Source organism: Tachysurus fulvidraco, chromosome 18, assembly GCF_022655615.1.
Source record: "Tachysurus fulvidraco isolate hzauxx_2018 chromosome 18, HZAU_PFXX_2.0, whole genome shotgun sequence".
NCBI lineage: Eukaryota > Metazoa > Chordata > Actinopteri > Siluriformes > Bagridae > Tachysurus > Tachysurus fulvidraco.
This window is the reverse complement of record NC_062535.1, coordinates 1319492-1463670: the sequence shown is the minus strand read 5'-3', so window position 1 is coordinate 1463670 and position 144179 is coordinate 1319492. Positions and strand designations below refer to the sequence as shown.

The following is a 144179-nucleotide window of genomic DNA, read 5'->3' as shown; positions in this document are numbered from 1 at the left end:
GGATAGCTTACCAGCCTCCCTAGACTTTGATGTGTGGGCTCGGGCTGAAACACTAGTTCTTTCCACTCTAAGTGGGTTTGGTGGGGCAGGTTGGCTGTAACACTGGCTTGGCCTGCTGCCATGTTGGCCTTCCCACAGGGGCTGAGGTGGCTCTACATGGCTAAGAAGGGAGTGTAGGCTTCCTCCATGCAGGCGATGTAGGGGAGAGATAGCTCAAGAGCATCTCTTCAACCACAGACATTGCTGCATACCCATAGTTTCCGAGCCCAACAATGGCCAAACAATTAGCAGTGGCCAGGTCAAAACAAACAGGCAGAATAGGGATTCCACCAAGACCTCAATACCTTGGTATGGAGATTTGGCAAAAATTGGCAAGGCATCTGCGGTGGTTTTCCCAGAGGGAGGGGTGGTTGGCTTGTTGGGACTTCTGGGAATGATGTTCATAGTGGGGGTGGCAGAAGGGGGTAGGTCAGTCAAGGTCTCACAATGACCACAGTGGGGGTCGTGGTTTAAATTTAACTACAGATAATTACCCTGTTGGGCGTGCCACAATTGAGCTCCCTTGCACTTCTACACCTAATGCCGAGCGGGATGCTCTTAGCCATCTCACTGATATGGTGGGTCAGATAGGTACACAGATTGGAGAGTCAATTGTTTCCAGATTACTTTCGGCAGGCTTAGTTAATGCAAGCAATAACTCCCAGAGTGATTCGATAGACCACCACACTCATTCACAGATGAGACCAGAACAGTCTATGTCAATGGTAGTACCACATGTGTCAGTACATGTAGGGTCTGAATATGACATATTTTGTGGTAACAGATCTGACAAGTATGGTGTAAGAGAGTGGGTTGATCAAACCAAAGCTTGTATAAGAAAGCAGAAAAGTCCCATATCAGAACAATCTGAGGAGATTATGAGCAGACTTGCAGAAAAAGCTAAAGATATCGTTAAAATCAGTCTGCGAAGTGATTATACACTTGATGTAAAGTGGAGTCCTGAACCAATTTATGATATTCTGCTGCAGTATTTCAGTGAGACCTCATCAAGCCTACCCCTTGCTGATTTCTATGCTACTCTTCCCAGAGCCGGTGAGAACCCAGTAGACTATTGGATTCGAATCAACATGGCTGCTGATCTGGCAAACGATGGCCTTCATAGACAAGGGAAGCAGCGGTCTGATATGGACGAAGAGGTGACACGTATGATCATCAAGCACTGTCCAGACCCAGATTTAACTAGTGTATTTAGATGTAAACCTATTCATGAGTGGAGAATTAAAGATATACAGTGCAGAATTGATGATTATCAAAGAGAATACATGGGTCGTGCTGGTGCATATGTGAAGAGCCACACTTCAACTGTGCTCAATAAGGAATGTGTGGAGCGTAATAACCTCATCGGCTTTCCGCAGTCTGCTGTTCAAGGTACCAGAATGCGCCAGAAATGCGTGTCGTGTGTGTCATGATAACAAACACAGCACTGTGACGCACTGCATATCTGATAAGCTGTGTTTCGAATGTTTCTTACCCGGACATGTGAAACGTGATTGTCCAAACCTTTCCACTGCACAGGATGAGATGGCGGGAAACTAATGGACTCGTATTTGGAGGGAGGCAGTATGGGTCATGTTTGCAACTCCCAAGTTGTTACTGAGTGTGAAGAGATAAGCCATCTGAGTGAGAACAGTGTTGACGGACTACATATTGTGCATCAGAACACGCATGCTGTGGGGGGACATGATAGCCTCTTTTATACATCTGTGAAAATTGGTGGTAAAGTATCGTTGGGAGCCATGATGGATAGTGGCTCAATGGTGTGCACTTTAAATGACACAGCAGAGATGAAGCTGAGACAGGAAGGAGCAGTTGATGGGAACAGTGAGTTGAGCACTGACGTGGTCCTTGTGGGCTGTGGCGGATTGCGTGTCAAGCCTAAATCTGTTTACAATCTGACCATGGAAGTTTACGGTTTAAAAATGATTGTACCTACTCTAGTGGTTCCTGGCCAACATGATGAACTCATAATTGGAACTAATGTCATCAAACATATTCTGCGGCATATCAAGCAGTGTGAAGGTTTCTGGGGAGCTGTGTCTGGCCCTGCATCAAAGGATCCTGAATGTGAGAGCTTTCTGTCCATGCTAGCTGGACTAAATTGTTGGAGGGGTGAAGAAATGCCTGATAAACTTGGGACAGTAAGGAGCAATTCGTCTGTCTGTCTTGAGCCTGGCTGTGAATACCTGGTGTGGGGGAGACAAACAAAATCAGCTGTTTCATCTCCAGGCAATGCTGTCATGACAGAACCTACCACTTCTCATTCGATTCGGAGGGGTGTCATGGTGGCCAGGCTAGTTACATCATTGTGGGGTGACGGATGGGTCCCTCTGAAGGTGATCAATACGTCAGGGAGACTTGTGCTGCTTAGACGTAACGCAAGACTGGCTGATCTATACCCTTGCATTGCCCTTGAGGACATTGATAACATGGATACAGTCAAACCTCCCCTTGTAAGTTGTACTGCAAGGTTGCCTGACTGTGGGGCCCAGTCGATGTCTGCATGTGAAAGTTGGCTTGGATATCGAGTCATGTGACGTTTCTGACGAGTGCAGGCAGCAATTAGCTAATTTAATCCTGGCATATGAAGACATATTCTCCAGAAATCACCTTGACTGGAGAAGCTAAGGGCTTTGTACATAGAATCCACCTTTCTGACCCTAGGCCATTTCGACTCCCTTTCAGGCGGGTAGCCCCTATTCAGTACCACAAGTTGAGACAGGTTCTGACGGATATGGAGGAAAGAGAGATAATTCGTCGTTCAACGAGTGAGTATGCATCTCCGCTTGTTTTGGTGTGGAAGAAGAATGGGGATCTTCGGGTTTGTACTGACTTCCGTTGGTTAAACAGAAGAACATTAAAAGATGCCCACCCTCTTCCACACCAAGCAGATTGCTTGGCAGTGCTAGGTGGTAACGCTCTGTTCAGTACGATGGACCTCACCTCAGGGTTTTACAACATGCCATTACATGAGGTCGATCATAAATTCACTGCCTTCACCACTCCAATGGGCCTGTTTGAGTACAATAGGTTACCCCAGGGCCTTTGCAATAGTCTTGGTAGCTTCATGCGGATGATGTACAGTATTTTCGGTGATCAGAACTTTCTCACCATTCTGTGTTATAGATGATCTGATAGTCTTTGGCCCGAGTGAGAAAGTCGCACTTGATCGTTTGGAAATGGTGTTCGGAAGGCTACGAGCCCATGGCCTGAAACTTGCTCCAAAAAAATGTCACCTTGGATGATGAACTTTTATCTACATTTCATTCCGCATTATTCTCTCAAAGCAAAACCTCTCTTTGATCTCCTCCAAGGCCAAAAGGTCAGAGGAAGGAAGAATAAGACTCGGAATGTGTCGTGCCAAAACAGGACATTGAAACCTGAGGACTGGACTCAAGCACAAAATGATGCGGTCGAGCAGCTTAAAATGTCTCTGGTCGGTAGCGTTGTTCTGGCTCACCCGCATTTCTCTTGTCATTTTGTATTGGCGACCGATGCTTCTCTGGATGGTATCGGAGCAGTGTTGTCACAAGTCCAGGAAGGGGAGACTAAAGCAAGACCAGTGGCTTTTGCCAGCAAGTCCCTCTCACGTTCACAACGGAACTATCCGGCGCACCGTCTAGAATTTTTGGCTTTAAAATGGGCCGTTTGTGAGAAATTTGGCCACTGGCTTAAGGGACACAGTTTCACTGTTTTCACTGACAACAATCCGCTTGCTCACATACTCACAAAGCCTAAACTGGACTGCTGTGTACAGCGCTGGGTAGTCAAATTGGCCAGCTTCGACTTTGATATTAAGTATGTTCCAGGCCCTCAGAATGTGGTTGCTGATTCCCTCAGCAGAGTTCCTTTTGTTAAGAGTGGGGTGACGCAAAGACTACTCCAAGTGCCCTATACTAACATGCTGACCGATATCTGTGCGGAACCAACTCTGTGCGGAATGCTTTCAAATGGTCCTGCGACAAAAATCAGGACGGAAGTGTTATCTCACAGCAACAATCATGCACAGTCAGTAATGTTTTTGACATGAACCATCTTGCTATTGCAGGCGAGGATGTCTCAGCTGTCTTGTCCTCACATGTGGAATGGAAACTTGGTGCTAATATAGAAAATCACCTGCCCCATTTAATTCCTACGGGCCAAGACGTACTGCCAGCATTTTCTGTGGAGGAACTGCGTGAAAAGCAGATGAATGACCGAGTTGTCGAGAGTCATGTTTTACATTGAGAGCCGCCATAGGCCCACGAGAAGGGAAAGGGCAGGAGAGTTCGTGGCAGTGCTTCGTTACCTTAGACACTGGGATAAATTGATTGTTAGGAATGGTGTTCTCTACAGGGTGTCTCATAGCCAATCATCAAGGATGAAACACTTCCAATACGTTGTCCCTGACTCGTTGGTGGAGGTAGTTCTGAGGAGTGTTCATGTTGACAGTGGCCATCAAGGTCAATTCAGGAGTGTGTGCTTGGCGAAGCAGCGTTTCTTCTGGCTAAACATGGAGCATAGAGTACGTGATTATGTGCGTCGTTGTCGACGCTGCATTATAAGTAAAAGTCCTGATCCCTCCGACACTGCTCCTTTGGAGAACATAAAATCTACGAGGCCATTAGAGCTAGTCTGCATTGATTTTTGGTCAGCTGAAGATGCTAAGAATAAATCCATTGATGTCTTGGTTGTAACCGACCATTTCACAAGACTAGCTCAGGCTTTTGTGTGCCGAGACCAATCTGCTAAACAAGTTGCCAGGATCCTGTGGGACAGATATTTTTGTATCTATGGCCTGCCAGAGCGTATCCACAGTGACCAAGGTGCATGCTTTGAGAGCCGGCTCATTAGCGAACTTCTCCGTGTTTCAGGAGTAGTCAAATCACACACCACCCCTTATCATCCGATGTGCAATGGTAGCGTGGAGCATTTTAACAGGACGCTAGGCAATATGATCCGTGTTCTATCTGCAGATGTCAAGAGGGATTGGCCGAGGCGGTTGCAGACATTGACATTCCTATACAATTGCACGACACACGAGTCAACGGGCTATACGCCCTTCTATCTGATGTTTGGCAGGGTGCCTCTCCTTCCTGTTGACATTCTCTTCCGTTCAGTCTTGAATGATCAGAATGTGATCAGCTATGACAAATTTGTTGACACACTTGTTAGGGATCTCAAGGAGGCCATGGTGATTGCACAACAGCAAGTCATGAAAGAACAAAAGAGACATGCAGCTCGGTATAACCGTCGAGTGAAGGGGCTCGCCATTGGTGTGGGTGACCAAGTATTGTTGGCGAATAAAGCTGAGAGGGGTAAAAGGAAAACTGCTGACCGGTGGGAGTCCACTGTCTACACTGTGGTGGACCACAAGCCTCAGACTCATACTTACAGAATTCTGTTACTGGTCAATTTCCTACCTGTGCCTGACGAGATATCTGTACGTTGTCCAGCTTCCCTTATGAGTGACCCGCAGGGTGACATACTTTCAAGTTTGTCTGGTCAGATGGGATGCTTAACCATGTCGAATGGATCCTTGCATAGCCACCTGGATAGCATCACCTGCAAGGCAGTTCCTCAGGCCAGTCATTTGAATGACAATACTGACAGGACATTGAGTTGGGTTTCCCACTTGCCGGATGAGAGTCCAGAATCTATTTCAACTGAAATCTCCAGTGCACCACCAGCTGTACCAGCAACGTCCTTAGAAAATATGTCTGTGAAGTCAGAAGAAGCAACAGTTGCTATGACTGTCACTGATGTTGCCTGCTGTTCAGATTCAGGAAGCTTAGGATCTGCAGGTACTGTTACGTCCGCTCAAGCACACTCGCGGTCATCAGGTGTACCTCAGACTGCTCTTACGGCAGTTGCTGCTAGTTCCACAAGACAGGTTAGGTCACGCTTTGGCCGTGTTATCAAGCCAGTTGACCGATTAATCCAAACGATGTCAGGCCAGGCTGTCATTAAAGACGCTAAGCGCAATGTTGAGGCTGTTTGCAAATCTATCTTTCGATCTTTTGCTGATTAGGTAACCCTCTTTGTATGGGACATTTGGGGAAGGTTTTTTTTTTTTCTTCTTCTTTTTTTTCCCCTCGCTTATTTTCTTCTTACTAGTTTGTCTGGACTAGTTCAAGGTCCTTGGTTCATGTTAGAATAACATACCTGAGGGTGGGAAGTATCCTTGTAGTTGAGGGATCCTACTTGCTAATGCACTTTTTATGCATTTTGTTGTCTCATTTTCTTACTTAGTGTATTCTGGGATTACTAGATTTTGGAAGAATATTGTGGGATGTATGTGGACATTCTGCTGTCGATTGGTGATAGGGGAACTCTCTTATCTATTCATCCTTATGGGATAATTTTCATATTGACCGTCCTTATATGGGAGATTCTTCTTTTGATGCGACATGCTTGGTGTTTGTTTTTGTTGTGTATTCGGTGATGCCTAAGTTTCATGTAATTCTGTGGGGGTGAATGTAACGGAGTTAAAAAGAACATTTAATACTAATTATATTCATGGTGTTGAATTACATGTAATTAGAGGATAAATTAGGTCAAATGGTGTTTTTGGCACCCCTAGTGGTTGACACATTGCAGACATTTATTATTTTGTCCTTGTGCGCCTACCGTAGTTCAGCAGAAAATGGCTGACACTGCTGCGGGTAAGCGTGTTCTTCTTTTCTCTGTTTATGGTACTTTTATAAAGGTGATAATAGTGTGTTTAATATGTTTTTTTTCCCCAATATAATCATTTGTAGTAATTATATCATCAAATGTACAGGAGTTGGATTGGATTTGAATTTTGAGTGATTATTGTGGTGCCTCGTATCTCACGCAGCTAAATTAATGTGCTGTGGCTGATGTAGCTACAGGTAGCTAAACGGAACACACAGTTGCCTTTAATGAGAGCAAGTTTGTTTATTTTATGTTTTTTTCTTATTTCAGTGGTTTATGTCTGCAGTGTTTTCAACCAGTGTTTTACATTTTGATGTATTTCTCAGGTATGTGATTTTCATGTTTATTTTTATTTTGTTAATATTGAATTGTTACAAGTTTGTATGAGTTCAGCAGAAAATGGCTGACACTGCTGTGGTGGTTTATGTCTGCAGTGTTTTCAACCAGTGTTTTACATTTTGATGCATTTCTCAGATACGATCACAGTGCTGTGGAGAATAGAATAAAGAACAGACAACCAGAATCTTGTGTACATCGTCTATCTAAAGTTCGTGACGGTTGTGTGTCACACAACGGACAACAACCGTTACACATGCAGTCTGAAGTTTCGAAGATCATCAAACAGAACAGGCGACTCAACTGCATTGAGCTGCTCAGACCCCAATATGGACAACAAAATATCCTTTTCTGAGACAGGAGAAATCGTAGAGTGACCTCCCAAATCCAAAAGGCGGACATCAGAGTCGGGAAGAGGACAAGACAAAAGGAAGGATAAAATCTCTTATTTCACTTTTACCAACTCAACCTGCAAACCCAATGATCAAAGCCAAGCCATGGGTGCTTCTTGAAGACAAAGAAGCTGGAGCAATCAGACTTAGATGCCCTTATATAGACTTGTGGCCGTGTATTCCCTTCGTCACATGTCTTGATGCTTAAGCTGATCTCATTTGGGTTCTGCAGTGCCTCTGCACTTGTCTCTAGCAGTTTGTCTGGCTTTTACTAGATGTTACTTTCTTTATGGGAAAGTCCTTTCTCATCATTTGTTCACTTTACACTTCTTTGTATGTTTTGGTTTGGTAGCTTACTGGGCTGCATGTTGACCTCTCTATTCTCCAGCCCCAGGGTCAAGCACATCTGGCATAAAACTTTCTCTTCCCTCTGGTGGTGTTCTTACATAAGTGTACTTCTCAAGGCCTAGCACTATTTCTACAGGGCCTTATTAATAGTGTGTAAATAATTTCAGAAACTTTGTTCATCAATGAAATATGATTCATTCTTTGTATTTGTATTTTATTAAAAGTACAATGTACAAAGCAAATATTAATAAACACAAACCAGGTATGATTAAAGTAGAGGAAAGATCTCAAATTACAGATTATCTGTGAAAAGATTCTTTATTGCCCTTCACCATTTGATTTGACGTATTGTACAATTTCTTGCTGATTAATTTTTTTTCACGATGTTGACTCTTCTCATGAGTGCAAAAGTGAAAAAAGTCTTCACTCCTGTTATTCACAAAAGGTTTGGTTTTCCAGCTGATCATTGGCAAGATTCACAATCTGATCAAGTGCCTTGAGGATCAGAACATCCATGTCATCAACTGTGTCAATCTCATCGTGGTAATTCTTCACAGGGAAGATGTAGTTCATTGGAATCCCCAGTACATTACTGCACCCCTGCATCTGAAAAAAACAAAACAAAAAAAAAAAATTTTTTTATTATTTTATTATTATTAAATGTAATTTTATTTAAAAGAAATGTATAAATAAGAAACCTTAATAAAACATTATTTTTTTCCCACAAATGAGAACAAATAAAATTTTAATATTTAAATTCTTAAACAGACACTTTGTGAAATTATCTAGCAAGCTTTTTATAGTTGACAGCAGTCACCTCATAATATTTCACAGGAAATTGTACAAGAATTTTCAGGAAGTTTATATTAATCAATTATTTTATGGAGAGCAAAATGCTGTGAGATGGACATTTTATAAATATATAAGATAAATAATAGTGGTGCGGTCTAATTGTGTGTTTATATACAGTTAGAACATATATTTTCAATGCCACATTTTGTAATCAGTTACAGTCCTAGTATACAACTTTAAGAACACAATTACCTTTTCTTTAATCTTCTTGCTGGTGTAGACCTTTCTTATGTCCTTTTGAACCAGTGGGCAAATTTCATCAACTTTTGTCATGACGATGATTTGAGGCAAATCTGCAAAGTAGGATGAGGATCACTCCATAGTGTTTAATTTTTATATCACAACAATTTGTCATGATTTTTTTTATTTTATTTTTATTAATCAGTTACATTTAGTATAGAACTTATATTACCCCCCTAAGCTGTTGTAGATATAAACAGTTTATCTTACAAGCCTCTCCCTTTTTTTAAGAGGGCAAAAATTGCAGCATTTTTTCAGAAACCAGTTACAGCTAACACAGGAATCTACTTTATTAATTGTTAATCATGTCCCTGTGTGCGTTAGAATAGAAATTATTATAAGAATAAAATCTAAATCTGTGATATTACTGTCAGGGCTGCTGAACAATCAAAACCTTCTGAACAAATCAAACACGATACAATTCTACACTGGAATAACAGGACTTACCTAACTCTGAAGCCGCCTCACGAATCCGTATCATCTTATCAATTAGCTCCTGGTTCGCGAATGACACTTTGTTTGCATCTAGAACGTTGACCAGGCAGAAGGTTTGATCAGAAACCTTGCGATTTTTGGAGTCTTTCTCAGATGCAGGATGAAGAGGATTAAACTGAAAATTGGTGAAAGAATAAATCTTCAGTTCAATTTGGGTTTATTGCTGCAGAAAAACAGTTTTAATATGATAATGTTTAAACAATATTATCATATATTCTTAAAATAACATAACCTACTACAATATACAAACAATATACATTGTAAAAAGTCTGAAAGTTATTGTTTTATCTCATTGTGAAAGTTGAATGTCCTCACGTTGTATCCTTCCTCAATTTGGCCCTTTATGGCTGAGATAATGTCATCTACACATATGCCTACGGTACCGTCACGTTCAAGTCCCATGATATCATTGAAGGCAAAAGGCAAACGGGAGCCACCCTTCCCTTTGATATAATGGGTTTTATACTGAAAGACAAAGACACAAATTGTATACCATTTATTGCAATTTATTTTACGGAAAATCCAAACACACTGTACAATGCTGTGCCTCGTTGACACCTTGTGGTGCCTTTACACATAGTTTTCTGTTTGAAGAATGAAATAGATTTCTTTCATTTGCTATTTTTTGCCCAAGTTTGAGTCAATTAAACTGAAAAAGCTTTCTTGTTTAAAATAACTGTTTAAAAGGTGCCGTGTCCTCACCTGACTACAGAACTCTACTGAGGTTGAGAACACACAAAGGTTCCTCTCACTTAGAATGAAACCCTATTCACACTAATGTCATACTTGTTAAGCTCCATACTGTATAACCTTCTTTCATATTTGAGTCTGCACATACAGCTGATTCTGGGCTCATTTGGTCTTTTAAATCATTCTTTTCAAACTGTGCAGTTCCAAATATCAAGGTTATTTCAAGCAAAAAAGAACAGTGCTTTTTTTAATGCATGGGATGTCATTGAATGATCGTTTTCAAAAGGTCCAGGGATTGTCTCTCTTCACACTTAATATAAAAAATATAAAATATTTTTGTCTATAAATGTGAGATCACTTTAATTAAGAAAAAGTGTTTATTTGATAGAAATTTACAATCAAACCATTGAGCATGTTGTACTTACTTTTTTTGTGAAACTGGTTCCACATGATCCAGCAAGAGCCCCAGAGGTGATTCGCCCTTGGAAAACATTATTGACTGAATTTATAAAGCTGGACTTTCCTGCTCCGACTTCACCAACGATCAAAATCCTGACAAACTTAACATCAGTACTGTCGAGCTTGAAGTTCCTCAGTTTCTCTTCTAAAGTGTTCTTTTTCCTATCACGCACAAAAAAATCACAAAACAAAAACACACAAACTACAATTTACTGGCAGTTAGTGATTTGATAAAAAAAAAACTTTTAAATAGTAAATTGACTATATGTTTATATTTAAGTATAAATTTAACACTTTGAACACATTTGATAAGTATTGAGGCTGAAATATGAGCATAAGTGCTCATGGTGTACTTAAACAAAAGCTCCATTGCTTTAATAAAACCTACCCCCAAGGCATTGTCCTCCATGGCATATCAAATTCTGAAAAGGAATAAAAAGGGAAAGTATATATTTATATATATTTTTGCAATTGTCTGTGAAATATAGCAAACATGTACATGGGCAAGTCCAGGAAATGCTACAGCTAATGCTAATCTACTGCTACAGTAGATGTATACCAAGGAGTTCTCATTTACAGCAGAAAGAACTTGTTATAAATGGATCGTTTTTAATAACCTTTTACATGTCTACGTCTCGGTACCGAGCCACGACCGCTAGGAGGCGAAAATGCATCAAATTCATTGTAAATTCATTGTAACTTTTAAGCATTAAATCCTCTAAATACACGGTTAAATTATATACTGTTTGAAAGCTTAGACTCTCAGGATTTTATTAAGCGCACACACAAAGCATAATATGATTTATAGTAATTTAACCATTTGATAGAAATTTGAACTAGGTCGCGCTAGTTCGATCTGTTTACTCACCTTTAAACACTGGTCTTTAAATTTCCCTTTCTTCACATTGTCACTAATGTTAATGTATTTTCCAAAACAAATGCTTGTAAAAATCGCCAAGAGTCCAAGGAACTTGAAAATGTAATCCTTTTTAATCCAAAACGCTTTGCTCGCTTCACAAGAATTATGTGTTTGACCGGAAACTGAACACGAAGCTTCACTTCCGCCCTTTGTTGGACTCGTACGTCTCATTGGACACATACCAAAATTTCAAAACGCGTCAGATTGTAGTCGAGGATCTGACGAATCAAACAAGCCCTCGCATGAGCCAACCAGTGCCTGTGCTGCAGAGATAGGCAGCTAAGAAGCCAATGAGGTCTCTCCATGCTATGTGGGTGACCCTCCCTTTGACTGACATTTGCTCCGTCCAGTAGCGATTTGATGTTTCGCGAGCATCATAGCTCTTTAGCCAATAAGGAGACGATTCCAACGAGATGCAACATGATACATCTGGTGAGGGCGGGCTGTGCAATGAGAATGCGCATATTAATTTTTTTCAGCTTTATTGCGCAATTCTCGAACGTTTCACACTCTCACACCTCAGGGTGTCAGTTTACAGGCCTTTTTTCACAACAGACTTCTAGGCAGAGGGTCTCTTTGTTATAGGACTTTTGAACTAAGCATGCAGTCCTTTTATACAAAGTTATACAGTAAAAAAAATAAACAAGAAAAACCTGAACAGACGGACATGTCCATAGAAAAATATTCATATAAAATCCATTTTTGAGTCTTTTGACTTCATTTTTTTTTGGTGAAAGCCAAGACATGTGGCTATGACCCTCAGTTGTTGTTTACCAACCATCATTAAATACAGCAATGTATGTAATCAGTTTATCAGGTAAACAACTCAGACGGAAATAAAAATCCTCCATTCTAGCCTCTATAACTCTGTGTCAGTAAGGCTTAGAATCAAGCTGACACTTGTGTCGGAAACTAGAGACTCTCTTCTTTCCAATGAGACCTAGCTCACCTCTGTGTGTCAAAGTATATCTAAGCTGTACCACTTTTTATGTGGGTATGTCATCTAGGCGAAAATCATGAAAAAGGGGGGCGACAGGTATTAACTATTCAATAGAAATGATCAACAAGCGAGTGTGTGGTGTTAAACCTGTTCATTCACTTGTGAGTTACACATTCCTACTGTAAGGAAAGATAGACTGAAGTAGATGGGAGTTCAGTTATTAAAAGAACATTTATTATAAAAACAGTTTACATAAAAATATTATGTTTCTCAACAAAACCTGATTATTTGCTTACAAGTTAATTGCTTACTAAATTAAAGAAGTTTATTGAATGATGCATAATGTGATCAATTCACATATTAATGTAAACTGAGTACGGTGTGAAATCTCAGATGGATGTTGGTGCTGATGGGAATTATAACTACTGTATAAAACAATCATGTTAGAATAGTGCAGCAGTAAGTTTTATTTCAGTAAGTTTTATTTCAGTGACTTCTGAGAACAAATTCTGTCTTACCTTCTTATTACATCTGTAAACCTCATCTATGTAATTTGATAAATGATCTACTGCATGCACACGATTAGAAAAGCTGCTTTAAACGGAAATTTCTGCTTTATACTGAATTCTCAAAACGTGAAAGTAGGAACATTTTTCGCCATTCTGTATATTTGTTTCCACTTAGTCACTGTCAATCACACTGGCTCCAGTTATGCCAAGAAACCTCTGTATGAATGTCTGAAAATAATTTTTACATTTGTCTTACCAGGTTTGGGAGGTGGAGGTGCAGGTGAAGGTTGACTTGGAGCTGAAGGTTGACGTGGAGGTGGAGCTGATTGTTCTTGTCCCATTTTATACAATTATTTCTTTTGAAAAATCATGATAGAAAAATGAAAACTCTACTTGAAATTCTGGATTATTAAAAAATGAAATGAAAAGGAGAGCAGTGTATGTTTTTATTTCCTTGTTCTACACAGACATACATCTCTATTTAAATTATAAATCTGAGAGCTCCCGTTGTTATAGAATTCATTATTGGACTGTAAATGTCTAAAGCCAATGAAATGCAGTTAGAATCTAAAAATAAGTTCATAAGTGTTACATTTTCTAATGGTATAAATGGTAAGTTGTATAAATTCTAATGAGTGAATATCACAACATTTGTTTCCCAGTTGCAAAATCATGATAGATCCAAACACATACACACATGTCCATATTTAATTTTCTGTTCAACATCCAAGAAAATTCATAATGCCTAATTGACATAATTAAAGATCAAAAATTTCATGTAAAGATCAAATAACAGTAAAACAAGAACCCACAAATACTCACGGTTTATGGCTGCACAAATGTACTGCAGCTCTCTGCAGTGCCAGTTATATAGCATCAGTTGTGGGCTCCTCTTCCTCCTCCTCCTCGGCTATTTTCATTCTGATTTCTGTTTAAATGGAGGCATTTCATGGAAATGGAAAGTGAAAATAAATTCACATGCTGTTCAAAGAAAATCAGTAGGTGTTTGGTGAAATTATTAAGTTATTATTAATTAAGTTACTATTATTAACAATTATGATGTTTCAGTATCTCCAGAATACTTTACCTTCTCTGTATATTGTGGAGTTTATATAGCCACACACACACACACACACACACACACACACACACACACACACACACACACACACACACACACACACACACAACACACACACACACACACACACACACACACACACACACACCTGACACCTGACTGAAGTGATTAAATCCTTAGAACGCACTGTCACTTCTATAAATATGAAATAATCATCTCCTTACAGAAAACATCACCATAGGAACAATTCTACACATTCATTACAAATTCAGTTGAACTCCAGTGTGGGTTTTGTGACTATTCTAGTTAATAACATATTAGAACAGGTGTGTTGGGTTGCGGCTTGTAGTAGGAGCTACAGGTACAGAAAATGTAACATCACTTACACATGTGTTGACATTGACTTTTACATATTTTGTTGATTTTGAAGTTTGATCACATCCTGCACAGAAAATTTCTGTGAATCATATGTTTATAAATGTGTAGGAAACTGTACATAAATAAAGCCACAGTTTAATACCTTTTTTGATTGCTTTGTCTTGAACAATCCTTTACAATATCTCATGTAACTGCTGCTATAAAACTGTGTTTATTCCAATATTTCTGCACAAGCAATATTATTTTAACATACAGTATTTACATTGGTTGGCGCTGTTTTTGTTAATTGTCTTTTGTGTATTGTCTTTTGTGTATTGTCTTGCCTTTTTTTGTTTGCACTGTCTTGTTTGTCTTGTCCTGCACTGTGTACAGCAGGTTGCACAGATGCACTTTATGTGTCTAGGACTAACTTATTAAGTCTCTATAGCTCTGTCTTTGTTCTATGTAGCTCCCTGGTACTGGACAAACATTGTCTCATTTCACTGTGTACTATGGTTGAAATGACAATAAAAGCTTCTTGACTTGACTTGGCCTACTTGTGGAGCATAACCACCGACGACATCATATTCTGACTTCAACTGATGACCCGGTTTGAAACTCTTTTCACCTCTAAAACATTCCTCACAAACCATTTCTCTTTCTATCCACACCATAATAAAACAGTTTGTATCCCCCTTCAATACTACAAACCTCGCTCCCATTTCACCTGGTTTCCTGCACACACAGTATATCTACCTTCCTTCTCTTCATCATTTCATCATGACTTGACTTGACTTTTAGGATGGTTGTAACATTACCCTGTTACAACCCTCCTAGTCTCTCCATACAACACACACACACATGTTCAAACATTTTATTATTAAAACACCTTGAACAAGCACGATTTACTGTAAACTGAACGTATTTTGTTGATAAACTGACCTCATTTATTTTTTAGGCTTTTTATTTTCTAATCTGTTCATGTTTTCTCGTGTGGACTTTATAACACCTTGCTGATTGGATGAATCAGTAGGTGCGTAAACAAGTTTTCGTTAGTCCAGAATATCCAGCAGTCAGTGGATACAAATACATTCTAAGATCTTATGAAACATTTCCTCTCCGGTAATGATCGTTTCTAGAGATTTGTGTCAGATCACATACCAAGGGCACTGATACATTGTTGATGACATTGTTCTGGAAGGAACTAAACTCGAAAATCTTGAGATTCCTGTTCATGTTAAAGCAACTTTAACTTTTAGTTACACACCCTCCTTGTTTTTACAATCTTTATATCATATTTTAACTTGTCTGTCAATTGGTGCCACATTTCACAGCTACGTTATAAACAGCTGACATCTGACTGGAATTCTAAAATGTCCCTGCGGACACTGCATTAGGCAAATCCCAATTCTGTACAAATGGGGAAAGAGAGTTATGAATACACTTATTTATTACAAGCAGAAATGTATGTTTTATAAGCTATATACTGTACACATGTCCTATTACAGAGGTCCAGCCAAGTATAAACTAGGAATGCACCGATCCGATACTTTCGGTATCGGTATCGACGCCGATCCAAGCGTTTTGAGTGGATCGGGTATTGGTGTTGCGTAACAATCCAAATCCGATACCCGTGGTCATGGGCGTCTCTATTCAGCGCATATGTCTTTTTTTATTACTTTTCAGAGTGCCATCAGTCGCATCCATTCGGGATTAGGGAGTGCCCTAATAAATTAAACTCCATTCTGTGTTTTATCCACAGCATTGACCACGCTCCTGCTTCCTGAAATCCATGGGCGTCGGAACCATTATATGTGTGTGGGACAGGACACACACACTTTTTATTTACTTCCAACACCCATGCCCATGGAGTTTTATTAATGAACAGCAAACATCATAGACTATTGCTTGAACTTATGAGAAAAATACACTTATATGTTAAATTACATTAATGAAAATAAATATAATAAATTTTATTTTTTCCTCTGGGCCGAATCCTCCCAGTCGACCAGATACTCTAGTCGACCACCTCGGCGCCTGGAGTCCAGGAGTTGCTGGACGGTGTACACGGTGTGATCTTCTTCGAGAGGGGGGGCTTCTTCGCCAGGTCCTGTGAGGGGAGAAGGACAGACAGGTGAGTGATACGTTTTAAAGATGATACATGGAACACTGGATGAATCTGGTAGTGCGAGGGGAGTTTTAGTTCAAAGGTCACTGGATTGACCTCCTTTACGATGATGAAGGGTCCTATAAATCGGGGGCTCAGTTTTTTACAGGTTAGGCGGAGGCGGATATTCTTTGTGGACAGCCAGACCCTGTCTCCGACCTTGATGTTGGGTGTCGGGGCACGACGAACATCCGTTTGCTGTTGTTGGTGCCTAACCGCCCCCTGCAAGTGATGATGGGCTGAGTTCCAAACCCTCTTGCTCTCCTGGAACCAGTGCTGGACTGATGGGAGTTCGGAGGACTCTTCCGTCCAAGGGAACAAGGGAGGCTGGTAACCAAGCACGCACTGAAACGGGGTTAGACCGGTGGTCTGCTGACGTAGAGAGTTTTGTGCATACTCGGCCCATGGAAGGAACTGGGTCCAAGAGTTCTGGTGAAGGTGGCAGAAGGTTCGGAGGAAACGGTTGATCTCCTGGATCTTCCGTTCGGTTTGGCCGTTGGACTGCGGATGATATCCAGAGGAAAGGCTGACAGTCACATCTAGGAGCTTAAAGAATGATTTCCAGACTCTGGACACAAACTGCGGACCTCAGTCAGACACGATGTCTCCGGGCAGGCCGAAGTACCGGAATACGTGCTGGAACAACAGCTCTGCACTCTCCATGGCTGTGGGCAAACTCTTAAGAGGTATAAGTCTTATCATCTTTGAAAAATGATCGACTACCATAAAAATTCAGGTGTTACCTTGTGAAGTGGGGAGGTCCGTAGCAAAGTCCACTCCTAGGTGTGACCAGGGAAGATGAGGAATGGGTAATGGGTGGAGTTTTCCACAGGGAAGATGACGTGGGGTCTTTGCCATAGCACAATCCTGACACCCCCTCACAAACCTTCGGATGTCCTGAGCCATGCTGGGCCACCAGAAGCAAGGTGTCAGCAGCGAGAGGGTTTGCTGTATGCCGGGATGACTAGTGTCTAGGGAATTATGTGCTTTTGTGATTAATGGCATACGCTGGGGCAAAGGTACATACCTGCGGCCGTCTGGGCAGCCCGGTGGTACAGGTGATGTGTTCTGGATCGTGTCTCCCTCATTCCACTCGATGGAACAGACGAAGGCTGTGGTTGGCAGGATGGTTTCAGGGGGCGTGTGGTCATTCTCGGGAGAAAACATCCTTGACAAAGCATCAGCTTGGCAATTCTTGTGTCCTGGACGATAAGCAATCACAAAATCGAATCGGGTAAAGAAAAGGGCCCACCTGGTTTGTCTGGGGTACATCTGTTTAGCTTCCCGGAGATACTGGAGGTTCTTACGACGACGCATCCACCTCCACCAGGAACGGTTTCTCTGGGTCTGGATGGGTGAGAACTGGTGCTGCGCAGAAAGCTTGTTTTAAAGTATTAAATGCTTTGTCCATTTCTGATGTCCATTTGAGTAGTTTTGGCTTACCTCTCAGTGCCGACGTAAGGGGAGCTACAATGCTGCTGAAATTTTGTATGAAACGACGGTAGAAGTTGGCGAACCCCAAGAATTTCTGAAGATCCTTGATTGTTGATGGGACCGGCCAGTTCTTAATGGCACTCACCTTCCCCTTGTTCATGCTGACACCCTTCGCTGAGACCTGATACCCTAGGAATTGGATGATAGATTGATGGAACTCACATTTTTCTGCTTTGAGGAACAGGGAATGTAGTCGCAGCCGTTTCAAAACCTCCTTCACATGTAGGCAATGCTCGGCAGGGTTTCTGGAAAAAATAAGTATATCATCAATGTAGATCATTACGTACCAATTCAGCAGGTCTCGGAAGATGGTGTTCATAAATTCCTGGAAAACGGATGGAGTGTTAACCATGCCATACGGCATGACCAAATATTCCCAGTGGACTGTAGGAGTCACAAAGGCGGTCTTCCACTCGTCTCCCTTCCGGATACGAATGAGATTATAGGCACTGCGAAGGTCGAGTTTGGTAAAGATCTTGGCACCTCTGAGCTGTTCGAGAGCCGCTGGAACGAGGGGGAGCGGATAGTGGAATTTCCTGGTAATTTTGTTTTGCGACGAAGAAGAAGGGTGATGCAGCGGGGGAAGTTGACGGTCTTATGTAAACTTGAGCCAACCGCCTCCCTGATGTACTTGTTCATGGCTTCCTGCTCGGGGATCATCAGGGAATAAATTTTCACTGGTTCACCCGGAATGAGGTCAATGGCACAGTCCCAAGGCCAGTGAGGAGGTAATTTCGATGCTCTCCTGGGACAAAAGACATTTTGGAAGGCGGTATATTCTGGTGGGATAGAGACAGATACGTTATTCTGAGGGCTTTCAATAGAGGTGCTGCATACCTTCAGCGGTTGCGGAGGATGACAAGGTTTAGGGATTCGTTGAAAGCACCAAGGAAAACAATGCTCACTCCAACGCCTCACTTCACCAGTGTCCCAGGGTTCCAGATGATGCTGCATCAGCCAGGGTCTTCCCAGGATCACCACGGCCGTTGAGTTCTCCAGGACCAGAAGCTAGATCTTCTCCTGATGGAGGCACTCCACAGTCAGCATGATTTTGCCTGTGCAGTGGTGAACGGAGGACCGATTGAGTGGTTTGCCAGTCACAGATAGGACGTTGAGTCTCTGGGGTATAAATTCCCTCGAAATTTTGAGTGGGCTGCAGAACTGGGTGGAAATGAAGTTCCCAGCTGACCCTGAATCGAGCAAGGCAGACACTGTAATGGACAGGTGGAGACGAGATAACTGAACTTTTGTGGAAAGTGGTATGTTAATGTGGAGTTCAGGTTGAACCGTACTTTCCAAGGCTCTCGGAGGATGAACGGGACAGTTGCTAATGGAATGTCCCTTGCCTGCACAGTACAAACACCCTGGGTCAGCCGTCGATGACGTTCTGTTAGCGAGATCCTGGTGGAGTCGATCTGCATGGGTTCGGGCCCGGGTGGAGGCTGTTCAGGCAGGTGAGGTTGAGGAAGCACTTTTGAGGTGCATGACAACATACGACTTTCGGTCCGAATGGCACGTTGGATGAAATTCTCCAACCCCATTGTGTCATCGAAAACTGATAACTGGAGGCAAAGTTCTGGTTTTAAGCCATTCCGGTAAGTGGTTATCAGCACTCGCTCATCCCAACCACTAGCTGCCGCTAGCTTGCGGAACTGCAGAGAGTAGTCGGCTGCCGAAGATCTTCCCTGTTTGATATGATAGAGTTTATCACACACGATTGTATCGCCAGCAGGAATGCCAAATACCTCTTGGAAGTAAGCGGTGAACTCTTTGATTGAATACAAGAAAGACCCGTCCTGGTGCCAGATGGACTCAGCCCACCGGAGCGCTTTTCCGGTGAGTAATGAGATGATGAAGGAGATCTTACTGCGATCTGTGGGAAAACAAGATGGTTGCATTTTAAAAATCAATGAACATTGGAGGAGAAATCCCTTACATTCTTCCGGGACACCTGAGTAGGGTGCGGGGTTGGCCATGGGAACCGTGACAACGGTATCACTGTTCGTCACTGGGTTATGGGAGTGCAGCGCATGTCCCAGGGTTTGTAACAACTCCTGCCTTAACATGTCGACCAGTCCTTGGTAGGGGTCCGAGTTCTGGGTAGACATAATTTTTAGGGTCCGGTCTTCTGTCACATACAGAAGATGACAGAAGCGGAGATTCGTCTAAGAAACAGTTTATGAACTTGGGTAGTGAAAATAAGGTGAATGATGGAGAGATAGCGCAGGCAACGTTCCCATAAATGTTTTCCATGATGTGTGCAATTAAATTTTTTTGTGATAAATGATAAATTTATTTTGGGGATAAACGTTTTCCATAATGTGTGCAATTTAAAAACTCAATTTGATAAAGTTCCTGTAAACCCTGACTCACAAAGATGTTATCATTGATATGTCTAGTTAATGTCAACTTTAGTGTACATAAGATTGGAAAACAAAAATGAAAGTAATACAAGTACATGCATGCAATGTCAGGTATGTACCAATCAAACCCTCTGCTTCTCACTAGGCCATATACTGTAAAACCACCTCGGTGTGGACTTTTTAATAAAACAACACACCTTATCACGATTGATTTAAATACATCTAGTTTATACCTGTCATACAATTACTCTAACTTCCTTAAGTATATTATATATACCTTTAACGTTAGTTCTGAAACCAAAGCTCTGATATTATTCTTTTAATACAGATTTAATACAGGTACTACAGTTATAGAAACATATAAACTAAAGTTCAACTTTTGTCTTGTCAGTCCACAGAGTATTTTCCCAAAAGTCTTGGGGGATCATCAAGATGTTTTCAGGAAAAACTGATGTAAGCACCTGTAAAGTAGGGGTATGGAAAACAGTATTTAACTGTGTCAATTTTATTGCCCTGTATGTTTATTTGCTGCATTTGCTTTAAAGTACATGAATGCTTTGTTTTTTTTTTTGAGCATCTGATATGATGTGGGACTATGTGTATATCATCCAATCAAGTTTTTGTTTCACGAGTCAATTGGAAGCATCCGCCAATGAATGCATGGGGGGCGGGGCCGAAAAAAGGAGGAAGCCCGCGAACGGCGTTAGTCTTGGAGAAGTGCGCACGAGGGGCGAGCCGGAGAAATTTATATATATAAAAAAGGGGATTGTTTGATAACGAAAAGGAACTCTAACTATTTGAGTTATAACATTTTTCTGGACTCTATAGACTGTGTGGAGCCGGTCGCGAACATCGCGGTCTCACCGGCGAACAGCGGATGTTTCACGTACATTGCAGCTTATGCTAATATGCTAACAACGCTTAGCTACACAAGCTAGCTACACGAGTTTGAGCATCGCGCTAAAACACGGATTGTGAGCCACATTTGGTGAACTGGAGTTTCGCGGGCAAAAGGATACCACGAGACATCGCTTCGGCCGTGAGGACGGACATTTTGTGAATCAGAGGACCGGGAAGTAGTGAGTGAGAAGCTAAATAATAGCCACTGAACCCCTAAGCTTGGTGAGTTGTATCACGTGCACCAACGGGCCCCAACGACAAGCGCTTTGAGAACTATTACATTTGTTGTTTTATTGATAACCTAAAAGTATTGTTCCGCACGACCTTTTGTGTCATTCGAAGACCTTACGAACGATAAGTTTGATGTTTTGATGTTTTATATTTTTGGAATTTGGCCTTGATGCTGCAGTCTGATTATTGCAGGAGATAAATAATAAACTCTTATTTGTTTATATGTTTTTATAACTGGGTGTAGTGGCAACTCATTCGCACACACACACACACACACACCAAGTTTAGGATATAGTACAGCTACTGTATTTTCATGTTCTGGTGATATACATTAAGCACTGCTCACTACCGGTAAGTGTAGTAATCACCAGTGGAGGCACCGCGCTACTGGATATTAATAGAGTTTCTTCGTTAGTCACTTCAAGTATTATTTCTGGGTTTTATTGTAATTCTACATAAGTACAAGGAGATAAGCCAGTTCACCATTTCACTGCTGAGAATCCAGGCTCCTGCTGCGCCATTATGTATAGTGTAGCTTAACCCTAAATAACTAGCTAGTCAGGTGGTATTCGCTACGGGCCGTGGTTGCCTATGTTTCAGGAGACGATCGCGGGTGAAAAGGGGGTTACACTGAGATAAGCCTTTATGTTCTTTTTGCTCAGCAGCAGGTTTCATCTTGGAACACTGCAATGCAGGCCATTTTTGCTTAGTCTCTTTCTTATGGTGGAGTCGTGAACACTGATTTTAACTGAGGCAAGTGAGGCCTGCAGTTCTATGGATGTTGTTGTGGGGTGTTTTTTGACATCTTGGATGAGTCCTCACTGCGTTCTTGGGGTAATTTTGGTCAGCCGGCCACTTCTGAGAAGGTTCACCACTGTTCCATGTTTTTGCCATTTGTGGATAACGGCTCTCACTGTGGTTCACTGGAGTCCCAAAGCTTTAGAAATGGCTTTATAACCTTTTCCAGACTGATAGCTCTCAATTACTTTCTTTCTCATTTGTTACTGAATTTCTTTGGATCTCGGCATGATGTGTAGCTTTTGAGGCTCTTTTGATCTACGTCACTTAGTCAGTCAGGTCTTATTTAAGTGATTTCTTGATTGTGAACATGTGTGGCAGTAATCAGGCCTGGGTGTGGATATTGAAATTGAACTCATGTGTGATAAACCACAGTTAAGTTATGTTTTAAGAGGGGGGCAAAAACCTATTTTTTTCTTTTACTGTATATGGAATATAAAGCCGGATTTCAGTAAAACATTACTCAATTGATTACTCACTTCCAGTCAGTGTTTCTCAAAGGTTGCTCGAAGTCTGTACGCAAAAAGATAATAAACTATAAAAAAACATATGAGAATTTGCCTTCAGTTAAAATTTAGTCTTCAGTGTCAGCATTTTGTAAAGTTCCACTGTCACATCAGTCATGGGCAGCCAGTGGGCACCTGCTAATGAATTTTTAACTCTTACTCAGTGGTCATGCCCAGAATCACTAAGAAGATCTCTAGTCCTTTACATAGATTTCTTTATGGGTGATCCAGGAACTTTTAGAACTTGTTACAGAAACTGGCTGGTTCCATTCTCAGGTGTTTATCAAGAATTTCTAGAAATACAGGAAGCAAACACTAAACCACTTCAACTGCTGTTTTTGATGAAGTGACCACTGAGTGTCAACAATTTTTTGGGGGGTTGGGTGGGGTGGGGAATAAATGTTTTCCATAATGTGTGAAATTTAGTTTTCTGTGAAAAATGATACATTTATTTGGGGGATAAATGTTTTCCATAATGTGTGCAATTTAAAAACTCAATTTGCCTCAATTTGATAAAGTTCCTGTAAACACTGACTCACAAAGATGTTATGAATGATAAGTCTAGTTAATGTCACCTTTAGTGTACATAAGATTGGAAAACAAAAATGAAAGTAATACAAGTTGAACCACAATTTTGTACATACATGCAATGTCAGGTATGTACCAGACCAAACCCTCCGCTTCTCACTAGGCCATATAAAACCACCCTGGTGTGGACTTTTTAATATAACACACCTTATCACGATTGATTTAAATACATCTAGTTTATACCTGTCATACAATTACTCTAACTTCCTTAAGTATATTATATACCTTTAATGCTAGTTCTCTTGGAGAAGTTCAAGAGTTCAAGTATTCAAAGTGGTACATAGCACACATTGGTGGCTTTGAGCTGTAATTAAATAACAATTCACAAAAGCCTGATTCAATATAATTTATTGGATAAATCACAAGAGTGAGCAGAGTGCTTGTAAATATCTTGTATTTATGTAGCATTAATTAGAATACTAATAGGCCGTTGACAATATATCCTTTAGATCATCAGTACATTTTATCCATTTTTATTCACACAGGCCTCTCAGATTCATGTTCAATGCCAGGCCAGTTTGTGAATTGACTGCTGCAGCTCACATCAGGTCTCCATCTGAGTAACATTTGATCTCTGCAAATGATCCAAAATGCAGCTGCATAAATTATTGTTCTTCTACAGTTCTCCCACACAATCCCATTAGGCTCCCACCAACAGCTTCCTGTAGCTGCCCACATCAGTTATAAACCACTGGTGATTGCCTACAAAGCCAAAATCAGCCAATGTAAAGAGGTGAGTGTACAGCTTGTATAAACCGCTGGCCACAAAAGTGAAAATGTCCACTGGTGTACTCACTTCTGTCATATATTATATATAAAATAATTTCAGCACTTTTTCATGCTGCCAAATGTAAATGTATTTTTTTTTATTTAGACCACGAATCAATTGAATCTTGCTGTGAAATCCTTATTAAAAATAATTAAAATTAAGGAAATGAGATGGTGACTAATTATTAATTAAAGAACCAATAGCAAAAGAATACATAATTTTTTATTCACAAAATAAGATCAGAGTTCAACAAGACATCCCTGTATTTTTAAGCTTTTCAGTTACAGTCTTAGAAACTATATATTGGTATATATTACTTACTATATATTGCTTTTAATCTTCCTAAATTTCCACTTCACATAATTACATGCAGTATACATATTTATATATGAATATGAACTTTTAGAACTGTTACAGAAACTGGCTGGTTCCATTCTCAGGTGTTTATCAAGAATTTCTAGAAATACAGGAAGTAAACACTAAACCACTGCAACTGCTGTTTTTGATGAAGCAACTACTGAGTGTCAACAATTTATTTTTTGGGTGGGATAAATGTTTTTCATAATGTGTGCAATTTAAAAACTCAATTTGCCTCAATTTGATAAAGTTCCTGTAAACCCTGACTCACAAAGATGTTATGAATGATAAGTCTAGTTAATGTCACCTTTAGTATACATAAGATTGGAAAACAAAAATGAAAGTAATACAAGTTGAACCACAATTTTGTACATGCATGCAATGTCCGGTATGTACCAGACCAAACCCTCCGCTTCTCACTAGGCCAGGGGTCGGCAACCCGTGGCTCCGGAGCCGCAAGTGGCTCTTTCATCCCTCTGCTGCGGCTCCCTTTAGATTTGGAAAAGAAATATTTAATTTTAATTTATTTTATTTTAGTTAGTTAACAATGTACCATAGAGCGCAGTTGCTCCTGCAACTAAGATTTCCTAAAAACTATCCGGGTTTGTGAAAACTGGTGAAAAGTCTGGAGTGAACTGCCCGATGTTAAGCAGTTCTTCTCTAGTTTAAGTTATTACGGTTGGGTAAGCAAACAAGCAGAAAGTAAACAAAAAGAAAGAAAGTACTAGAGAGAGTTGTGCCGAGGCAGCCATCTGCGGCGCCATCTTGGATCTATAACCAGATTGTGAATTGACTGCTGCAGCTCACATCAGTTCTCGATCTGAGCAACATTTGATCTCTGCAAATGATCCAAAATGCAGCTGCATAAATTATTCTCGGTCTTCTACAGTTATTCCACACAATCCCATTAGTCTCCCACCACCAGGTTCCTGTAGCTTCCCACATCAGGTATAAACCATTGGTGATTGCCTACAAAGCCAAAAACAGACCAGAACCCCTTTTTCACAAAGAACTTATCACACCTTGCTGTGCTCCACATACCCCTGTCCCGCTAGAACTGCTTGATAGGTCTCAGGATATAAGGAAGTCAAAATCCTGTGGTGTCTGTATGCTTGTCTTATAATATTATATCTTATATAATATATCTTATAACTTCCTGTGACTAGTGAACTAGTATAATTATATAATGGTATAATGATTTATTGATGGAGACTTCACTGCACTACTGAAAGTCACTCCGGACAAGGGGATTGCCCAAATGCCATAAAATGTAAATATAAATAAATACATTTGGATCTTGCTGAGTAGGAGGAGCTTTTGCCCTTTGTGAGTATGTTCCTGTGGGCTTGCGTTAGGAATTTCCCTCTGAACCACTGCTAAGGTGACACTCTTAAACATACCTTTAAACAATAAAAAAGAGCAGTTGGTGGTTAATTCATATAGCCTGGCATCACTCTATGCTAATAACAGGACCTTCTAATGATGATCTTACACACTTGGTTCTTGCCTCTTTACTTTTAACCCTGTCAAAGTCAAGGTCTCTGATGGTGCAGCAAAGGAAGCTGGTCAACAAGTTCCATTTTTTTGTGAAAAGAACCCCAAAGAATCCCTCTGAGAATCCAACTGTTAGCCTAGGGTGACCTACAACTGCTTTCTGAGAGACACTACATAGAACATCGTTATGGCTGGCAGCAGTGGATAAAAAAGGGCTCTGCTAGGGATTTATCAGCTTGATATCGTATCTCATTCTGTTGTACAAGGTCCCAGTCTCCAAAGGTTTGAGAGGAAGCTGAGCCACTTCCTCAACAGGCGTTTAAATGTTCCCACAACCCTCACCACATGATTGCCCACCATCACTCGGTATAGGGTTAACATGCTGAAGTTTCTATTTAGCAGCACAGACAGTTCATAATCCAGGGGTGTCAAATAGTATCCACAAAGGGCTGTTGTGCAGGTTTTCATTCCAATCAAGCAGGATTACATTTGTTTAATCAGTTGATCTTTGCTTTCAGTAGTCTCTGTTGTGGCTTCTGCTTGGTTAGAATGAAAACCTGCACCCACACCAGCCCTTTGCAGATAAGATTGTACACCCCTGTCCTAGTCTATTGTTCTGGGGCAATATAAACAAGGTAAATTTTCATATGAGTGAGAAATCAAAAGAAACCATTTGATCTGTTATGATTTAGGGTCATAATTTACTGGGATGGGCTGGTTCCAACGGGAGCACATTCGTTTTATGCTTAGCATGTTTTTCTCGCACCTTTCAGGTTAGGGGTTTGATTCCCACTTCCGCTGTGTGTATGTGTGTGTGGAGTTTGATTGACCCATGCCCCATGTGTGTGTGGAGTTTGATTGCCCCATGGTTGATTGCCCCATGCTTTTGGGATTTCCTCCAAGTACTTGTGTTTCCTCCCCCAGTCCAAGGACTTTCGTGTGACAACCTTTCGTGTGACAACACTGAAGAACTGACACTGTGTGCCAATGTAAAGTAGTGAGTGTACAGCTTGTTGAAATTTGCTGTCCCCTCAAAATAACTGAACACACAGGCATTAATGTCTAAATTGCTGGCCACAAAAGTGAAAATGTCCACTGGTGTACTCACTTCTGTCATATACTATATATATATATATATATAAATTCATATTAGAGATAACATCTCCGACACAGCAAAGAAATATATAAAATTAACTGCGGAAGGAGCAGTGCCCAATCTCCCCAGCCCATGGAGGTTGGATGTCGCCTCCTGTCCTCAGCAGAGGAGGAGCGGTGCCAGGCCCACGACCTCTGTCTTTACTGTGGTAAGGCAGGACACTTTGCCATCTCTTGTCCAGCAAAAGACAGGGCTCATCATTGAAGGAGGAGCCCGCGGCAAGCCTCTGGTTCTTAGCCTGCCCAAGCCACTTCTCAAGACCTGTTTTTAGATTAAGAGCCAACATCACGAACTAGCTGTTTTTCTGGGTCTTGGATGGCCATATTCTCCACCCGGCTCACTACCGTACTAAGCCCCTGTTGATGTCTATTGCCGATGAACACACAGAGTGGATCTCCTTCCTTTTTATTCCCTCGCCCCCATGCTCCCGTCATGTTTGGATTGCCTTGGCTTGAAAAGCATAACCCCCATGTGGATTGGTCCAGCGGCTGGGTCCTTGGTTGGGGGATTTACTGCCAGGTGCACTGAATGACCACCTTGACACCCAGCCGAGTACTGGTCAAAGATGACCCGCCATCCGACCTCTCTCTGGTTCCTGCTTAGTACCATGATCTGGGCCAAGTGTTCAGTAGAGCTCATGCTACTGGCACTATGTGAAAGCTGAAAAATGTGAGTTCCATGTTACAAAAACCACCTTCTTGGGCTTCATTCTGGCAGCAGGAAACATTCGGATAGATCCCAACAGAATCAAGGATGTTGGTAATTTCTATCGGCAATTCATCCGTGTCTACAGCTCACTTGCAGCACCCCTGCACCAGCTAACTTCCTCCCTTCAACCGTACTCTTGGAGACCTCAAGCTCAGTAAGCCTTTAAAAAACTTCAGCAGCTTTTCACCTCTGCCCCATCCTCATCTTGCCGGTTCTCAACAATTTGTGGTGAAGGTTGATGCTTCATATACCGGTGTTGGGCCCGTTTTGTCTCAGAGGGACCCCAAGGACAATAAACTTCACCCTTGTGCCTTCTTTTCCCGTCGTCACTCCCCATCCGAACAGAACTACACCATTGGCGAACATGAGTTACTGGCTGTCAAACTCACCCTGGAGGAATGACATCACTGGTTGGAGGGGGCTGAACAACCTTTTCTGGATGGCCCACAAGAACCTTGAGTACTTTCGGACAGCCAACAGGCTGAAACCCCGACAGGCTCATTGGGCACTCTTGTTTGGGAGGTTCAACTTTGTTCTGTCCTATCGGCCAGGAATGAAGGATGGGAAGCCAGATGCTCTCTCTCGTCAGATCTCCCCCGATCCTGTCGAGATCATCGCTGAACACATTCTTCCTCAATCCATTGCTATTCGGGCCCTTCGACTGGGGATAGAGTTCAGCAAGCCGTGTCTAACCTGCCTATTCCTACTGACTGCCTGGAGGGCAAACTCTATGTTCCAGCTCACCTCTGGTCCCAAGTTTTCTAGTGGTGTCACAATTCCTGGCTTTTCTGTCACCCCAGGTTCCCTCGGACCTTATCGGTTCTCCAGCAACGGTTCTGGTGGCCCTCACTCAGACGTGACACTCGGGACTTTGTTGCGGCCTGTCCAGTATGTGATCAACACAAGAGCTCTCGATCGCTCCCATCCGGTCTCCTTCAGCCTCTGCCAATTCCTTGCCTTCCATGGTCACATATCTCATTAGATTTCGTCATTCCACTATTCTCTTTGCTCCTCCTCCAGCACATTTTCCAGCTCCATGGCATTCCCCGGAACATACTATAGTCTCAGACAGAGTTTACCTCAAACTTTTGGAAGGAATTTTGCCAGCTCCTAGGCGTCTCCATTAGCCTCTCCTCGGGGTTTCATCCCAGTCCAATGGGCAGATCGAACGGCTCAACCAGGAGCTGGATAAGAGTCTTCGTATCCTCTGTGCCGAGGATCATTCTCCCTGGGCCTCCAACTTGTTATGGGTCGAGCATGCCCATAACTTCCTGCCCTCTGCTGCCACGGGTCTGTCCCCTTTTCAGGCTGCCTAAGGATATCAACCCCCATTGTTCACGACTCAGGATCTGGAAGCCTCGATTCCTTCGGCCTTGGCCCTTGTGAGATGCTGTCATTGAGTCTGGAGGAGAGCTTGCCTCACCTTTCTTAAATCCTCCCAAAGTTACACTCGCTGGCAGGCAGGAAGCTTGACCCCCTTTTTGTTGGTTCGTTCCCTGTATCCAAGGTGATAAATGCAGTTGCAGTCTGGCTCAAGCTCCCCAGGGTGTTGCGCATCCACCCCAATTTTCATGTCTCCAAACTGAAACCTGTCTAGGCTTGTGTGCTGCACTGGTGCACAATTTTCTATCAGACCTACATCATATTTCCCCTGTTGACCATTTCAGTGGTGGACCAATTGCGTGGCTGCATTCCTTCATCTAGACATATAGAAAATACAAACAGTCAAAGAAAAATTCTAACAAATAAGTTCTATTTGCACAATAACAGCAGAAAACAGGATCAAGTTTGTATTGATTACAAGAAAAATTAAACAAAAGTAGGAAAATATGTGTAAGAAGAAAAAACCTTTTCTTTGATTATCTTGCTTTTGTAAACCACATTAAGGTCCATCTTTTCAGTGCAAGCTCATCACCTAGATGCACCAACTATGCTCTAAAACATCTCGCTAAGAAGAGTGAGGCTATGTATCCGTGTGCCTCAGGTGGTCGTAGACTGCACAAATTTATCTCAAATGACAAAGATGTCCTGAACAGCATTCCAATTTCTGAACGAGCCATTATAATGAAGGAGTTTGATCTCAACTTTGATGACACAACTTGAGAGAGCTTTAGGGATCCACTTGCACATTGATTCTGACAGATCCAGATTCTCTGTTAACCTCAAATTTCAACCAGCAACATGCCGTGGCATACTGTCCACAGTTGCTTCACTGTATGATCCGCTGTGCTCTATTGCTCCGTTCATGCTCAAAGGAAAATGAGTGCATCAGGAGATGTGCAGAAACAGAACAGGCTGGGACAACCCCCTTCCTAAAGAATTGCAGACAAATTGGGAGCATTGGAAAGCAGATCTTGTGAACTTGGAAAGGTTCAGTGTACCCTGCTGTTATGTGAATCAAATGTCATCAAAAGTGAACTTCATCACTTCTCTGATGCCAGCAACAGCAGATATGGCCAGTGTTCTTATTTAAGACTCATGAAGAAGGAAACATACATTGTACCCTGGTCATAGGTAAATCCAGAGTTGCTGCCACTAAGGTCCAGACTATTCCCAGGCTTGAACTGACAGCAGCTGTCATCTCAGTTGCCATGAGCAATATGCTTAAACAGGAGCTGGAATAGGCAATCATAGAGGAACACTTCTGGACGAACTCACAGGTGGTTTTGGGATACATTATCAATGAAGCACAGCACTTTCATATGTTCGTGGCAAACAGAGTGCAAAAGATACATCTTGGCACTACTCCTCAACACTGGAGATATGTTCCCACTAATGAAAACCCTGCTGACCATGCATCAAGTGCTGGCAAGATTTTTACATCCAATTGGTTTTATGGAAGAAGGATATACGTCTTGTGGCAGATATTGATACAGCACTAATGGTTGGAGATCCTGAAGTGAAACAGGCTCAAGTACTGAGTGCAGAACCAACATAAAGTTAGCCTCTCAGACCTCTTGTCAAAGCTGTCTTCATGGTCGACAGCTGTTCAAGCTGTGGCTCGGCTCATTCACAGAGCAAAAGTGGATAAGTCCAGCAGTCACTGTATGGTAGCTGAATGAGAAGATGATAAACTGTGGTGGAAATTTCTAATCTAAGGATTTTTATAGGGCCTTGTCATTCTACGCTTTTACCTTGAAGCTGTAGGGGCTAGAAACTGTCATTGCCAGCAGTTATTTTCTTAGATTATGACAAGGGCAGAAGGAACTGGAGACGAGTTGTTGGGAATTCAGCATGAACATCTTCCAGTAAACCTTCTAGTAGGCCTTCTAGCAGACCTTGGCTGGTCCAAATTAGCTTGATCAGGAGATGAGCATGCTGTGATTTTGAGCCAATGATTGATGATGTTTTGCTTTTACATGTCTTCTTCGTTTGTATTCTGTCTATAAAGTCTTAATGTAATCAATGCTCTTCCTCTCTCATGCTATATGTGGAGTGTTGGGTCTTGCTGCGCAGCTGAACATATTAAATTGTGAAACCTTTTTGACTCTTGCCTGTGCCTACCAGTGTGATACTTTATACTTTAAAATCTCTCAAATCTCAAAACTTCCACAACATAAATGCATCATCATTAGGGACAAAGAAACACCTATCCAGAGGATATCAAGTTATTAAGATAGTGGGCCCAGCTGTCACCTGGCAGCAAGCTGTATCCTCTTGATGCCTTCCTACTGTAGATCAAGAAGGAGTACCCAAGGTGGGAGTGAGGCTTTGCAATGCACCTCTACCCAGCTTACAGTCATACACCCAGTGATCATCCCTCAAGATCACCACATAAGAATGTCAAGCACCAAGGAAAGGGTCTCACAAGGAATAAAATCATATCACAAGGCTACTGGATTCCAGTGATGAACAGAGCAGTAGCATCCAATTTTTATTACTGTGTGACACGTCGGAAGCTCAGGAGACCCACAGAGGAACAAAGAATGGCCAACCTCCCATTAGAGCGTACAAAGCCATCTCCACCATTCACATACTGTGGCATGGAATGCTTCGGTCCTTTTGTCACCAAACAGGGTCGGAAAGAATATAAAAGGTACGGCCTCCTCTTCACATGGTTTAGCTCCAGGGCTATTCATATAGAAATGCTAAATGACATGTCTACAGATGCCTTCATCAATGGCCTGTGCTGTTTAATTGAATTGCGAGAAGCAGTGAGTCAAATCACATGTGACAGCGGCACAAACTTTGTAGGGGCCAAGAATGAGCTAAGAAATGCACTAAAGGAAATTGATGCAGATCGTCTGTCTGTGGTCCTGGCTGAGAAGCAGTGTGACTTTGTCCTAAATGCATCCCATTCAAGTCATGTAGGTGGGATATGAGAAAGACAAATCAGAACAGTAAGGAGTGTTCTTTGCTCAGTGCTCTCACTCTCTTCTGACAGACTGGATGATGTATCACTGCTGACATTCTCGTATGAAGCTATGGCGATTGTAAACAGTAGACCACTCTCAGTTAACAATCTTAATGACCCCAACAGCCTTGCACCTCTCACCCCCAATAACCTGCTTACCATGAAGTCTGTTCCAGCTTTACCACCAGGCAAATTCATCATAGAAGACATCTCTGCAAAGAAACGGTGGTGTCATGTTCAGTACCTTGCCGAGCAATTTTGGAGATGGTGGCATAAGGAGTATCAATCGAACATTGCCATCAGGCATTGCTGGCACTCAGCAAAGATAAACTTGTGAGTGGGAGATATTTTCATGGAAAAGACTGATGATCTGCCCAGAAATGAGTAGCAGTTGGTTAGAGTTACAGAGACTACTACAGATAATGACAGGCTTGTAAGAAGAGTCAAGATATGCCTTGGTGACCAGAAACTGGAAAAGTATGGTCATTGACTCAACAGGCTGTCTATCATTGAAAACCCCTTCCAGAGGCTGATCCTGTTGCTAGAGACCATCTAGCTGCTTCCAGGAGCAACCAAGTGTATCCTTTTCATTATATTACTTAAATTTGTTTACTGTATAGATACTTTTAACTATTTTCTGAATAAGTTGAAAATATTTTGTAATTTATATTCCCAAACATCATACAATTCACTCATGATTTGGTGGGAGTGTAACTGACCATTAAATTCCCCAATCATTGAAGTGGTTCTTCACCTCCATCTGCATGACTTGAAGGCGAATATTCAATTGGATATTGAGAAAAGACAAAGAAAAGGGAACTCTTTATTTGTTTTGTATTATGTTTTTGTTGAACAATACATCCACCTGTACTTTATGTAGACATTGTGGTTTTATTTGTTTAATATGAGTATGTGAGTTTCTTTTCACATATGCCTCTTATTTGAAATCTGAGAAAGGAAGTTTAAAGGCGCTGTTTGAGTATGGTGGTGGCAAGCTCCATTCTGAGTAAATGATACGGATTAAAACATTTGTGTACTCACTGTGCAAACATGTTTAAATTATATTGTTCTACCTTTCAGCTTCTGGCTGATGAAAGGCACAAGGTACCGTTTTAATTTCATATTATGCGATAAACTTTGAAGGTGGTTTAATTTTATTGATATATCCTGAATCTATTTGCTAATGTTTAAGGAGTCATTAACATATTAGGGTTAGAATTTTAGTAATCTCCACTTGATTTACCATTGTTATGCAAAGTGTGACGGCGGTGGTGTCTGGCAACTGGGTTTTCATAGGCAGAATCACAATCATGTACACTGTATGAAGCTAAAGGTTTTTGGGTTAATTTAACATTGTATGCTATATGTGCACAGCTAGCTGGCAAGCACAAAATACAGCTGTTAAGCTAATAGTCACATTTAGTTGAATCTAGTTTTCCCAGTAGGATCATGACCATGAGAAATGCTGTACACTGCTGGAAATGCTGGTGTTACAGAGTATTTATTATTTTATTATTTCTATTAATATAATTAAGTAGTCAAACTCATTCCATATCAGTAGATTGGTTTGGTAAACACTATGTCTATGTAGAACAGGTTCTGAATGAATCTTTTGGTTGTTCTAGAGCCCGGACTCTCCTCAAGTCAGTCAGTCAGGGAGGACACAGAAAGAGATCATAAAACAGATGATGAGGAGGAATGAGTTAGAAGCTTACATTACAAGGAACGGAGTGAGTATAAGATGTACACTTTAGATGCTGAGGCACATGACCTGCTGTCAGTTGACGCTGGTTTGTGGCCTACAAAATTATGTGAAAAAGACAGAGCAACTATTGTTTGTAAATTGGTACAAAGAGAAGAAAAAAGCCCCATGATTCAGAGGGAAAGCCATTTCCAGATCACTATAGCCATAAATGGTAGAGAAAAGATGAAAAGGGATTGGTTAATTTATAGTGAGAGTACAGATGCACTGTTTTAGATGTCACTGAATAGTGACCAGCGGTACAAGATGTGTGATGTTAAGTGGCATCATATGTATGATAAACTCCTAAACCATGAAAATAACAGGGCTCACAGGGACTGCTACTTAAAATGGAAAAACTTGCAGTGTTCTGAAAGAGCTGCAAGTGGCATTGACATTCAAATTCAGAGACAGTTTCTGTCTGAAATAGAGAGAAATAAAGCTCTCATGCAGCGGCTCCTTGATGCAACTCTGTACTTGGCATCAAGGAATTTACCTTTCAGAGGAAAAACTAATTGCAGGGCGAATATGTCAGGGACGATCAAAGGAGTCCAGGCCCAAATATTACAAAAAAAAAATCTTGCCATATTTTCACCTTGTGCCTCCCATACATTAATGTTGTGGGTGTGCATGCTGCAAGTGTCTACATTTTTTGGCTACATCAATCGCATGTACAGTTTTGTAAGTGCCAGTCCAGAGCGATGGGCTATATACAAAGACACTGTAGGCTGCTCTCTAGATACATTAGCTTATCAGACACTTGCTGGTGTTACGGTCGGCGCACCTTCCACGCCTCCCGAACGCCAACACAAAGAAGCATACCACTAAGAACCCACCACTAAGACTGATTACACCGACACCTGTTACTCATCAGCCACACCCTATAAATAAGAACTTGAAACTTCACCCCAGCGCGAAGTCCAGCAGCTTCAGTGTGGTATTGACACGCCTAATTCAGCACCACCTGTACGCCAAGGCCAAGAATTGCGAGTTTCATAGGACCCCGACTGCCTTCCTAGGCTACGTCATCTTGGCCGAGGGGGTGGCCATGGATGATGGTAAGGTGCAGGCGGTGCTACAATGGCCGCGGCCACAAACTGTCAAGGAACTACAATGCTTTCTGGGGTTCACCAACTTTTTCCGCTGCTTCATCAGCTAAAGTAAGGGATCTTAAAAATGAGATGCAAAATCTCCAGGATATTTAGGATGTTCTCCTCTCAGAAGCTTCATTGATTGTCAGTCAGATGAGGGTGACACCTAAATTTAATAAGGAGCTGCGTAGTGATAGGAAGAGAGAGAGATTTTCTGATGAGACCCCTGGTCCTGAAAAAGGACAGTGGTGATACATTGTTTCGCAACAGTTTTTTTTTTACTGCCATGGATCACATTATCTGTGATTTGGACAAATGCTTCCAAAAAAACAGCAGGCATTGAAGACGAATATGCTGTCATAATAAAAGTGGGGCAGTTGAGTGACTGATATTGCAACTGTGTGTCAGCCACTCATAAATAAATATACTAGGGACCTCACATCTCAGTTTGAAGGTGAAATAAAGCATCTCAATGGAATATTTACAGGCACTTTCCCCTCTGATTGTTCTTTTCTTTTAAATGCAATTTATAAAATGCAATTCCAGAGCATTTTTGGAGAAGTGTGCATTGCCCTGAGGATCTTTTGCACACTTCCTGTCACTGTTAAGTAAGCTTAAATTGATCAAGAGTTACCTGAGATCAACCCTGTCTCAGGAGAGGTTGAACAACCTTGCCATACTGTCCATTGAAAGCCAGTTGGCTTTAAAAATTGATTGAGGATTTAATTGAGGATTTTTCCAGCAAGTAGAAAATACCAGAAAATACAGAAATACCATTTCGGTTACTGTTGCAGGCACTTTATATGTTTGTTTAATATTTTTAATGAAGGATTTCACCAGCAAGAAGACCAAGTGTGTCTTTTGGCATTTAAGTCACTGGTAGGTTAAACAAAAAAAACATTTTCTAATTCACGTTGTAGCTAAATAGCTAAATGGTTGTTAAAAGTCTTTGATGATGCAGTGAATTGCATATTGCATTATATATATATATATATATATTTATATATATATATATATATATATATATATATATATATATTGTTAATTAGTTTTTATATATTTTTTTGAAAAAAAAAATCATTGAGTCATTGTTGCAGTTTATTGTATATTGCAGTGTGTTTACAGTATATGTTTGTGTTTAATAAAATGTATGTTTAAACTTTAAGAATCTTGCATTTTCCCTGAATATTTGATTACTTTACTGTATTTTTTTTAATAAAATTTACATTTGCACAAAAAATCCTCTGCTAGATTTGGTAGGTCTCTTACTAAATACTGATACCTAGTGGTTAAAAGTGATAGCAAAGGTTAGAGGTCAGTAAAATTAATTTGTACACAAAAAAATTGGAATAGCTAGGCTGGCTTGTATGTTTGGTGTGAAATGGGTATGGTAGGGGCCCAATCTCATTTTCTTTCATAGGGCCCAAAATTGCTAGTGGTGCTTGCCTCTGATAGCAAGCATGCTAATTTTCTGATTGTGTAAATGGAGGTATCTTTGAATTTATTTATGAAAGGCCACAGAGGTAAAATGAATGCTAATGACTACTTACTGCTCAAATTTCTAGTTATTACCCTCATATTCAATTATAAAAGTGATCTAAAGAGCATATTTCACAGTGGATCATTTAGAGTAGAGGGAGGTTGTGATTAACTAGCGTCGAGACTGGGTCCAGGGTCATTGGTCCAGACTTGTCTGAAGACATGTGGGACAGAGTCTCATTCAGACATGTACAATGTTCCAGAAACTGGAACTAAGTGAAATAATTCAACTTTTAAACTTATGATGACAGTTTGGTTTCTCTCCTCCCTCCTAGTAAAGTTATGCTGTGGTCTAAAGTACTGATTAAAATAATGTGATGCTGCCATTTAAAATAACATGGATAGGATTTTTGTCTGTGATCGATGGGGTATGTCTCTTTATGACACCAAAAAGTATGCAAATCATTTTATAAATGTGCACGGACAAGTTCAGATCTGATATGGGAGATTGTGGGGAAAATGTGAGGATATTAAATGATTATTAGGTTAATAACAATTTTTACTGGCCCTCGCAGTCTACACACTGGGTCATTTTTTTTTCTGTGTCAGTTTTGATTTTCAGTCATCGTTACTGTGATGAGTCAGTGGGTGGAACCAGCTTCTACACGGTAGAAAAAAGGCAGCAGGAGGAAACTGTCGCAAATGCAAATGTTTGACTGGTTGAGGCCAAAAAAACATAAAACACAGGAAGTGAAAAAGCAACACAGAAACTGCAACACAGATGAATGAGCAGCTCTACAATGGGAACAGATTGTATGAAACCATGCTATGTGTCAATTACAAGGATAAAACATTAAACTAGTGTCAACACTCTTCATTAAAATGTGGCTTGTTTGTGTTGTTTGTAATTTACTTGGAAAATAAAGAAATTAAGCAATATAAAAATTGTGAATATCTCCTGAGGTGACGTTTGTAAATCAAGCCACACCACATGGGTCATGACCGCTAGTTTGAAAACCCCTGTATTAATATTAAAAGGTCCAAATAAATGAGATGTACAAAGAGACTGCAGAGGATAAAGATCATTACTGACAGATCAAACCGCTAACAGCTTGGCGAGTTGTTGAAATTTCTCAGAATTTTACAGCTCTTTATTTGAACTCTTTTGGAAAATTTTAACTCTATTGGATGTCTTTCAGAATTTGATAAGCCATGGAGGACAATGCATTGGGGGTAAGTGTCTTAACTTCTAGAAAAAAGTTTGTTTGTTTGTTTTATTTTACATTGGCATGTGTCATGGCTTCCTCGGTCAATTCCCTACCAGACCACCAGAGGGGAGCCCTGTAAATATTATTTGAACTCTTCTCTTGTTGTAGTTCCCATTTCCACATTTATAATATTATGCTGACATGTTTTGTGCTGTGTGATTATTCATCTTAATTAAGCTTCTTTGTTCACCATCTCCATCTGTAGTTTACTTTAATATCACAGATTGGTTGTTAGTCCACAGCCTCGCTTTAGTGTTTCTGTATTCAGGTTCTGAGCAGGTTGTTGATTCGAACCAATTTTGCTTTAAATCTTTCAATTGTATTAAAAAACAAAAACCAAGAAAACAATCGTTTCATGTAACAAACAAAACATTTCCTGTTTTATGAACCGTAAGGACTTTTTTTTATAGATTAGCACATATTTCTGATTTTTGTTTTAACAGACAAAAAGACATGATTGAAGAGAAACTGAGGAGGTTCAGGCTCAGAAATTCAGATGCTCAGTTTGTCAGGATTCTGCTCGTTGGTGAAGTCGGAGCAGGAAAGTCCAGTTTCATAAACTCAGTTAATAATGCATTTCAGAAACGAATCACCTGTGGGGCTCTTGTAGCTTCAGTTGAAGCGATTTTCATGAAAGAAGTAAGTATGTTGTCATTTTTAGTCCATAACTTACAACTACTTGAGATAATAAGGTGTCATAATGAAACAGACACAATAAGGAATATTAGAACATACTACATCATTATCATTACAGTACAAAACCCATTACATTGAAGGAGAGGATGGATCCCCTTTGCCCTTTGTCTTCAATGATGTCATGGGACTTGAAAAAAGACCAAAATAAAGGTGTACAACCACAGGACATGGTCACAGCCATACACGGATTTCTTCAGGAAGAATACAAAGTAAAAAAAATGCTGCATTCAACAAAATGTCCAGCAAAAATAAATCGTTTTATGACTGTCCATACACACAACATCATTTAATATAGAATATTTAGTTCTGAACCATTACTCAAGCTGCTGGGGTAAGAAATGTATTCTTTCTTCCTAGCACACATTCAGTTTTATCCCTTATCCCCGGTGTCACCAAAAGACGTTGGCTACAGAAGCAACCCAAGCAAAGAGGATCAACCTTTCTGTCTGGTCAACATTCTAACAGCTGACTGTCAGTGATGAACCAGGAGGTTATTGACAAGATGAAACAGATCCGTCAGGCAGCTACATCTCTGAGTATGGCTGGTTATTATTAACTATTTCAATTTAAGGGTCTTTAACATGAGTTGACTTAAAACAGGGGAGGCACAGTTTTATATATCCAAAAAACAGGCAAACAGAGAAATGTAGAGCAGGCAGAAAACAGAACAGGGTGATAAACAGTCCAAAAATCCAAAACCATGATTAAAGACAGGTTTTAGGCCTTGATCATTCATTACATTAAGATTAATAGGCCTGATTAAAACAAGCAACATGTAGGAGAAAAACATCATTAATCATTGGCTTAGATGCACAACGTCTGCTCATCTCCTGACCTGCTTAATCTTATCCTTACCAAGGTCTGCTAGAAGCTGTTTATGAGCCTGAGACTCACCAACTCATCTCCAGTTCCCTCTGTCCCTCTAATATTCTACAAAAACAACTCGGGTAATAACAATTTTAGTCACAAACAACTGCCAGTCACATACAGGAGGTCAGACAAAAGCTCCTCAGTAAAAAGCTCCACCACAAAGAGAACAGAAGACAAAGACTCAGCAAAAGACAAGCACAGCACAATAGTTATATTTAGGGGAGGCAATGAGGATCAGGCGGGGCAAACACACATGTAACACAAAATGTACTGTGATGTATATAAAGCCCTGCCAGATCGCCCCCTGGTGGTCTGTCAGGAAACTGCCCAAGCAGTCATTGACAGAAAGACTGTAACTGACATCCTCATATTTCATTTACAGAATGTCAAACTGATTAATTAAGCAGAATTCTGTTGCATATTTTTTTACCCTAGAATACTGATGGCAACCAAGTGAATTATGTGAGTAATTCTACTGTTAGAATTAACAATAGAATAGCTAGGAGTAGCTAGAACTGTATCACTGTATGGCTACAGGAATGAAGGGAACAGAACACAGACCCAATTGTAGAGAAACAAATAGGTAAGGCAATGGACGGTGCAGGAGGGGAGTGAGATGGTGCTTGCTTGTCGAGTTGGTGTGAGATAAGGTGAATGAAGGTCAGATTGAGAATATCAGAAAGTGAAACAGGAACACAGGAAACAGCCTTGCAGTTTTCTGTACATTGCTGTACATTTGTATTTGTTTCAGATGCAGGAGTGTAGTTATTGACTTGGCATTCCCATGAATCACATCTTTCCTTTAAAGAACTACCATGAGGAGATAGACACAGATAATGACATGGATCTTCTGATTCTCAAGGCACTTGATCAGATTGTGCACATCGCTGCTGATGCAATGAAGAAAACATCCTCTAACCCCATTGACAAACCAGAGTAAAATATCTTAATACATCAGTGTAGTTGTCATGATTTAGCTCAGACTTTGGCCACGTGCAGTTTTGTTTATGTTTCTCGTCACGTGTCTGCCCCGCCTTCGTCTGCTCCTACCTGTCACCACACCTGCTCCTCATTGTGTCATGATTGTCTTGTGTATTTGTGCCAGGTTGCCTTGTGCAGCGCGGAATCTACTGTTGTCCTGTCTTGTCTTCAGTCTGTGTCATGTTTCGTGTTCCCTTTGTTATTAAACCCTGTTTTGTTTTGCTATCCTGCGTCTGGGTCCGCTTCCTGCCCCGCGTCATGACAGAAGATTCCGCCGCACCAGGACCCCGCAGGATAGCAGCTTGGACCAGCTGACTGTGGGAGCTTTTTTGTCTTGTCCCCCCCCCCCCGACTTCGCGAGTTTGGTGACATCGGTCCGCATTTTTTCAGTGAGGGATGCCGCTCCGCATCCAGTTTCTCCGCGGGGGGCGCCGCCTCACTTCTGGGTTGCGGCCCATGTCACCAGCCCGAGTTTTTTTTTTTTTTTTTTTCGGTGTCCTGTGACATCGCCCCGCATTTGTCCGGTGGGGGACGTCACTTCACATTCTGTTTCCGTGGAGGACGTTGCCCCACTTCCTGTTCGTGGGGGGTGTAGCAGGCCCGTATTTTTTGGATTTTCTGTTCTGTGGGGGATATATATATATTTTTTTCTTCTTCCCCGCTCTCCCTCCCTTCCTGTTCCTGGTTCCTGAGGGGTGGGACTGGCAGCGGTGCGTCAGGAGTTATGTGCGGCCCTTCAGCTCGGCTGTGGATGTCTCTCGGCCCTTCAGCTCGGCTGTAGACGTCACTCGGCCCTTCAGCTCGGCTGTGGATGTCGCTCGGCCCTTCAGCTCGGCTATGGAAGTCGCGCGGCCCCTCTGCTCGTGTGTGGACGTCGTTCAGCCCCTCTGCTCGGCTGTGGACGTCGCTCGGCCCCCGCTGGCTGCGCCGCCGTGTGCCTTGCTCCCCCCACCTGCCTCGCCGTGTGCCTTGCTCCCCCCACCTGTCTCGCCATGTGCCTTGCTCCCCCCACTTGCCTCGCCGTGTGCCTTGCTCCCCCCACCTGCCTTCGCCGTGTGCCTTGCTCCCCCCACCTGCCTTTGCCGTGTGCCTTGCTCCCCCCACCTGCCTTTGCCGTGTGCCTTGCTCCCCCCACCTGCCTTTGCCGTGTGCCACCCCCCCCCCCCCCGGACCTTGTCGGAATTTGGCGCTTCGGGAGCCGTGCCTTGGGGGGGGCTCTGTCATGATTCAGCTTGGACTTTGGCCACGTGCAGTTTTGTTTATGTTTCACCGTCACGTGTCTGCCCCGCCTTCGTCTGCTCCTTCCTGTCACCACAGCTGCTCCTCATTGTGTCATGATTGCCCTCATCCATGTGAGTGTCAAACATCAGCAACTGCAATTCATTACTTGGACTGGAAGTAAAACCACAACTAACGGCTTTTTTGTTCTATATCTGATCAAAAAAATACTTTCAGTTTAAGTTTCCAGTAGATCACATTCTTTCAAGAAGAGTTATCAGGGTGTGTGTGTGCATGTGTGTGTTTGTGTGTGTGTGTGCGTGTGTGTGCGCGTATGTGCGTGCTTGTGCGTGTGCGTGCTTGTGCAACGTGTGTGTGCATGTGGTAAAGAGAGAAAGGGTTACAACAGGGTAATAATTAAATATTTATCTGCCTAGAGCATGATACACATTTTACCTTGTAATGCAGTGTGTTGTGTGTGTGACTGTACTGATTCTGCTGTTACATAACTTTTCCTGTTGGCTCGAACCAGTCTGGCCTTTTTCCTGTGGTCTCTGTCATTAAGCTCTTTCTGCCCTCAGAGCTGCTGCTTAATGGATGATTTGTTTGTTAGAGTAAAATACTGTGTACAGTGTAGTGTATAAACAGCAGTCTGTATGTCAACATTCAGACAGCAGCTGTCTGTATAATATAATTTTGTATAATTTTTTCAGAGCTGATACATTATAATATGTATCACTGGTAAAGTTTTGTTGTGGTGAAGACTATTAGCAGAATGTCTGACATGTCAGTCTCAGTCATGTGAACTCAGTCCTCAGACCTTCAGTCATGTATTGCATCAGTCTAAAAAATACATATAATAATAGAGATTATAGTCTATTATTACAGATAAAAGACTCTCTGAGGTGTTAAAAGGTTATATTAAGGCAGAACTCCCTCTTACAGGTCGCCGTGCCGAAGTCAATGTGACCACTAGGGGATGACCCAGAAACAAGCTTCATTTCATCTTTAAAGCATCAAATCCTCTAAAAACATGAAAAAAACTATTTACCTAGTAAAGTTTATACTCTCAATATTTTTTTAAGCCCACACACAAAGCATAATATGATTCACAGCCTTCATACTATTAGAAAAATTTTTTGGACAAAACTGACCTAGGTGGCACTAGACCGGTTTTTCCCTTACCTTTAGACGCTTCCCTTTCTTCACTGGGGTAATATATTCCAAAACAAATAATCCACAAAAATCCACACAGGTCCAAGGAACTGAAAGTTATACAGTAAACAAGTACACAAAAACGCTGCACCAGACGACCATGTCCGTAGAAAAATATTTTTATTGAAGCCTTTTTGGGTCTTTTGACTTGAATTTTTTTTTGGTGAAAGCCAAGACATGTGGCTATGACCCTCAGTTGTTATTTGGTCCCTAACATGTTCCAGAAAAATAAGATTAATCAGTTTATCAGGTAAACAACCCAGGCGGAAAACCTTCCATTCTAGACCTCTGTAACTTTGTGCCAGTAAGGCCTAGAATTAATCGGAAACAAGTTTCTGAAACTAGAGAATCTCTTCTTTCCAATGAGGCTCACCCCTGTGTGTCAAAGTATGTGGGAGCTGTACCACTTTTTGTTGGGTAGGTCATGTAGGCGAAAAACCTGCAAAAGGGTGCCAAGGCATAAAGGGGTTAATCATAATTCATACATTAATAGAACACAACTACTGAACAAACTGCACAACTGTTGTAAAGAGTTTCATGTAAAGAATAAGTTCATGTTTAAAAGTTTAAAGGAGAAAGATAACGGTTGAGATCCTGATGACGGCATAAAATACTTTCACTTTCAGTTTACAGTAACTCATGATCTTTTAAGGAGTATTATCAACATACAAACATCTCTCTTTATTTAGAATCTACCTAGAACTTCCTACACATTTACAGACGTATTTGAGAAGTTGAGTTCAGTACATACCACAATTAATATTTTTTGCAATTGTTTGCATTATTTTACAAATAAAACCAATAAATTAATTAATATTTACAGATGTTTGCTGCACAGGATGTGAACAACTTTCAGTTCAAAATCAACAAATGTGTAAAAGTCAATGTGGTGAACACATGTGTAAGTGATTTTACATTTTCTCTTCCTGTAGGTCCTACTGCAAGCCACAACCCAGGTTCACATCAACACACCTGTTCTAATATGTTATTAACTAGAATAGTCACAAAACCCACACTGGAGTTCAACTGAATTTGTAATGAATGTGTAGAATTGTTCCTATGGTGATGTTTTCTGTAAGGAGATGATTATTTCATATTTATAGAAGCGACAGTGAGTTCTAAGGATTTAATCACTTTAGTCAGCTGTCAGGTGTATGTGTGTGTGTGTGTGTGTGTGTGTGTGTGTGTGTGTGTGTGTGTGTGTGTGTGTGTGTGTGTGTGTGTGTGTGTGGATATATAAACTCCACAATATACAGAGAAGGTAAAGTATTCTGGAGATACTGAAACATCATAATAGTGTTAATAATATTAACTTAATTATTAGTAACTTAATAATTTCACCAAACATCTACTGATCGTCTTTGAACAGAATGTGAATTTATTTTCACTTTCCATTTACATGAAATGCCTCCATTTGAAAGAATCTAGAATGAGAATAGCCCAGGAGGAGGAGGAGGAGGAGGAGCCCCCAACTGATGCTATATAACTGGCACTGCTGAAAGCTGCATTAGATCTGTACAGCCATAAACCGTGAGTATATGTGGGTTCTTGTTTTACTGTTATCTGATCTTTACATGAACATTTTGATCTTAATTATGTAAATTAGGCTTTAAGAATTTTCTTGGGTGTTGAACAGAAGTTAATTAAATATGGACATGTGTGTATGTGTTTGTATCTGTCATGATTTTGCAACTGGGAAACAAATAGTGTTATTCACACAGTAGGATTTATACAATTTACCTTATATACCATTAGAAAATGTAACGCTTATGAACTTATGGTTAGATTCTAACTGCGTTTCTTAGTCTTTGTACATTGGCTTTAGAGAATGGAAAAAAGTGGAATCTAATCTAATGTAATCTAATGTTATTAGTTATTAGTCTTTTCTGTAACTTTCTTGCTTCAGCCTCTCCATGCTTTTATTCTGAAGCAGGACCTTTTTGTTTCAAATTAAACAAAAAAAAACAAAAAAAAAAACTCAGATTTATTATTTAAGTAGAGATGTATACCTGTGTAGAACAAGGAAATAAAACATACACTGTCTTCTGTTTAGTTCATTTTTAATAATCCAGAAATTCAAGTTGATTCCAGCTTCATTATTTCTATCATGAATTTTCAACAGAATTAATTGTATAAAATGGAGCATTCCGGACCACGTTCAAATCAACAACTTGGTAAGACAAATGTAAAAATTATTTTCAGACATTCATACCAAAGTTTCTTGTCACAATTGGAGGCAGTGTGATTGACAGTGACTAAGTGGAAACAAATATACAGAATGGGGAAAATGTTCCTACTTTCATGTTTTCAGAATTCAGTTTAAAGCAGAAATTTCAGTTTAAAGCAGCTTTTCTAATCGTGTGCATGCAGTAGATCATTTAACAAAATTCACAGCTGAAGTTAGAAGGTAACAAGAAGGTAAGACAGAATTAGTGCTCAGAACTCAGATGTAACTAGATGTACAATGTGTTCACAGTTTTTTCAGTGTCTACAGGAGTAGGACTCAGTTAGATTGGATTCTGACCCATTTCATTGTCTGACAAACTGAAAAAAACTTGTTGAATTACTGCTGCACTTTTCTAACATGAATGTTTTATACAATAGTTATAATTCCCATCAGCACCAATATCCATCTACATTAAAATTCATGTTTTGTGTTTTAAACTCAGTACAAATGAATATTTTATTGTGACTGATTGAAGCGATTGAGACAGAAAAATCACATTAGGTTTACTGCAGAAACAGAAGACTGTAGACATTCTGAATACTGAACACATACTTTTGGCTGCACTGTTTGTGTAAATACTGAATTTGGTTGTCTGTTCTTCAGAATTTGATCAACCATGGAGGAAAATGCCTTGGGGGTAAGTTTCTTTAATTTCATAGAAGAAAATCTCATTGCCTTGAGCGAGAAATGACTATTTTAACTCTTTAATGTTCCTATGGTGTTAATTCTACCCCAATACTGACAGTTATGTATCCTCACTTCTGAACAGAACCTGTTACAATACACATTTGCTCTGAAACCTAAAGGATTGATTTTCTTTATTTTATACCGTTTATTAAACAATGATTCTTTCTTTATTTCTTTATTCATCCTGTAGACAGATGAATAAGAAATAAACAATAATTTGCTTTACTCTCCTTGGGTTATGTAATGAATGAACAGCCTCTGTAGTTCATATTACACTTTACATTAGTACAGAAACTTATCTGCATGCTCAGTGTCATGCTTTATATCATTTATTTAAATTCATTAAGTTTGTGACTTTCTGATTTTAATAGAGAAAAGGACAGAATTGAACAGAAACTGAGGACATTCAAGCTCAAGGGAACAAGTGCTCAGTTTGTGAGGATTCTGGTTGTTGGTGAAGTCGGAGCAGGAAAGTCCAGTTTTATAAACTCAGTCAATAATGCTTTACAAGGACGAATCACCTCTGGGGCTCTTGTTGACAAGGCAGGAGGTACCAGTTTCACAAAGAAGGTAAGCATTTTCTTTAAATAATACTTCAGGTACAATTAGATTTTTAATGAGATACCAGCAGCAAAAAAAAAACAGACAATAGGTAATTAAAGGAACACAAAGTAAATGATACATCTGAATTTGTCTTACAGTACAAAACTCATTATATTGAAGCAGAAGATGGCTCCAATTTGCCTTTTGTCTTTAATGATATCATGGGACTTGAGGACAGAGAGTCTGGTGCAAATACACAAGACATTATCAGAGCCATATACGGGTTACTTGAGGAAGGACACAAGGTAAGTAAAAGTGTTCATGCAGTCAAAATATGTCATTATCTCAGTATGTCAGATATTCACAACATGTGAATTATCTTATATATATATATATAAAATGTATGTATGTCAGGACTCAGCCCGGAATTTTGGCCATGTACCTTTGTTTACCTTCCTCATCACATGTCTACCCCGCCTTCGTCTGCTCCTCCCTGTATCTCTTTATATTTAAGTGAATCATTAGTTACGTTTAGTCCCTGTTAAGTTATCGCACACGAACGATCGGACGAAATTGTATACAAAACAAAAAGTGATACAGCTCCCACATACTTTAACACACAGGGGTGAGCCTGGTCTCATTGGAAAGAAGTGATTCTCTAGTTTCAGATACAAGTGTCAGATTGATTCTAGGCCTTACTGACACAAAGTTACAGAGGCTAGAATGGAAAATTTTGATTTTCGCCTGAGGTTTTTAATTTATCTTATTTCTCTGGAACATGTTAGGTAACATTTAACACCTGAGGGTCATAGCCACATGTCTTGGCTTTCACCAAAAAAAAAATCAAGTCAAAAGACCCAAAAATGGCTTCAATAAAACTATTTTTCTACGGACATGTCCATCCGGTCATGTGTTTCTTGTTTACTTGTTTACTGTATAACTTTGAATTAAAAGACTGCATGCTCAGTTTAAATGGCCAGAAACCAGCACAGCCTCTCTCTCTACTATTCTGTTGTGTAAAGAGGCCTGTAACCTGACACCCTGAGCTGTGAGAGTGTGAAAAGTTCAAGGATTGCGCAATAAACCCATCGCGCACGATTTTCGCGCAGAAGCCAGCATTAGAGAGGCGGGTCGTGGCATACCGTTGGAATCGTCTTCTTATTGGCTAAAGAGCTGTATAGGTCCCGGCCAATTTCATTGCTATTGGAAGGAGTAATTGTCAGTCAAAGGCGGGTTCCCAAAAATGATGTCTGACCTCATTGGCTTCTCAGCCGTCTATCTCTGCAATACAAGCACCGATTGGCTTAAGTGAGGGCTTGTTTGATTCGTTGCGCCCTGGGCTATAAATATGACGTAAATTTAGAATTTTTGAATACCCCAATGAGAAGTTAGAGCCGAAACAAAGATGGTGGCGCACCACTGTTTACAATTTTTCGGAATATTTGCGGCGCGACCAAAGCGTTTTGGATTAAAAGGCTTACAGATTTCAGTTCCTTGGACCTGTGTGGATTTTTGTGGAATATTTGTTTTGGAATATATTACCCCAGTGAAGAAAGGGATGCGTCTAAAGGTAAGGAAAAACTGGTCTAGCGCCACCTAGGTCAGTTTTCTCCCAAAAATTTTTTCTAAGAGTATGACGGCTATGAATCATATTATGCTTTGTGCGTGGGCTTAAAAAAATATTGAGAGTATAAACTTTACTAGAAACATAAGTTTTTTCGTGTTTTTAGAGGATTTAATGCTTAAAAATTACAATGAAATTATGCAGCTTCAGCCCCTAGCGGTAGTGTTCCACAGGTGGAACGGTGTTCAATAACTTAAGTGTCGTCTTTTGTATTGTTTTAGTTATCGTCTTTTATAGTGTTGTCTTCATTATTTATTAAACCCCTTTCATTTGAAGTTATCCTGCGTAATGGTCTGTCTCCTTCCATCCTGGTTGTGACAATATCTATCTATCTATCTATCTATCTATCTATCTATCTATCTATCTATCTATCTATCTATCTATCTATCTATCTATCTATCTATCTATCTATCTATCTGTATATTTCTTCCATGTTCACATTCAGTTTGATGCACATGTGACCGAAATTAAATACAGAAGCAACCCAAATGTCGAGGATCAAACCACATGCCTGGTCAACATTATTGCTGCCGACAAAATATCAATGATGAAGGATGGGGTCATTGATAAGCTGAAAAAAATCCGTCAGGCTGGTACCGAACGGAGTAAGAATGATTATAACAGATGATAAACTTCTCTGTGTTAGGAGAAAATCTCAGGGACGAAATACAGAAGGTGCGGTCTCCGATGTTTGAAAGCCAATGTTGACATATAAAATCACCAAAACAAACACGCCCCTAACCCAAATGGGTCCCACCCCTGTATTTATAGCTCTGCCCACACATACATACGTAACCCAGGCGACTAACAGAAAGAAATGTGTCTTTATCATAGCTGAAGGGAAGAACAATACGATTGTAGATAAACAAACAAGCAAAAATGACACACAAGCATAATCATGTAAAGGACAAAGGTATATATCAGTTCTGTGTAACAAAGCAAAACCAACGTTACTCACCTATCGAGAAGGAAAAAAGCGCCTCGGCGTCTTAAGTAAAGTCGGCCACATATTCACACGTCGGAGTTTCCCGAGTCGATAACTCCTGAGCTAAACGCTGTTACTACACAAAAGGCGGTTGTAGCTGCCTCTCTACATTACTACGATAGAAAAGAGGTGTTATTTGTGTAGTAACAGCGTTTAGCTCAGGAGTTATTGACTCGGGAAACTCCAACCTGTGAATATGTGTCCAACTTCCTGCTCCATCAGTTCTCTCCAGTGCTGGAAAGCTGATCCTATATTAACACGTCCTACTTTTTACCTTATCGTAAGCCTTTCTTCTCTTTCTTTCTTTGTTTTTATCCTCCATGTCACACATGCGCACTGAACACTTTCTCTGCCCATATTGACAAGACCCGCCCATTTCTGCTCATTGGCTACACGTTTGTGTTGATTTTTGTTTAGTTTGTCTTCCCCACTGAGTTTTCTGAAGTATTTCTCAAACATCGGAGAACCTACCTTTAACACATTAATAGTAATAATGTTCCATCAATTAAATGCAAGCTAAATCTATCTTTAATTAACTTTTACAATACTGATTAGTTTGTATAGAATGTTGTTCATACTGTAGGGATTGTTTGTAAATTATTTATCATATCATCCAGATATGCCTCAAGTAATCATCATGACAAGACCAGATTCAGCATGTCCACTGGTTCAACAGGACTTAAGGAAGATCTACACCAGCCAAAAGATCAAGGAGAAGGTAATCATTTAGTTATATAATCCAAAGTTTTGCATATTTTTCCTTCGCCACCTAAAAAATCTAAAAACAACTAAGTATTAAACTGCCTGAGAAGAACTGACACTGACTGTAATTACAGACAATTACAGTCCTTAGGGACATGTGTCCTTACCATCTTTGTACATGTGAACAGTCTAGTCTTCACATCTTCATATTTGGTCTGGGAAGCTAATGTCCTGTAATAAAATCTGGATTTAATTTCCTGCTCAGAACTGCACACATCTGACATCTGACACTTCAGCAAACTCCGTCATGCATGCAAGTCCATAGTTTAATATCAGGTCTGATTCTTCAGTATCAGTTCCTATGACTATGTCCATGTCTGGCATAACTAGTGAGAAACTGAACATCTATCGTACTCTGTTCACTCTTACATTATCAATCTTACCTCTACCTGTGTTTGATTTTTTACAGATGGAAGTGTGTAGTAATACACTGGGGATTCCTATGAATTACATTTTCCCTGTGAAGAACTACCATGAGGAGATAGACACAGATGATGACATGGATCTTCTGATTCTCAAGGCACTTGATCAGATTGTGCACATCGCTGCTGACGCGTTGAAGGACAAATCATTTAAATCTGTTGAAAAAACCGAGTAGGGACTCAGATCACAAAGCCTCTGTGTATTAATGTAACCCAAAGTGATTTACACAGCACTTAAAATACACAGTAGGAGACATGATTATTGTTGATTGGAAAAGAGAACCAAGTATGTATTGCTAAAATAAGTGTAACACTGTTTTCTGTATTTATGGAGCACATTAGATTATTTTACTTTAGTTACAGTTACTGTTTTAATCAACCCTAAAATGTAAGTGAGGAATTCTATGTAAACGTTAATCTTATTAATAAAAAAATAAAGTTCTTACTTAAAGAACAAAACCCTTTCTAAGTTGTCTACTGCGGTCTGTATTTTACTGCATTTATGTGCTGCAATAGAAATGTTAAGGAAACTGACACATAGTGTTAATTTCGTCAGACGTGACGAGACGAAATATGTTCGTCAACAACCTTTTTTCTCATGGCTAAGACGAGACCATGACAAGACTGTACCACTGTCCAAAAACGCTGACCAAGACTAAATTAACATGCATTACTGTTGACGAAAAAAGACGAAACGAAAAAGTTTTGTATAAAATAAAAACTAAGATAAAATCTCTCTTCGTTTTCGTCTACAATTGTCTCTGCTTTTTCATCAGCTGTTACGCCTTTAAAATATTCAGAACGAGTTCGTGGCTTCGTGCTGTTGCAAGTTACATGTCTGCGAAGCGGATCCTGCTTATTACATTGCTACCTACCAAATAAATCAATAATTTGACATAAAATGATGATTTAAAAAGGAGTTTAAAAGCAAGTCCACCGTCTAGGCGGCTTTTTGATGTGCTTCAAGTTCAAGTGTATGCACTGTTTAAATGAGTTTTCTCAACTTCTCACTGATACTTTTGTGATTCGGAGTTTTGACAAGTTTTATTGCCTTGATATTGTTTCTTATTCAAAAGCGGTGACAGAAAAAACTCTTTACCCCCAACCTGAAACCTCTCCCCCTGTCACAATCACATCATAATCAAAATTAATAATTAGGCTTAAAAGCAAATGTATATGTAAGAGAATCAAGTTTAACAATTACATGTAATATTGCTCCAAATATCATCAATAATGGTGTGTGCAATACCATGTATTACACCTACAGTTTTGATCTTAGGCTTTTCATTAAGTTATTTATTTCCACTATAACACTTGTGTTCATGATATTATTGAATTTAACAAGGCCTCGTTGTATTTATTCTTACAATAGATTCCAGATGTGGTCAAGCTACAATTTTTTGACTAAAACTAGACTAAAATGACGAGACTTTTAGTCGACTAAACCTTGACTAACAAAAAAAGATATTTGAATCACTGATTATGACTAAAAATAACAATGACATTTGGCACAAGACTAAGACTAAGACTAAGACTAAATTAAAAATAGGTGACAAAATTAACACTACTGACACGGTAATTCACCACATATGAGTTGTGCACCAACACAAATATGAAACAGTCAACCAGCCATAATTTCATGATTTTAAGAGAGATCTAAAATTAAAGAACAGACTGATATCAGATGTGTGGATTCTATCATCAGAGGGTTTATCAAACTATTAACAAACGGGTCAATGATAATAAATAAATTCTCTGATCAATTACATTTCAGGTTTTTACTGCAAATATCACATCCACAACACTGGAAATGGTCAACTATAAGAAAGTTTTGTTGTGAACTAAGACTATTACACTGTAAAAAATCCAATTCACTAAACGTTTAAATAACTAATTTTTATTAGTTAACTGGACAAAAAACTTTGTTGACTTAACAAGTCGGAATAAGTTGGTTCAAAATTGTTTAAGCAGCTTAATTTTAACATGATTGGATGTACACATGCAAGTTTACAAGCACACAAGTTGGTTTGGTTGTTAATGCATGCGGGCTGTATATGTGGACGTGGAATTATAGGCCATTTTGATCCTCACTCAAACCTGCAGCACGAGATCATGACAAACTTCATTGTTTAAAGTAAGTATCTTTATTCGGTGTGTTTTGAAACTGAAGCCATTTTAAAGCTAGTTTGCATGAAAGATCTAATCAAGGAGAAAATATGTCACTTTCCCGGTTTTATATCTTGCAAATATAACTTAATGTTTTCAAATCCTAGCTATATTCAACACAGTTATTCGAAATAATGTGCAATTTGCACAACATGGGTATGTGATATCTCAAAACATTCAGCACATTGAGGGGAACTGCCTCACGTGTATTCTGCTCACGTCACGTGATGTCACATGAAAATAAAAAATTAGCACAACAATGGCATGTCATATATCAAAACACTCAGCTCAATGAGGGGAATTATCTCACGTGTATTCTGGTGACGTCACGTCATGTGAAAATCAAAAATTTGCACAACATGCACATGTGACATATCAAAACACTGCAACGTAGGAACGTAGATCACTCTGGGCCTTCATCTACAGGATCATCCATGAAAGGACATTTCATTCCCTTTGATACTCTCTGTGTACCTGAAATGTGTGCAATGAAGTGTTTAAACGTCGCTTCCTCTTAAAGAAAAAGTGAGGAGACCAAAAGAGACTGGGTTTACAGAAGAAAACCTGCTCCCGACCAGGTTAGGTTCACAGAGTAAGTTACTATGGGAACTGACTCTGAGTATACTGTAAGTTAGCTCTCTTTCAGAAACGGGCTTAACTTAACCTGCTTTCTCAGGTTTAACATACCTCCCTTTCTGAAATGGAAAACCCAGAGTTTCCCTCATTTCACAGTTTTCACTTAACCTCCTTTCTGAAACAGACCCCTGATCTGTTTGTTGTCTTTACAACTAACGTTTTTTTTTTTTGTTGTTCTATATCTGATCAACAAAATACTTTCAGTTTCCAGTAAATCATGCTCTTTCAAGAAGAGTTATCAGGGTGTGTGTCTGTGTGTGCTTGCATGCGTGTGTTTGTGTGTGTGTGTGCGTGCTTGTGCATGTGTGTGTGTGTGGTACAGAGTGAAAGGGTACAGAAGCAACCCAAGCAAAGAGGATCAACCTTTATGTCTGGTCAACATTGTAGCAGCTGACCAAGTGTCAGTGATGAACCAGTAAGTTATTGACAAAATGAAACAGATCCGTCAGGCAGCTACATATCTGAGTATGGCTGGTTATTATTAACTGTTTCAATTTAAGGGTCTTTAACATGAGCTGGCTTAAAACAGGGGAGGCACAGTTCCATATTGCAGACAATCCAAAAAACAGGCAAATAGAGCAATGTAGAGCAGGCAGAAAACAGGGTGATAAACAGTCCAAAAATCCAAAACCGTAAACAGAGCAGTACAGGGCAGGAAACAGCATCTAGAAAAACAGGCAGTGCCAAACCAGGCAGAAGTATCATAGGGCAGGATCAGGGAACAGGAACAGGAACAATGGTGGGATGAAAAACAGGAGCACAAGGCAGACTGAAAAGACCATCTGGTAAAGAACTATGTGTAATCAGCGTCCTTATATAGTGCCTGATCACCTAAAAAGGCCACCGCCCTTGAAGTAAAAATCTTAGTTGGCCACAGAACCGGTAGTGTGGGGAGAAGTGATGACAAAAGCTGTTCTACAGATGACAGTAGACGTGTGGTTAGTTTAACTGTGCTTTCAGAAACAGTGGCTGGATTAACCACAGAAGGGTCTTTATAATGTCTTTGATGATAAAGATGCAGACATCACAACCTCCTTCTTAAGTGTGAGACACTTATGTCAGTCATCAGTTGTACTGCCTCTAGAACATGTTCTTATGCAGAAATCATGAGGAAATTAAGTCGTTAACAGGACAAAACAAGAAAGATAAAATATAATAATGCATGGCCTCTTAGGACTTCCATGGGAGAGGAATATTTTTTATATTTCCAGTGATCATCTTTGGTGATTACATATCCAATGTGTTTGATTAATTGAGGTACATGTGACTTAAAGGCACGGCTCACAATTTTTGAAATCCAAAAACATTTGAAATCACCAAAACAAACACACCTCTAACCCAAATGGGTGTCACCCCTGTTTTGATAGCTCCACCCCACACATACATACATACATACCCCAGGTAACTATTATGGCGGAACCTGCTGGGGCAGCTGGCCGGGGGGATATTTTTATCAATAAATGAACACAATGAGTAAAACCATGGTAATATAAATATGTTTTTGTAGTACTGTGTGTTGTGCCGTGAAAGGTTTAGCTCCGTTTCACGCAGAAGACGTTCAGTTCTCTCCACCACTCCAAAGCTGATCCTATATTAACACGAGTCCTGCTTCTTGCCTTATCATAAGCCTCTTTTGGTTTTTAGTTTTTATCTGCCATGTCAATGTTTAATCGCTTTCGGCTAATGTCACACACGCGCACTGACCACTCTCTCGCTGCATATTGACAAGACACACCCTTTCTGCTAATTGGCTACACATTTGTTTTATTAGTCGGCCCGACTCAGTTCTCTGACATTTCTCAAACATCGTGCACCGCACCTTTAAATGTTTTATTCATTAGCTAACATGAAAAAGTCAATCTGCTGTTTTTTATCTGTTCATTTCCCCTGTATATAACTTCTCAGTATAAGCCACAGAAATGCTATCTGCATATTTTGCATAAAATATGAGAAATTATAAAGTAAATTAAAAAACTACCTTTATTAAATCTCCATGTGTACACTGCAATAAAGTCTAATCAGCTTGTAACATATACTTATCTTGCTCATAGTAAAATGATTTATTATATGATCCAGATATGCCGCAAGTAATTATCATGACAAGAGCAGACAAACTGTGCTCACTGATTAATAATGACATAAGGAAGATCTACACCAGCAAGAAGATCAAAGAGAAGGTATTTACGTGCTTAAATAAAGTGTGCAAATGTTTAGTTGTGGACAAATCGGTGGCTAATTTAATATTAATTTCTATCAGTAGCAAATGATGAATTTAATTAGAAAACTGGAAACAGCAGTTCACTTCCATCCGTTGTTTCGGCTCTCACTTCTCCCATGAGGCTTACAGAACTACACTGAGGTAGTCCAGGGCCTAACGAATCAAACAAGCCCTGACTTGAGCCAATCAGCGCCTGTAGTGCAGAGATAGACGGCTGAGAAGCCAATGATGTCTCTCCATCCTATGTGGGAACCCTCCCTTTGACTGACAATTGCTCCCTCCAGTAGCAATGTAATGATCCGGGACCTTTACAACTCTTTAGCCAATAAGGAGACGATTCCAACGGTATGCAACATGACATGTCTCTGAGGCCTCAGCCGTGCAGAAAAAGTTGCGCAATGGGTTTATTGTGCAATTCTCGACTTTTTCTCACTCTCACAGCTCAGGGTGTCAGGTTACAGGTTATAGGCCTTTTTTCACAGCAGACTTCTAGTCAGAGAGGTTCTCTTTGTTTTAGGCCTTTTAAACTGAGCATGCAGTCTTTTAATTCAAAGTTATACAGTAAACAAGAAACACATGACCGGACGGACATGTCCGTAGAAAAATATTTTTTTTGAAGCCATTTTTGTGTCTTTTGACTTGAAATTTTTTTTGGTGAAAGCCAAGACATGTGGCTATGACGCTCAGTTGTTATTTGGTTCCTAACATTTTCAGAGCAATAAGATTAATCAGTTTATCAGTTAAAATGAATGAGATGCCAATCAACCTACCATGCATATCTTTGGACCGGAGTACCCAGAGGGAACCCCCCGAGGCATGGGGAGAACATGCAAACTCCGCACACACAAGGCGGAGGCGGGAATTGAACCCCGGCCCTGGAGGTGTGAGGCGAATGTGCTACCCACTAAGTACCCACATAATAAGATTCTACAATTAACAAAAGTTATTTCTGTTCAAATTTTTAAGTATTAAATAATGACACAACTTTGCCTTTGCTCTCTTCCTTTTGGGTGTCAAACATCAGTAGCTGCAGAGCTGCAGCTCATTACTTGGACTGGAAATAAAACCACAACTAATGGTTTGCAACTAACGTTTTTTTGTTCTATATCTGATCAAAAAAATACTTTCAGTTTCCAGTAAATCACGTTCTTTCATGAAGAGTTATCAGGATGTGTGTGCATGTGTGTGTGCATGTGTGTGTGCTTGTGCGTGCGTGTGTGTGTGCGTGTGCTTGTGCGAGCGTGTGTGTGTTTTACAGAGAGAAAAGATTACAACAAGGTAATAATTAAATATTTATCTGCCTAGAGCATGATACATATTTTTAGCTTGTAATGCAGTGTGTTGTGTGTGTGACTGTACTGCTTCTGTTGTTACATAACTTTTCCTGTTGGCTCGAACCAGTCTGGCCTTTTTCCTGTGGTCTCTGTCATTAAGCTCTTGCTGCCCTCAGAACTGCTGCTTAATGGATGATTTGTTTGTTTTTCTGTGTAGACTATTGTGTAAAATCCCAGTTTCTGAACAACTCAAGCCACTGAGCAACAAGCCTGCTTCTGTCTCTGAGAGCAAACAGAACAGGAACACAAGTGGCAGTGCATATGTTCAGTCACTGTGTTTGTCAGAGCCTCTTAGAACACACACATACATTCATTAGCAGTGGACTTGATGAGAAATCTTAAATATAAGAAAGAACTGAATCAAACTGTTTGTGGCATGTAGTATAGAAATACTTAATAGTAATATTTGAGTATATGGTATATTTTAACAGAGTAAAATACTGTATACAGTGTAGTGTATAAACAGTAGGCTGTAGGTACTAAGGTCTTTACATTAATTAAAGCCCAGCATTATGCAGTACAGAAAGCAACACACACTCAGTATTTCTGGAAACCATGTGGAGTATTTGATCTCCATAGACACCAGAATCCACCGCTCTGATTGGTTGCTCGGTCTCAGCTCGCTCGGCCTGGTGCTGAAGTGGTGCACAGGTACCTCGGCACCCGGCCTGTTGGTGGGCAAAGAGCAATATTCTGCTGTTTATAGGTGGTGGTGTGAGCTCTGACCTCACACACGTTAAATAAATAAATAATTCAATTAATTAATTTAAATTTGTCTGTTCTGCACCGAGGTGGTGGAATGCACTTCCCCTATATCTTAATAAACAAAAATGTGGTGGTAGAGACATAATTATCACTTTGAGTTAACATTATGGGATCAACATGCATTGTTCATTATTCACTGTCGTCTCCTGTACACATGTAAAAGGTTTAAAGAAGAACTTTGCTGGTTTGCTTACATAATACATTAAGTTCATTCTAGTTAAGTTACATTTATTCACTAAAAAAATAAACAAATTCCAGATTTTAAGATAAAGACTCATATTTTCCCTGTGAAAAACTACCATGAGGAGATAGACACAGATGATGACATGGATCTTCTGATTCTCAAGGCACTTGATCAGATTGTGCACATCACTGCTGACTTGTTGAAGGAACAATCATTTACATCTGGTGAAAAAGCTCAGTAAAGTCTCAGATCTCAATGCCTCAGTGAGATTATTCATTAATAAGTGCATTCTTGCTAAAATGCTAAGTGTAATAGAATATTCTGTATTTCAAGCCAAGAAGCTTTTATTGTCATTTCAACCATATAGCTGTTAGAGTGTAGAGTGAAATGAGACAATGTTCCTGCAGGACCAGGGAGCTACATAGAACAAAGACAGAGAGCTAAGGACCTAGTAAGTTAATCTTAGACACATAAAGTACATCTGTGCAACCTAACAAGACAAAAAGACAGTGCAGGACAAAAGACAGTGCAGGACAAGTGTAAACCAGTGTAAATGCTGTGTGTTCTATATTGCGTGTGCATAAATACTGGAATGAACATTAGTATTATAGCAGCAGTTACATGAGGATTTGTAATGTATTGTGAAAAACAGCAGTTGAATGAAATGTAAAAGAAAACGTGCAAAGAGCAACAACAGTGTGTAAACCATCATGTAAACAGTTTTATATGGTGGTGCTGTGTACATGGTGTATATCGGAAGTGCTTGGTGTAGGTCACACGGTTGATTGTGTGTTGTGCTCAGTCCAGTTCAGTTCAGTTACTGAGAAGTCTGATGGCTTGTGGAAAGAAACTTTATGAAGTACGTTAGAATTATAAAGTAAAGTTAGAATTATGAAGTAACATTAAAACTTCTTTAAGACTTGATTAATTTTTCAGAGCTAATACATTATAATATGTATCACTGGTAAAGTTTTGTTGTGATGAAGTAAGACTATTAGCAGAATGTCTGACATGTAAGTCTCAGTCATGTGAACTCAGTCCTCAGACCTTCAGTCTAGTTGGTCACCGGATAATCAGGAAAAAAAAAACATGTATTTCTATTGCATCAGTCTAAAAATACATATAATAATAGAGATTATAGTCTATGATTAGAGATAAAAGACTTTCTGAGGTGTTAAAATTTTATATTAAGGTAAAACTCTCTACATTAATATAACACAACTACTGAACAAACTGCACAACTGATGTAAAGAGTTTCATGTAAAGAATAAGTTCATGTTCAAAAGTTTAAAGGTGCAAAGATAACGGTCGAGATCCTGCTGTCGGCATAAAATACTTTCACTTTCAGTTTACATTTACATTTACATTTACAGCATTTGGCACGCTTATCCAGAGCGACGTACATAAGTACTTAAATCTCTAACATTGAATACATTAATGCTGGTTCACTAGGTTACATACTTAACATACCATGAGTTTAAAACATTTGTTCAAAGTTACAATGAAAAAGTGTCAAAGGTTGTTTTTTTTTTTTTTTTTAAATGCAATACATAAGGAAAGAAGTGCTAGTTGAAGTGTTTAATGAACAAGTAGGTCTTCAACTGCCGCCTTGAAAATAGCCAGTGACTCAGCTGTCCGGACCTCTAGGGGAAGTTCATTGGCTTTGTAGGCCAGCATCAGTGTTTTGAATCGGATGCGTGCAGCTACCGGAAGCCAGTGGAGGGATCGCAGCAGCGGGGGGGTATGCGAGAACTTTGGCAGGTTGAAAACAAGCCGGGCAGCTGCATTTTGGATCATTTGCAGAAGACGGATTGAGTTCATAGGTAGACCTGCCAGCAGTGCATTGCAGTAATCCAGTCTAGAAACGACAAGAGACTGAACAAGTACCTGAGCAGTCTGTGTGGACAAAAATGGCCGAATCCTTCTAATGTTCTAGAGAAGAAACCGACATGAGCGAGTCACATTTGCAACATGAGAGGAAAAGGACAGTTGATTGTCCATGGTTACCCCAAGGTTGCGAGCTGTGGCTGAAGGGGAGATCAGATCTTTGTTTACAGTAACTCATGTTCTTTTAAGGAGTATTATCAACATTCAAACATCTCTCTCTCTTTATTTAATATCTACCTAGAACTTCCTACACATTTACAGACGTATTTGAGAAGTTGAGTTCAGTACATACCACAGTTAATATTTTTGCAATTGTTTGCATTATTTTACAAATAAAACCAATAAATTAATTAATATTTACATATGTTTGCTGCACAGGATGTGAACGACTTTCAGTGCAAAATCAACAAATGTGTAAAAGCCAATGTGGTGAACACATGTGTAAGTGATGTTACACTTTCTGTACCTGTAGCTCCTACAACAAGCCACAACCCAGGTTCACATCAACACACACGTTCTAATATGTTATTAACTAGAATAGTCACAAAACCACACTGGAGTTCAACTGAATTTGTAATGAATGTGTAGAATTGTTCCTATGGTGATGTTTTCTGTAAGGAGATGATTATTTCATATATATATAAGTGACAGTGCGTTCTAAGGATTTAATCACTTCAGTCAGGTGTCAGGTGTGTGTGTGTGTGTGTGTGTGTGTGTGTGTGTGTGTGTGTGTGTGTGTGTGTGTGTGTGTGTGTGTGTGTGTGTGACTATATAAACTACAAAATATACAGAGAAGGTAAAGTATTCTGGAGATACTGAAACATCATAATAGTGTTAATAATATTAACTTAATTAATAATAACTTAATAATATCACCAAACATCTACTGATCGTCTTTGAACAGCATGTGAGTTTATTTTCACTTTCCATTTCCATGAAATGCCTCCATTTGAAAGAATCTAGAGTGAGAACAGCCCATAAGGAGGCGGAGGAGCCCCCAACTGATGCTATATAACTGGCACTGCTGAAAGCTGCATTAGATCTGTACAGCCATAAACCGTGAGTATATGTGGGTTCTTGTTTTACTGTTATCTGATCTTTACATGAACATTTTGATCTTTAATTATGTAAATTAGGCTTTAAGAATTTTCTTGGGTGTTGAACAGAAGTTAATTAAATATGGACATGTGTGTATGTGTTTGTATCTATCATGATTTTGCAACTGGGAAACAAATATAGTGATATTCACTCATTAGAATTTATACAACTTACCATTTATACCATTAGAAAATGTAACACTTATGAATTTATGGTTAGATTCTAACTGCATTTCAATGTCTTTGTACATTGGCTTTAGACATTTTCAGTCCTTTAATGAATTCTATACAACGGGAGCTCTCAGATTTATAATTTAAGTAGAGATACCTGTGTAGAACAAGGAAATAAAAACATACACTGCTCTTCTGTTTATTTTGTTTTTAATAATCCAGAATTTCAATTTCATTTATCATTTTTCTATCATGATTTTTCAAAAGAAATAATTGTAGAAAATGGGACAAGAACAATCAGCTCCACCTCCACGTCCACGTCCACGTCCACGTACACCTTCACCTCCACGTCTACGCACACCTATATTTTCACCTCCACCTCAACCTTCACCTCCCAAACCTGGTAAGACAAATTTAAAAATTATTTTCATACATTCATACAGAAGTTGTGATTGTGACCAGTGTTTCTTGTCACTGTTGGAGCCAGTGTGATTGACAGTGACTAAGTGGAAACAAATATACAGAATGGGGAAAATGTTCCTACTTTCATGTTTTCAGAATTCAGTTTAAAGCAGTAATTTCAGTTTAAAACAGATTTTCTAATCGTGTGCATGCAGTAGATCTTTTAACAAATTTCACAGCTGAAGTTTAAAGACGTAACAAGAAGGTAAGACAGAATTTGTGCTCAGAACTCAGATGTAACTAGATGTACAATGTGTTCACAGTTTTTTCAGTGGCCACAGGAGTAGGTCTCAGTTAGATGGGATTCTGACCCATTTCATTGTCTGACAAGCTGAAAAAAACTTGTTGAATTACTGCTGCACTTTTCTAACATGATTGTTTTATACAATAGTTATAATTCCCATCAGCACCAACATCCATCTGAGATTTCACACCGTACTCAGTTTACATTAATATGTGAATTGATCACATTCACTCTGCATCATTTAATAAACTTCTTTAATTTAGTAAGCAATTAACTTGTATTCAAATAAATCATGTTTTGTTGAGAAACATAATATTTTTATGTAAACTGCTTTTTTTTTATCTTAATGACCACTTATTCCTTTTTTAATGTACCTGTAATCACAAAACGTTACATTAAAATTCATGTTTTGTGTTTTAAACTCACTATAAATGAATATTACATTGTGACTGATTGAAGTGATTGAGACAGAAAAATCACATTAGGTTTACTGCAGAACCAGAAGACTGTAGACATTCTGAATACTGAACACATACGTTCAACTGCACTGTTTGTGTAAATGCTGAATTTGGTTGTCTCTCCTTCAGAATTCGATCGTCCATGGAGGAAAATGGCTTGGGGGTAAGTTTCTTTAATTTTATAGAAGAAAATCTCATTGCCTTGAGCAATAAATTACAATTTTCCCTCTTTAATGTTCCCATAGTGTTAATTCTACCCCAAAACTGTAATTAATATGTATCCTCACTTCTGAACAGAACCTGTTACAACATACATTTGCTCTGAAACCTAAAGGATTGATTTTCTTTATTTGATCAGTTTATTAAAAAATGTTTCTTACTTTCTTTATTTCTTTCTTTATCCTGTAGACAGATGAATAAGAAATAAACACAATAATTTGCTTTACTCTCCTTGGGTTATGTAATGAATGAACAGCCTCTGTAGTTCATATTACACTTTACATTAGTACAGAAACTTATCTGCATGCTCAGTGTCATGCTTTATATCATTTATTTAAGGGAAAGTTTGTGACTTTCTGATTGTAACAGAGAAAAGGACAAAATTGAACAGAAACTGAGGACATTCAAGCCCAAGGGAACAAATGCTCGGTTCGTCAGGATTCTGGTTGTTGGTGAAGTCGGAGCAGGAAAGTCCAGTTTTATAAACTCAGTCAATAATGCATTTCAAGGACGAATCACCTCTGGGGCTCTTGTTGACAAGACAGGAGGTACCAGTTTCACAAAGCACGTAAGAATTTTCTAAAGTTTAAATACTACTTCAGGTACAATTAGATTTTTAATGAGATACCAGCAGCAAAAAAAACAGATAAATGGGAATTAAAGGAACACAAAGTAAATGATACATCTGAATTTGTCTTACAGTACAAAACTCATTATATTGAAGCAGAGGATGGCTCCAATTTGCCTTTTGTCTTTAATGATATCATGGGACTTGAGGACAAATTATCTGGTGCAAATACACAAGACATTATCAGAGCCATATACGGCTTACTTGAGGAAGGACACAAGGTAAGTAAAGTCTTCATGCAGTCAATGAATGTCATATTAACATGTGAATTATATATACACAGTACAGACCAAAAGTTTGGACACACCTTCTCATCAAAACTATGAATTAACACGTGTGGAATTATATACGTACATAACAAAAAAAGTGTGAAACAACTGAAAATATGTCATATTCTAGGTTCTTCAAAGTAGCCACCTTTTGCTTTGATTACTGCTTTGCACACTCTTGAAGGAGTTCCCAGAGATGCTTAGAACTTATTGGCCCTTTTGCCTTCCCTCTGTGGTCCAGCTCACCCCAAACCATCTCGATTGGGTTCAGGTCCGGTGATTGTGGAGGCCAGGTCATCTGGTGCAGCACCCCATCACTCTCCTTCATGGTCAAATAGCCCTTACACAGCCTGGAGGTGTGTTTGGGGTCATTGTCCTGTTGAAAAGGTGGCGTGTCCAAACATTTGGTCTGTAGTGTATATATATATATATACATATATATATATATATATATATATATATATATATATATATATGTATATATATATATATATATATATATATATATATATATATATATATATATATATATATATATATATATATATATATATATATTCTTCCCTGTTCACATTCAGTTTGATGCACCTGTGACAGACGTTAAATTCAGAAGCAACCCAAGTGTTGAGGAACAAACCACATGCCTGGTCAACATTATTGCTGCAGACAAAATATCAATGATCAATGATGGGGTCATTGATAAGCTGAAAAAAATCCGTCAGGCTGCTACCGAACTGAGTAAGAAATGATTATTACAGACGATAAACTTCTCTGTGTTAGGAGAAAATCTCAGGGAAGAAATACAGACTTTTAACACAGTAATAGTCATAATGCTCCATCAATTAAAAGCAAGTTAATCAACTTTTACAATACTGACTAATTAGTTTGTATTGAATGTTGTTCATACTGTAGGGATTGTTTTATCATATCACATTTTTTGATTGATTTATCATATCATCCAGATATGCCTCAAGTAATCATCATGACAAGACCAGATGTAGCATGTCCACTGATTCAAAAGGACTTAAGGAAGATCTACACCAGCAAGAAGATCAAGGAGAAGGTAATCATTCAGTTATATAGTTCAAAGTTTTGCATAGTTTTCCAAATTCTTCACCACCTAAAAAAGCTAAAAACAACTGAGTATTAACCTGCCTGAGAAGAACTGACACTGACTGTAATTACAGACAATTACGGTCCTTAGGGACACGTGTCCTTACCATCTTTGTACATGTGAATAGTCTAGTCTTCTCCCCTTCATATGTGGTCTGGGAAGCTAATGTCCTGTAATAAAACCTGGATTTAATTTCATACAATCCGTAGTTCCTCAGTATCAGTTCCTCCCTAAGTACACATACCTTAACTATGACTATGTCCATGTCTGGCATTATTAGTGAGAAATTGAACATCTATCTTTCTCTGTTCACTCTTACATTATCAATCTTACCTCTACCTGTGTTTGAATTTTTTACAGATGGAAGTGTGTAGTAATACACTGGGGATTCCTATGAATTACATTTTCCCTGTGAAGAACTACCATGAGGAGATAGACACAGATGATGACATGGATCTTCTGATTCTCAAGGCACTTGATCAGATTTTGTACAATGCTGCTGACTGTTTAAAGGAAAAAACATTTAAATCTGTTGTAAAAACTGAGTAGGGACTGAGATCACCAATCCTTTGTGTATTAATGTAACCCAAAGTGATTTACACAGCATTTAAAAATACACAGTAGGACACATGATTACCGAGTAAGAGGTAGAAGAAGAAGAAGAAGAAGATGACACATGATTACTGCTGATTGGAGAAGAGAACCAAGTATTTATTGCTAAACTAATTGTAATGCTGTGTTCTGTTTTTTATGGAGCACATTAAAATTATTTTACTTTAGTTACAGTTACTGAATTAAAATAAACCTTAAAATATAAGTGAGGAATTTTATGTACATGTTAATCTTACCAATAAAAAAAAGGCTCTTACTTAAAGAACAAAACCCTTTCTAAGTTGTCTACTGAGGTCTGTATTTTACTGCATTTATGGGCTGCAATAGAAGTTTTAAGGAAACTGACACGGTTATTCACCGCATACGAGTTGTGCACCAACACTAATATGAAACGGTCAACCAGCCATAATTTCATGATTTTAAACAGAGATCTAAAATTAAAGAATAGACTGATATCAGATCTGTGGATTCTATCATCAGACGGTATAACAAACTATTAACAAACAGGTCAATGATAATAAATACATTCTCTGATCAATTACATTTCAGGTTTTTACTGCAAATATCACATCCACAACACTGGAATTGGTCAACTATGAGAAAGTTTTGTTGTGAACTAAGACTATTACACTGTAAAAAATCCAACTCGCAAAAAGTTTACTTTTTTTATTAGTTAACTGGACAAAAAACTTTGTTGACTTAACAAGTGGGAATGAGTTGGTTCAAAAATTGTTTAACCAACTTAATTTTAACTGTTGATTGGATGTACACATGCAAGTTTACAAGCACACAAGTTGGTTAACGCATGCGCGCTGTATATGTGGACGTTGGAGCTCACGTGGAAAGATAGAGTCACGCACAAGATCACAACAAATTTCATCTTCTCAAACTTCATAATTTAAAGTAAGTATCTTTATGATTCCATTATAATGATCGGATGTGGCGCGAAGCTCCAATGTCTTGTTCTTAATAGTTTTAATGTCTTTTGTCGTGGTGTTGCCGTGTTCAGTGTAGACATGGTGTTAGTTCACCCAAAAATTTCTGTCATTAATTACACCCTCATGTCGTCCTAAACCCGTAAGAACTTTGTTTGTTCTCCAAACACAAATTAAGATATTGTTTAAATTCAAAGGTATCTGTCTAATCCACACAGAAGCAGCAATGACATTGCATCTTTTGAGGTCCAGAAGGATATTAAAAGACATTGATAAAATGGTCAGCATGACTACAGTGGTTCAACATCAATATTATAAAATGATGAGAATACCTTTTATGCACAAAAACAAAACAAAACTAGATTTGTAAAGTTCGTTGCGACAAACTTTGATGTTGGCTTTGACGGTGCAAGTATTTGCAAAGGCTGGTGCATTTTGGAGGAAATTGTGAAAGCTACTGTACCACTAGGGTGCCAATACTTTTGGAGGTGAGCGGACATGAGCATGTGACGTGATCCGAATACCCATGGGGCAGTTCACCTCATTGTGCTGAGTGTTTTGATATGTCACATGTCCATTTTGTGCAAATTTTTAATTTTCACGTGATGTCGCGTGACGTGACTTGACCAGAATACCCCTGGGGCAGTTCCCCTCATTGTGCTGAGTGTTTTGATATGTCACATGTCAATGTTGTGCAAATGTTTCATTTTCACGTGACCAGAATAACAGTGGGGCAGTTCCCCTCATTGTGCTGAGTGTTTTGATGTCACATGTCCATGTTGTGCAAATTTTTGATTTCGCTTGTTTTAGGGGCGGGGCTACACCTGACGTCACATGGTGTCGAGTGACGTCACCAGAATACCCGGTGGGGTGCCAATACTTTTGGCAAAAAATGGCTACTGAGGGTTTGGACATTTCATGTCAATAATGCAGTCATTATGGGATCCTACTTATTAAACTGCATAGAACAGTACATGCAATTCTTAATGTTGGATGTATTATTATTGTGTGTGTGAGAGCTTAGAGGACTTTTCGGAATTCCCTATTCAAGTCTATGGGATGTTCGATCGTCGACTACGGGAGAACCAAAAATTCCGTCGGAACTCCGGAATAAAAACTTCGTCCGGAGTAAGGTCCTAAAGAACCTGTCTGAGTTCGGTGTAAATCGCTGGAAAACTTGCCGAGTTATAAACCTCAAAAATTTATGATGGAAGTCTGTGGGAAAAAAGGCCACTTTGAGCTTCTGTACTGGGAATGCCGGAATTCCGATCGCTTAGAAAAATAGAAGCAACAAACTTCAGACTAGGGTCTATGACATATCCGAATTTGGTGCATGTGGCTCGGAAGCCCTAGGCCGCATTTTTTTTAATAAATTTTTGTCTAATAATAATAATAATAATAATAATAATAATAATAATAATAATAATAATAATAATAATAATAATCATAATAATCATAATAATCATAATAAGCTTATAACGGAAATCAGAATGTTGGCTTCTACAAAGCCAACATAATAAAGACTTTATTCAACAATGTCTAGTGATGGGTGATTTCAGAATAACTGATTTATGAAGCTTCAATGTTTTATGAAGCTTTTGTTCAAATTAGCAGCCTTCACTAGATATTGTTGAAAAAGTCGGTATTTTGGGGTTTTTTGGCACACAAAAATTGTTTTCTTCACTTTATAATATTAATGTTGAACTACTGTAGTCATGCTGACCATTTTATCGACATCTTTTAATATCGTTATTGACCTCAAAATATGGAGTGTCATTACTGTTAAAAAATGTCAGAAAATCAGAAAAGATGTAGGTGACTTTGTTTCTTCAGAGGAACACAAATGATGACAAAACTCCAACCGTTGCAGTCTGTTAGTCCTATTTAAAATGGTAACAAAATCAATTAGAGTGAAAAAAAAACATGCAGACAACTCCAAATTAAACCCTGTGGCTCGTGATGACACATTGATGTCCTGAGACACAAAACAATCAGTTCACTTGTGCCAACCAATATGTAACGGCCAAGAATGAATCTGAGATATGACTTGCTTCAGCAGTTTCTGGAATTTCAGGTAAGTTACATGCTGAGATATCAACAGGTTAGTTTCCTTCTTTGGCTACAGTAAGTAAAGCTTGGTCTGGATCATATGAAGTTACAGTAGATTATTGTGGTATGTTATTGTCCTGAGTATTTTGCATTACATCCTCCTCTGAAGGTGAATGAACAGATTCAAGACTAGGAGAATTTTCCTTTACTTCATGAATAGTAGTAAACTTTGTCTCCTTAATTGGATATTTATTCCACAGTAAATCGGGAATGTCATCATCAGTTTCAAGGATTGAATGTTGACTATCAGAGATTTGAGAATTCGGTCTTTGCCGAGTTCTGATTTCTGCAGTAGATTCACTCATTGCTGTGTCTGAAGTTGCCCTGAAGTCTGAAGGAAGTAAAAGATCCCGATGGAGAGTGCTTAATGGACAGTTTTTTGTTGCTGGGCGGATTGTATAGACTGGTAAGTTAGAAGCTTGCTTCACTATGACATGGGTTTCAAATTCCCATCTGTCAGCTAGCTTGTGCTTTCCGCAAATGCGAACATTTCTGACTAATACTTCCAGAGTAGAGTTGGTCACATGCTTATCAAACCGCACTTTATTCCTTTTGGCAGTTTTATGTGCATTGTGCGAAGCAACTTCTTAACTTTCCTTCAAGTGAGACTTAAGGTGCTGAACATATTGGGAATGAGAGACTGGCAAACTGTTTCTACCAGGTAACCCAAAAGCAAGATCAATCGGTAACCGGGGCTGACGCCCGGACATAAGTTCGTACGGGGAGAATCTGGTTGTCTCGTGTTTGGTGCAATTATACGCATGAACCATAGATTTAACAAAATCCTTCCAGTGAGTTTAGTCCTTTTCCTCTAAGGTTCCGAGCATGTTCAATAAGGTTCGGTTGAATCTTTCCACAGGGTTGCCTCATGGGTGATAAGGTGTTGTTCTGATTTTTTGGATTCCGGCTATTGAACAAAGTTCCTTAATAGTGTGTGACTCAAAGTCTGGTCCTTGGTCACTATGTAACCATTTGGGAAGTCATAATGTACAATGAATTGATCCCACAAGGACTTTGCTACAGTTTTTGTTTTTAGGTTTGGCATTGGTATAGCCATAGCATACTTAGTATAGAAGTCTGTGATTACCAGAATATCACGCGTGTTACTCCTGTCAGGTTCAAGAGAAAGAAAGACGATACAGACTAGCTGTAAAGGCCTTGCAGCCTGTACTGTATGTTGACTAAGTGTGCACTTTTCTGTAGTAGAGCTTTCCTGTGGACACAGCGGCTACAAGTCTTGACTTTTTGCCTTCAGCTCCCATTCTTGGCCAATAGAACCTGGAGTGAACCAGATCTAGAGTTTGTTTCACTCCCATATGGCCCATCTGATCTTGTAGATTGCTTATAGCGAAGACTTTCAGGCAAGACAAGTTGATGGTTTACAGAGACTTCATTTTTTTGATTCTGTCCATCAACACAAGATGATCCCACTCCCTCAAGAAGAAAGGGAGATCTGGATATTCCTTTCTCAGTATACAGTAGGAGGAGGTTTCTCTCCTGATTCCAGGTATGTTATTACTTCACGAATAACTGGGTCAGACCTTTATTTTCAGCTAATTCTTTCTTTGTGAAGTGGGGTATGGCAGGTAACCCACTGAGACTTTCTTGCTCAAAACCTTCGAGTACTACCTCAGGATGACATTCGATTCGATTGGAATGAATGGATTCGATTAAACTGACAACAGAATCGTCGGCTTGTTGAACTGAGTGTTTTTCACAGATAGCTCTGATCACATCATAGTCAGTAGTTTGTAAGTGCTCTGCATCTGTCGTATGATACTGCACAAACTTCTGAATTCTTTCTTGCTCTTTTGCTGACAGCTGATCTTCTGACAGCTCTGCGTGGGTCTCCTTGACAAACTGTCTGCATTGACATTTTGATTACCAGGCCGGTACTGCAACTTGAATGAGAATGTTGAAAGTACAGCTAGCCACCGGTAGCTAGTATCATCCAGTTTGGCAGTTGTCAAGAGATAAGTCAATGGATTAATATCAAAGACAGAGAATATTGTGCCGTAGAGATAGTCATGAAATTTTTCAGGGCCAAGAACTCCAGTTTATGAGCCAGATAACGAAATTCACTGCGTGACAGGCCTCTACTAGCGAATGCTTTTACATGTTTCTGTCCAACTTGCTCCTGGTATAATGCAGCTCCTAATCCTTGAGTGCTTGCATCAGTATGAACAATGTATGAAAGTTTGGGGTCTGCATAGTCCAAGACTGGGCAGCAGAAAGTTTGTCAACCAGGGTCTCGAATGCTTTTTGCCATGCAGCGGTCCAACGACCACCGAACGGCTATTTAGGATCAGGATATTGACAGTCTCTCAGATTTCCTTCCACTTTTCTTCAATGGCAGATAGACACGAGTTAGATCATTCAGAGGCTTCACTATATGCGAGTAGTCTTTAATTAACCTACGATAGTAGCCTGAAAATCCTAGGAATGACCTTAATTCCTTCAGATTCTTTGGACACGGCCAAGTTTTGATTGCTTCAAACTTTTCGGGATCCGTTTCCACTCCATTCTCAGATACTATATGTCCTAAGTACTTGACAGAAGTTTGAAAGAAATGGCATTTTTCCGGGGAAAGCTTTAGACCATTCTCCTTCAAACGAGTAAGAACTCGAAACAGACGGGTTTCATGGTCCTCTAAAGTTTTGGAGAATATGATCAGATCATCCAAGAATACAATACTTCAAATTGATGTCTCCCATCATCGTTCTTTGGAAAGTACTTGGAGCGCTTGTTACTCCCTGTGCAAAGCTGTGCAAAGCTGAAAACGTTTCTTCCAGGTTCGGCAAGGCATACGTGTCTTTGACTGTTTGGAGATTTAACTTCCGGTGGTCAATACAGAGTCGTACATTGCCATTTTTCTATCTTACGACCACTATTGGTGATGAGAAGGGAGTCTCTGACTCCAGTATTACTCCACTTGTAAGAAGTTCTTGAATGTGCTTTCTCACCGCACCAAGCTCACATGGGTGAATCCGCCTGGCACGATGTTTAATTGGGGTTTTGTCATGCAATTTAATACTATGCTTCACCCGTTGTGTGTGTCAGACAAGTAGAAGAAGACTTAGAGGGAAGTGTATGTAAGCAATTTTTTTACAATAACTCCTCCAGGTAGAGAAGATGATGTTGGATGCTGTAATACTTCCAGACCTCAGCCATGACCTCAGGTGCTCTGTCTTTCAATCGAACATGACCAAGGGCACCGGCCATGCCGTATTTGTGCCGTAATCTGAGGGCAGCCAAACAGTGAAGGTTGAAAAGATGGGAAACTCCCATTCAAGTGTGCTTCATACAGTATATGGAGAGTATTTGTCCCTATCAGAACCAAAGGGGAAGTCTGACATTCAGGGTCCGGAACAACTAAAGCAACGGAAGGCACGTCAACATCAGTCCCAATGAAATCAGCAGGGAATGTCACAGTAAGCTCTATGTACCCAACATAAGGTACAGAAAGACCATTTGCTCCTTCAACTTCCAGTAAGTCAGAAAGTGAATGGGTAGGAAATCCAGAAAGGAACTATTCATAGAAGGATAAAGGAACGGTGGTAACTTGAGAGCCGGTATCAATTAACACTAGAAGTCCCAGAAAGCAGCCATTTGACTTTTCTACCTATAAAACCCGCAGGACAGCCGATGGGCTGGAAGGCTTTAGGCTAATATCCTTAATCAGCTGTGAACAGTTGCTTTTGTTATGTAAATAATGTGGGGCCATGCTGAGGCACTTCAAGGAAACTTGTGTTTCACTTTGCCATCTTAGGGAGAAATCAACACACATGTTTTTTTTTCCCTTTGTTGCTGAGATTTATTGATAAAAATAGTACAAAATAAAATAAATAAACCAACCATTTGTACACATATTTACAAATAATATTAAAAAGTGAGTGAGTACATTCCAGCAATCACTTACAATCCTGGCACTGCCATGGTATCTCCCGTCTGCATTTACCACATGTGTATCTGTAGCAGTGAACACATCGCACAGTGGCATGATTGTTCTTGCATTGGTGTTTGACCTGACACATGGCTCTTTTTCCAGGGCTAGGTGTGGAGGCTTGTGTCCGAAGCAATTGTTCTTTTCTTGCCTTCTTCGCACACATATGAGAGTTAGCCAACTCTCTTGCAAGCTCCACCAGGAAGTCCACCCGTCTTTCCTGCCTTCCGGTGCATGCTTGATACAGCACATGTGCATTCACTGCTGCCATGTCAATCATGTTATAGAACACGGCAACTGGCCAGTGCCGTGTCCCTGTGTGGTGTTGTATAGGGTGACAGTGTTTGGCTTCCTTATGGTGGTATTATCGGCGTCAGCGTAGCAGCAGTGGTTGAAAACACCTAATAAAATAAGATAAATTGTTATTTTCATAGCACTTTTACACACAATGACACACTTGGCAGTGTTGATTCTAAAAATTAGAAACACATAAACATAGAACCACAAAAGACCTGCAACATACCTGAGTGGTGAATTCATTGTGATCTGTGTGTCTAGCGGATTGAGGGATTTCCCGGCGAATCTTGTTGACTGTGCCGAGGATGGTGGTTTTCCGGCTAAGAAGTTTATGCACAAGTGACAGCGATGTGAAGAAATTGTCCGTGGTAACATTTCTGCCCTTGTCTAGGAATGGTTCCATCTGCCTCATCACTACATTTTCAGACAGTCTTGGATTTTAGGTCGCAAGCCACCCAAAACTTTATCCCATACTTGTCAGGTTTAGTTGCAATATACTGCAGGAAACAGCACCAAGTCTTTGACGGGAAAAGCTGTTCATCAACGATGATATGTAGACCAGGGTTGTATCCACCTCAGCACAAAAGGAATTAGCAGCCCTCCCTCCCCCACACATACAAACAAGCCACCAGCAACCATTCACACACACACACCCAACCCCCCTGCAGATTGCTCAGGTAATGACCATATTTACACATGAATTGATGCTAATGATAGCTAAAAGACTAGCCAGTTAGCATCCACTTGGCTAAAGGACGGTTACAAATTTCTGGGACTTCTAGTGTTAAGCAGTTACATTCTTGCCCCAAAATAATGATTTGAGCGATGCATTTCCCTCCAACTAAACCTTTTGGCAGTTTAGCAGGCTTAATCTTGGAATTGTGATTCTGTGCAAAGACTTTCACTATAAAGGGATTTTTTGACCTTTCAGTCGCTGGTTGTCCCACAGCAGGAACTGATTTTAGTTTAAAGCACTGTTAGTAGTTTCATTCTGAGCCTCCCGTCGGGGTTGCTTTTCCCTCAAAAATTTGCGTTTTTCAGCTACAAGCTTTGGGTTGGGCTCTGAATCACACGAAGAGGCGATATGACCATCCTCTTCACATTTAGAACAATACCTGAACATCTGAAGCCTGGACAAGTAGGCAGATGGTTGCTCTCCTGCATTCTACAAGGTGTTCATGACCTTACCAAAAAGCTGTGGTCTCATTTATAAAGCGTGCGTACGCACAAAACGGGGCTGGAAAAATGCGTACGCCAGTTCCCACGCAAAGGTTGTGATCTATAAAAAACAAACTTGACGGGAGAATGTGCGCACCTTTAAGCAAACTTTGAGCTGTGTGTACACACATTCTGGAGCCAAAGGGAATTGGTGACACAGATGGTGAGGTCGTGAACTGAAGTTAGATTGTAAAAAATATTTGTGAGAAGAACGATTATAAGAATTATTAATTCATTCATTCATTTTCTACCACTTGTCTGAACTTCTCGGGTCACGGGGAGCCTGTGCCTGTCTCAGGCGTCATCGAGCATCAAGGCAGGATACACCCTGGACGGAGTGCCAACCCATCGCAGATTATAAGAATTAATGACATTTAATTTTCACTCCATTGTATACGTTATATCCACCTTATCATGAAGATTAAGTCCAACAGTGTTATTTGTGCCGATTGTTTTAGGCTATATACATCTAGTAAAATCCAAACGTAATTCAAAATGTATTTAAAAAAAAATAATAAATAACAATCAGCGCTGCCTTACAGTCACATTGTCCACAACGGGAGCGCAGGAGGAGATGGCGCGACTACATGTGATACAGAATAGCATGAAATACCCTTTTATTAGAGAACTGCAGAACACAGTGTAAAAACTAAATATTTTCCTTAATGTACATATATCATAAAATGTCAAAGTCTGCAAATACAGTCATGAAGCACAATCGCTACTCATCATTGGTCCTAACTATTACGGTGTTCATTACAAAACCGTCATGAAGAAGTATGTGTTCACTATAACATTTTCATCTTAAATTTTCGCCCACAAATTAATTTCTAGAAACATGTAAATGACCCGGGTATATAATGCTTCATGATGGCACTGCTGGCACTGTTGAAGGATTACACCATTGGCAGAATAAGGAGAGAACGAGATTTCAGGGACCATGATGATTTCCTGGCCCATGATGATAACTGGCTAATAAGCCGATTTAGATTCCTAGAGCTGTGCTCTTGGATCTATGTGCTGAATTGGGTCCAGTATTAGAGAGGGCAACACGCCGGAACCATGCCATCCCAGTCCAAATACAGTAGCTACGTGATGGCTGGCTTCTTGGTGAGTTTAACGATATTAAAAAGTAGAAAATGCAACAATTTTGTTTTTAATATAATTATAACAATGTCGCTTTTAATATAATTATAACCTGCAGGCGACAGTGGCTACCCCTGAGACGCTGGCTCCTCACTCCATTTTTAAACACCCAGAGCGCAGAGGAAACTCATTATAACGAGGTCCACTCTCGTGCCCGCGCAGTGATTTGCATTGACTATTTAGGGTTAAAAATTGTGCGTGTACAGGGCGGGATTTGAGGCTGGTTCACGTACGCACATCTGCGTGTGATCTGTGATTTATAAAGGGAACCTTGTTTACAGGTGTGCGTAAGCACGGTTTTATAAATCGGAATTTTTTTTGGCGTACGCCATTTTTAGCTTTTGCCCGTATGTACATTTTTAGTTAGGATCCTATGCACAGTTTTATAAATGAGACCCCTGGTCTCTATCCTCGACAGTGCTGAAAGCGGAATCTAGCAATTGTAAGTAAACCGATGGGGAAGTTTCAGGACCTAAGTGTTTGATAATGTTAGCAGCTGGAGACAAAAGGCGGTCTAAGATCTTCCTCGACCCGTAAAAATCAGCTATTTTGGAGTCTTTAAGGACAAGGTCTACGCCATGTATCATAATCCAACTTGTTTGGAGGTTGAGGTTTCCTCCCAGAGAACAATATGAGGCACATGTGCCTGAGCAACAGCTTCTCCACTCCTCACCACGTGTTAGACCACCAACATCTGAACTTCAGGTGGGTTAAGTACGGTGGGAGAGGTAAGTACTGTGGTATCAGTTACACGAGAAGCACCAATCGGGGCTGACTGGGCTCCTTCTTGGCAAAAGTGATCTATGCCATTAGACGCTCTGCCTTCAGGCGGCTCTTTATCAAAGGGGTTAACTAGGTTCTCATCTATGGTCTTATATGAAGTGCTCATCGGAAGGACAGCAGCACTCACTTCAGTAAGCATCTGGCTTAACATGGTTTCAAAGTCTACCCCACTAAGTGTTGCTATCTCTCTTAGCCCTTTGATGTATGATTTGGTAGCTGTACCCCACAACTCTTGAGTGTAAACACTGGATAGAGACCTTATTGTGTAAGTAACATTTGCATCACTAGTCAGCTGATACATATGAGGTAACATTGGGTCTAGAGATTGTAAAGCATGCCCGCTGTCAAATTCAATGACTACATTATTATGGAATTCTGATTCAGTATCATCAATCTTAATTGACCTTGCAATTGTACCATGTTCTTCTAGAAAATGCATCAGTTCTTCATCACCTGTGGTTTCATGTACCCCACTAACTATTACAGTGTTTGGGATTTTTATACCTTCCTGAGCAATAGCATTCATGTTAGCAATGTGTTAATTTGTCTGGTCACCAACTGGGGTTTTAAAGTATCAATGCCTATGATCAGAATCACGCCACTACCTCCAGGCTGGCTTGCCATTTTTATGTAACAGGGCCTTCAGTGTTACATAACATAAGTGTACTCTTATAGACTTATAAGATAATAGATTAATAGACTGATTCACTGGCAATGGATTCAGAAGATACTTAGTTCATCTAGGGAGGTAGGAGTAAATACTGATTAATGAGACTGCATGTAAAGTAAATGAGTTGTTTATAAACACCCCCCCCCCCCCCCCGTTTAGTATAGGCCTTTACTTAAAAAAAGAAAATTACAAAAACAACATTAAACAGAACAACAAATCAATTACATCACCTGGTGTAAGTGTAGACGATATGTTTAAGTTCAGTGACCTCTAATCACTACCTTTAACAACATAGACAAATACACAATTAGATTCAATTTCCAACTTTGACTGATATCAGACCTTTTTTCTGTGTAATACCAGTTAGAAAAGCAACAATATAACAACGTCCAGTTAAGTACAGTTACAACTAGGGCAGTTCTCAGTACTGATCAGTTCTCAGTTCCAGAGGTAAGTATTTACTGTTGTCCACTAAGTTGTAGAACAGTTGAAAGCTCAAAGTGCTTTTAACTTTGAGTGAGCAGTAAACAAACCACAAGGTACTCCTTTGAATGGATTAGATGAATTTCCTCTTCTGTCCTTCTAGAATTCGACTGGGTTGACTGTGGCTGTACTTATCTATGTAGTATTCATACACATTTAAAGTGACAGACAAGAAGAAGAGACCCATATGCAGGACACCAGGCAGGAGTCATGTTAAGGGGTAAATTAACTGTCTTTGCAAACAGTGGGCAGAAATCAATGTACAAACAAGATCAATACAATCCAAGAAGACAGAGTTCTGGCAAGCTGGTAGTGACGTGTATAATTTTATGTTTCATTCATTTCAGATAATGTTTGCATTCCTATTTTAGTCTTGTTGTAGATCTTAAACTGTTCATCCTATTTTACAGATGTGCCTCAAGTAATCTACATGAAAAATGTGGATAAAATCTGCCCACTGGTCAAAAAATTATGTAAAAAAAGCTCTACAGCAGCAAGAATATTAAAGAAAAGGTAAATTTGTACTAAACATACCTGGAATGAAACTTATTATAAAAAAAATGGGATTGAACAGATATGCCCTAAATGAATATAAACACATATAACTAAACAGTGCCTGTTTTTATTTGTCTCTTTTATATCTACAGTAATAGAGGTTCATATCACATTAAAATAACTGAATTAATTTTATTAATCCCAGGCCAGCCGAGAGACATAGACCCTAGATCTTCCCCGGGGCCTCCTCCTGGTTGGACATGCCTGGAACACCTCTCCAGGGAGGCGTCCAGGAGGCATCCGGAACAGATGCCCAAGATGCCTCACCCTATCTATAAGGGAGCGCCCAGCCTGCGGAGTAAACTCATTTCGGCCGCCTGTATCCGGGATCTTGTCCTTTCAGTCATGACCCAAAGCTCATGATCATAGGTGAGGGTAGGAACATAGATCGACTGGTAAATAGAGAGCTTCACCTTGCGGCTCAGCTCTTTCTTCACCACAATAGACCGGTATATTGACCGCATCAATGCAGAAGATACACCAATCCGCCTGTCAATCTCCCGCTCCATCCTTCCCACACTCGTGAACGAGACCCAAGATACTTATACTCCTCCACTTGAGGCAGGAGCTCTCCACCAACCTGAAGGGGGCACGCCACCCTTTCCCGGCTGAAAACCATGGCCTCGGACTTGGAGGTGCTGATTCTCATCCCGCCGCTTCACACTCGGCTGAAAACCGTCCCAGTGCACGTTGAAGGTCCTGATTTGAGGATTGTAGAGAAATAAATGGGTTTAAGGTAAGGCAATGGACGGTGCATGATGGGAGTGAGATGGTGCTTGCTTGTCGAGTTGGTGTGAGATAAGGTGAATGAAGGTCAGACTGAGAATAACAGAAAGTGAAACAGGAACACAAACAGACAGGAAACAGCCTTGCAGTTTTCTGTACATTGCTGTACATTTGTATTTGTTTCAGACGCAGGAGTGTAGTTATCGACTTGGGATTCCCATGAATCACATCTTTCCTGTGAAGAACTACCATGAGGAGATAGACACAGATGATGATATGGATCTTCTGATTTTCAAGGCACTTGATCAGATTGTGCACATCGCTGCTGATGCAATGAAGAAAACATCCTCTAACTCCATTGACAAACAAGAGTAAAATATCTTAATACAGCAGTGTAGTATTACATCAACTGATTCATAAACTATTTAAAATATAATAGAATAATTGCTAGAACAAGTAAAATATTCTGTACCTTTATGGTTTACTTAACATGTAATTAGTAACCGTATAATAAATTCAATAATAGATCTACTTTATGTTGGTCCTGCACAAACAGACAGTTTAGCTGATTAGCCATTAATAAGATTCTACAATTAACAAAAGTTATTTATGTTCAAATTTTTAAATATTAAATAATATTAAATAATGACACAACTTTGCCCTCATCCTTGTGAGTGTCAAACATCAGCAATTGCAATTCATTGCTTGGACTGGAAGTAAAACCACAACTAAAGGCTTTTTTGTTCTATATCTGATCAAAAAATACTTTTAGTTTCAGTTTCTAGTAAATCATGTTCTTTCAAGAAGAGCGTGCGTGTATGTGTGTGCGTGCGCGTTTGTGCGTGTGTGTGCGTTTGTGTGTGTGTGCGTGTATGTGCGTGCTTGTGTGTGTGTGCTTGTGCAAACATGTGTGTGTGTGTGTGGTAAAGAGAGAAAGGGTTACAACAGGGTAATGATTAAATATTTATCTGCCTAGAGCATGATACACATTTTACCTTGTAATGCAGTGTGTTGTGTGTGTGTGTGTGTGTGTGTGTGTGTGTTGTGTGTGTGTGACAGTACTGCTTCTGCATTTCTCCATTATCAGTAGTTACATAACTTTTCCTGTTGGCTCGAACCGGTCTGGCCTTTTTCCTGTGGTCTCTGTCATTAAGCTCTTTCTCCCCTCAGAACTGCTGTTTAATGGATGATTTGTTTGTTTTTCTGTGTAGAGACTGTTGTGTAAAATCCCAGTTTCTGAACAACTCAAGCCAGTGAGCAACAAGCCTGCTTCTGTCTCTGAGAGCAAACAGAACAGGAACACAAGTGGCAGTGCATATATTCAGTCACTGTGTTTGTCAGAGCCTCTTAGAACACACACATATACTCATTATCAGTGGACTTGATGAAAAATCTTAAATATAAGAAAGAACTGAATCAAACTGTTTATGGCATGTAGTATAGAAATACTTAATAGTAATATTTGAGTATATGGTATATTTTAATAGAGTAATATACTGTATACAGTTTTGTAATGTATTGTGCAAAACAGTAGTATACTGAAATGTGAAAGAAAACATGCAAAGAGCAACAACAGTGTGCAAAACATCATGTAAACAGTTTTATATGGTGGTGCTGTGTACATGGTGTATATTGGAAGAGTGTGTTTGGTGTTGGTCAGTGCAGTTCACATGGCTGATTGTGTGTTTGTGTGTGTATGTGTGTGTGTGTGTGTGTGTGTGTGTGTGTGTGTGTGTGTGTGTATGTGGTGTTCAGTACAGTTCAGTTCAGTTACTGAGGAGTCTGTGGAAAGAAACTTTATGAAGTGCATTAGTATTAGTTAGAATTATAAAGTAACATTAAAACTTCTTTAAGACTTGATTAATTTTTCAGAGCTAATACATTATAATATGTATCACTGGTAAAGTTTTGTTGTGATGAAGTAAGACTATTAGCAGAATGTCTGACATGTCAGTCTCAGTCATGTGAACTCAGTCCTCAGACCTTCAGTCATGTATTGCATCAGTCTAAAAATACATAAAATAATAGAGATTATAGTCTATTATTAGAGATAAGGGATGTGGTAGCTCAGTGGTTAAGGTGTTCGACTACTGATCGGAAGGTAATTAGTTTGAATCCCTGGTCCACCAAGTTGTCACTGCAGGGCCCCTGAGCAAGGCCCTTAACCCTCAATTGCTCATGTGTATAAACTGAAATAAAAAATAAAAAAATGTAAGTCACTCTGGGTAAGAGTGTCTGCTAAATGCTGTAAATGTAAATGTAAATAAAAGACTGTCTGAGGTGTTAAAATTTTATATTAAAGTAAAACTCTCTACATTAATATAACACAACTACTGAACAAACTGCACAACTGATGTAAAGAGTAAAGAGTTTCATGTAAAGAATAAGTTCATGTTTAAAAGTTTAAAGAAGCAAAGATAACGGTCGAGATCTTGATGATGGCCTAAAATACTTTCACTTTCAGTTTAAAGTAACTCATGATCTTTTAAGGAGTATTATCAACATTCAAACCTCTCTCTCTCTCTCTATTTAATATCTACCAAGAACTTCCTACACATTTACAGACGTATTTGAGAAGTTGAGTTCGGTACATACCACAATTAATATTTTTGCAATTGTTTGCATTATTTTACAAATAAAACCAATAAATAAATTAATATTTACAGATGTTTGCTGCACAGGATGTGTATGTGTGTAAAACTGTATGTAAAGGTCAATGTGGTGAACACATGTGTACATAATGTTACACTTTCTGTACCTGTAGCTCCTACTGCAAGCCACAACCCAGGTTCACACCTGTTCTAATATGTTATTAACTAGAATAGTCACAAAACCCACAATGGAGTTCAAGTGAATTTGTGATGAATGTGTAGAATTGTTCCTATGGTGATGTTTTCTGTAAGGAGATGATTATTTCATATTTATAAAAGTGACAGTGCGTTCTACGGATTTAATCACTTCAGTCAGGTTTCAGGTGTGTGTGTTTGTGTGTGTGTGTGTGTGTGTGTGTGTGTGTGTGTGTGTGTGTGTGTGTGTGTGTGTGTGTGTGTGTGTTTGTGTGTGTGTGTGTGGATATATAAACTCCACAATATACAGAGAAGGTAAAGTATTCTGGAGATACTGAAACATCATAATAGTGTTAATAATTGTAACTTAATTAAAAGTAACTTAATAATTTCACCAAACATCTACTGATCGTCTTTGAACAGAATGTGAATTTATTTTCACTTTCCATTTCCATAAAATGCCTCCATTTGAAAGAATCTAGAGTGAGAACAGCCCATAAGGAGGCGGAGGAGGAGGAGGAGCCCCCAACTGATGCTATATAACTGGCACTGCTGAAAGCTGCAGTAGATAAACATATGTGCAGCCATAAACCGTGAGTATTTGTGGGTTCTTGTGTTAATGTTATCTGATCTTTACATAAAAATTTTGATCTTTAATTATGTCAATTAGGCTTTAAGAATTTTCTTGTATGTTGAACAGAAGTTAATTAAATATGGACATGTGTGTATGTGTTTGTATCTATCATGATTAACAATTTGGAAACAAATATAGTGATATTCACTCATTAGAATTAGAACTTACCATTTATACCATTAGAAAATGTAACAATTATTTGATTAGATTAGATTAGATTCAACCTTATTGTCATTACACATGTACAAGGAAACGAAATGCAGTTTAGGTCTAACCAGAGTGCAATAGTAGCAAGTGCAGAATACACAGTTTGTACAAGATTTAAATAAGTTAAGTAAGTGGTAATATGGAATAATTTACAGTTGTGTGCATACTATGAACAATATACAGATTTACCGAAAGATGTGTGCTGTAATAAAATATATGGCAATTACTATAAACAGTAATTTACAGATATGTATGTTCTATGAATATAATATACAAATGAGTATGTATGTACTATGAATATAATGTATAGATGTGTGTGTGTGTATATATATATATATATATATATATATATATATATATATATATATATATATATATATATATATATATATATATATATATATGCCCCGCCTCTCAACCAGCAACTCAGAGAAACATCTCCGGAATATTAGGTGCTTCCGGACTGCAGTTCCAACAAAGCCCCTCGCCGGGGCTAATTACTCCACCAGCTGTTTCCTATTTCCCACGCTATATAAACTGAACTTGAACTTTCCCCCAGTTTGCTGTCATTCTGAGCTTTTTCTTTGATTCTGATTCCGGTTTTTGACTCAGTTTTGTACTTTGATTCTCTGATTGTTTGCTGCCCGTCCGGACCTCCTGCCTGTCCTTTGGTTTCTGATTTTGCCTACGGCATCGTTTCTGCCGTGTTTTGACCTTGCCTGTCTGTTTCCGAGTTGCTAATAAAACGCTGCAAATGGATCAAGAGCCGTACGACTCCTCATCTATGTGCTATGAACATAATATACAGATGTCTATTACTATAAACTAAAATTTACAGAGGGTATGTGCTATAAACAAAATATATTGTTATTACGATAAACCGAAATATACTGGAGGATATGTACTATGGTCATAATATAATATATTGCTGTTATTATGAACAGAAATTAGGGGGGGGGGGTATATACAATGGTAAGGCAATGGTGAGCAGCAATGCAAGAAAGGAGAGCAATTGTGCAAATGAGCATGATTTTATATAACAGTCCATTAGTGCAATAACAAATTGTGGGGTGTGATTGAGCAAATATACAAGTGATCAGAAGTTTTAGTTTAAACAGTCCATTAACGCAATAGCATAGTGTGAGGTGTGTGTGTGTGTGTGTTGCAGTAGAGTGAAGGACAGTAGGTTCAGCGAGTGGCAAAGTTCAGTAAAGAGACAACTCTAGGTAAATTATGAACTTATGGTTAGATTCTAACTGCATTTCATTGTCTTTGTACATTGGCTTTAGACATTTTCAGTCCAATAATGAATTCTACAGTATAACAATGGGAGCTTTTAGATTTATAAGTTAAGCACAGAACAAGAAAATAAAAACATACACTGCTCTTCTGTTTATCTTGTTTTTAGTAATCCAGAATCAAGTTGATTTTTCATTTTTCAAAAGAAATAATTGTATAAAATGGGACAAGAACAATCAGCTCCACCTTCACCTCCACCTCCCAAACCAGGTAAGACAAATTTAAAAATAATTTTCAGACATTCATACAGAAGTTTCCTGGCATGCAAGTACAGTTACAAGTAATTTGTAAGCAAATAATCATGTATTCTTGAGAAACATAATATTTTTATGTAAACCTTTTTTTCTTTAATCTTAATAACTTACTAAAACTGTAATCACAAAACATTACATTAAAATTCATGTTTTGTGTTTTAAATTCACTACAAATGAATATTTCATTGTGGCTGATTGAAGTGATTGAGACAGAAAAATCACATTAGGTTTACTGCAGAACCAGAAGACTGTAGACATTCTGAATACCGAACACATACGTTCAACTGCATTGTTTGTGTAAATGCTGAATTTGTTTGTCTGTCCTTCAGAATTTGATCAACCATGGAGGGAAATGCCTTGGGGGTAAGTTTCTTTAATTTCATAGAAAAAAATCTCATTGCCTTGAGCAAGAAATCTTTATTTTAACTATTTAATATTCCCATGGTGTTAATTCTACCCCAAAACTGACAGTTAATATGTATCATCACTTCTGAACAGAACTTGTTACAACATACATTTGCTCTGAAACCTAAAGGATTGATTTTCTTTATTTGATTCAGTTTATTAAAAAATGTTTCTTACTTTCTTTATTTCTTACTTTATCCTGTAGATAGATGAATAAGAAATAAAAACAATAATTTGCTTTACTCTCCTTGGGTTATGTAATGAATGAACAGCCTCTGTAGTTCATATTACACTTTACATTAGTACAGAAACTTATCTGCATGCTCAGTGTCATGCTTTATATCATTTATTTAAGGGAACGTTTGTGACTTTCTGATTTTAATAGAGAAAAGGACAGAATTGAACAGAAACTGAGGACATTCAAGCTCAAGAGAACAAGTGCTCGGTTCGTCAGGATTCTGGTTGTTGGTGAAGTCGGAGCAGGAAAGTCCAGTTTTATAAACTCAGTCAATAATGCTTTCCAAGGGCGAATCACCGCTGGGGCTCTTGTTGATGGGACAGGAGGTACCAGTTTCACAAAGAACGTAAGAATTTTCTAAAGTTTAAATACTACTTCAGGTACAATTACATTTTCAATGAGATAACAGCATCAAAAACAGATAATAGGGAATTAAAGTAAATGATACATCTGAATTTGTCTTACAGTACAAAACTCATTATATTGAAGCAGAGGATGACTCCAGTTTGCCTTTTGTCTTTAATGATATAATGGGACTTGAGGACAAATTATCTGGTGCAAGTATACAAGACATCATCAGAGCCATACACGGGTTACTTGAGGAAGGACACAAGGTAAGTAAAGTGTTCATGCAGTCAAAGAATGATCTATCTATCTATCTATCTATCTATCTATCTATCTATCTATCTATCTATCTATCTATCTATCTATCTATCTATCTATCTATCTATCTATCTATATTCTTCCTTGTTCACATTCAGTTTGATGCACCTGTGACAGACGTTAAATTCAGAAGCAACCCAAGTGTCGAGGATCAAACCACATGCCTGGTCAACATTATTGCTGCAGACAAAATATCAATGATCAATGATGGGGTCATTGATAAGCTGAAAAAAATCCGTCAGGCTGCTACCGAACTGAGTAAGAATGATTATTACAGATGATAGTCTTCTCTGTGTTAGGAGAAAATCTCAGGGAAGAAATACAGACCTTTAACACAGTAATAGTAATAATGTTCCATCAATTAACGCAAGTTAAATCTACCTTTAATTAACTTTTACATTACTGACTAATTAGTTTGTATAGAATGTTGTTCATACTGTAGGGATTGTTTGTAAATGATTTATCATATCATCCAGATATGCCTCAAGTAATCATCATGACAAGACCAGATTTAGCATGTCCACTGGTTAAACAGGACTTAAGGAAGATCTACACCAGCAAGAAGATCAAGGAGAAGGTAATCATTTCATTATATAATCCAAATTTTTGCACAGTTTTCCAAATTCTTCACCACCTAAAAAAAGCTAAAAACAACTAAGTATTAACCTGCCTGTGAAGAACTGACACTGACTGTAATTACAGACAATTACAGTCCTTAGGGACACGTGTCCTTACCATCTTTGTACATGTGAATAGTCTAGTCTTCTCCCCTTCATATGTGGTCTGGGAAGCTAATGTCCTGTAATAAAACCTGGATTTACATTTCCTGCTCAGAACTGCACACATCTGACATCTGACACTTCATCAAACTCCATCACGCATGCAAGTCCATTGTTTAACCTCAGGTCTGATTCCTCAGTATCAGTTCCTCCCTAAGTACACATACCTCAACTATGACTATGTCCATGTCTGGCATAATTAGTGAGAAACTGAACATCAATCTTACTCTGTTCACTCTTACATTATCAATCTTACCTCTACCTGTGTTTGAATTTTTACAGATGGAAGTGTGTAGTAATACGCTGGGGATTCCTATGAATAACATTTTCCCTGTGAAGAACTACCATCAGGAGATAGACACAGATGATGACATGGATCTTCTGATTCTCAAGGCACTTGACCAGATTGTGCACATTGCTTCTGACTTGTTGAAGGAAAAATCATTTAAATCTGGTGAAAAAAACTGAGTAGGGACTCGGATCACAAAGCCTCTGTGTATAAATGTAACCCAAAGTGATTTACACAGCATTTAAAATACACAGTAGGAGACATGATTAATGCTGATTGGAGAAGAGAAACAAATATGTACTGTATTGCTAAAATTACCAGAACATCTGACATGGAGAAGAGAAACAAGTGTTTGTTTCTAAAATAAGTGTAATGTTAGTGAGGAATTCTACGTACATGTACCCCCGAGGCAACGGGGAGAACATGCAAACTCCACACACACAAGGCGGAGGCGGGAATCGAGCCCCAACCCTGGAGGTATGAGGCGAACGTGCTAACCACTAAGCCACCGTGCCCCCGTGCATGTTAATCTTATTAATAAAAAATAAAGTTCTTACTTAAAGAACAAAACCCTTTCTAAGTTGTTTATTGAGGTCTGTATTTTACTGCATTTACAGTATGTGCTGCAATAGAATTTTTAATTGAAACTGACATGATTATTCACCACATATGAGTTGAGATCATATGAGATCACCAACACTAATATGAAACTGTCAACCAGCCATAACCTCATGATTTTAAACAGAGATATAAAATGAAAGAATAGACTGATATCAGATGTGTGGATTCTATCATCAGAGGGTTTAGCAAACTATAATAAATACATTCTCTGATCATTTACATTTCAGGTTTTTACTGCAAATGTCACATCCACACCACTGGAATTGGTGAGAAAGTTTTGTTGTGAAGTAAGACTATTACACTGTAAAAAATCCAACTATTTTTTATTAGGTAACTGGACAAAAAACTGTGTTGACTTAACAAGTGGGAATAAGTTGGTTCAAAATTTTTTGATTGGATATACACATGCAAGTTTACAAGCAAACAATTTGGTTTGGTGGTTAACGCATGTGCACTGTATATGTGGATGTTGGAGCTCACGTGGAACAATAGCACCATTTTAATCGTCAGACAACTTCATTGTTAATTCTGTGTGTTTTGAAACTGAATTCATATTTAAGTAATGTAATGTCACTGGGCAAACTTATTTTAAAGCTAGTTTGCATGAAAGATCTAATCAAGGAGAAAATATGTCACTTTCCCGGGTTTTATATCTTCCAAATATAACTTAATGTTTTCAAATCCTGGCTATATTCAACACTGTGTAGCAGAGCCACATAAGGTGACAATGTCTTAATGCCGAAATGTTGTATAGAGTAAGCATTACCTGATTGTGAACACTGGTAATATATTCTGTTGCATTTGTGTTGCCCCATTTACCGCTCTTGCGAGACCGCGCCGATGACGTCATGTGACATCGCTTCTTTTCTGGTTTTATATCTTCATCCATCCATCCATCTTCTACCACTTATCCGGGGCTGGGTCACGGGGGCAGCAGTCTAAGCAGGGATGCAAGATTTCCCTCCCCCCAGACACTTCCTCCAGCTCTTCTGGGGGAATACCGAGGCATTCCCAGGCCAGCCGAGAGACATAGTCCCTCCAGCGTGTCCTAGGTCTTCCCCGGGGCCTCCTCCCGGTTGGACATGCCCAGAACACCTCCCCAGTGAGGCGTCCAGGAGGCATCCGAAACAGATGCCCTAGCCACCTCAGCTGACTCCTCTCGATGTGGAGGAGCAGCGGCTCTACTCTGAAATGTGACCGAGCTCCGAGCTCCAAGTGACCGAGCTCCTCACCCTATCTCTAAGGGAGTGCCACCCTGCAGAGGAAACTCATTTCGGCCATCTGTATGCGGGATCTTGTCCTTTCGGTCATGACCCAAAGCTCATGACCATAGGTGAGGGTAGGAACATAGATCGACTGGTAAATAGAGAGCTTCGCCTTGTGGCTCAGCTCTTTCTTCACCACAACAGACTGGTATATTGACCGCATCACTTCAGAAGATACACCGATCCGCCTGTCGATCTCCCGCTCCATCCTTCCCTCACTCGTGAACAAGACCCCAAGATACTTAAACTCCTCCACTTGAGGCAGGAGCTCTCTACCTACCTGAAGGGGGCAAGCCACCCTTTTCCAGCTGAGAACCGTGGCCTCGGACTTGGAGGTGCTGGTTCTCATCTCCGCCGCTTCACACTCGGTTGCAAACCGTCCCAGTGCACGCTGAAGGTCCTGATTTAAGGAAGCCAAGAGGACAACATCATTTGCAAAAAGCAGAGATGAAATCCTGTGGTTCCCAAACCGGACTCCCTCCGGCCCCAGACTGTGCCCAGAAATCCTGTCCATATAAATAATGAACAGGACCGGTGACAAAGGGCAGCCCTGTCAGAGTCCAACATGCACCAGGAACAAGTCTGATTTACTGCAGGAAATGCAAACCAAACTCATGCTCCGGTCATATAGAGATCAGACAGCCCTTAGCAGAGGGCCCCGGACCCCATACTCCCAGAGCACACCCACAGGTCACCACAAGGGACACAGTCAAATGCCTTCTCCATATCCACAAAGCACATGTGAACTGGTTGGGCAAACAACCGGGATGAAACCTGCATTGTTCTTCCTGAATCCGAGGTTTGACTATTGGTCAAATTCTCCTCTCAGTACCCTTTCATAGACTTTTCCGGGGAGGCTGAGGAGTGTGATCCACCTGTAGCTGGAACACACCCTCTGGTCCCTCTTCTTAAACAGAGTGACCACCAGCCTAGTGTGCCAGTCCAGAGGCAGTGTCCCCAGCCTTCATGCAATGTTGCAGAGGTGTGTCAACCAAGACAACCCTACAACATACAGAGACTTGAGGTACTCATGGCGGATCTCATCCACCCCCGGGTGCCTTGCCACTGAGGAGCTTCTCAACTACCTCAGTGACCTCAGCTTGGGGGATTGACAAGTCCACAACTGAGCCCTCAGGCTCTGCTTCCTCAGCGGAAGACATGTCGGTGGGTTTGAGGAGAACATCGAAGTACTCCTTCCACCGTCCGAGGATGTCCAATCAAAGAATCAAGAATTTCCTCAAGGTCAACCGATAGTCCTTCTCCATGGCCTCACCGAACTCCTCCCAGACCCAAGTTTTTGCCTCTGCAACCACCTGGGCTGAAGCTCGTTTGGCCCCTGGTACCTATCAGCTGCCTCCGGAGTCCCCAGGGCCAACCAAGCTCGATAGGATTCCTTCTACAGCTTGACGGCATCCCTTACTTCTGGGGTACACCACCGGTTTTGAGGATTGCCACCATGACAGGCACCGGAGACTTTACGGTCACAGCGCCGAGCGACCACATCGACAATGGAGGTGGAGAACATGGTCAACTTGGACTCAATGTCTCAAACCTCCATCAGGATCTGGTTGAAGCTCTGCCGGAGGTGGGAGTTGAAGATCTCTCTGGCCGGAAACTCTGTCAAACGTTCCCAGCAGACCCTCACAGTATGTTTGGGTCTGCCAAGTCTGTCCAACTTTCTCCCCTGCCATCAGACCCAACTCATCACCAGGTGGTGATCAGTTGACAGCTCCGCCCCTCTCTTTACCCGAGTGTCCAAGACATATGGCCAGGGGTCAGATGAAACAACCACAAAGTCGATCATCGCCTCCGACCTAAGGTGTCCTGGTGCCATATGTACTGATGGACACCCTTATGCTTGAACATGGTGTTCGTTATGGACAAACTGTGACTAGCACAGAAGTACAATAGACTTAACACCGCTCGGGTTCTTGGTCGAGGGGGCCGTTCCTCCCAATCACGCCCCTCCCACGTGTCATTGCCCACGTGAGCGTTGAAGTCCCCCAGTAGAACGGCGGAGTCCCAGGTCGGAGCACTTTCCTGCACCCCTTCCAGAGATGCCAAGAAGGTCGGGTACTCTACACTGCCATTTGGACCGTAAGCATAAATAACAGTGAGAGACCTACCTCTAGTCGGTATCTCTTAACCTCCCGCACCAGCTCAGGCTCCTTCAAATCCTGGCTATATTCAACACAGTTATTGGAAATAATGTGCGATTTGTCACATACACATGAAATATAATTGTGTTGTTTATTACATCACAGAAAACGCTGTTGGAGCTCACGTGGAATGATAGCGCCATGCACAAGATCACAACAAATTTCATCTTCTCAAACTTCATAATTTAAAGTAATTATCTTTATGATTCCATTATAATGAGCGGATGTGCCATGAAGCTCCAATGTCTTGTTCTTAATGGTTTTAATGGTGTTGCCGTGTTTAGTGTAGACATGGTGTTAGTTCACCCAAAAATGACATTTCTGTAATTAATTACACCCTCATGTCGTCCTAAACCTGTAAGACCTTCGTTTGTCCTCCAAAAACAAATTGAGATATTGTTTAAATCCAAGGGTAACTTCTGATCCATACATAAGCGGCAATGACGTTGCATCTTTTGAGGTCCAGAAGGATATTAAAATACATTGATAAAATGGTCAGCATGACTACAGTGGTTCAACATTAATATTATAAAATGATGAGAATACTTTTTGTGCACAAAAACAAAACAACATAAAAACTTTATTCAACAATATCTAGTGATGGTTGATTTCAGAACAACTGCTTTATGAAACTTCAATGTTTTATGAAGCTTTTGTTTCGAATAGGCGGCCTTCACTAGATATTGTTGAAAAAGTCGCTATTTTGGGGTATTTTGGCACACGAAAATTATTCTCGACACTTTATAATATTAATGTTGAACTACTGTAGTCATGCTGACTGTTTTATCGACATCTTTAAATACCGTTATTGACCTCAAAAGACGGAGTGTCACTACTGTTAAAAATGTCAGAAAATCAGAAAAAAATCAGAAAAGATGTAGGTGACTCTGTTTCTTCAGTACAATACAAATGATGACAAAACTCCAACCATTGCAGTCTGTTAGTCCTATTCAAAAGGTAACAAAATCAATTAGAGTGGAAAAGAAAAACATGCAGACAACTCCAAATTAAACCCTGTGGCTCGTGATGACACATTGATGTCCTGAGACACAAAGCAATCAGTTCACTTGTGCCAACCAATATGTAACGGCCAAGAATGTATCCTAGATATGACTTGCATCGACAGTTTCTGGAATTTCAGGTAAGTTACATGATGAGATATCAACAGGTAAGTTTTCTTCTTTGGCTACAGTAAGTAAAACTTGGTCTGGATCATATGCAGGTAGATTATTGTCCTGAGCATTTTGCATTACATCCTCCTCTGAAGGTGAATGAACAGATTCAAGACTAGGAGAATTTTCCTTTACTTCATGAATAGTAGTAAACTTTTTCTCCTTAATTGGATAATTATTCCACAGTAAATCGGAAATGTCTCCATCATTTTCAAGGATTGAATGTTGACTATCAGAGATTTGAGAATTCGGTCTTTGCCGAGTTCTGACTTCTGCAGTAGACTTCTCATAGTGAAGCTGCAGTTCTGCAGCTTCACTATGACATTGGTTTCAGATTCCCATCTGTCAGCTAGCTTATGCTTTCCGCAAATGCGAACATTTCTGACTAATACTTCCAGAGTAATCGGGGGGCACGGTGGCTTAGTGGGTAGCACGTTTGCCTCACACCGCTAGGGTCGGGGTTCGATTCCCGCCTCCGCCTTGTGTGTGCGGAGTTTGCATGTTCTCCCTGTGCCTCAGGGGTTTCCTCCGGGTACTCCGGTTTCCTCCCCCGGTCCAAAGACATGCATGGTAGGTTGATTGGCATCTCTGGAAAATTGTCCGTAGTGTGATTGCGTGAGTGAATGAGAGTGTGTGTGTGTGTGCCCTGCGATGGGTTGGCACTCCGTCCGGGGTGTATCCTGCCTTGATGCCCGATGACGCCTGAGATAGGCACAGGCTCCCCGTGACCCGAGAAGTTCGGATAAAGCGGTAGAAAATGAATGACTGAATGACTTCCAGAGTAGAGTTCCTTTTGGCAGTTTTCTGTGCATTGTGCGAAGCAACTTCGTAACTTTCCTTCAAGTGAGACTTAAGGTGCTGAACATATTGGGAATGAAAGACTGGCAAACTGTCTCTACCAGGTAACCCAAAAGCAAGATCAAGCGGTAACCGGGGCTGACGCCCGGATATAAGTTATTACGGGGAGAATCTGGTTGCCTCGTGCTTGGTGCAATTATATGCATGAACCATAGATTTAACAAAATCCTTCCAGTGAGTTTAGTCCTTTTCCTCTAAGGTTCCGAGCATGTTCAATAAGGTTCGGTTGGATCTTTCCACAGGGTTGCCTCATGGGTGATAAGGTGTTGTTCTGATTTTTTGGATTCTGGCGATTGAACAAAGTTCCTTAATAGTGTGTGACTCAAAGACTGGTCCTTGGTCACTATGTAACCATTTGGGAAGTCATAATGTACAATGAATTGATCCCACAAGGACTTTGCTACAGGTTTTGTTTTTTGGTTTGGCATTGGTATAGCCATAGCATACTTAGTAAAGAAGTCTGTGATTACCAGAATATCACGCGTGTTACTCCTGTCAGGTTCAAGAGAAAGAAAGACGAAACAGACTAGCTGTAAAGGCCTTGCAGCCTGTACTGTATGTTGACTAAGTGTGCGCTTTTCTGTAGTAGAGCTTTCCTGTGGACACAGCGGCTACAAGTCTTGACTTTTTGCCTTCAGCTCCCATTCTTGGCCAATAGAACCTGGAGTGAACCAGACCTAGAGTTTGTTTGACTCCCATATGGCCCATCTGATCATGTAGATTGCTTATAGCGAAGTCTCTGAGACTTTCAGGCAAGACAAGTTGATGGTTTACAGAGACTTGCTTCTTTTTGATTCTGTCCATTAACACATGATCCCACTCCCTCAAGAAGAAAGGGAAATCTGGATATTCCTTTCTCAGTATAGGAGGAGGTTTCTCTCCTGATTCCAGGTATGTTATTACTTCACAAATAACTGAGTCAGACCTTTATTTTCAGCTAATTCTTTCTTTGTGAAGTGGGGTATGGCAGGTACTACCATTCGAGTACTACCTCAGGATGACAAGTAATGGATTCGATTAAACTGACAGCAGAATCGTCGGCTTGTTGAACTGAGTGTTTTTCACAGATAGCGCTGATCACATCATAGTCAGTAGTTTGTAAGTGCTCTACATCTGTCGTATGATACTGCACAAACTTCTGAATTCTTTCTTGCTCTTTTGCTGACAGCTGATCTTCTGACAGCTCTGCGTGAGGTCTCCATGACAAACTGTCTGCATTGACATTTTGATTACCAGCCCGGTACTGAAACTTGAATGAGAAGGTTGAAAGTGCAGCTAGCCACCGGTAGCTAGTATCATCCAGTTTGGCAGTTGTCAAGAGATAAGTCAATGGATTAATATCGGTAAAGACAGAGAATGTTTTTCCGTAGAGATAGTCATGAAATTTTTCAGGGCCAAGAACTCCAGTTTATGAGCCAGATAACGAAATTCACTGCATGACAGGCCTCTACTAGCGAATGCTTTTACATGTTTCTGTCCATCTTGCTCCTGGTACAAGGCAACTCCTAATCCTTGAGTGCTTGCATCAGTATGAACAATGTACGAACGTTTGGGGTCTGCATAGTCCAAGACTGGGCAGCAGAAAGTTTGTCAACCAGGGTCTCGAATGCTTTTTGCCATGCAGCGGTCCAACGACCACCGAACGGCTATTTAGGATCATGATATTGACAGTCTCTCAGATTTCCTTCCACTTTTCTTCAATGGCAGATAGACACGAGTTAGATCATTCAGAGGCTTCACTATATGCAAGTAGTCTTTAATGAACCTACGATAGTAGCCTGAAAATCCTAGGAATGACCTTAATTCCTTCAGATTCTCTGGACACGGCCAAGATTTGATTTGATTGCTTCAAACTTTTTGGGATCCGTTTCCACTTCATTCTCAGATACTATATGTCCTAAGTACTCGACAGAAGGCATTTTCCGGGGAAAGCTTTAGACCATACTCCTTCAAGCGAGTAAGAACTCGTAACAGACGGGTTTCATGGTCCTCTAAAGTTTTGGAGAATATGATCAGATCATCCAAGAATACAAGTACTTCCTTGAAATTCACGTCTCCCATCATCGTTCTTTGGAAAGTACTTGGAGCGCTTGTTATCCCCTGAGGTAGACGGTTGAACTCCCAGAACCCCAGGGGCAGACAAAAGCCGTTTTGGGCTTGTCTGCTTCTTCGACTTTGTCTGGTAATAACCAGATTTAAGGTCAAGAACGGTAAACCATTTTGAACGTGCAAAGCTGAAAACGTTTCTTCGAAGTTCGGCAAGGCATACGTGCCTTTGACTGTTTGGAGATTTAACTTCCGGTAGTCAATACATAGTCGTACATCGCCATTTTTCTTTCTTTCTACGACCACTATTGGTGATGAGAAGGGAGTCTCTGACTCCCGTATTACTCCACTTGTAAGAAGTTCTTGAATGTGCTTTCTCACCACACCAAGATCACGTGGGTGAACTCTTTTGGAGGTCTTTCAGAATTTGATAAGCCATGGAGGACAATGCATTGGGGGTAAGTGTCTTAACACTTTTAGAAAAAAGTTTGTTTATTTGTTTTATTTTACATTGGCATGTGTCATGGCTACATCGGTCAATTCTTTAACAGACCACCAGAGGTAGTCCTATAAATATTATTTGATCTTTTTTCTTGTTGTAATTCCCATTTCCCCATTTATAATAATATAATTATTATACTATGTCGACCTGTTTTGTGATTATTCATCGTATTTAAGCTTCTTTGTTCACCATCTCTTTGTCTAGTTTATGTTAATATCATAATATTGGTTGTCAGTCCACAGCCTCGCATTAGTGTTTCTGTATTCAGGTAAACCGTAAGAACTTTTTTAGATTATAATTTTTTTATGATTTTTAACAGACAAAAAGAAGAGAAACTGTGGAGGTTCAGGCTCAGCAGTTCAGGCTCAGTTTGTCAGGATTTTGCACATTGGAAAGTCCAGTTTCATAAACTGTTTCAAATTCAAAATTTACAAATAAACATTTCTGAAATAAAAAAATCCCTCAGTGACCAATATAGCCACCCTTCTTTTCAATAAACACAGTCACAAGCCTTCCATTCATGGAGTCAGTCAGTTCCTTGATCTGGTCAGAATCAACTTTTTGTGTTGCCTCCCAGACACTGTTCAGAGAGGTGTACTGTTTACTTTCACTGTAAATGTCAAAGAAGAGAAACAAAAAGAAGAGAAACTGAGGAGGTTCAGGCTCAGCAATTCAGATGCTCAGTTTGTCAGGATTCTGCTCGTTGGTGAAGTCGGATCAGGAAAGTCCAGTTTCACAAACTCAGTTAATAATGCATTTCAGAAACGAATCACCTGTGGGGCTCTTGTAGCTTCAGTTGAAGCGATTTTCATGAAAGAAGTAAGTATGTTGTAATTTTTAGTCCATAACGTACAACTACTTGAGATAATAAGGTGTCATAATTAAACCAACACAATAAGGAATATTAGAACATACTACATCATTATCATTACAGTACAAAACCCATCACATTGAAGGAGAGGATGGATCCCCTTTGCCCTTTGTCTTCAGTGATGTCATGGGACTTGAAAAAGACCAAAATAAAGGTGTACAGTCACAGCCATACACGGATTTCTTCAGGAAGAATACAAAGTAAGAAAAATGCTGCATTCAACAAAATGTCCAGCAAAAATAAACTGTTTTATGACTGTCCATACACACAACATCATTTAATATAGAATATTTAGTTCTGAACCATTATTCAAGATGCTGTCATAAGAAATTTATCCTTTCTTCCTTGCACACATTCAGTTTAATCCCTTATCCCCGGTGTCGCCAAAAGACGTTGGCTACAGAAGCAACCCAAGCAAAGAGGATCAACCTTTCTGTCTGGTCAACATTGTAGCAGCTGACCAAGTGTCAGTGATGAACCAGGAGGTTATTGACGAGATGAAACAGATCAGTCAGGCAGCTACATATTTAGTTATTATTAACTATTTCAAATTAAGGGTCTTTAATGTGAGCTGGCTTAAAACATAAGAGGCACAGTTCCCTATTGCAAGCAATCCAAAAAACAGGCAAATAGAACAATGTAGAGCAGGCAGAAAACAGGGTGATAAACAGTCCAAAAATCCCAAATCATGATTAAAGACAGGATAAAGCAATAGGGGCTATTTATTATGAACAACAGACTAACAACACAAAGGAAACACTAGGAATAAAAGAGATCACAGAACACAAAGACATGGAAACAAGAAAAACAAGAACCATGAGCATGAACTGGACACAGAAAACAGGGTTTGGGCCATGATCATTCATTACATTAAGATTAATAGGCATGATTCAAACAAGCAAACATGTAAGAGAAAAACATCATCAAAGGCTTAGATGAACAACATCTGCTCATCTCCTGATCTCACTAATCTTATCCTTACCAAGGTCTGCTAGAAGCTGTTTATGAGCCTGAGACTCACCAACTCATCTCCAGTTCCCTAAGTCCCTCTCATATTCTACAAAAACAAACTCGGGTAATAACAATTTTAGTCACAAACACACAGGACGTCAGACAAAAGCTCCTCAGTAAAAAGCTCCACCACAAAGGGAACAGAAGACAAAGACTCAGCAAAAGACAAGCACAGCACAATAGTTATATTTAGGAGAGGCAATGAGGATCAGGCGGGGAAAACACACGTGTAACACAAAATGTACTGTTATATAGTTAAAGCCCTGCCAGATCGCCCCCTGGTGGTCTGTCAGGAAACTGCCTAATCAGTTGTAAGATGCCTAAGCAAGATGTAACGGACATCCTAACAGTTCATTTACAGAATGTCAAACTGATTAATTAAGCAGAATTCTGTTGCATATTTTTTTACTCTACAATACTGATGGCAACCAAGTGAATTATGTGAGTAATTCTACTGTTAGAATTAACAATAGAATAGCTAGGAGTAGCTAGAACTGTATCACTGTATGGCTACAGGAATGAAGGGAACAGAACACAGACCCAATTGTAGAGAAATAAATGGGTTTAATGTAAGGCAATGGGTGGTGCAGGAGGGGAGTGAGATGGTGCTTGCTTGTCGAGTTGGTGTGAGAAGGTGAACGAAGGTCAGACTGAGAATATCAGAAAGTGAAACAGGAACACAAACAGACAGGAAACAACCTTGCAGTTTTCTGTACATTGCTGTACATTTGTATTTGTTTCAGATGCAAGTGTAGTTATCGACTTCCCATGATTCACATCTTTCCCATGGGATTCCCATGAATCACATCTTTCCTGTGAAGAACTACCATGAGGAGATAGACACAGATGATGACATGGATCTTCTGATTTTCAAGGCACTTGATCAGATTGTGCACATCTCTGCTGATGCAATGAAGAAAACATCCTTTAACCCCATTGACAAACCAGAGTAAAATATCTTAATACATCAATGTAGTATTACTTCAACTGATTCATAAACTATTTAAAATAATAGAACAATTGCTAGAACAAGTAAAATATTTTGTATCTTTATGGTTTACATAACATGTAATTAGTAAACGTATAATAAATTCAATAATAGATCTACTTTATGTTGGTCCTGCACAAACAGACAGTTTAGCTGATTAGCCATTAATAAGTGTCACGGTTAGTCACAGGTTGATGCGGATCCATTTGCAGTTAATCCTTTTAATAATCAAAAAACAAATAACAAATAAGCAGGCAAAACAGGTCAGAACACTGAACAGGACAGGGAACAGGAACAGACAACAGAATACACCAAACAACGACTCACAACAGGGAAATTAACGTGTAGTGGCGGTGCCAGCCGAGCAGGAGTCCAGTGCGGCGCAGGCAGAGCAGGAGGCCAGGGCGGCGCCGGCAGAGCAGGAGGCCAGGGCGGCGCCGGCAGAGCAGGAGGCCAGGGCGGCGCCGGCAGAGCAGGAGGCCAGGGCGAAGCCGCAGGCCGAGCCAGGGACCATAACGGAGTTGGCGGCCAGGGTGGTGCTCTGAGCCTGTAAACAGGGACAGGAGGTAGAAGGGCTGGCAAATCCAGCGAAACGAAACACAGAACAGATAAAACAGGAACATTAATAGGTTCAGGCCAGGCAGAGAGTTTAGGGAGTTTGGGTGTCACCATGTCGACTGCGTTCTCCGCCTCAGTCATTTCGGTCGACCCGGCCGGTTCGGCTGGTTCCGTCGACCCGGTCAGTTCTGTTGACTTGGTCGGTTCGGCTGGTTTCGTCGACCCGGTTGGCCCATCTGGTTCCGTCGACCCGGTTGGCCCATCTGGTTCCGTCGACCCGGTTGGCCCATCTGGTTCCGTCGACCCGGTTGGCCCATCTGGTTCCGTCGACCCGGTCGGTTCGGCTGGTTCCATCAACCCGGCCGGTTCGGCAGGTTCCGTCCACCCGGCAGGTTCCGCAGGTTCCGTCCACCCGGCAGGTTCCGCCGACCCGGCCGGTTCGGCGGGTTCCGTCGACCCGGCAGGTTCGGCGGGTTCCGTCGACCCGGCAGGTTCGGCGGGTTCCGTCGACCCGGCAGGTTCCGTCGACCCGGTCGGTTCGGCAGGTTCTGTCGACCCGGCAGGTTCCGTCGACTTGGTCGGTTCGGCAGGTTCTGTCGACCCGGCAGGTTCCGTCGACCCGGTCGGTTCGGCAGGTTCTGTCGACCCGGCAGGTTCCGTCGACCCGGTCGGTTCGGCAGGTTCTGTCGACCCGGCAGGCCTCATCGGGGTATCGGCTTGTTTGGAGACCAGCCGGTTAGCATGGGCCTCAGCCGAGCATGCCGGTACGGTAGCCATGAGAACTGGCTCGGTCACAGATGTGCACGGGACTGGGCTGGACGGAGGCATTGTAGGGCATTCGGGCGTTCGTGGCTGGTTCCGCTCTGTAGCCCACGGACCCCAATGCTTGCTGCACCCCACCAAAAAAATATTTACGGCCGGCTTCCGTCTCTACACTGCTCAAGGTTAGAGCGGACCCACCCAGGAGCAATGCCAAATTGACGAACTCCGAGAATGACTTTATCTCTCGGGTAGACGGCATCAAGTATCGCAGGATGTTCTTTAGTCCGTGCTTAAAAATGTCCTTGAGAGCCTTCTCGTCAAAGTTGACCTGATTGCACAGGTCCACGAATACCTCCGTATATTCCTCGACCGGGGAGTCCTCCTGACATAGACGACACAGGATTTCTGCGGGATCCATGTGGTGAGTCGTTCTGTCACGGTTAGTCACAGGTTGATGCGGATCCATTTGCAGTTAATCATTTTAATAATCAAAAAACAAGTAACAAGTAAGCAGGCAAAACAGGTCAGAACACTGAACAGGACAGGGAACAGGAACAGACAACAGAATACACCAAACAACGACTCACAACAGGGAAATGAACAAACAGAGTAGATATAGGGAACAAGAACCAATCACAAGACGGAGGCAATCATAGACTAAGACAAAACAGCTGGGGAAGAGAATGAGTGCAGTTAATGTCCATGGTAACAAATAGGTGGGTGGGGTCAACAATTAACAGCAGGGAAATGACAGCAGACAGAAACAGGGGAAAACACAGACAGACTCGTTACAATAAGATTCTACAATTAACAAAAGTTATTTATGTTCAAATTTTTAAATATTAAATAATGACACAACTTTGCCCTCGTCCTTGTGAGAGTCAAACATCAGCAACTGCAGTTCATTACTTGGACTGGAAGTAAAACCACAACTAAAGGCTTTTTTGTTCTATATCTGTAAGCCTTTTAATCAAAAACGCTTTGGTCGCCTCGCAAATATTCAGAAAAACTGGAAACAGTAGTGCGCCCCCATCTTTGTTTCGGCTCTAACTTCTCGTTGGGGGTTTCAAAAATTCTACATTTATGTCATATTTATAGCCCAGGGCCTAACGAATCAAACAAGCCCTCACTTGAGCCAATCGGTGATTGTATTGCAGAGATAGACGGCTGAGAAGCCAATGAGGTCATGACATTATTTTTGGGAACCCTCCCTTGACTGACAATTACTCCTTCCAATAGCAATGAAATGGTCCGGGACCTATACAGCTCTTTAGCCAATAAGGAGATGATTCCAACGGTATGCAACATGCCCCCACTCCGCTGCCTGGATCTGTGCGAAAATCTTGCGCAATGGGTTTAGTGCGTAATCCTCTACCTTTTCACAGCCGCACAGCTCAGGGTGTTAGGTTACAGGCCTTTTTTTCACAGCAGACTTGTAGAGAGGCTCTTGTGTTTTAGGCCTTTTAAACTGAGCATGCAGTCTTTTAATTCATAGTTATACAGTAAACAATTAAACAAGAAACACATAACCGGACGGACATGTCCATAGAAAAATAGTTTTATTGAAGCCATTTTTGGGTCTTTTGACTTGATTTTTTTTGGTGAAAGCCAAGACATGTGGCTATGACCCTCAGTTGTTAAATGTTACCTAGCATGTTCCAGAGAAATAAGATTAATCAGTTTATCAGAAAAAATCTCAGGCGGAAATCAAAACCTTCCATTCTAGCCTCTGTAACTTTGTGACAGTAAGGTCTAGAATCAATCTGAAACTAGAGAATCTCTTCTTTCCAATGAGACCAGGTTCACCCCTGTGTGTTAAAGTATGTGGGAGCTGTACCACTTTTTGTTTGTAAATAAAATTTCGGGTTTTCGTTAACAGGTTAATGGATGATTTGTTTGTTTTTCTGTGTAGACTGTTGTGTAAAATCCCAGTTTCTGAACTACTCAAGCCAGCGAGCAACAAGCCTGCTTCTGTCTCTGAGAGCAAACAGAACAGGAACACAAGTGGCAGTGCATATATTCAGTCACTGTGTTTGTCAGAGCCTCTTAGAACACACACATACACTCATTATCAGTGGACTTGATGAAAAATCTCAAATATGAGAAAGAATTGAATCAAACTGTTTGTGGCATGTAGTATAGAAATACTTAATAGTAATATTTGAGTATATGGTATATTTTAATAGAGTAATATACTGTATACAGTTTTGTAATGTATTGTGCAAAACAGCAGTCGACTGAAATGTGAAAGAAAACATGCAAAGAGCAACAACAGTGTGCAAAACATCATGTAAACAGTTTTATATGGTGGTGCTGTGTACATGGTGTATATTGGAAGTGCTTGGTGTAGGTCAGTGCAGTTTACATGGCTGATTGTGTGAGTGTGGTGTTCAGTACAGTTCAGTTATTGAGGAGTCTGATGGCTTATGGAAAGAAATTTTATGAAGTACGTTAGTATTATAAAGTTAGAATTATAAAGTAACATTGAAACTTCCTTAAGACTTGATTAATTTTTCAGAGCTAATACATTATAATATGTATCACTGGTAAAGTTTTGTTGTGATGAAGTAAGACTATTTTAGCAGAATGTCTGACATGTCAGTCTCAGTCATGTGAACTCAGTCCTCAGACCTTCAGTCATGTATTGCATCAGTCTAAAAATACATATAATAATAGAGATTATAGTCTATTATTAGAGATAAAAGACTGTCTGAGCTGTTAAAAGGTTATATTAAGGCAAAACACTCTACATTAATATAACACAACTACTGAACAAACTGCACAACTGATGTAAAGAGTTTCATGTAAAGAATAAGTTCATGTTCAAAAGTTTAAAGGAGCAAAGATAACGGTCGAGATCCTCATGATGGCATAAAATACTTTCACTTTCAGTTTACAGTAACTCATGATCTTTTAAGGAGTATTATCAACATTCAAACATCTCTCTCTCTTTATTTAATATCTACCTAGAACTTCCTACACATTTACGGACATATTTTAAAAGTTCAGGACATACCACAATTAATATTTTTTGCAATTGTTTGCATTATTTTACAAATAAAACCAATACATTAATTAATATTTACAGATGTTTGCTGCACAGGATGTGAACAACTTTCAGTTCAAAATCAACAAATCTGTAAAAGTCAATGTGGTGAACACATGTGTAAGTGATGTTACATTTTCTGTACCTGTAGCTCCTACTGCAAGCCACAACCCAGGCTCACATCAACACACCCGTTCTAATATGATATTAACTAGAATAGTCACAAAACCCACACTGGAGTTCAACTGAATTTGTAATGAATGTGTAGAATTGTTCCTATGGTGATGTTTTCTGTAAGGAGATGATTATTTCATATTTATAGAAGTGACAGTGCGTTCTAAGGATTTAATCACTTCAGTCAGGTGTCAGGTGTGTGTGTGTGTGTGTGTGTGTGTGTGTGTGTGTGTGTGTGTGTGGATATATAAACTCCACAATATACAGAGAAGGTAAAGTATTCTGGAGATACTGAAACCCTACAATAGTGTTAATAATAGTAACTTAATTATTAGTAACTTAATAATTTCACCAAACATCTACTGATCGTCTTTGAACAGAATGTGAATTTATTTTCACTTTCCATTTCTTTGAAATGCCTCCATTTGAAAGAATCTAGAGTGAGAACAGCCCATGAGGAGGCGGAGGAGGAGGAGGAGGAGGAGGAGGAGGAGCCCCCAACTGATGCTATATAACTGGCACTGCTGAAAGCTGCATTAGATCTGTGCAGCCATGAACCGTGAGTATTTGTGGATTCTTGTGTTAATGTTATCTGATCTTTACATAAACATTTTGATCTTTAATTATGTCAATTAGGCTTTAAGAATTTTCTTGGATAATTATGGACCTCCGCCTATATCCATTGTCCAACAAAAAGTGGTACAGCTCCCACATACTTTGACACACAGGGGTGAGCCTGATCTCATTTGAAAGAAGAGATTCTCTAGATTGATTCTAGGCCTTACTGGCACAAAGTTACAGGGGTTTGAATGCAGATTTTCCTGTCCGCCTGGGTTGTTTTTCTGATAAACTGATTAATCTTATTTCTGGAACATGTTAGGGACAAACCAACAACTGACGGTCATAGCCACATGTCTTGGCTTTCACCAAAAAAAAATTTCAAGTCAAAAGACCCAAAAATGGATTTTATATGAATATTCTTCTACGGCCGTGGTCGTCGGGTGCAGCGTTTTTGTGTACTTGTTTACTATATAACTTTGAAATAAAAGGCTGCAGGCTCAGTCTGACAAGCCATAAATAAGCCTAGACTGTCTCTCTATCACTCTGGTGTGAAAACAGGCCTGTAACTTGACACCCTGAGCTGTGAGAGGGACAAAAGGTCAGGGATTACGCAAGAATTCTTCTGCGCATCCAATTCACGCAGACACAGGCAAAGAACATACGGCATGTCATATACCGTTGGAATCGTCTGCTTATTGGCTTAACGGCTGTATAGGTCCCAGCCCATTTCATTGCTATTGGAAGGAGTAATTGTCAGTCAAAAGCGGGTTCCCAAAAATTAGGTCATGCCACCATTGGCTTCTCAGCCGTCTATCTCTGCCATACAAGCACCGATTGGCTCAAATGAGGGCTTATTTGATTCGTTAGGACCTGGGCTATAAATATGACGTAGGCTTTGAATTTTTGAATATCCCAATTAGGAGTTAGAGCGGCAAAACCAGATGATGGCGCACTTCTGTTTCCAGTTTTCAGAACACTAACGGAATATTTGCGGCGCGACCAGAGCGTTTTGGATTAAAAGGCTTACAGATTTCAATTCCTTGGACCTGTGTGGATTTTTGTGGATTATTTGTGTTGGAATATATTACCCCAGTGAAGAAAGAGACGCGTCTAAAGGTAAGGGAAAAACCGGTCTAGCGCCACCTAGGTCAGTTTTGTCCGAAATTTTTTTCTAATTGTATGAAGGCTGTGAATCATATTGTGCTTTGTGTGTGGGCTTAAAAAATTATTGAGAGTATAAACTTTACTAGGTAAATAGGTTTTTTCGTGTTTTTGGAGCATTTGATGCTTTAAAGTTGAATTGAAGCTTGTTTCTGGGTCATCCCCTAGTGGTCACTTCTACTTCCGTGCCGTGCACGGCACGGCGACCCGTAAGAGGTTTTTAACAGAAGATAATTAAATATGGACATGTGTGTATGTGTTTGTATCTGTCATATGATTAACAGTTTGGAAACAAATATAGTGATATTCACTCATTAGAATTTATACAACTTACCATTTATACCATTAGAAAATGTAACTGTTGGAAAAAAATCTTAGTAGAAATAATTAAAATATTATTCCTTACAATACTATAACCAAAGTAAAGTATTAGGCCTTGCAAAATATTACAATTGCTGTCATAAGACATATGTAGGTGATGTTGTAGGCCAAAGATGTTTATTGCAACCAGATTCGGGGCTGTCAGGCCTAGTCAGTCTGAGCACATTTGTAATAACAACTTGTTATGTAGAAGGGAAAATACCATTGTTCCAGACCTTAGCTCATAAATTGTTATGGAAAATGAAGAACACCATGGTTCTCAGACCTTGGTCCATAGCAATAACATGTTATGTAGAATGAAAAAAACAGTGGTCCACAGACCTAGGCCCTGAGAACTAAAGGGAGGAAAATCCATAAATGGGCATGTGGTGCTCATAAACTTGTTGTGCAGACTGAAGAAGGCCCAGGTGTTTAGTCTGAGGTCATGAAAAATAAGGGAAGGAAAATCCATAAATGGGCATATGGGTGAAAGGTAATGGGAAATAAGGGGAAATTGGGTCAGTGTATTTAGAAAACATAGGAGAAGATTCCGGTAAATAAGGTGATATGGCACCTGGGCTCCTAGGAGCGCCAGGGTATATATTGAGAAGATATCTGAGGTTTTTTTTTGGTTCTTCGGGGTTGAAGGTGTGTGTGTGCGTGTGGGGGTGCGCGCGCGTGCGGGCGCCTGCCCGTGTCTGCGGGTCAAGGTGGGTGGTTTTTATTTTTGCAAGGACGTCGCGAGAGTTCTTGTTTTTCTTGATTGATTTTGCATGACATGCTCTTTTTGGGTTTTTTCATTTGTTACTTTTAATTTGGCAATTTGTTACTTTTAATTTGGCAATTTGTTACTTTTAATTTGGCAATTTGATACTTTGATTTGGTCTGAGGAGTTTTCTCAGTATTTTTGTAGTAATTATAGAGTTAACAGTTAAGTTTAACTAAAACAGTCTTTAGTAACCAAAAAGTCTAAGTGTGGAGATCACCCTGTGATGTGTCGACTTGGAGACCGGCTCTGAGTTCCGACATAACAACTATTTGATTAGATTAGATTAGATTAGATTAGATTCAACCTTATTGTCATTACACATGAACAAGTACAAGGCAACGAAATGCAGTTTAGGTCTAACCAGAGTGCAATAGTAGCAAGTGCAGGATATACAGTTTGTACAAGATTTAAATAAGTTAAGTAAGTGGTAATATGGAATGATTTACAGTTGTGTGCATACTATGAACAATATACAGATTTACAGAAGGATATATGCTGTAATAAAATATATGGCTATTACTATAAACAGTAATTTACAGATATGTATGCTCTATGAATATAAGATACAAATTAATATATGAATATAATATACAGATGAATATACTGTATATGTGCTATGAACATAATATTCAGATGTCTATAACTATAAACTAAAATTTACAGAGGGTATGTGCTATAAACAAAATATATTGTTATTACAATAAACGAAATATACAGGAGGATATGTACTATGGTCATAATATAATACACACATGGACAAAATTGTTGGTATCCTTCAGTCAATGAAAGAAAAACTCACAACGGTCACAGAAAAAACTTTAATCTGACAAAAGTAATAATAAATAAAAAATCTTTGAATGTTAACCAATGAAAGTCAGACATTGCTTTTCAACCATGCTTCAACTGAATTATTTAAAAAAATAGACTCATGGAACAGACCTAGACAAAAATGATGGTACCCCTAGAAAAGACTGAAAATAATGTGACCAAAGGCACGTGTTAATTCAAGGTGTGTCCACTAATTAGCATCACAGGTGTCTACAATCTTGTAATCAGTCAGTGGGCCTATATATAGGGCTCCAGGTAGTCACTCTGTTGTCTGGTGACATGGTGTGTACTACACTCAACATGGACCAGAGGAAGCCAAGGAAAGAGTTGTCTCAGGAGATTAGAAAGAAAATTATAGACAAACATGATCAAGGTAAAGGCTATAAGATCATCTCCAAGCAGCTAGATGTTCCTGTGAATACAGTTGCACATATTCAGAAATTTAAGATCCTTGGGACTGTAACCAACCTCCCTGGATGTGGCCGCAGAAGGAAAATTGATGACAAATCAGAGACGGATAATCCGAATGGTAACAGAAGAGCCCAGAAAAACTTCTAAAGAGATCCAAGGTGAACTTCATGCTCAAGGAACATCAGTGTCAGATCGCACCAGCCATCATTGTTTGAGCCAAAGTGGACTACATGGGAGATGACCAAGGAGGACACCATTGTTGAAAACAAATCAGAAAAAAGCTAGACTGGAATATGCCAAACTACATGTTGACAAGCCACAAAGCTTCTGGGAGAATGTTCCTACAAAAATGGAACTTTTTCTCCAAGGCACATCAGCTCTATGTTCACAGACAGAAAAATGGAGCATATCAAGAAAAGAACACTGTCCCTACTGTGAAACATGGAGGAGGCTCTGTTATGTTCTGTGGCTGCTTTGCTGCATCTGGCACAGGGTGTCTTGAATCTGTGCAGGGTACAATGAAATCTGAAGACTATCAAAGGATTCTAGAGAGAAATGTGCTGGCCAGTGTCAGAAACCTTGGTCTCAGTCACAGGTCATGGGTCTTGCAACAGGACAATGACCCAAAACACACAGCTAAAAACACTCAAGAATGGATGAGGAAAACATTGGACTATTCTAAAGTGGCCTTCTATGAGCCCTGACCTCAATTCTATTGAGCATCTTTGGAAGGAGCTGAAACTTGAAACATGCCGTCTGGAAAAGACACCCTTCATACCGGAAACAACTGGAGCAGTTTGCTCATGAGGAGTGGGCCAAAATACCTGCTGAGAGGTGCAGAAGTCTCAGTGACAGTTACAGGAATCGTCTGATTGCAGTGATTGCCTCAAAAGGTTGTGCAACAAAATATTAAGTTAGGGGTACCATCATTTTTGTCTAGGCCTGTTCCATGAGTTTATTTTTTAAAATAATCCCGTTGAAGCATGGTTGAAAAGCAATGTCTGACTTTCACTGGTTAACATTCATAGAATTTTTATTTATCACTTTTGTCAGACTAAGTTTTTTCTGTGACCGTTGTGAGGTTTTTCTTTCATTGACCAAAGGGTACCAACAATTTTGTCCACGTGTGTATTTTGCTGTTATTATTAACAGAAATTAGGGGGGTATATACAATGGTAAGGCAATGGTGAGCAGCAATGCAAAAAATGAGAGCAAGTGTGCAAATGAGCATGATTTTATGTAACAGTCCATTAGTCCAAGAATGAATTATGGGGTGTGACTGAGCAAATGTACAAGTGATCAAAAGTTATATTTTAGACAGTGCATTATCGCAATAGCATAGTGTGAGGTGTGTGTGTGGCAGTAGAGTTAAGGACAGTAGGATCAGCGAGTGGCAGTAAAGTTCAGTAAAGAGACAGCTCTAGGAAAAATTATGAACTTATGGTTAGATTCTAACTGCATTCCATTGTCTTTGTACATTGGCTTTAGACATTTTCAGTCCAATAATGAATTCTACAGTACCACAATGGGAGCTCTCAGATTTATAATTTAAGTAGCGATGTATACCTGTGCAGAACAAGGAAATAAAAACATACACTGCTCTTCTGTTTATTTTGTTTTTAATAATCCAGAATTTCAAGTTGATTTTTCATTTTTCTATCATGATTTTTCAAAAGAAATAATTGTATAAAATGGGACAAGAACAATCAGCTCCACGTCCACCTTCACCTCCACCTCCACCTCCCAAACTTGGTAAGACAAATTTAAAAATTATTTTCAGACAATCATACAGAAGTTTCTTGGCATAATTGAAGCCAGTGTGATTCGAGGTGACTGAGTGGAAACAGTATACAGAATCGGAAACATGTTCCTACTTTCATGTTTTGAGAATTCAGTTTAAAGCAGCTTTTCTAATCGTGTGCATGCAGTAAATAATATATCAAATTTCACAGCTGAAGTTTAAAGATGTAATAAGAAGGTAAGACAGAATTTGTGCTCAGAACTCAGGTGTAATTAGATGTACAATGTGTTCACAGTTTCTAAGGATTTTTCAGTGTCTACAGGAGTAGATCTCAGTTAGATGTGATTCTGGCCCATTTCATTGTGCAATACGAGTTCAGCAGCACTGCCTGACGCCCTGAAAAAAAAAAAAAAAACGTGTTGAATTACTGCTGCACTATTCTAACATGATTTGTATAAAACAGTTATAATTCCCATCAGCAACAACATCCATCTGAGATTTCACACCGTACTCAGTTTACATTAATGTAAATTGATCACATTCACTCTGCATCATTTAATAAACTTCTTTAATTTAGTAAGCAATTAATTTGTAATCATATAATCATGTTTTGTAGAGAAACATAATATTTTTATGTAAACTTCAAATTTTTTTCTTCAAATCATTAAAATGTTTTGTGTTTTAAATTCACTACAAACGAATATTTCATTATGACTGATTGACGTGATTGAGACAGAAAATTCACATTAGGTTTACTGCAGAACCAGAAGACTGTAGACATTCTGAATACTGAACACATACATTCAACTGCACTGTTTGTGTAAATACTGAATTTGGTTGTCTGTTCTTCAGAATTGGATCATCCATGGAGGAAAATGGCTTGGGGGTAAGTTTCTTTAACTATATAGAAGAAAATTTCATTGCCTTGAGCAAGAAATCTTTATTTTAACTATTTAATATTCCCATAAGGGGGGCACGGTGGCTTAGTGGTTAGCACGTTCACCTCACACCTCCAGGGTCGGGGGTTCGATTCCCACCTCCGTGTGTGTGGAGTTTGCATGTTCTCCCCGTGCCTCGAGGGTTTCCTCCGGGTACTCCGGTTTCCTCCCCCGGTCCAAAGACATGCATGGTAGGTTGATTGGCATCTCTGGAAAATTGTCCGTAGTGTGTGTGTGAATGAGTGTGTGTGTGCCCTGTGATGGGTTGGCACTCCATCCAGGGTGTATCCTGCCTCGAAGCCCGATGACGCCTGAGATAGGCACAGGCTCCCCGTGACCCGAGAAGTTCGGATAAGCGGTAGAAAATGAATGAATGAATGATGATCATGTTCCCATGGTGTTAATTCTACCCCAAAAATGACAGTTAATATGTATCCTCACTTCTGAATATATACTTCTGAATATATATATATATATATATATATTCTTCCCTGTTCACATTCAGTTTGATGCACATGTGACCGACGTTAACTACAGAAGCAACCCAAGTGTCGAGGATCAAACCACATGCCTGGTCAACATTATTGCTGCAGACAAAATATCAATCATGAATGATGGGGTCATTGATAAGCTGAAAAAAATCCGTCAGGCTGCTACCGAACGGGGTAAGAATGATTATTACAGATGATAATCTTCTCTGTGTTAGGAGAAAATATCAGGGAAGAAATATAGAAGGTAGTGTCTCCGATGTTAGAAAGCCAATGTTGACATATAAAATCACCCAAACAAACACGCCCCTGTATTGATAGCTCTGCCCACACATACGTAACCCAGGAACAAGCATAATCATGTAAAGGACAAAGGCATATATTTGTTCTGTGTAACAACGCAAAACCAACGTTACTCACCTATCGAGAAGGAAAAAAGCGCCTCAACGTCTTAAGTAAAGTCGGCCAGATATTCACAGGTCGGAGTTTCCCGAGTCAATAACTCGTGAGCTAAACGCTGTTACTATATTAACACGTCCTACTTCTTGCCTGTTTTGGACCGCCGTGCCGTCCACGGCACAGCACGGAAAATGACCACTAGGGGATGAGCCAGAAGCAACTTCGTTGTAGCTTTTAAGCATTAAATCCTCTAAATACACGGTTAAACTTATTTTTCTATTAAAGCTTAGACTCAAGATTTTTTTAAGCCCACACACAAAGCATAATATGATTTATAGCTGTCATACTATTTGAATCAAAATTGGTAGTGAACTGAACTAGGCGGCGCTACACCAGTTGTTCCCTTACTTTTAGACACTTCCCTTTCTTCACTGGGGTAATATTTTCCAAAACAAATGGAACTGGAATCTGTAAGCCTTTTAATCCAAAACGCTGTGGTCGAATTGCAAATATTCCGTTTCTGACCGAAAACTGGAAACAGCAGTTCACCTCCGTCCTTTGTTTCGGCTCTCACTTCTCATTGGAGGCTTCAAAAATTACACTGTTGCATCAGACTTGTAGTCCAGGGCCTAACAAATCAAACAAGCCCTCACTTGAGCCAATCGGCGCTTGTAGTGCAGAGATAGACGGCTGAGAAGCCAATGATGTCTCTCCATCCTATGTGGGAACCCTCCCTTTGACTGACAATTGCTCCCTCCAATAGCAATGTAATGGTCTGGGACCTTTACAGCTCTTTAGCCAATTAGGAAACGATTCCAACGGTATGCAACATGACACGTCTCTGATGCCTGAGCTGCACAGAAATGGATGCGCACTGGATTTATTGCGCAATTCTCGACTTTTTCACACTCTCACAGCTCAGGGTGTCAGGTTAAAGGTTACAGGCCTTTTTTCACAGCAGACTTCTAGGCAGAGAGATTCTCTTTGTTTTAGGCCTACATGTCTACGTCTCGTTACCGAGCCACTACGGCTAGGAGGCGAGACTGCATCAACTTCATTGTAACTTCATTGTAACTTTTAAGCATTAAATCCTCCAAATACACGGTTAAATTATATACTGTTTGAAAGATTAGACTCTCAGGATTTTATTAAGAGCGCACAAAAAGCATAATATGATTTATAGTAATTTAACCATTTGATAGAAAATTTGAACTAGGTCGAGCTAGTTCGATCTGTTTACTCACCTTTAACGCTGGTCTTTAAATTTCCCTTTCTTCACATTGTCACTAATGTTAATGTATTTTCCAAAACAAATGCTTGTAAAAATCGCCAAGAGTCCAAGAAACTTGAAAATGTAATCCTTTTTAATCCAAAACGCTTTGCTCGCTTCACAAGAATTATGTGTTTGACCGGAAACTGAACACACCGCTTCTCTTCCGCCCTTTGTTCGACTCCTACGTCTCATTGGACGCATACCAAACTTTCAAAACACGTCAGATTTGTAGTCGAGGATCTGACGAATCAAACAAGCCCTTGCATGAGCCAACCAGTGCCTGTGCGGCCGAGATAGGCAGCTAAGAAGCCAATGAGGTCTCTCCATGCTATGTGGGTGACCCTCCCTTTGACTGACATTTGCTCCGTCCAGTAGCGATTTGATGTTTCGCGAGCATCATAGCTCTTTAGCCAATAAGGAGACGATTCCAACGAGATGCAACATGATACATCTGGTGAGGGCGGGCTGTGCAATGAGCATGCGCATATTAATTTTTTACAACTTTATTGCGCAATTCTCGAACATTTCACACTCTCACACCTCAGGGTGTCGGTTTACAGGCATATTTTCAAAACAGAATTCTAGGCAGAGGGGTTCTCTTTGTTATAGGACTTTTGAACTAAGCATGCAGTCCTTTTATACAAAGTTATACAGTAAAAAAAAGAAACAAGAAAAACCTGAACGGACGGACATGTCCATAGAAAAATATTCATATAAAATCCATTTTTGAGTCTTTTGACTTCATTTTTTTTGGTGAAAGCCAAGACATGTGGCTATGACCCTCAGTTGTTGTTTACCAACCATCATTAAATACAGCAATGTATGTAATCAGTTTATCAGGTAAACAACTCAGATGGAAATAAAAACCCCCCATTCTAGCCTCTATAACTCTGTCAGTAAGGCTTAGAATCAAGCTGACACTTGTGTCAGAAACTAGAGACTCTCTTCTTTTTCTTTCCAATGAGACCAAGCTCACCTCTGTGTGTCAAAGTATATGGGAGCTGTACCACTTTTTATGTGGGTATGTCATCTAGGCGAAAATCATGAAAATGGGGGGGCGACAGGTGAGAGGTTAAACTGAGCATGCAGTCTTTTAATTTAAAGTTATACAGTAAACAATTAAACATAAAACATGACCGGGCGGACATGTCCATAGAAAAATATTTTTATTGAAGCCATTTTTGGGTCTTTTGACTTGAATTTTTTTTTTGGTGAAAGCCAAGACATGTGGCTATGAACCTGAGTTGTTATTTCGTTCCTATCATGTTCCAGAGCAATAAAATTAATCAGTTTATCAGGTAAACAACAGACGGAAATCAAAACCCTCCATTCTAGCCTCTGTAACTTTGTGTCAGTAAGGTCTAGAATCTATCTGATACTTGTATCTGAAACTAGAGACTCTCTTCTTTCCAATGTGACCAGGCTCACTACTGTGTCAAAGTATGTGGGAGCTGTACCACTTTTTAGGTGGGTAGGTCATGTAGGCGAAAAACCTGCAAATAGGGGGCGAGGTCCATAACAGGTTTCAAGAAATAGGCCGTCCTACTTCGTAAGCCTTTCTTTGCTTTCTTTCTTTGATTTTATCCTCCATGTCAATGTTAAAACCGCTTTCTGCTAATGTCACACATGCGCACTGAACACTCTCTCCGCCCATATTGACAAGACCCGCCCCTTTCTGCTCATTGGCTACAGGTTTGTTTTGATTTTTGTTTAGTTGTCGTCCCGACTCAGTTTTCTGTAGTATTTCTCAAACATCGGAGAACCTACCTTTAACACAGTAATAGTAATAATGCTCCATCAATCCAAAATATATCTTTAACTAACTTTTACATTACTGACTAATTAGTTTGTATAGAATGATGTTCATACTGTAGGGATTGTTTGTAAATGATTTTTCATATTATCCAGATATGCCTCAAGTAATCATCATGACAAAACCAGATTCAGCATGTCCACTGGTTCAACGGGACTTAAGGAAGATCTACACAAGCAAGAAGATCAAGGAGAAGGTAATCATTTAATTATATAATCCAAAGTTTTGCATACTTTTCCAAATTATACACCAAATAAAAAAGCTAAAAACAACTATGCCTGAGAAGAACCGACACTGACTGTAATTACAGACAATTACAGTCCTTGGGCGCATGTGTTTTTACCATCTTTGTACATGTGAATAGTCTAGTCTTCACATCTTCATATGTGGTCTGGGAAGCTAATGTCCTGTAATAAAACCTGGATTCAATTTCCTGCTCAGAACTGTACACATCTGACACTTCATCAAACGCCACCATGCATGCAAGTCCATAGTTTAATCTCAGGTCTGATTCCTCAGTATTAGTTCCCCACTTAGTGCACATACCTCAACTATGACTATGTCCATGTCTGGCATAATTAGTGAGAAACTGAACATCTATCTTACTCTGTTCACTCTTACATTATCAATCTTACCTCTACCTGTGTTTGAATTTTTACAGATGGAAGTGTGTAGTAATAAGCTGGGGATTCCTATGAATTACATTTTCCCTGTGAAGAACTACCATGAGGAGATAGACACAGATGATGACATGGATCTTCTGATTCTCAAGGCACTTGATCAGATTCTGTGCAATGCTGCTGACTTGTTGAAGGAAAAAACATTTAAATCTGGTGAAAAAGCTGAGTAGGGACCCCAAAGTGATTTATACAGCATTTAAAATACACAGTAGGAGACATGATTACTGCTGATTGGAGAAGAGAACCAGGTATATATTGGTAAAATAAGTGTAATGCTATGTTCTGTATTTATAGAGCACATTAGAGTATTTTACTTTAGTTACAGTTACTGATTTAATAAACCCTGAAATATAAGTGATGAATTCTATGTAAATGTTAATCTTACTGTGAATAATTGTATAAAACAATCTTTTCTGGTAATGTTGGAGACTTTCTGTATAGGGTACATTGTTCTTTCTCACACACACTCTTCCCCACACCCACACATAAACATTCCATCTCTGTCTTACACGTACATACAGATGCCTTGACCTTAGTTTAACCCCCTACCCACCTTAGTGGGACCCCCTGCTTTGCACGTATCACACTTGCAACACCAAAAGGAGTTGTAAGAGACATGCCACTTTGGCTGGGAGGTTCCTACATTGAGATAACGGCCAACACTAGTGTGTTCATTGAGATGTCCCCGAGTACTCGCCGGGAACCAGAAACTGAACAGAGGTGGAGAAGGCTGAATTTAGTTACCCTGTCCAGGCGACAGATGAAAATCTTAGTTACCTTACAGTTTTGGGGGCTCCTCCGGGATACCAGTATTCAGGTACGTGCTGATTTGGTATCTTGTCATACCGGCTAAAGTGTAGGCACTTACCTCATGTACTGGTATCTATATTTGGGGATGTCGGTGTTCGGGCAAGTGCTGATTGGTATCTAGTCATACCGTTCAAAGTGTAGGCACTCATATCCATATCCGTGTATAGTTAAATTGATATTGTCGAATGTATGCACGATGTGTAAGGGAATTCGTCACTGGTTTATTAACCAGTGAAAAAGCGCACGCAACGTCTCTAAGGTTAGAGGCTATACATTTATTTGAACGCCCTCTCTATCTCGGTCGCTGGTCTCCAATTGTGTTGTGTTGTTTGTGTGTAATATTGGTTGTACCTGTAGTTGGACATGGGTAATTCAGGAACGAAATATCCTAAGCCAGACCACGAGGAAACTCCTCGTGACTGGATGAACCGTTGCGGTCTAGGTTGTTATAATATCCCTTCGCTAGATAATTTAGCAGGATGGACTGAATCACAACCTCAGCTTTTGACATATCCTCGCAGTGGTACTTTTAAATCTGAATATTTGGCATCTGCTTACATTCAAATATATGACGGCTTCGGTGACTCTGATTGGGATTATCGATATATGACAGATGGTTATAAGAAATGGCTAGAAATGAAACCAATCTGGGATAAATATCACTCTATTCCAAACTCGAAAGTGGAACTAAAATCTTTGTCGAAGTTTAATCCCCAGACTACACCGAAATCGCCATTTGCTTCTCGCATCCAACCCCCACCGTATAATGATAAGGGGCCGTTGGCAACTGTTGCAACTCTATATCCTAGTTTAAGCAGCATTGATTCTTCTCTTACTTCATCAGCCCCGGTTGCATGCTGCGCCGTTGAAATAACTAAAAACTCACTGGATACTAAGCCAGATACTGACGCTCGCACTAAGCTGCAAGATACGCCACGAAATGACGAGACAGACACAGATAATAATGGCGATGCTGTATCTGATTCTGGGTCAGATATCAAACCCCCATTCTTTAATGCCACTGTTGGCTCCGCTCTTAATGTGGCATGCGTGTGGTCCACGTCCGCAAAGGGACCAATTATCAATCCACTTTCAATAGGGGATTTAAGGGACATCATTAAAATGCTCCCATCCCCTTCAAAACCACTTCACTATGTAGACATGTTACTAAGAGCCACCCGTCATAATCAATTGACTGGGGCTGATCACAGATTTATATTGCATGCGACTCTTGGAGATAATTATGATGAAACTGATCTCATTGCCAGAGTGCCCTTTGTCTTCAGTGATGTCATGGGACTTGAAAAAGACCAAAATAAAGGTGTACAACCACAGGACATGGTCACAGCAATACACAGATTTCTTCAGGAACAATGCAAAGTAAGAAAAATGCTGCATTCTCTTGGTCAATCCAAAATGTTAACAAACCCTCAAACCTGAACATTTAAGTAATAAAAGTGAAGTTGTGTCATTCTTAAGAGAATATCTATATGTACACCATTATTAGCCAAACATTAATGTGCAGAATTATTAGGCAACTAAATGAAAAACAAAGATTTTCCCGTCTCCCTTATATTCACCTGTTAAAGTGAGAATAATAAACAAACTCAAAATGTACAAATAAACATTTCTGAAAACTCAGTGACCAATATAGCCACCCTTCTTTTCGATAAACACAGTCACAAGCCTTCCATTCACGGAGACAGTCAGTTTCTTGATCTGGTCAGAATCAACTTTTTGTGCAGCCGCAACCACACAGCCTCCCAGACACTGTTCAGAGAGGTGAACTGTTTACCTTCACTGTAAATGTCCTGCTTGAGAAGGGCCCAAAAGTTCTCAATAAGGCTTAAGTCAGGTGAAGAAGGGCACCAAGTCATTTGTTTTTCATCGTTTTCAACCCGAAAAGGTCCAACTAGCTCATCTTTAAAAATACCTGCCCATACCAGTACCCCACCCCCACCTTGCTCGAAGTGGAGCTCTGTGTTCGTTAGTGATCCAATCACGGGCCCATCCATCTGGTCCGTCAAGAGTCACTCTCATCTCATCAGTCCACAAAACCTTTTTGATATCTTCAGATTTTCCATGCCCATTCGTGACGTTCCAACTTATGTGTCTTGTTCAGAGGTGGTCAGTTTTCAGCCTTTCTTACCTTGGCCATGTCTCTGAGAACTGAACACCTCGTACTTTTTGACACTCCAGGTAGATTGTAGTTGTGGAATATGGCAGCATTGGAGGATAATGGGTTCCTGGTAGCGTCAGGTTTGATTCTTCTCGAATCTTTGGCGATTAATTTTCTTCGCGACACGTTTCTTGCGACCAACAAAACATTTGATGGTTCTGTGATCACGACCCAAAATCTTGCTGCATCTCTCTGAAAGACTTTTTACAATTTTTAATTTTTCAGAGTCAGTTAAATCTCTTTTTTGGCCCATTTTCCTGAGAAGAAAAATCTACGTAATAATTATGCACACCTTGATTATAGGGTTGCACACCTCCCTCGTTACACAAATACAATATCACCTGATATGCATTAAAAACAATAAGCATTCAAGTTTATGCAGCCTGGAGTTGAAAATTATGGATAAAATGATTATAAGGTCAAAATCATTTGCTTAATAATTGTGCACACAGTGTATGTTGGACCTGCACAAACAGACAGTTTGTGATTAGAAATTGATTAATAAGATTCTACAATTAACAAAAGTTATTTATGTTAAAATTTTTGAATATAAAAAAATGCCACAACTTTGCTTTTGCTCTCTTCCTTTTGAGTGTCAAACATCAGTAGCTGCAGCTCATTACTTGGAAAGGAAGTTTAACCACACGGCCTGAGCGGTTTGTTGTCTTTGCATCTAACGTTTTGTTTTTTTTTTTTCTTTTTTTGATCAACATAATACTTTCAGTTTCCAGTAAATCATGAAATTCTGTTAAGAAGAATGTGTGTTTGTGTGTGCACTTGTGCATGTGTGTGAGTGTGTGTGGTACATATAGAAAGGGTTACAACAGGGTAATAAGCAAATATTTATCTGCCTAGAGCATGATACACATTTCAGCTTGTAATGCAGTGTATTGTGTGTGTGTGTGTGTGTGTGTGTGTGTGTGTGTGTGTGTGTGTGTGTGTGTGTGTGTGTGTGTGTGTGACTGTACTGCTTCTGTATTTCTCCATTATCAGTTGTTGCATACGTTTTCCTGTTGGCTCGAACCAGTCTGGTCTGTTTCCTGTGTTTGTCAGAGCCTCTTAGAACACACACATACACTCATTATCAGTGGACTTGATGGAAAATCTTAAATATAATAAAGAACTGAATCAAACTGTTTGTGGCATGACCTCAAACATGTTAAATAAATAAAAATGTGGTGGTAGAGACATAATTATCACTTTGAGTTTACATTATGGGATCAACATGCATTGTTCATTATTCACTGTCGTCTCCTATACACATGTAAAAGGTTTAAAGAAGAACTTTCCTGGTTTGCTTACATAATACATTAAGTTCATTCTAGTTAAATTTTAAAGTTAAAGTTAAATTTATTCACTAAAAAAATAAACTAATTCCAGATATTAAGATAAGGACTTCTATTTTTCCTGTGAAAAACTACCATAAGGAGATAGACACAGATGATAGAACGGGCATAGAAGCCTTTATTATCGCCACATATACATTACAGTGGAATTCTTTTCTTCACATACCCCAACTGAGGAGGTTGGGGTCAGAGTGCAGGGGCAGCTATAACACAGCTTGGCTGTGCTGGGCTTTGAACCCCGAGCCTCCGATCAACAACCCAGAGCCTTAACCAGTTCAGCCACCATTGCCCCATACTTAGTAAGTAGTCATAGACACATAAAGTGCATCTGTGCAACCTAACAAGACAAAAAGACAGTGCAGGACAAGTGTAAACAGTGTAAATACTGTATGTTCTATATTGTATGTGCAGAAATACTGTAATGAACATTAGTATTATAGCAGCAGTTACATGAGATTTTGTAATGTATTGTACAAAACAGCAGTTGGCTGAGATGTGAAAGAATGTGCAAAGAGCAACAAAAGTGTGTAAAACATCATGTTAACAGTTTTATATGGTGGTGCTGTGTACATGGTGTATATTGGAAGAGTGTGTTTGGTGTAGGTCAGTGCAGTTCCCACGGTTGATTGTGTGTGTGTGTGTGTGTGTGTGTGTGTGTGTGTGTGTGTGTGTGTGTGTGTGTGTGTGTGTGTGTGTGTGTGTGTGTTCAGTACAGTTCAGTTACTGAGGAGTCTGATGGCTTGTGGAGAGAAACTTTATGAAATACGTTAGAATTATAAAGTAAAGTTAGAATTATAACGTAACATTAAAACTTCATTAAGGTTTGATTAATTTTTCAGAGCTAATACATTATAATATGTATCACTGGTAAAGTTTTGTTGTGATGAAGTAAGACTATTAGCAGAATGTCTGACATGTCAGTCTCAGTCATGTGAACTCAGTCCTCAGACCTTCAGTCATGTATTGCATCAATCTAAAAATACATATAATAATAGTAAAGTCTAAAAGATTATATTAAGGAAAACGCATTTATCATAATTCATACATTAATATAACACAACTACTGAACAAACTGCACAACTGTTGTAAAGAGTTTCATGTAAAGAATAAGTTCATGTTTAACAGTTTAAAGGAGCAAGATAATGGTCGATATCCTGATGACGGCATAAAATACTTTCACTTTCAGTTTATAGTAACTCATGATCTTTTAAGGAGTATTATCAACATTCAAACATCATATTCAAACATATAAACTCCACAATACAGAGAGATGGTAAAGTATTCTGGTGATACTGAAACATCATAATAGTGTTAATAATAATAACTTAATTAATAGTAACTTAATAATTTCTTAAGAATTTATTTTCGCTTGAGATTTCCATGAAATGCCTCCATTTGAAAATAATGCAAAATAATAATAGCCCAGGAGGAGGAGGAGGAGGAGGAGCCCCCAACTGATGCTACAGTATATAACTGGCACTGCGGAGAGCTGCGGTACAGTATATCTGTGCAGCCATAAACCGTGAGTATATACAGTATGGGTTCTTGTTTTTCTGTTATCTGATCTTTACATAAACATTCATTATGTCAATTAGGCTTTAAGAATTTTCTTGGATGTTGAACAGAAGTTAATTAAATATGGACATGTGTGTATGTGTTTGTATCTATCATGATTTTTCAACTGGGAAACAAATATAGTGATATTCACTCATTAGAATTAAAACTTACCATTTTTATCATTAGAAAATGTAACAATTATGAACTTATGGATATATTCTAACTGCATTTCATTGGCTTTGTACATTGTCTTTAGACAATAACAATACATTGAAATCTAATCTAATCTAATGTAATCTAATGTTATTAGAATTAATTCAGCACTCTCTGATTGTCTGTAACTTTCTTGCTTCAGCCTCTCTATGCTTTTTTTCTGAAGCAGGTCTTTTGGTTTCAAATTACATTTACAGTCCAATAATGAATTCTATAACAACGGGAGCTCTCAGATTTATAATTTAAGTAGAGATGTATACCTGTGTAGAACAAGGAAATAAAAACATACCCTGTAATTTTTGAATAAACCAGTATTTTAAGTTGAATCATTCAATCATGATTTTTCAACAGAAATAATTGGATAAAATGGGACAAGAAGAATCCAAACCTCCACCTCCACAACCTGGTAAGACAAATGTAAAAATTATTTTCAGACATTCACACAGAAGTTTCTTGGCATAATTAGCGCCAGTGTGATTCACAGTGACTAAGTGGAAACAAATATACAGAATAGGGAAAATGTTCCTACTTTCATGTTTTCTGAATTCAGTTTAAAGCAGCTTTTCTAATCGTGTGCATGCAGTAGATCATTTATCAAATTTTACAGCTGAGGTTTACAGACGTAACAAGAAGGTAACAGAATTTGTGATCAGAACTCAGATGTAACTAGATGTACAATGTGTTCACAGTTTCTCAGGATATTTCAGTGTCTACAGGAGTAGGTCTCAGTTAGATGTGATTCTGGCCCATTTCATTGTGCAATACTGCAATACGAGTCCAGCAGCAGTCTGACTGTAATGAGCAGTCGGCAGGATCGGTTTGCAGAAATTGAACACAGTTTAATAAAGTCCACAGCAAAACAAATCCAAACCGACAGGCAAACAGAGAGGACAAAAAAAAAAAAAAAAAGCAGAAAGTTCGGTAACAAGAATAACTAGCAATCAAAACATGCTTCTGACATTCGCTTGTCACACAAAAGAGGAAATAATCTCTTATCGAGATATTTGTAGTCGCTGTCGTGTTTGTCATAAAGCTCTTTGTTTTCAGAAAGCAATGAAACTAACAGCTCTACATCCATCTTGCCTCGATGCATCTTCGTCATGGTATCAAAGTGTGCTCAACAAGACCGTTTTGTGTTTGAGCGCCACCAAGTCGTGATTTACTGTAACTTCAGCAGCTCCAGACACGTGAACTAAAGCTCCAATCTCATTAATCGGCCAGTTTCTACACGTCGGTGTGCGCGCTCATGTTGGTGCCCATTGTTTAGTAACTAGGCGTTAAACGTCTGCTGTAATCGTCCCTGTGTGAGCGAGCCTTAAGACTGAACAGCGACATTAATCCAAAAACACAGAATAAAGAGCTCACAGTGTGAAAAAACAGTAGAAATAAAAGCACAACTCAGTATTTAGCAATCTGGACGATACGTCGCGTCTTTATGCTCTTTATGGTGGTGCAACCGGAAGTCGAAACTGAAAGTATCCTCACGACACCGGAGGTTAGTGTTCCGGTGGGGAGCTGACGAGGGTGTTATCAGACTGACATACTGAAATAAAACTTACTGAATTACTGCTGCACTTTTCTAACATGATTGTTTTATACAATAGTTATAATTCCCATCAGCACCAACATCCATCTGAGATTTCACACCGTACTCAGTTTACATTAATATGTGAATTGATCACATTCACTCTGCATCATTTAATAAACTTCTTTAATTTAGTAAGCAATTAATTTGTAATCAAATAATCATGTTTTAGTGAGAAACATAATATTTTTATGTAAACGGCTTTTTTTCTTCAATTTTACTGACCACTTATTCCTTTTTTTAGTAAACCTGTAATCACAAAACGTTACATTAAAATTCATGTTTTGTGTTTTACACTCACTGCAAATGAATATTTCATTGTGGCTGATTGAAGTGATTGAGACAGAAGAATCACATTAGGTTTACTGCAGAACCAGAAGACATTCTGAATACTGAACACATACGTTCTGTTTGTGTAAATACTGAATTTGGTTGTCTGTTCTTCAGAATTCGATCAACCATGGAGGGAAATGCCTTGGGGGTAAGTTTCTTTAATTTTAGAGAAGAAAATATCATTGCCTTGAGCGAGAAATTACTATTTTCTCTCTTTCATGTTCCCAGGGTGTTAATTCTACCTCAAAAATGACAGTTAATATATATCCTCACTTCTGAACAGAACCTGTTTTGACATACATTTGCTCTGAAACCTAAAGGATTTGATACCATTTATTAAACAATGATTCTTACTTTATTTATTTCTTTATTCTGTAGACAGATGAGTAAGAAATAAACACAATAATTTGCTTTACTCTCCTTGGGTTATGTAATGAATGAACAGCCTCTGTAGTTCATATTACACTTTACATTAGTACAGAAACTTATCTGCATGCTCAGTGTCATGATTTATATCATTTATTTAAGGGAAACTTTGTGACTTTCTGATTGTAACAGAGAAAAGGACAAAATTGAACAGAAAATGAGGACATTCAAGCTCAATGGAACAAGTGCTCAGTTCGTCAGGATTCTGGTTGTTGGTGAAGTCGGAGCAGGAAAGTCCAGTTTTATAAACTCAGTCAATAATGCTTTCCAAGGACGAATCACCTCTGGGGCTCTTGTTGACAGTACAGGAGATACCAGTTTCACAAAGAAGGTAAGAATTTTCTAAAGTTTAAATACTACTTCAGGTACAATTAGATTTTTAATGAGATACCAGAAGCAGAAAAAAAAACAGACAATAAGGAATTAAAGGAACACAAAGTAAATGATACATCTGAATTTGTCTTACAGTACAAAACTCATTATATTAAAGCAGAGGATGGCTCCAATTTGCCTTTTGTCTTTAATGATATCATGGGACTTGAGGACAAATTATCTGGTGCAAATGCAGACGACATCATCAGAGCCATATACGGGTTACTTGAGGAAGGACACAATGTAAGTAAAGCGTACATGCAGTCATTATATATATATATATATATATATATATATATATATATATATATATATATATATATATATATATATATATATACACACACACAGTGGTACCCCACTTATCAACCTTAATCCGTTCCTTAAAACAGGTCAAAATGCGAAAAGGTCGAAGAGCGAATGTAATTATCCCATAAGAAAATGGGATACCCAATTAATCCGTTCGACCTCCACCGATACCCAATAATTAACCAATAACTATTTTTTCCCCGTTTTTAGCAGTATTAATACTAAATAATACATAAAATAATACAGGTACATAAATAATATTGTATATAATACAGTAAAAAGTATAAATTAAAAACTTTACAAAAGTAACCAAAAATATGATTGTACTGTACTTACTCATTAAGATGCAGTGATGGCTTGATGGCGTGGGTGGGAGGAGGATGAGTGGTGGTGTTAGTTGGAGGAGGATGAGCCCTCACTGCCAGGAGGAGGGGAAACAGCCTCTAGGGATGGAGGTAGTGGAGATTTTTTACCTTCAACTGAGGGAGAATCACCACTCATGAACACGGAAGGCAAACTACTGTATGAGGAGGAGTTTTTTCTCTCCAAACTAAAAAACATCTGATAAACTGGTCTGGATTTGATAAACTGGTCTCTCAACGAAATCGACACCATCTTCTCGACGAGAAGCTTGGGTTCGAGGGAACCTGACTGCCCTGCCATAACGTTCGAAGCTGGCTATACGATGGACGCGTGGGAGACATGGCGGGTCGTGTGACTGGTGGCTCTTTCCGTGGAGGACATTTAATTGAAGACATCTACCTATTCGGAACCATGATAACAGGAGTTATGCTGATTGGATTAGGCATTGCCCTGATTTATCAAGGAAATCAGAAAACGGTGACAGCTGTCCAAAACCTCCCACGGCTGCCCGTCATGATTGATGCAGTGGGCAGAGCGGTCGGCACTGAGGCTGGGACTATTAACCGCAATATGGACAACATCACGGTGAGGCTCACTGCTTTGGATACTTTGGATACTGTTAACATCATGGAGAACTTTGGAAAGAAAAAAGGATCGATTTGGAGACCAGAATTGACTAAGAGAGTAGTGTAAATTGGAATGCGTCTACTCGCCCCAAGACCAAACAAACCCAATCTTATCTGCTTTCGGCTCCCCTCAACCAGCACTGGCCTCGGACAAGACCGCTGCTGGAACAACAATTCCCCTGGAAAAGCACTGCGGCGAAACGCTCTTGCATTCCTTCCCCCATTTCCATAGACACCTGCGAATTGTTGACTCTGTCTGGGACCTGATCAAGGCTGTCTTGCTGTGTAGCGCTATGACAATCTTGCGGACTGAGGCACTGAGATTTGATGCCGGGAGCAACGCATCTCCAGGCCTAAACATACATACATATACACACACACGCACATATATAAACATATGCACGTATTTCACGGTACCTGTAACCAGTGACAATAAAGGCTACTACTATATCTTACGAATTCACTTCCAGATGAAGATCTGTGCAGAGATGCAAAATATCTTCCATGACCTTTTCCTCCTGCTCAAACCCCTCAAAGTCTCGCCCTGCAACGACTGATGGCAGCAACTTCTTCCATGCCGAGTTGAGAGTCCTGATGGTGATTTCTTTCCATGCCATATCTATCAGTTGAATACAATAATAGATACTGAAGTGGTCTTTCCAGTTGTTTCGTGTATAGTTTTTTAAATTTCGCTATGACCATCTGATCCATAGGCTGAATGAGGGAGATCGTATTTGAGGGCAGAAATTTGACTGTAATCCAGTCAAACTCAGCCTCCAACTCATCGCCTAAATCTGGAGGATGTGCCGTTGCATTGTCCAGGACAAGCACGCATTTCAACGGCAAACCTTTCTCCTGGAGATATTTTTTTAACCCATGGGGCAAACTCTTTCTGTACCCATTCCCTGAATAGTTCACAGTTGACCCAAGCTTTAGGGTTTGCACGCCACAACACTGGTAAACTGTCTTTGCAAACTGTGCTTTTTGAATGCCCTTGGATTTTCTGAGTAAACTAAAAGGGGCTTGACCTTGCAGTCACCACTTGTGTTCGCACAAAGAAGAAGAGTGAGTCTGTTTTTCATGGGTTTGTGACCCGGCATGTATTTTTCCTCTTTCGTTATGAAAGTTCTGTTGGGCATTTTTTTCCATAAAAGCCCTGTCTCGTCGCAGTTGAAGATTTGCTGTGAGACATAGTTTTCCTCACTAATAAACTTAGCAAAGTCCTGCACAAACTGTTCTGTTGCTTTGTTACAGTATCAGCACTTGCTGCTGCACTTCTGCTTGATGCAGAAAAAGGCACTTTGTCTTTGTCGTCTTTTGTCAGATTTCCGTAAATTTCTTTCGCTCTTTCACAAATTATCGCCTGATCAACACTATCACCCACTCGCTGTTTCTCTTTTATCCACAGAACGAGTAATTTTTCCATCTCATTTATAGCCTGTGGTCTTTGTTTTAAGTTAACATTGCACGACATACTGGGCAAGACATTTGCCTCTTTAATTTTTTTCCTTATTGACCAAATATGTACATATAGTAGACTTAGGTAAATTATAATTAGCAACAAGGTCTTTGATACGCATACTATTTTCATACTTAGAGCTAATTTCTCTCTTTGTCTCCATAGAAATCACACGCCGCTTGGCCTTCACATCACTAGTGTTTTTTGGACCCATATTTCACAAATTAAAAAAAAAAGACTTTACACTTTAAACAAAGTATTGTATATACAATATACATGCACTAAATTGTTATATTGACCGCTAAATAACACTAATATCGTTCACCAACCGAAGTTTAATTTACGATAGATGCTCTCTCCACGAAGGCCGAGGCGAGACTGGGAAGATCCTTCCCCTCGCACCACGTGAGTCAAGGTCGATAAGCAGGGATTTGGTCGTTCAGCGGGCGCAATTATTGGTCGAAAAACTGTTCACTAAGTGAAAAGGTCGATGTCCGACCTGGTCGATAAGTGGGGTACCACTATATATATTATATATATAAATATATTCATACCTGTTCACAATCAGTTTGATGCAGATGTGGTGGCCATTAAATACAGAAGCAACCCAAGTGTCGAGCATCAAACCACATGCCTGGTCAACGTTGTTGCTGCAGACAAAATATCAATGATGAATGATGGGGTCGTTGATAAGCTGAAAAAAATCCGTCAGGCTGCTACCAAACGGGGTAAGAATGATTATTACAGATGATAATCTTCTCTGTGAAAATCTCAGGAAGGAAGTACAGACCTTTAACACAGTAACAATAATAATACTCCATCAATTTAAAGCAAGTTAAATCTATCTTTAATCAACTTTTACAATACTGACAAATTTTTTGTATAGAATGTTGTTCATACTGTAGGGATTGTTTGTAAATGATTTATCATATCATCCAGATATACCTCAAGTAACCATCATCACAAGACCAGATTCAGCATGTCCACTGGTTCAACAGGACTTAAGGAAGATCTACACCAGCAGGAAGATCAAGGAGAAGGTAATAATTTGGCTATATGGGTGTTGCAAACTGTTATTATATACATCTTTTTTTTTTAAATAATAAATACTTTAACACTTTCAGCAGTTTTCTGAATTCTTCACCACCTAAAAAAGCTAAAAACAACTGAGTATTAAACTGCCTGTGAAGAACTGACACTGACTGTAATTACAGACAATTACAGTCCTTAGGGACACGTGTCCTTACCATCTTTGTACATGAGAATAGTCTAGTCTTCACATCTTCATATGTGGTCTGGGAAGCTAATGTCCTGTAATAAAACCTGGATTCAATTTCCTGCTCAGAACTGCACACATCTGACATCTGACACTTCAGTAAACTGCACCATGCAAGTCCATAGTTTAATCTCAGTTCTGATTCCTCAGTATTAGTTCCCCCCTTAGTGCACATACCTCAACTATGACTATGTCCATGTCTGGCATAATTAGTGAGAAACTGAACATCTATCTTACTCTGTTCACTCTTACATTATCAATCTTACCTCTACCTGTGTTTGAATTTTTACAGATGGAAGTGTGTAGTTATACACTGGGGATTCCTATGCATCACATTTTCCCTGTGAAGAACTACCATCAGGAGATAGACACAAATGATGACATGGATCTTCTGATTCTCAAGGCACTTGATCAGATTGTGCACATCGCTGCTGACTGGTTGAACGAAAAGTCACGTAAATCTGGTGAAGAAACTAAGTAAGGACTCAGATCACAATGCTTCTGTGTATAAATGTAACCCAAATTGATTTAAAAAAACACAGTAGGAGACATGATTACTGCTGAATGGAGAAGAGAAACAAGTATGTTTTGGTAAAATAAGTGTAATGCTGTTTTCTGTATTTATGGAGCACATTAGATGATTTTACTTTAGTTACTGATTAAATAAACCCTAAAATGTAAATGAGGAATTCTATCCATCCATCCATCCATCCATCCATACATCCATTTTCTACCACTTATCCGGGACCGGGTCGCGGGGGCAGCGGTCTAAGCAGGTACACCCAGACTTCCCTCGCCCCAGACACTTCCTCCAGCTCTTCCGGGGGAATACCGAAGCGTTCCCAGGCCAGCCAAGAGACACATAGTCCCTCCAGCGTGTCCTAGATCTTCCCCGGGCCCTCCTCCTGGTTGGACATGCCTGGAACACCTCCCCAGGGATGCGTACAGGAGGCATCCGGAACAGATGCCCGAGCCACCTCAGCTGACTCCTCTCGATGTGGAGGAGCAGCGGCTCTACTCTGAGCTCCTTCCGAGTGACCGAGCTCCTCACCCTAAACAGAATTTAATTATTAAATATGGATGTGTGTATGTGTTTGCATTTATCTTGATTTGACAACTGGGAAACAAATATAGTGATATTCACTCATTAGAATTTACCATTTATAGAGAAAATATACCACTTCTGGTTAAATGCTGGATAGAATATTGTCAACTTTTAATTGTCTGTGTGTTTGTTTGTGTGTCTAAAAGCAGAGCTTTGGAAAGCTCTTCTAACAGTGTGTGAGTAGCTGTGAGTAATTATTTATTTATTTATTTTTTTCGAAATCTAACATGAAACATCTATTTCTACTTTTCACCTCAGGATTGATCATGAAATGGGAGGATCTAGGTCTAAGTCCAAACCTGATGAAACCTCCATCAACCCTATTTCTACACCACCTCCACCACCAGGTGAGCTGAATGACCACACCTCAATCCAAAGCTCATTGTGTATCTGCCTGATCTGACCAAGCTGTTCATCCTGTACACTGATATTCTGGATTTGATCTTGCTTTGCTACCTATTCTTGTATTTTGGATTTTACCAGTTTGTGTGGTTTGAAAAAATTGTAACTTTACTTTTTTGTTTCCTTTCAGAATTTGATAAGCCATGGAGGACAATGCTTTGGGGGTAGGTTTTATTAAAGCAATGGAGCTTTTGTTTAAGTACACCATGAGCACTTATGCTCATATTTCAAACTCAAAACTTATCAAATGTCTTCAAAACATAAAATTTATACTTAAATATCAACATATAATAAATGTAATTTTTAAGTTTTTTTTTTTAATCACTAACTGCCAGTAAATTATAATTTGCTTTTTTGTGACTTTTTGTGTGTGATAGGGATAAACACGCTTTAGAAGAGAAAATGAGGAACTTTAAGCTCGACAGTACTGATGTTAAGTTTGTCAGGATTCTGATCGTTGGTGAAGTCGGAGCAGGAAAGTCCAGCTTTATAAATTCAGTCAATAATGTTTTCCAAAAGCGAATCACCTCTGGGGCACTTGCTGGAACATGTGGAACCAGTTTCACAAAAAAAGTAAGTAAAAAAAAAGTAAACATGATCAGTGGTTTGATTGTAAATTTCAATCAAATAAACACTTTTTTTAATTAAAGTGATCTCACATTCATACTGTAGACAAAACTATTTTATATTTTTTTTTTATATTAAGTGTGAAGAGAGACAATCCCTGGACCTTTTGAAAATGATCATTCAATGACATCCCATGCATTAAAAAAAGCACTGTTCTTTTTTGCTTGAGAGCAGAAACCTTGATATTGGGAACTGCATAGTGTGAAAAGAATGATTTAAAAGACCAAATGAGCCGAGAATCAGCTGTATGTGCAGACTCAAATATGCAAAAAGGTTATACAGTATGGAGCTTTAAGAAATATGACATTAATGTGAATAGGGGTTCATTCTAAGTGAGAGGAACCTTTGTGTGTTCTCAACCTCAGTAGAGTTCTGTAGTCAGGTGAGGACACGGCACCTTTTAAACAGTTATTTTAAACAAGAAAGCATTTTCCGTTTAATTGACTCTTAAACTTGGGCAAAAAATAGCAAATGAAAGAAATCTAATTCATTCTTCAAACAGAAAACTATGTGTAAAGGCACCACAAGGTGTCAACCTCAGCACCTAAAGAGGCACAGCATTGTATAGTTCAATATTATGTTTAACTTTTAGGATGTTTGGATTTTCAGGATTATTTCATCTTAAGTAAAAAAATTGCAATAAATGGTATACAATTTGTGTCTTTGTCTTTCAGTATCAAACCCATTATATCAAAGGGAAGGGTAGCTCCCATTTGCCTTTTGTCTTCAATGATATCATGGGACTTGAACGTGAAGGTACCGCAGGCATACATGTAGATGACATTATCTCAGCCATAAAGGGGCTAATTGAGGAAGGATACAAAGTGAGGACATTCAACCTTCACAACATGAGATAAAACAATAATTTTCAGACTTTTTACAATGTATATTGTTAGTATATTGTATTAGGTTCATAGTACAACTGATTTTCTGTAGCAATAAACCCAAATTGAACTGAAGATTTATTCTTTCACAAATTTTCAGTTTAATCCTCTTCATCCTGCATCTGAGAAAGACTCCAAAAACAATCCCAAGGTTTCTGATCAAACCTTCTGCCTGGTCAACGTTCTAGATGCAAACAAAGTGTCATTCGCGAACCAAGAGCTAATTGATAAGATTATACAGATTCGTAAGGCGGCTTCAGAGTTAGGTAAGTCCTGGGGTAATATAGGTTCTATACTAAATGTAACTGATTAATAAAACTTAAAAAAAAAATTAAATCATGACAAATTGTTGTGATATAAGAATTACACACTGTGCAGTGATCTTCATCCTACTTTGCAGATTTGCCTCAAGTCATCGTCATGACAAAAGTTGATGAAATTTGCCCACTGGTTCAAAAGGACATAAGAAAGGTCTACACCAGCAAGAAGATTAAAGAAAAGGTAATTGTGTTCTTAAAGTTGTATACTAGGACTGTAACTGATTACAAAATGTGGCATTGAAAATATATGTTCTAACTGTATATAAACACACAATTATAACTGTATATAAACATACAATTAGACCGCACCACTTTTGTTTATCTTATATACAGTATTTATAAAATGTCCATCTCACAGCATTTTGCTCTCCAAAAAATAATTTATTAATATAAACTTCCTGGATATCAAAAAGGCTTCCAAGATTCCACATCCAGTGAATGTTTTATTATAAATATTAATATATAAAGTAATAATAATATTTATAAATAATAATATTTCCTGTGAAATATTATGAGATGACTGCTGTCAACTATAAAAAGCTTGCTAGATAATTTCACAAGGTGTTTGTTTAAGAATTTAAATAAAGTACTATTCTTCTGTATTTGTTCTTATTTCTGGGAAAAAAAATGTTTTTCTTACTAACCGTTTTCTAATTTATAAATTCCTTTTAAATAAATGTTTTTTTACCATTGTTTTCTTTTTATGATGTTGTTGTTTTTTCAGATACAGGGGTGCAGTAATGTACTGGGGATTCCAATGAATCACATCTTCCCTGTGAAGAATTACCATGAGGAGATTGACACAGTTGATGACATGGATGTTCTGATCCTCAAGGCACTTGATCAGATTGTGAATCTTGCCAATGATCTGCTGGTTCAGATGGACATCCACAGCCGAGCAGAAGGGCCGAGCGATGTCCACAGCCGAGCTGAAGGTCCGATTGATGTCCAAAGCCAAGCAGAAGGGCCGAGGGACATCCACAGCCGAGCAGAAGGGCCGAGCGACGTCCACAGCTGAGCTGAAGGGCCGTGCATAACCCCCGGAAGCACCGCAGCCGGACCCACGTCTTGATGACCAGAGTAGGAAGAAGGGTGGGAGGGTGGGAAAGATCCTCCACCACGGGCCTGCAACTAAAAGTCCTGGCCAAAAGTCCGGGCTGAGTTCTTACACACCCGCCATGTCATTTTTAATTATTCAACCCACGGCTTAACAACAGCATCTGTGGATATAACCACAGGTGTCCCAGGTGAATCGAGCATTGTGAACAAAATATTAGAGCTTCTAACAATTATTTTGGTAAAAGACTCAACCATCAAATGTTTATTGTTATTTAATATTATAATATATTGAATCCTGTAATGAACTGTGTGGCACAGAGTCAGACACATGAGCAGTAGAATCCATGTGCGGATGTTTTAATAAAATACGGCAGATCCAAGGCAGACAAGTCCAAATAGGCAAACAGAGACAGAACAAGAAGAAGAAACAGGCTGCACAATCCAATAATCCAAAGAGAAAGTCAGCATAGGGATCAATACCACAAACACAATCAAAACTCATAACAATCAAGGAAGAAACAGGTAGGTACACGGAAAACAGGCAAGAATGATGATCACAAATAAACTTGAAGTCGCAGTAAAACTGACAGTATTTCTCAAGCGTGGTTAAATGTCTATAAACCCAGAAGTTGTGGTCTTACTTTGTGGGTCTCAATACTCGAGCAAACGCTCCCTCTGGTGGTGGGGACGTGATGGTGGTGACGTTACACACTGATATTACACCCAGGTATACTTAGCCCTGTCCCCTGATGACAACAGCCCCATTGACTCTCTATGTAAGTGCATTGATGAAATTAACAGTTGGATCCGTCAAAACTTCCTCCAGTTAAACAAAGACAAAACCGAAGTCATTGTATTCGGAAATAAAGATGAAACTCTCAAGGTTAACACACACCTTGACTCTAGGGGTCTACCGACACAAAATAAAGTCAGAAATCTTGGTGTAATTTTAGAGTCTGACCTTAATTTCAGTAGTCATGTGAACGCGATAAGCAAATCAGCTTACTACCATCTCAAAAATATAGCCAGAATTAGATGTTTTGTCTCAACACAGCAGGGTGGATTATTGTAATGGACTCCTTACTGGGATCACCAAAAAAGACCATTAGACAGCTGCAGCTCATACAGAACACTGCTGCCAGAATTCTGACCAGAACCAAAAAATCTGAGCACATCTCTCCAGTCCTCAGGTCCTTAAACTGGCTTCCAGTTACATTTAGAATAGACTTTAAAGTATTGTTACTCATTTATAAATCACTTCATGGCTTAGGACTGAAATACATTACAGATATGCTAATTGAATATAAACCAAGCAGACTACTCAGATCATTAGGATCAGGTCAGTTAGAGATACCAAGGGTTCACTTGAAACAAGGTGCGTCAGCATTTAGTTATTACGCCACGTAGAGCTGGAATCAGCTTCCAGAAGAGATCAGATGTGCTTCAACAGTAGACACTTTTAAATCAAGTTTTAATCTGTTTAACTTTGTATTTACTGAGTGAGCGCTGTGCTGCTTCACACTGACTGCACTTTTTATCCAAATCACTGTTTTATTCTTTTTAACATATTTTAAACTGTTTTTATTAAAATCACATTTATTTTCTTTAATTGTTTGTTTTTGTTATGATTTTATCGTGTGCTTCTTATTTTTCATATATTTTTTTTCTCTTTTATAAACTTTTTTCTAATTTCTATGTAAAGCACTTTGAATGACCTCTGTGTATGAAATGTGCTATACAAATAAAGTTGCCTTGCCTTGCCTTGCCTACAGCGTCTGATCCTCTGCAGTCTTGCAGTAGCATTTATGGCAATTGGAATTGTACTTAATTCATATTCAATTGTTCCATATCTGTAACCAAGTTTTCTACTTTCTGAAGTTTATAAGCAAACATAAGTTGCTTTTGTTCCTCTTTCATTTCTCATTTAGCTTCTCTACACTTTTTTCTTTTTACCTTTCTCATTCCTTTTTGTTTACTTTAGGAATGTCCCCTAAAGTGTATTTGGGTCGAGGGGGATTCATAAATCCTACAACTCCAATCTAACCTATTCTTACAACATAGTAAAATGGCGACATTGTGCAACTTCCTGAAAGAACTGCAGCTAAATTACAAATGTTTTTTTAGTATGTTTATGGGTCTTGTCCAAAAACCTACAAAAAGAGATCGTAACTTACTTTTGTCAAGTGGCAGAATCAAATGATTTGACAAGTAATTTAAAGCCAACAAACTGTCACAAAAACGATAAAATAGATGAATTTGGATTGTGCTAAGCTAATCTCTTCAACAACATGTTAGATAGATAGCTCACATATTATAGCAAGTAAAATGTGTAAAATAAATAAAAACGATCGACGATTTGTTAGACGATCTGAAACATTACAAACATTTAAAAGTGTGACAAACGCAACAGTGTAGCCATTTTTTGTGAGTAAAGCACAGTTTGACTGGTTGAGGCAAAATAAACACAGGAAGTGAAAAAGCAACACAGAAACTGCACAACAGATGAATGAGCAGCTCTACAGTGGGCACAGATTGTATGAAACCATGCTATGTGTCAATTGCAAGTATAAAACATTAAACTAGCATCAACTCACTTCATTAAAATGTGGCTTGTTGTGTTGTTCATAATATTTACTTGTAAAATAAAGAAATTAAATAAAATAGAAATTGTGAATATCTCCTGAGATGACGTTTGTAAATCAAGCCACCCACATGGGTTCATGACCCCTAGGTTGAAAACCCCTGTATTAATATTAAAAGGTCCAAATGTATAAATGAGAAAGTACAGAGAGACTGCAGAGGATAAAGATCATTACTGACCAATCAAACAGCTAACAGCTTGTCGAGTTGTTGAAATTACTCAGAATTTTACAGCCTAACTCTTTTGGATGTCTTTCAGAATTTGAGAAGCCATGAAGGACAATGCATTGGGGGTAAGTGTCTTAACACTTCTAGAAAAAAGTCTGTTTGTTTTATTTTACATTGGCATGTGTCATGGCTACCTCGGTAAATTCCCTACCAGACCACCAGAAGGCAGCCCTGTAAATATTATTTGAACTCTTCTCTTGTGGTTGTTCTCATTTCCCCATTTATAATATTATGCTCACCTGTTTTGTGCTGTGTGATTATTCATCTTATTTAAGCTTCTTTGTTCACCATTTCTTTGTCTAGTTTATATTAATATCACAGATTGGTTGTCAGTCCACAGCCTCGCTTTAGTGTTTCTGTATTCAGGTTCTGAGCAGGTTGTTAATTCGAACCAATTTTGCTTTAAATCTTTCAATAATTTTAAAAGAACAAAAAGCAAGAAAACAAACGTTTCATGTAACAAACAAAACATTTTCCTGTTTTGTGAACCATAAGGACTTTTTTATAGATTAGCACATATTTCTGATTTTTGTTTTAACAGACAAAAAGACATAATTGAAGAGAAACTGAGGATCTTGTAGCTTCAGTTGAAGTGATTTTCACAAAACTTGAGATAATAAGGTGTCATAATGAAACCGACACAATAAGGAGTATTAGAACATACTACATATGTAATGATGCGTCGTGAGGCTGAGGATCCATTTGCAGTATTTATTAAAGGCCTCCGCGAGATCATGGTACTCGGCTGGCAGGCCGGGAACGGCCGGAGAGTCAGGTGTGGTGATGGCTGAGAACCGTGCCTCGGAGGGTCTGCATTACTGAGTGCAGGTTTTGTCCAAGGAAATAATCTGACGCTCTCTCCAGGAGATGACAGGGTCGTGGAGCTGCAGCAACGACATGCCCAAAATCAGTTGGTAACGTGGAGATGTCATCACGAGGAAGCGAATGGTTTCACTATGAGACAGGCCCACTTGCAGCTCGACCTCCTCAGTGGTGAACTGGATTTGTCCCTTTCCAAGCGGTTGCCCGTCTATCACCTCCACTGCCAAGGGTGAAGCGCACCTGGTCATAGGGATGGCCTTAGCCTTAGCGAATTCCTTGGAGATGAAATTTCTTGCAGCGCTGGAGTCGATGAGTGCCACCAGACTCAACTCCTCCCCCTGGATCTTTAGTCATACATCAAATTGAGCACAATTCTGCGATCGGGCAGTGAACACGTTCAAACTCACCAGGGTGTCTCGGCTACTGTGAGGTCTGGTGGGGCAGGCTGGTATCAGGTGTACGGACCTCCCACAGGCAGACAGACAGAGTTACTGACAGATGCGGCGCACTCTCTCTCCTCAGGCGTGAGGTGCGTCGCTCTGAGCTGCGTGGATGTGGAATTCTCGTATGACCGGATGCCTGAGGCGATCGTCGGGCTCTCATCAGATTGTCCACCTGGATTGACAGCTCCACAAAAGCCGATAAATCTCTCCCTTCGTCACAGCAGGCGAGTTCAGCCTGCAGCTCATGGCTCAATCCCTTGCGGTAGAGAAGCTTGAGTGGTCTCTCTTCCCAGCCCGCTTGTGCCGCGAGAGTACGCAACTCGAGAGTGTAATCTGAGGCAGCACGGTCTTCTTGAGCCAGGTTCAGTAGGCGCTCCTCTGCGCTCTTTCCTCCCGTGGGATGCTCGAACACGCTGTGGAACTGAGACAGGAAGTGCTGGAAGGAGGGGAACGTGGTGCCATCCTCTCCCCATATCGCGGTGGCCCACTCTAGCGGTGCGGCTGGTGTCAGTGGGGTAGAGGAAAGGTTGCTGCGTCACGAAGAGTGAGCACTGCGTCAGAAAGCCCCGACATTGCACTGGGTTGCTGTTGAACTTCTCCTGGAAAACCAGCTGTGGATTAGCGGACGTGAGAGCGGTGGACAGGGAAGCCAGTGGAGGTGTTGTCTCGTGTGCCGCTGGACTGGTCTGACAGTACTGCAGCGTGGCGACGAGTTCAATAGTGAGCGAGGTAAGGGACTTAAGCTGCTCGTAGTGGTCCACAAGTTGTTGTGCTTGAGCGGAGAGTTCCATGGAGAGCTTGGAAATTACTGCTGGATCGTGGTGTGGCAAAGCCTTCTGTAATGATACGCTGTGATGCGTTCCTGATCGCCTCAGGATCCATTTGCAGTATTTATTAAACACACTCATAACATGCAGGGTCAAACAACGGCAGAGACAGTAACGTAGGCAAGGCTAAGGCAGAGTCGAAAATAACAGGCAGAAAGCTCAGGGCAGGCGGGAAACAATCGGGAACAGAGGTATAGAAACAGATCAAAACACAGGAAAGCATACACGGACAGAAAACGCTCAGAATGACAGGCCGGAACAAGTCGAGACTTCGCGCCGAGGTCAAGTTCAAGTTCCTTTAAATAGGAAGTGTGTAATTGGAACCAGGTGGCGGCGTAATCAGTCCCGGGTGTAGTTCGGAAGTGAATTAGTACTCTGGCGAACATTCCCTCTTTTGGCGCTTGGGAGATGCGGAAGGTGCGGTAATTATGACAACATAATTATCAATACAGTACAAAACTCATTACATTGAAGGAGAGGGTAGATTCCCTTTGCCCTTTGTCTTCAATGATGTCATGGGACTTAAAAACAAGTTGAAAATAAAGGTGTACAACCACAGGACATGGTCACAGCCATACACGGATTTCTTCAGGAAGAATACAAAATGTCCAGCAAAAATATACCGTTTTATGACTGTCCATACACACAACATCATTTAATATGGAATAATTAGTTCTGAACCATTAATCAAGATGCTGATTTTCCTTGCACACATTCAGTTTAATCCCTTATCCCTGGTGTCGCCTAAAGATATTGGCTACAGAAGCATCCCAAGCAAAGATGATCAACCTTTCTGTCTGGTCAACATTCTAGCAGCTGACCAAGTGTCAGTGATGAACCAGGAGGTTATTGACAAGATGAAGCAGATCCGTCAGGCAGCTACATCTCTGAGTATGGCTGGTTATTATTAACTATTTCAAATTAAGGGTCTTTGAGCTGGCTTAAAACAGGGGAGGCACAGTTCCAAATTGCAGACAATCCGAAAAACGGACAAACACAATGTAGAGCAGGCAGGAAACTGGGTGATAAACAGTCCAAAAATCCAAAACCATGATTAAAGACAGGTTTTGGGCCCTGATCATGGACACTAATTGCTGTCCATCTCTTCCCCAGGTGTTTTGTCTTTGTCTCTGATTGTCTCCGTTTTGTGATTGGTTCCTGTTTACTACATTTTCTCTGTTTGTTCACTTCCCTGGTGTTAGTCGTTGTTGGTATGTGGTGCGTTCATGTCTATGTTCCCGTTTTCCTGTTTTGTTCCATGTTGCCTGCCTGTTCATTTGTGTTTTGTCTATTAAAACTTTAAACTGCATTTGGATCCTCACTCGCCTTTGTCTCACCGTGTCTCATCGTGACACCATGAATGTAGACTACAGTATCATCAGCATACATTTGCACAGAAACATCTGGACAGAAAGACGGTAGGTCATTTATATAAAGTGAGAACAACAAAGGTCCTAAAATTGATCCTTGAGGAAGACCTGTAGATAGACTGAGAGCTGCTGATTTAAATGACTGGACTTTGACATGTTGGGAATGGTCAGTGAGGTAAGAATCGATCCATTTAATAGCATTTGAGGAACAATTAAAACTGCATAATTTTGTCAGCAAGACTTTATGATTGACAGTCTCGAAGGCCTTCTTAAGATCCAGGAAAACAGCTAAAACCACCCCACTTTGACCCAACAACGCTCTAATATTTTCAGTAAAGAAGCAAGTACTAGTTTCGGTTGAATAATTGGCTCTAAACCAAACTGTATAGGGTGGAGAGCATAGGGTGTGGTATTTAGATGGTTAATAATTTGTTTTGCTACCAGTTTCTCTGCAATCTTAGACACAGTAGGCAAAATGCCGATAGGTCTGTAATTTAACATAAAATGAGGGTCTCCAATTTCGAAAATGGGAACAATAACCGCTGATTTCCACATACTTGGGAACATATTTTGTGAAATTGATAACTTGATAATTTTGGTAATGGGGTGTGTGACTGTTGTACTAAGGTCATTGTGCATCATTGTATCCATACCAAAAATATCTTTACAGCTAGACGGTCTAAATGATTTAATGATCTGTGATACCTCTGATTATGTGATGGTTTTTAAACTGAAAACGGATTGACTTGTGTCTTCTGGTGGAGCGTATGTGTTCTTAGGAGTAAAACAGCTTGCTATATTAGCCACATAATCAATAAAATAGTGATTGAATGCCTCCGCTACAGCCGAAATATTGTTTTAGTTGTTCATTTATTTTAATTTCTAAAGTGTTGTGTTCTTTGGGGCAATCTCCTGTCATTTTTCTTAGCTTTTTCCATATTATATTAGCATTCCCATTTGATTTTTCAATTAAAGTAGGAAAGAAATCTGCCTTTGCTTTCCTTAATGATCTTACAACTTTATTCCTCAACATGGTGAAACGTCCTCTGTCATGACTCTTAACTGACTCTTAAACTTGGACAGAAAATAGCAAATGAAAGAAATCTATATCATTCTTCAAACAGACAACTATGTGTAAAGGCACCACAAGGTGTCAACCTCAGCACCTAAAGAGGCACAGCATTGTACAATTCAGGATGTTTGGATTTTCAGGATTATTTCATCTTAAGTAAAAAAAAATGCAATAAATGGTATATAATTTGTGTTTTTGTCTTTCAGTATCAAACCCATTATATCAAAGGGAAGGGTGGCTCCCGTTTGCCTTTTGCCTTCAATGATATCATGGGACTTGAACGTGACGGTACCGCAGGCATATGTGATGACATTATCTCAGCCATAAAGGGGCTAATTGAGGAAGGATACAAAGTAAGGGCATTCAACCTTCACAATGAGATAAAACAATAACTTTCAGACTTTTTACAATGTATATTGTTTGTATATTGTATTAGGTTCATAGTACAACGGTTTTTCTGTAGCAATAAACACAAATTGAACTGAAGATTTATTCTTTCACAAATTTTCAGTTTGATCCTCTTCATGCTGCATCTGAGAAAGACTCCAAAAACAATCCCAAGGTTTCTGATCAAATCTTCTGCCTGGTCAACGTTCTAGATGCAAACAAAGTGTCACTCGCGGACCAAAAGGTTATTGATAATATGATACGGATTCATGAGGCGGCTTCAGAGTTTAGTAAGTCCTGTTATTCCAGTGTAGAATTCTATTGTGTTTGATTTGTTCAGAAGGTGTTGATTGTTCAGCAGCCCTGACAGTAATATCACAGATTTAAATTTAGATTTTGTAACGCACACAGGGACGTATTTAACAATTAATAAAGTAGATTCCTTTGTTAGCTGTAACTGGTTTCTGAAAAATTGGTGCAATTTTTGCCCTATTAAAAAAAGGAGAGGCTTGTAAGAGAAACTGTTAGAGGCTTGTAAGAGAAACTGTCCGACAATTACCTTTTCTTTAATCTTCTTGCTGGTGTGGACCTCTTATGTCCACACCAGCAAGAAGATTAAAGAAAAGGTAATTGTCGGAACTCAGAGCCGGTCTCCAAGTCGACACATCACATGGTGATCTCCACACTCAGACTTTTTGGTTACTAAAGACTGTTTTAGTTAAACTTAACTGTTAACTCTATAATTACTACAAAAATACTGAGAAAACTCCTCAGACCTGGATGAGAATGACTTCTTTATTGTGGTCAATCAGCCAACAAATTATAAGAGAAATTGCCTAATTGAGAGTAACAAAGTTGCCAAATTGAAAGTAACAAAGTTGCCAAATTGAAAGTAACAAATGAAAACCCCCAAAAAGAGCATGTCATGCAAAATCAATCAAGAAAAACAAGAACTCTCGCGACGTCCTTGCAAAAATAAAAACACCCACCTTGACCCACGGACACGGGCACGCGCATGCGCCCGCACGCGCCCTCAGATATCTTCTCAATATATACCCTGGCACTTCTAGGAGCCCAGGTGCCATATCACCTTATTTATCGGCATTACCTCCTATGTTTTCTAAATACACTGACACAGTTTCCCCTTATGTCCCATTACCTTTCACCCATATGCCCATTTATGGATTTTCCTCGACTTATTTTTCATGACCTCAGACTAAACACCTGGGCCTTCTTCAGTCTGCACAACAAGTTTATGAGCACCACATGCCCATTTATGGATTTTCCTCCCTTTAGTTCTCAGGGCCTAGGTCTGTGGACCACTGTTTTTTTCATTCTACATAACACGTTTTCGCTATGGCCCAAGGTCTGAGAACCATGGTCTTCTTCATTTTCCATAACAATTTATGAGCTAAGGTCTGGGAACCATGGTCTTTTCCATTCTACACAACAAGTTTGCAGTTGTTATTACAAATGTGCTCAGACTGACTAGGCCTGACAGCCCCGAATCTGGTTACAATAAACATCTTTGGCCTACAACATCACCTACATATGTCTTATGACAGCAATTGTAATATTTTGCAAGGCCTAATACTTTACTTTGGTTATAGTATTGTAAGGAATAATATTTTAATTATTTCTACTAAGATTTTTTACAACATGTAAAAATTGTTGTGATATAAGAATTACACACTGTGGAGTGATCCTCAACCTACTTAGCAGATTTGCCTCAAATCATCGTCATGACAAAAGTTGATGAAATTTGCCCACTGGTTAAAGAGGACATAAGAAAGGTCTACACCAGCAAGAAGATTAAAAAAAAGGTAATTGTGTTCTTAAAGTTGTATACTAGGACTGTAACTGATTACAAAATGTGGCATTGAAAAGATATGTTCTAACTGTATATAAACACACAATTATAACTGTATATAAACATACAATTAGACCGCACCACTATTATTTATCTTATATATTTATAAAATGTCCATCTCACAGCATTTTGCTCTCCATAAAATAATTGATTAATAAAAAACTTCCTGAAAATTCTTCCTGGAAATCATAAAGGCTTCCAAGATTCCAAGTCCAGTGAACATTTTATTTTAAATATTAATATATAAAATAATAATAAGATTTATAAGTCATAATATTCCTGTGAAATATTATGAGGTGACTGCTGTCAACTATAAAAAGCTTGCTAGATAATTTCACAAGGTGTCTGTTTAAGAATTTAAATAAAGTTCTGTTCTTCTGTATTTGTTCTCATTTGTAAAAAATTTTTAAAGTCCTTTTTCTTATTTAATAATTTCTTTTAAATAAATGGTTTGTTACTATTATTTTTTTTTTTTTCAGATGCAGGAGTGCAGTAATGTACTGGGGATTCCAATGAGCTTCATTTTCCTTGTGAAGAATTACCACGATGAGATTGACACAGTTGATGACATGGATGTTCTGATCCTCAAGGCACTTGATCAGATTTTTAATCTTGCCAATGATCAGCTGAAAAACAAAACCTTTTGTGAAAAACTGCAGTGAAGACTTTTTTCACTTTTACACTCATGAGCAGAGTCAACATAGTGAAAAAAATTAATCAGCAAAAAACTGTACAATACGTCAAAGATCACAGCATCAAAGGATGAAGGGCAATAAAAGAGAGACACAAAGAATCTTTTCACAGATAATCTGTAATTTAAGATCATTCTCTCTAATTTAATTATACCTGGTTTGTGTTTATTAACATTTGCTTTGTACATTGTACTTTTATTTAAATTAAATAAAATACAATCTTCAGTTATAATTATGTTTGATCCTACTTATTTTTAATATCAATAAGATTACACATAACATATCATTATATTTACAAGTAACTGCATCATCCTATTTCATAGTTATTACATAACTATTTAAGCCCAAAGAATGAATCCTATTTCATTAATGACCAAAGTTTCTGAAATTATTTACTTTATTTTTACTTTACTTTACTTTATTTAATTTATTTATTAGGTCATGTAGAAATACTGCTAGGCCTTGAGAAGTACACTTATGTAAGAACACCACCAGAGGGAAGAGAAAGTTTTATGCTAGATGGGCTTGAGCCTGGGGCTGGAGAATAGAGAGGTCAACATGCAGCCCAGAAAGCTACCGAACCAAAACATACAAAGAAGTGTAAAGTGAACAAATGACGAGAAAGTCTTTCTCATAAAGAAAGTAACATGTAAAAGCCAGACAAACTCCTAGAGACAAGTGCAGAGGGACTGCAGTAAAAAATTGTGAGAGAAGGGAAACTGAATGAGATCAGCTTAAGGCTTTTTACCAAACAGTAACCTAAGCATCAAGACATGTGATGAAAGGAATATATGGCCACAAGTCCATATAAGGGCATCTACTTTTGATTGCTCCAGCTTCTTTGTCTTCAGGAAGCACCCATGGCTTGGCTTTGATCATTGGGTTTGCAGGTTAAGTTGGCAAAAGCAAAATAAGATATAGGTCCTTCACTTTTTCTTGTCCTCTTCCCAACTCTGATATCCCCATTTTGGATTTGGGAGATCACTTTACAATGTTGTTGTCCACATCATGGTCTGAGGAGCTCAGTGCAGCTAAGAGTTGCCTGTTCTAAGTTTGATGATCTCTTCGAGACTTCAGACTGCATTCCTCTCCCTCACAGGTAACTGCCAATTTTCCCCAAATCTCCATGCCAAGGTATTGGGGTCTTGGTGGAATCCCTATTCTGCCTGTTTGTTTTGAGCTGGCCACTTCTAATTGTTTGGCCATTGTGGGGCTCATAAACAATGAGTATGTGGCCATGTCTAAGGTTGAAGATATGCTCTTGAGCTATCTCTCCCCTATATCACCTGCATGGAGGAAGCCTACACTCTCTTCTTAACCATGTAGAGCCACCTCAGTTCCTGTGGTGAAGGCCTACATGGCAGCAGGCCAAGCCAGTGTTACAGCCGACCTGCCCCATCCATCTCACGTAGAGTGGAAATAACTAGTGTTGCGGCCCGTGCCCACACATCAAAATCTATGGAGGCTGGTAAGCTATCCCAAGACCAGGCCTGTCAGGCAAGAGAGCACCTTAGGTCTGTCAATACTGCCAAGCAGGCCAAGAAGGAATCCTGATGCCTGATGGCTTGAGAAGGGCTCCCTAGAAGTGTCGTCCCTAGGTGGCTTCCCCCTAACTCCTTCCCTTTTCAGATCTGGCGTCACGGAGGTTGGTTCTGCCCCCGGTCAGCATCTGACAGCCAGCTTGCTACTTTATGGCACCGGGGAGATCACCACAGACAACAGACATCAAAAATGTCTAATTTCACATAGGCATTCTGCCAGAGAACAGTTAGTTCTTCAAGTTTGCTTTTGGGGTGAAGTATAGAGTATTGTGTTCTTCCTTTTGGTCTAGCCCTTTCACCACACAGATTTACAAAGTGCATGGATCCATGTACAAATTACCTGGATGACTGGCTTATTCTAGTCCCAGTCAGAGGCTATGGTGGCCAAACATCAAGATGATGTGCTTGCCCATATGAGGTCTCTATGCTCTGCATCGGGGGTGTGGGCTTTCATCCCCACATGCCAAGGAACTTATTTTATAGGTTCTGTCTGAAATGCTCTTATTACAGTGGATTGGCGGCAAGAGTGTGATGCAGTCTGCCCAATCCCAGTCAATGCGGGGAGGAGACACAGTGTACAGACACCACTCCAGAAAAGGTCAGAAACAGTAAAAGAGTAAACGTCATGTCAACTCATTGTTGGGTTGTTGGTTGGTGTGTAATGAAAGTTGTGTGAAGGAAGTGATTGATTCTGCTGTGTATTTCGGTGTTGCTGAGGCATTACTATTAGAATAGTTTGTGTACATTATTGTTCTACCTACGGGGATGGAAGAGGTAAGAAGGAGCATGCTCATACATTGTACACCACGTAGTATACTTCTCTGCCAAGGTACGGGGCAGGCGCCTTCCCCTGTATGTTAGTTAGCAAAGAAAGTATAGCGTAGTTAGGATTTTTGTTTCAATTTTGTTTTGTAGAGGAGCATGGCTAAAATAAAGCAGTTTTAGGTAAGCAAGTTTTGATTTTCTGTTTGTTTCTTTTCTTTGGCGCCACCATTGTCCAGTCCCATCTGTTGTAGTAGTTATAAAGCATTTTGCATATAATTGTATATATTATTGTATATAAGATTTACATTGTACAGCCCAATAAAGTAAAAGCAACACGTGTTGTGTCCACCAATGTGATTTCTGCTGTTGTTTATTCATGGTAATTTTGTATGGAACCGATTAGCCTTTTCCAACCTTTCCACAGCCATCTTGGTAATCACCAGTTGCTGAACCTGAGAAGAACCAGTTGCAAAGGGAGGTATTCAGACCCAGCAGGCACAACTTTTCGATAAGGTGCTGAAGATGATTCTGTTGAATGCTGAAGTGAAGTCTGAATGCTTCTACTTCTGGGTCTTTGTATATTTATAATGTATATTTAAATATATATTTATTTGTATATTTATAATGTTCTTACAATAAATGAGTTTTCAGGAATAAAGTAAACAAAAGTCTAGTAATTAGAATTATAGTATTATCACACACTTTGTTCTATTGCCCTTATGTCTCTAATTTCTCTCTTTTTTTATTTTATTTTTATATAGTGCTTTTAACAATTCTCGTTGTCTCAAAGCAGCTTTAAAATAAATTAATAGATACAATAAAGTTTAAAATTAATGTTAAAATATTAATTTAAAATACTTTATATCTATCCCTATTCCTAATGAGAAATTTCTAATTCCTGTTGCTGCTGTTATAATTGATAAAATTCAATAAATTTCAACATGCTAAGATGTTGCTTAATGCTGTGATGTTGAATGTGCTACCAAACATTTCACTGCAATGAATATTCTGTGTTTCTCTTTGTATTTGACACATGGGATAGGTAGCAAACCATGTAATAACTATCTGTTATTAGGTTCACTACATTGTCATTCAGTCACCAGCTTTTTCAAGTTTAAAACCAAAAATGCAGGTTGTGTAAAGAACAGAAAGCAGAACTAAACTCCTGAGGCATTTCTCACAGTGTAAAACCTGTCACTGAGGGTACTGACTTTCATTATTTATTTACTCTGCATTTAACTCACAAAACCATCTGGGTGAGCTACTACAGAAATGCTAAAATATTAGAAGGAGAGCTTTAATGTAAACCTCTGACCTACTGTCTGAGCTGCTATTGTAGAAAATTAATCAAGATTATAGAATTACATTTTCTGCTAGAAATGTTTAATTATTACATGAATACTTTTGTTTTTGTGTAACATGGTGAAAGAAAACGGGTATTGCACCAAATACTGCCTTAGTAATAACTAAACATTGTATTTAGCTAATTTCTGGGGTTAATTATTTTTTTTTGCTAATTTTCTTTCTTATATGAAAACTTAAATATATATAAATACTACAGCAGTATATATTTATTTAGTTATATTTATTTTTATATTTATATCTAAAGTCTGTAGGTCTAAACCGAAGACATATATGCAGACAATGTGCTTCTCATATTAACACCACTAGTCAACACTAATGTATTAAGTCTTACCTCCAATCTGTTGGTCTCCAAGGCCTCTGGAATTCTAAATGCAAGAACATCAATAAATATCAGATTTAATCAAAACCATCATTCTGAAAAAGTTTTAACAAAAATATAACTTTTTTTAAATTTGTCAAATTGTTTACATTTTGTTTGTTCAACACCTGAGATCTTTTCTTTTAAAACTTGTTAAATGGAATTAATTTAAATGAAAGTAAGT

At 39.5% G+C, this 144179-nt stretch overlaps 6 protein-coding genes across 12 annotated transcripts; 5 read left to right on the top strand and 1 right to left on the bottom strand.

The window, feature by feature from the left end:
* The first annotated feature begins 4190 nt into the window (after positions 1 to 4190).
* LOC113637785 lies at positions 4191 to 8174 on the top strand. Its single transcript, XM_047802820.1, has 2 exons — positions 4191 to 6701; positions 6985 to 8174. The coding sequence occupies exon 1, from the start codon at positions 4250 to 4252 to the stop codon at positions 6065 to 6067; it is 1818 nt and encodes a 605-aa protein (XP_047658776.1). The 5' UTR covers positions 4191 to 4249; the 3' UTR covers positions 6068 to 6701; positions 6985 to 8174.
* Positions 8175 to 8196: 22 nt separating this feature from the next.
* LOC113637784 (interferon-induced protein 44-like) lies at positions 8197 to 13753 on the bottom strand. Of its 2 annotated transcripts, XM_027138656.2 has the most exons (8): positions 13717 to 13753; positions 13151 to 13250; positions 10915 to 10948; positions 10493 to 10688; positions 9693 to 9842; positions 9330 to 9492; positions 8835 to 8935; positions 8197 to 8396 (listed from the first exon to the last, which is right to left on the bottom strand). In XM_027138656.2, the coding sequence occupies exons 2-8, from the start codon at positions 13233 to 13235 to the stop codon at positions 8223 to 8225; spliced, it is 903 nt and encodes a 300-aa protein (XP_026994457.2). In that variant the 5' UTR covers positions 13236 to 13250; positions 13717 to 13753; the 3' UTR covers positions 8197 to 8222. The 2 variants fall into 2 exon arrangements, with proteins under 2 accessions (XP_026994457.2, XP_047658812.1); XM_047802856.1 differs by lacking the exons at positions 13151 to 13250; positions 13717 to 13753 and adding an exon at positions 11395 to 11657.
* Positions 13754 to 44179: 30426 nt separating this feature from the next.
* On the top strand, positions 44180 to 50490 carry LOC113637795 (interferon-induced protein 44-like). Of its 4 annotated transcripts, none has more exons than XM_047802875.1 (8): positions 44180 to 44306; positions 44899 to 44950; positions 45607 to 45640; positions 46062 to 46260; positions 46392 to 46538; positions 48303 to 48462; positions 49460 to 49560; positions 50071 to 50490. In XM_047802875.1, exons 2-8 carry the CDS (start codon positions 44914 to 44916, stop codon positions 50200 to 50202), a joined length of 810 nt encoding a protein of 269 aa, XP_047658831.1. In that variant the 5' UTR covers positions 44180 to 44306; positions 44899 to 44913; the 3' UTR covers positions 50203 to 50490. The 4 variants fall into 4 exon arrangements, with proteins under 4 accessions (XP_047658831.1, XP_026994483.1, XP_026994484.1 ...); XM_027138682.2 differs by having other exon boundaries at positions 44181 to 44306; positions 50014 to 50490; XM_027138683.2 differs by having other exon boundaries at positions 44298 to 44316; positions 50014 to 50490.
* Positions 50491 to 60183: 9693 nt separating this feature from the next.
* Positions 60184 to 64766, top strand: LOC113637792 (interferon-induced protein 44-like). 2 transcript variants are annotated; one of them, XM_027138679.2, is made up of 8 exons: positions 60184 to 60275; positions 60752 to 60887; positions 61778 to 61811; positions 62237 to 62435; positions 62570 to 62716; positions 63343 to 63502; positions 63727 to 63827; positions 64239 to 64766. In XM_027138679.2, exons 2-8 carry the CDS (start codon positions 60767 to 60769, stop codon positions 64425 to 64427), a joined length of 951 nt encoding a protein of 316 aa, XP_026994480.1. In that variant the 5' UTR covers positions 60184 to 60275; positions 60752 to 60766; the 3' UTR covers positions 64428 to 64766. The 2 variants fall into 2 exon arrangements, with proteins under 2 accessions (XP_026994480.1, XP_026994479.1); XM_027138678.2 differs by having other exon boundaries at positions 60261 to 60285.
* A 15915-nt stretch (positions 64767 to 80681) lies between these two features.
* On the top strand, positions 80682 to 114819 carry LOC113637794 (interferon-induced protein 44-like). Of its 2 annotated transcripts, none has more exons than XM_047802864.1 (8): positions 80682 to 80734; positions 82391 to 82491; positions 82865 to 82898; positions 83326 to 83524; positions 83646 to 83792; positions 83940 to 84099; positions 84318 to 84418; positions 112346 to 114819. In XM_047802864.1, exons 2-8 carry the CDS (start codon positions 82443 to 82445, stop codon positions 112532 to 112534), a joined length of 879 nt encoding a protein of 292 aa, XP_047658820.1. In that variant the 5' UTR covers positions 80682 to 80734; positions 82391 to 82442; the 3' UTR covers positions 112535 to 114819. The 2 variants fall into 2 exon arrangements, with proteins under 2 accessions (XP_047658820.1, XP_026994482.2); XM_027138681.2 differs by lacking the exon at positions 112346 to 114819 and adding an exon at positions 84903 to 85489 and having other exon boundaries at positions 80685 to 80734.
* A 4001-nt stretch (positions 114820 to 118820) lies between these two features.
* On the top strand, positions 118821 to 130202 carry LOC113650703. The gene is made up of 14 exons (XM_047802819.1): positions 118821 to 118875; positions 120502 to 120535; positions 120946 to 121144; positions 121282 to 121428; positions 124511 to 124670; positions 124882 to 124982; positions 125511 to 125695; positions 126582 to 126670; positions 126856 to 126889; positions 127103 to 127298; positions 128027 to 128176; positions 128337 to 128502; positions 128637 to 128737; positions 129281 to 130202. The coding sequence occupies exons 1-14, from the start codon at positions 118836 to 118838 to the stop codon at positions 129572 to 129574; spliced, it is 1896 nt and encodes a 631-aa protein (XP_047658775.1). The 5' UTR covers positions 118821 to 118835; the 3' UTR covers positions 129575 to 130202.
* The last annotated feature ends 13977 nt before the right edge of the window (positions 130203 to 144179 follow it).

Excerpts from the sequence above, each read along its gene's own strand:
- LOC113637785 (XM_047802820.1), top strand. The coding sequence starts at position 4,250 with ATGACCGAGTTGTCGAGAGTCATGTTTTACATTGAGAGCCGCCATAGG.
- LOC113637784 (XM_027138656.2), bottom strand. The coding sequence starts at position 13,235 with ATGGGACAAGAACAATCAGCTCCACCTCCACGTCAACCTTCAGCTCCA. Across the intron at positions 8,936-9,329 it reads TGAGGCGGCTTCAGAGTTAG|ATTTGCCTCAAATCATCGTC; the intron begins GTAAGTCCTGTT and ends CCTACTTTGCAG. Across the intron at positions 8,397-8,834 it reads GCAAGAAGATTAAAGAAAAG|ATGCAGGGGTGCAGTAATGT; the intron begins GTAATTGTGTTC and ends TGTTTTTTTCAG.
- LOC113637795 (XM_027138682.2), top strand. The coding sequence starts at position 44,914 with ATGGAGCATTCCGGACCACGTTCAAATCAACAACTTG. Across the intron at positions 44,951-45,606 it reads ACGTTCAAATCAACAACTTG|AATTTGATCAACCATGGAGG; the intron begins GTAAGACAAATG and ends TCTGTTCTTCAG. Across the intron at positions 46,539-48,302 it reads TACTTGAGGAAGGACACAAG|TTTGATGCACATGTGACCGA; the intron begins GTAAGTAAAAGT and ends GTTCACATTCAG.
- LOC113637792 (XM_027138679.2), top strand. The coding sequence starts at position 60,767 with ATGGGACAAGAACAATCAGCTCCACCTCCACGTCCACGTCCACGTCCA. Across the intron at positions 61,812-62,236 it reads TGGAGGAAAATGGCTTGGGG|AGAAAAGGACAAAATTGAAC; the intron begins GTAAGTTTCTTT and ends TGATTGTAACAG. Across the intron at positions 62,436-62,569 it reads GTACCAGTTTCACAAAGCAC|TACAAAACTCATTATATTGA; the intron begins GTAAGAATTTTC and ends TTTGTCTTACAG.
- LOC113637794 (XM_047802864.1), top strand. The coding sequence starts at position 82,443 with ATGGGACAAGAACAATCAGCTCCACCTTCACCTCCACCTCCCAAACCA. Across the intron at positions 82,492-82,864 it reads ACCTCCACCTCCCAAACCAG|AATTTGATCAACCATGGAGG; the intron begins GTAAGACAAATT and ends TCTGTCCTTCAG. Across the intron at positions 84,419-112,345 it reads GCAAGAAGATCAAGGAGAAG|ATGGAAGTGTGTAGTAATAA; the intron begins GTAATCATTTCA and ends GAATTTTTACAG.
- LOC113650703 (XM_047802819.1), top strand. The coding sequence starts at position 118,836 with ATGGGACAAGAAGAATCCAAACCTCCACCTCCACAACCTG. Across the intron at positions 126,890-127,102 it reads TGGAGGACAATGCTTTGGGG|GGATAAACACGCTTTAGAAG; the intron begins GTAGGTTTTATT and ends TGTGTGTGATAG. Across the intron at positions 128,738-129,280 it reads GCAAGAAGATTAAAGAAAAG|ATACAGGGGTGCAGTAATGT; the intron begins GTAATTGTGTTC and ends TTGTTTTTTCAG.